Source organism: Carassius gibelio, chromosome B2 (assembly GCF_023724105.1).
Source record: "Carassius gibelio isolate Cgi1373 ecotype wild population from Czech Republic chromosome B2, carGib1.2-hapl.c, whole genome shotgun sequence".
Classification (NCBI taxonomy): Eukaryota; Metazoa; Chordata; class Actinopteri; order Cypriniformes; family Cyprinidae; genus Carassius; species Carassius gibelio.
In genome coordinates this window covers 6,137,571-6,277,806 of record NC_068397.1, presented here as the reverse complement: position 1 = coordinate 6,277,806, position 140,236 = coordinate 6,137,571, and the positions used below count along the sequence as shown (strand labels likewise).

General features: G+C 38.7%; 6 protein-coding genes, 1 long non-coding RNA gene, 4 other non-coding genes and 2 pseudogenes across 14 annotated transcripts; 5 read left to right on the top strand and 8 right to left on the bottom strand.

Annotated features, from left to right (window-relative positions):
* Positions 1 to 4,575, bottom strand: part of LOC127951419 (uncharacterized) — a 14,153-nt pseudogene extending 9,578 nt beyond the window's left edge.
* Positions 4,576 to 35,554: 30,979 nt separating this feature from the next.
* On the top strand, positions 35,555 to 38,316 carry LOC127951418 (lactosylceramide 1,3-N-acetyl-beta-D-glucosaminyltransferase B-like; annotated as a pseudogene).
* A 672-nt stretch (positions 38,317 to 38,988) lies between these two features.
* On the bottom strand, positions 38,989 to 44,971 carry LOC127951426 (eukaryotic initiation factor 4A-II). Its single transcript, XM_052549308.1, has 11 exons — positions 44,868 to 44,971; positions 44,005 to 44,062; positions 42,810 to 42,942; positions 42,502 to 42,641; positions 41,923 to 42,091; positions 41,620 to 41,729; positions 41,006 to 41,149; positions 40,567 to 40,704; positions 40,205 to 40,294; positions 39,771 to 39,850; positions 38,989 to 39,686 (listed from the first exon to the last, which is right to left on the bottom strand). Exons 1-11 carry the CDS (start codon positions 44,894 to 44,896, stop codon positions 39,542 to 39,544), a joined length of 1,236 nt encoding a protein of 411 aa, XP_052405268.1. The 5' UTR covers positions 44,897 to 44,971; the 3' UTR covers positions 38,989 to 39,541.
* Positions 40,375 to 40,453, bottom strand: LOC127951726 (small nucleolar RNA SNORD2). Its single transcript, XR_008152726.1, has one exon. It is a non-coding gene; the product is annotated as a small nucleolar RNA SNORD2 (small nucleolar RNA).
* On the bottom strand, positions 40,785 to 40,970 carry LOC127951722 (small nucleolar RNA SNORA81). The gene has a single exon (XR_008152722.1). It is a non-coding gene; the product is annotated as a small nucleolar RNA SNORA81 (small nucleolar RNA).
* On the bottom strand, positions 41,403 to 41,580 carry LOC127951721 (small nucleolar RNA SNORA81). Its single transcript, XR_008152721.1, has one exon. It is a non-coding gene; the product is annotated as a small nucleolar RNA SNORA81 (small nucleolar RNA).
* LOC127951727 (small nucleolar RNA SNORD2) lies at positions 41,796 to 41,866 on the bottom strand. The gene has a single exon (XR_008152727.1). It is a non-coding gene; the product is annotated as a small nucleolar RNA SNORD2 (small nucleolar RNA).
* A 3,326-nt stretch (positions 44,972 to 48,297) lies between the features above and the next one.
* Positions 48,298 to 53,494, top strand: dcun1d1 (DCN1, defective in cullin neddylation 1, domain containing 1 (S. cerevisiae)). Of its 2 annotated transcripts, none has more exons than XM_052549706.1 (7): positions 48,298 to 48,445; positions 49,056 to 49,269; positions 49,406 to 49,574; positions 49,684 to 49,814; positions 49,906 to 49,988; positions 50,451 to 50,547; positions 52,651 to 53,494. In XM_052549706.1, exons 1-7 carry the CDS (start codon positions 48,380 to 48,382, stop codon positions 52,725 to 52,727), a joined length of 837 nt encoding a protein of 278 aa, XP_052405666.1. In that variant the 5' UTR covers positions 48,298 to 48,379; the 3' UTR covers positions 52,728 to 53,494. The 2 variants fall into 2 exon arrangements, with proteins under 2 accessions (XP_052405666.1, XP_052405667.1); XM_052549707.1 differs by lacking the exon at positions 48,298 to 48,445 and adding an exon at positions 48,467 to 48,834.
* A 492-nt stretch (positions 53,495 to 53,986) lies between these two features.
* LOC127950401 (coiled-coil domain-containing protein 39) lies at positions 53,987 to 72,725 on the top strand. Its single transcript, XM_052547428.1, has 23 exons — positions 53,987 to 54,502; positions 54,592 to 54,711; positions 54,815 to 54,961; positions 56,188 to 56,346; positions 56,963 to 57,055; positions 57,159 to 57,287; positions 57,454 to 57,645; positions 57,914 to 58,017; positions 58,264 to 58,396; positions 59,561 to 59,755; positions 59,873 to 60,037; positions 60,319 to 60,456; positions 61,838 to 62,046; positions 63,459 to 63,582; positions 66,240 to 66,399; positions 67,749 to 67,855; positions 68,146 to 68,286; positions 68,578 to 68,757; positions 69,192 to 69,283; positions 69,456 to 70,191; positions 70,401 to 70,484; positions 71,088 to 71,170; positions 71,701 to 72,725. The coding sequence occupies exons 1-20, from the start codon at positions 54,413 to 54,415 to the stop codon at positions 69,613 to 69,615; spliced, it is 2,838 nt and encodes a 945-aa protein (XP_052403388.1). The 5' UTR covers positions 53,987 to 54,412; the 3' UTR covers positions 69,616 to 70,191; positions 70,401 to 70,484; positions 71,088 to 71,170; positions 71,701 to 72,725.
* A 423-nt stretch (positions 72,726 to 73,148) lies between these two features.
* On the bottom strand, positions 73,149 to 76,587 carry wu:fc46h12 (uncharacterized protein LOC568958 homolog). The gene is made up of 5 exons (XM_052549574.1): positions 76,450 to 76,587; positions 74,951 to 75,059; positions 74,403 to 74,519; positions 73,837 to 73,915; positions 73,149 to 73,717 (listed from the first exon to the last, which is right to left on the bottom strand). Exons 1-5 carry the CDS (start codon positions 76,545 to 76,547, stop codon positions 73,626 to 73,628), a joined length of 495 nt encoding a protein of 164 aa, XP_052405534.1. The 5' UTR covers positions 76,548 to 76,587; the 3' UTR covers positions 73,149 to 73,625.
* Positions 76,588 to 79,923: 3,336 nt separating this feature from the next.
* Positions 79,924 to 83,305, top strand: LOC127950596 (uncharacterized). 2 transcript variants are annotated; one of them, XR_008152489.1, is made up of 5 exons: positions 79,924 to 80,189; positions 81,100 to 81,557; positions 81,696 to 81,828; positions 82,201 to 82,295; positions 82,858 to 83,305. It is a non-coding gene; the product is annotated as an uncharacterized LOC127950596 (long non-coding RNA). The 2 variants fall into 2 exon arrangements; XR_008152488.1 differs by having other exon boundaries at positions 81,100 to 81,828.
* A 19,900-nt stretch (positions 83,306 to 103,205) lies between these two features.
* On the bottom strand, positions 103,206 to 120,084 carry LOC127950817 (receptor-interacting serine/threonine-protein kinase 2). Of its 2 annotated transcripts, none has more exons than XM_052548130.1 (11): positions 119,568 to 120,084; positions 118,003 to 118,156; positions 117,681 to 117,836; positions 116,558 to 116,715; positions 114,931 to 114,980; positions 112,540 to 112,701; positions 111,298 to 111,383; positions 111,083 to 111,163; positions 110,866 to 110,959; positions 108,793 to 109,020; positions 103,206 to 106,981 (listed from the first exon to the last, which is right to left on the bottom strand). In XM_052548130.1, the coding sequence occupies exons 1-11, from the start codon at positions 119,756 to 119,758 to the stop codon at positions 106,602 to 106,604; spliced, it is 1,740 nt and encodes a 579-aa protein (XP_052404090.1). In that variant the 5' UTR covers positions 119,759 to 120,084; the 3' UTR covers positions 103,206 to 106,601. The 2 variants fall into 2 exon arrangements, with proteins under 2 accessions (XP_052404090.1, XP_052404091.1); XM_052548131.1 differs by having other exon boundaries at positions 108,793 to 109,017.
* A 150-nt stretch (positions 120,085 to 120,234) lies between these two features.
* On the top strand, positions 120,235 to 127,814 carry LOC127950818 (sorting nexin-16-like). The gene is made up of 8 exons (XM_052548132.1): positions 120,235 to 120,373; positions 123,610 to 123,772; positions 125,220 to 125,306; positions 125,420 to 125,565; positions 125,729 to 125,798; positions 125,953 to 126,089; positions 127,049 to 127,156; positions 127,320 to 127,814. The coding sequence occupies exons 1-8, from the start codon at positions 120,288 to 120,290 to the stop codon at positions 127,414 to 127,416; spliced, it is 894 nt and encodes a 297-aa protein (XP_052404092.1). The 5' UTR covers positions 120,235 to 120,287; the 3' UTR covers positions 127,417 to 127,814.
* The last annotated feature ends 12,422 nt before the right edge of the window (positions 127,815 to 140,236 follow it).

Genomic DNA, 140,236 nt, shown 5'->3' with positions numbered 1-140,236 from the left:
AAAGCGTATGCTGATGGTCCGCTCCGTAACAAACATGAACAAACAGTTGCCCAGAATTGTTGCACATCTGGCTGTCTTTGTTGTTTTATTGACTGTTTGTACAGGTTCGAGTAGCAACAGGCTTCTTCACACACGTTGTGCATGTGAAGACTACAGAGTACGTCTGCTCAGAGCCTCCCAGACAAACTCTCCAATGACGACTTTTACGTCACGCCTACCACTTGGACCTTTGAGTCTCGTTCAGCAAAATTAACAAATCTTTTTTCGAGTCATTCTGTTCATTTTATCAAAATATAATTAAAATGTTATGTTACTTCCCTACCATGTCTACTAGTACTTACGCAAACGTTGATCACATTACAAACAATACAAAACTATAATGCTATAATAAACAGAAAAGATGAATTCATCGTTTACCTGGCACTTCAGTCCATGATTAGTTCACCTCACCTCTTATCTGACAAGTCTTCGGGTCTGAGTCGTTCTTTCATCACGTGACTCACCCATAAGCTTTAACCATGTACTGTATAAAAGGCTTTAAAGGGATAGTTAATAACTAATTAATAATAACTTACCCTCATGTTGTTTCAAACCCATAAGACCTCCGTTTATTTTTGGTGCACAGTTTAAGATATTTAAGAATTAGTCCGGGAGCTCTTAGTCCCTCCATTGAAGCTGTGTGAACTGTCTACTGTCCATGTCCAGAAAGGTACGAAAAACATCATCAAAGTAGTCCATGTGACATCAGAGGGTCAGTTAGAATTTTTTTGAAGCATTGAAAATACATTTTGGTCCAAAAATAGCAAAAACTTCCGTGTCTGTTGTGAGAGAATACAAAACAAAGCAGTTTTTGATATCCGGTTTGTGAACGAATCATTCGATGCAACCGGATCTTTTTGAACCAGTTCACCAAATCGAACTCAATCATATTAAATGGTTCTCGTCTCCAATACGCATTAATCCACAAATGACTTAAGCTGTTAACTTTTTTAATGTGGCTGACACTCCCCCTGAGTTCAAAAAAACCAATATCCCGGAGTAATGCATGCACTCAAACAGTACACTGACTGAACTGCTGTGAAGAGAGAACTGAAGATGAACACTGAGCCGAGCCAGATAACGAACAATAGACTGACTTGTTCACGAGTCAAGAACCAGTTGCATCGGTTTTCGGATCACCAGTAATTCTTACGGACAGTTTGATTCAATAAACCGGTTGAAAAAAACGGTTCACCGGTTCTTTTGCGCTCTTGTGTAATGGCATCATTGGTGATTGCCCTTGATTCAAGCCTTCGGTTTACCAGCGCTCAAAACATTAGCACAGAATCAATTCAGAATCAATCACCAAAGAATCAGTTTGATTCAGATGCTCTGTGTGACAGTCTGCTTCACGCTGAATCACACATGCGCAGTATCATCAGCTCCCCGGTTCTCGAATCGGACGCGTCCGACAGAAACGGTTCTTGACTCGTTCAAGAGTTCGTTATCTGGCTCGGCTCGGTGTTCATCTTCAGTTCTCTCTTCACAGAAGTTCAGTCAGTGTACTGTAATAAACCCCTTTGTATGTTGCAGAAGAATACAATGTCCAGTCTTGATTATGTTCTTTGAACTTTTACTGGAGCTATTGGTGAACTTGTTTACAACTATTCAGTAGCCACACTATACACACACACTTTACGTCTTTCCTCATATACGTCATCCATTACGTCATACATTCAGACATAACTAATCATTATTCTATTACATCTCCCCCTTTTCAATCTCTTGTTCGCCTTATAACAAACAAATGCTTCATTGTTACTTCAAGCATACATGTAACATTTAGGCAAAACATTTCCTTCCAAATGTAGAACATACACCGTCTCTAATGAAACTATATTAACTTGGGTTTACTGTGAACTGCATTTAACATCTCAACATTTCTCAGAGTACCCATACTATACGATTCTGTCTCTTATCTTTCTTTCCTCATTTATAGGTCCAGAACTTGTGGTGATCTGCTAATCCTGCCAGACCTGCTTCGTACCAGTCCAGGATATGGATTTATTCCATATTGTTCTGGAACATCTGGTGTCCTGACAGCACTCATTGTTGTTGGTAGTGCGGTCTCATGCTGTGGGGTATTTACAGATGTTGTTATTGGTGCTTTCTCCACTGGCACTTCCTGTAGGTGGCATCTGTTTCGGTGTAACATACCCCCTTGCTCTGTCTCCAAAAGATAAGATCGTGGTGTGACACTTCCCTTCATCACAGTTGCCTTTGTCAGCCAGGATTTTTGAGTGTCCACTTTGGTGAGGACCTGATTCCCTGGATATAGCAGAGGTATATAAGTAGTAGTAATAAGCTTGTTCCTTTTTTTTTTGGCTGCATCATTTCTCTCGATAACTGTTTTTGTTTGGCCATTTAGGTAGCAGATTAATATCAAGGGTGGGTAAGGTTGTCCGAATTTTCAGACCCATCAAGAGTTCTCCTGGACTGGCACCTGTACTACTGCATGGAGTAGATCTGTAACACATAAGCGCCAGAAGGGGTCTTTTTGCTTTAAAATTATTTTGTACGGCTCTTTCAGCATGCCCATTTCCTTGTGGGTGATGTGGGCTGGAGGTTATGTGTTTGAAATCTAGCTCACAAGCCAATTCTTTGAACTCCACACTGGTGAATTGTGGCCCATTGTCACTGACCACCTCCTCAGCTATACCATAGCGGGCAAAGGTGGCTTTTAGTTTTCTCACTACCTGTGTACTGGTAGTTGTGGGCATGTGTAGAACCTCTAGAAAGCGTGAGTAGTGGTCTGAAATGACGAGGTAGGTATGTTTGTTATGTTCGCAAAGATCAATTCCGATTCTCTTCCATGGCCTTTCAGGAAGTGGTTCTCTGGGCTGAGCTCTTCTCATTTCTTGGGAGGACTGGCACGACGAGATTTTAAGCTTAATTTGGGACGATAAACCAGGCCACCACACCGATGTGTTTGCTCTTTCCCGGCATTTGCTCAGTCCCTGATGCCCATCGTGTATGCGATCTATGATCTCCGCCCTCAGTTTTTCAGGTATGATCATTCTGTTGCCCCTGGTGACAATTCCATCTAGAGTGGAAAGTTCATTTCTCACGAGGAAAAAGTCTCTGGCCATCTGATGCACCCTGGTTATTTGTTTAGGCCAACCTGACTGAATATATGTGATTACCTTTTGCAGGCTTTCATCTTCGACAGTTAAGATAAGATAATCAGATAACCTGATGATGTCCATCTTTTGCTTTGAAGCTGGCATGTTGTCAATAATGGATGCCACATAGCACTCCACATCTAAATGGGTGTCACTACAGTCCTGTAAACCGTCTGAGGGGCTGCTGGACAGAGCATTGGCAACGGATTGGAACCAAGTCCAGGTCTTTGACGTTTATTAGTGGCACCAATGGCTTGTGGTCACTGATAAGCTTGAACTTATTTAGAATCTCTCACATGACCAGACAGCTGCCAGACACTGCTTTTCTATTTGAGCGTATCTGGTTTCAGCTTCGCTAAGTTGTCTTGAGAAATAAGCCATGGTCTCCAGTTCTTGTTTGTCATGTTTCTACATCAGTACACCAACGATTCCATTGCTGCTTGCATCTGCTGACACCATTGTTGGTTTTCTCGCATCATAAAATGCTAAGGTAGGTGAGGACATGAGGAGTCCTTTTATCTCCTGCAAAGCTGCTTGTTGGGCTGAACCCCATGTCCATGTTGCTTTGACTTTCAGCAAATCGTAGAGCGGCCTTTGATCATCCCGAGAACTTTTTAACCCCTGGGTGTTATCAGGTGAAGGCAGTTTGTTAATACCCGATAGCTTGGCCGGGTCCGGCCGTATCCCAATCAGCACTGATTTCATGGCCTAGGAAGTGTAGCTTCTCTTGCCTCATCCTACATTTCCCTGTGTTTAACCTCAGGCCAGCTGATTGTAATCGTTCCATCACTGACTGTAGTCGTTGGTCATGCTCCGCCCCATCCCTTCCATGGATGATAATATCATCCATGTAAACGTTCACTCCCTCCAGGCCTTCTAGAGTTTCCATAATTTTCCTTTGGAAGATTTCAGGAGCGCTGGAAATTCCAAAGGGAAGACGTTTGAAGCAGTACCTGGCGAATGGAGTAATAAAGGTTGTCAGTCTTTGACTGTCTTTATCCAGCAGTATTTGCCAGGACCCTGCAGCTGCATCCAGTGTGGAGAACACTCTTGCACCATTCAGTGTAGCTGTTATCTCCTCTGCAGTAGGTAAAACAAACCTTTCTCTTTTGACAGCTTTATTTAACTCCCTGAGGTCGACACACATGCGCACCTGTCCAGACTTTTTAGGAGCTGGCACTATCGGTGCACACCACTCTGTGGGCTCCGTTACTTTCTCTATGATACCCTCGGCTTCCATCCTGTTTAGTTCCTCCTTTACAGGTGTCATGAAGGGGATTGGAATCCTGCGCGCAGTATATACTGCATAGGGCTGTGCATTTTCTTGTAATGGAATCTTCACTGGCTCTGTTTTTAGTAAGCCAACTTCCATTACAGCACTGTGCACCTCCAGAATAATCTTCACCAGCCCCATCTGCTTGGCTACTGTTTGACAAAGTAGGCTGCTAGGGGTCTCTCCTCTGATAACATACACTTTGAATGAGTACCGCTTATTTTTTAATTCTGTGTGTGCTGTAAACTGACCGATAAAGTCCAGACGGCCACCTGGGCTATTCAGTACAGTCTTAGAAGTGAGTAGTGTTTTCTCAGGCTTGAGCATTCTAAATTCTTCTTCAGTCATAATGCACACATCAGCACGGGGGTCTATTTTAAAGCTAACCGGTGACTGCCAATCTCTAATTGAACAGTCCATTCATTGCAGGAATATGTGCTATTAACTGAACCCAGAAAGTGGTAATTATACTCTTCACAGCCTCTTACTTCACTCACCACTTTGCTCTTGCACATCTTTTCCCAGTGTCCCATTTTCCTACATCTGTTGCATGAGGATTTCAGTGCTGGACAGTCAGATTTTTTGTGCATTCCTTTTCCACATCTGCCGCATATTTTCTCTCTTTCATTGTCTCTGGCTTCTTGTTTAAACTTTATCCCTGGAGCTTGTTGCTTCCGTTGTGTGTATCTTTTATGTGCTACTCTCTACAATAGCGCATGCAGCAGCTTCTCCTTGCGCGCTAACTTGTGCGTTCACTTCCTCTGATTGGCGGCTTTCTTGCATCGTCATCTCGGGTGTGAGATTTGAAATTAGCTGCAACTTGCGCGACAGCTCCTTGTCCTGAATTCCGACCACAATTCGGTCTCTAATGTGTTCCTCACGAGCGGCCCCAATCTCGCAATGCTCTGACAATTCATAAAGGGAGCAGATAAAAGATTCCGCTCTCTCTCCTGAACATTGAACGCGCTGATGGAAGCATGCTCTTTCGTGTATTACGCTGTGCTTTGGTATGAAATACGAATCAAAACTTGCCGAGCACCAGTTTGTATTTGTCCTCATCTCCCTCCTCCTCAAAGATGAATGAGCTGAAAATATTCTCTGCTTCGCCTCCCAGGGAATAGATAAGGGTGCTTACTTGTACACTGCCGTCCTCCTTATCAAGTTTAGTCGCCGTTCTGTAACGTGTAAATCGCTTTTTCCAGTCAGTCCATTCCACGGGTCTCTCAAAGCAAAAGCTTTCAGGTGGGTTAAACTCCGCTATCCAGATGATCGGCACTCTGACACCATGTAAAAAACCCCTTTGTATGTTGCAGAAGAATACAATGTCCAGTCTTGATTATGTTCTTTGAACTTTTACTGAAGCTATTGGTGAACTTGTTTATAACTATTCAGTAGTCACCCTATACACACACACTTTACGTCCTTCCTCATATACGTCATCCATTACGTCATACATTCAGACATAACTAATCATTATTCTATTACATTACTGTTTGAGTACATGAATTACTCTGGGATATTGATGTCCTCCTTCCCCACAGTGTCTGTCACGTCCTGAACCACATTCCCCACGATCTCCGTCTTCTCATTGCACTCAGCTGTCACTAATCATTAATCATTGCACTCAGCCCATTCCCCATTAGCGCTTGTCATTTCCCTGTGTATTTATACCCTGTCTGTCTTAGTATGTGTCCCGGAGTCTGTAGAGTTAATCCCGTCAAAGTCTAGTCTTGTTCTTGCCCGTGTGTTTGTGTCTGTCTAGTATTGTTTGGATTGCTTCTTTGGTTTTGACCCCTCCATGGACTGTTTACGATCTGGATTACCCCTAATAAAAGACATACTCACATTTGGATCTCTCACCTTGTTTTCCTGTATCCCGGTCGTGACACCGACATTGTGTACTGTTTACCAAGTAGTGCCACATTACTATTTATGTAAATGTGTGTTTATATGATATTTATTGTAATATTTACTTAGATGTTTCATCTGTTTAAAAGCAAGGTTTAATTAGGTACTATATTGGGTAAAATAAATGTATTTCAAGTAGGCTAGTAAAAAGTACTCTATTTTATTGGCAAAATTGCTTGTTGTCTTTGTTAAATTTACTTAGGTAAGTAAATTTTACTTAATTGGAAATAAAATATAATTATAAATTAAATATAATTATGTAATATTAACCTAATTTCTTTATGAATGTTAAGTTCAATAGCAAGTAGATTGTACAGAGTAGTAGCAGTAAAATTTACTTAAAATGTGTTAAAATTAAGAATTTTTTTTTTTTCAAAATATAGAACAAACATGCACTTTAAAAGAAAGTTGTAAAAAGAAACTTTATCATGGATTTTTAAATAAAATAAATGTTTGTGCTTTCTGATTTCAGTATTTGACTAACACTTTAATTTCAGGAAATGTTCACAATAGTATTTTCTGACACATTTCTTATAAACTGTCATGAACTGTAGGTTATAATTCAGTGTAATAAAACATTTATTTGTTTAATATTTCATCCTCCCATTGTTAAATTGTTTGGGTGTTTCTTCAAAGATATTCAATCTTGAAGACACATTACACATACTGCATGTAATATAATATATATGTAAAAAATGAGCACAGCTGCATACAATATATTTAAATAAACAAAACATTATAGAAGAGAACAGAAAACTGTATGGTAGCTTTCATTGTTTTAAACATACAATAATCAGCTTTAAAGCATAAGAATTATTATAAATAGAGTGAGTAACCTTTAAAATACAGAAAAACTAATCGGTTTGTGATCTCCATCCAACTTTGTCAGCTCTAAAAGCTTTTATCTTCAAATCGTAATCACGATGATAACAATAACAATAATAACAAGGGCAATGCCACTGATGATATAATTCACGATGAGTGCTGTCTTGGAGTACCTCTCTGCTAATTCTCGCTGTCCTGAGTAGTTGGCTTTTCGAGTCTGAAAACAAAAGTAATGGCAGATGGGGATGTTCAATATTTATTGTTCCATTTAAATTTGATGGAAGAGCTGCAATGGAAGCAAAATTGGTGTAAAAACATTTACAACTTTATTTACTTTTACGTAGAAATTGCTAGTTTGCAAGATACATTAATTAATCATGAGAAATAAACTTGCAACTGCCATAAAAAAAAGTTAAGAGTTTTAAGATAAAAAATTGCACTTACCTTTTCTAAAAATGTACTATGTGCAGTATTCAATTATTAAGCCATTTAGCTATGTTTGCAGCAAATTGTACATTAATCTGTAACGGATATGCAGATCATCGATTCATGTGTTTAATTCTGATTTTCCAAATGAAACTCTTTTTGCACCAAGTGCCTGGCGCCAGCCTGGCTGGACTTAAATTATTTACGATGCCCATGCGAGCTTCAAAGAAGAAACTAAAACCCCCAACCCAAATTCCTCCAACACACTGGAGACAAAGGAAACCTTTTTGTATAAGTTCCTTACTTTCATTTTATTATTAATATGTATTTTAATTATGTTTTTGGATTGCATAAAATGGTTAATCCTTGTTATGTGAAGAGTATAAGTTGCAAGCTCATACTTTAGGAAATGTCTCTCCTCACTTTAACCTTCTCAAAGAGAGCCATGTTTCTGCAACCCCCACTTTTGCAGGTTGTAAAAGTTACGACCACACAGGACAGGAGAGAAGCCAAGTCACTGGCTTCTTTTGAACAATGCATTCTATGGAATGTATTCATTAACTTTCTGTTTTCATGTTTTATAAATGTATTACGTATTCCCTTTTGGTACATTTAGATGTTTCCCAACATCTGCAGTGTTATCATGTGTTAAACAAATCTTTAAATGTGTAATTCGATCTAAAAATTAGATCTTTGGTCATATATATATTATGTCTAGTCTTGTTCTAATCGTCATGCTTTGACAGACCCACTTATCTAAAGTAAAGTAATGAAAAATGTATTATTCTGGAATTACGAACGTGCTAGAATATCCCTGATGAAATCGGACAAGTCCTAAATCATTAGGGTGGGTTGTTCCCAGAGACAAAGGAACTTTCCCGCCGCTTCAGATCGCGGATGTTCATTGGGTGGTTCACGCGAAAAGAGGCGTGAACATCTCAAGCTATAAGAGTCGACCGAACAAGGTCCGCCTCTCTCTTCTCTCTTCTTCCTCTTCCCCGTTCTCGGATACGCTGCTCTCCAACGTTGTTTCCGCGCGGCCATAGGCCCCCTTAGCACAGGGGCTGAGAGAAAAAGCCATTTTAATGGCTCCTTTAGAAGCTTTCGTTTCGTTCTTTTCTTTTCTTTACTAAGTTTATTCAACTATTCGCCTCTCCACACAATGAAGACGAATTCTGGAACATTGTTTGTTGAACCTTTCAAATACCGCGCGAAGATGAACGAACACCTCTTTGCAACAAAGGAACACGTGACTCCACGCTCACGCCAAGATCCAGCGCAGCTTGCACGCGCGTCACACGGCCTCCGGCCCACGCGCGCAGTTTTCAAAGGACCACGTGACATCACACGTGCGTCGCCGGTACCACGCTCACCCACTGGGCCATGCAAGTATCGTTTTCTATGGAGATTTAAATGCTGCTTTAAAGTGTTGCTATTATTTGATTCGTTGTTGGTTCGTTTACTGACTGATTTTCATACCTGAGCTCATTCTGTGATCTCTCTCGCTTTCTACACTTCTCTCTCTCTCTCTCTCTCTCGCTCTCTCTCTCTCTCTCTCTCTCTCTCTCTCTCTCTCTCTCTCTCTCTCTCTCTCTCTCTCTCTATTTGGATTCCGTTATGTCTTGTAAATGTTTATTGTCTGTATTTTCGTACGCATATTTACTCTGTGTGATTTGTAGTTTGATGTATTACTAGTTGAATTATTAAAAACCCATATATAAAATGATTGGCTTGGACTCCACCCCACTCACATTACGAGTCACTGAGATGTGTCTGATCTATAGCTACAAGCTCTAAATTTAGAAACTAAATTTATCATAAGGATAGGATAATATTTTCATGGCCAGAGAATACTTTTCCTTGAATTATAAGGCGTGATAACTTTATTGAAAATTGATAGGTCTACAGTGGTGTGCTGGACATACCACGGTTTGATCTGCAGTAATTTACAGTAAGAGATATCACAATAATTGATATGAAGAATGTAATATTGACATATTAATGAGTAAATTACAGTGCCCTGTGATTAGTATTGGTATTGGCAATTGAGCTATTTTTCATAATCAATAAAATTAAATGTAACTGTCATCTGAGATATATATTAATCAAATTCTTGATTAATTATTCAAATTCCCTATATATCATTTGAGTTAATTACTATGTAAAACTCATTGTTGTTACATTTTTTGGTGGAGATAACGCGGGCATTTCAAACTTCGTTTTGTGAGCAATCAATCTGTGTATATGGTTTTTAATAATTTCTGCACGTGCGCTATGAAATTATGTAACGTTACTGGTGAGATAAGTCGCAAGACGCGAACTCACTCAACTGACTGAGGCAAAAAGCTGGTCAGTCAGCGCTAGGTATTTGTAGAAACTTAACAGTATAGTCACTGTTATTTTTAATGAAAGTAAACTGCAGTATAATGTTAAAAGTATCCTGTTAAGAAAGACCAAAATCTTTTTACAGTGAGAACATTTGAATATGAATAATTAAAAGATAAAGAAATCTTTTATTAGTTGCAACATGTAAATCTGAACATGAGCGATGTTCCTCTGATTCAGTAAAAAGGCCTTGTTATTAAATATCGTTATTGAATTCGTGGTAAACCACATGATATTCAAAAAAATAAACGATAAAAACTCCTGGTCTAAAACTGGCTTAGCTACCCGATTTTTAAACCTAAAACATTTAGATCATAAGTGCTATTTTGATAAATGTTTATTGGAGGCAACAGTTGGAAAATTCCTGTTTTTATTACAGTTGTGTTTTGGAAGTGAACGGATCCTTCTTCAACCTATGTTAATATAGCACCTCAGAGATTAAAACCTTTGGTTTGTTACTTGTGATTTTTGATGCAGAAAATCAGCCTGACAAACGATCAGATAAATTCTAAGTCCTATTGAAATTGTAATTCCTCTATCTAAACACTAGAGGGAACGTGTGGGTTAGAAATTTCAGGGTACACCCTGCTTTCTGATTCCAGCTTGCATGAGTGCAAAGCTGCCAACCTGTGGCCATTTCAGATAATGCGCTCTGATTGCTAATTTATAATCCCCTGTGATGTATATTTGAATTGGATGTCTAAATTCTCGATAATTATTTGCATTTACAGCTTTGCTCGTGCGAATATTATTACAGGGAAACAAAAGAATGTTCCCTGCCTTTGACTGTTTACATTTACTTTGAGTTTAGTTCAAACATTATTTGAATTAAAATGTAATTGTTAATAGTGGAAATCTAGATGTGTCAGGTCAACCACTGATTGACCCACTTAGAAGGTAAGCCATCTAGTGGCAGTCTCCTGTTAAATCGACTAACAGACCTCTGTCTTTTCCATTCTGTTTTGAAATTGCATGTCCACTTTTACCCTCTTTGATTAATCTCACACTGTTTGATTAATTTCATGATCATTAATGATGACTTACAAGCTATCAATGGTTATTATAGGATATTATTCAGATTTTCCTTTTTAATTCATACATGCTTATTTTAAATTTTGATTTAAACCAGTTTTGAATTTTTAATTTGAATTAAGTTTTCTGCTCAGCAGGTTAAAGACAGAGAAGCAGTACTTCCCCCCCCCCTTGTGGTGAAAACCAGCTACTCCTTCTCCCTTGTTTCATTCCTGTCTTTTAATTTGATGTTTATTATTTTTCTTCTCTCTTTTGACTTAGGTTATTTTGATAATTACCATTATTATCATAATTCCTTTGCTTTGTTTATTATTATTAGGTAAAGCTGTTACCTCTCCTCTCTACATATATAGTTACTCAATTGATGTTAAACAAACCAAACCTTAATTAACTTTAAGTTTCCTTTGTTCATCCTTTGTGTATTTGATTGTAGAACTCCCTTGGTGATTGGACAGTCATCTCAGGTTTCCAGTGAGCAAGGCTGCCCGACCAGTGTTACCGATACTGGCTGCGAGTGAAACTCGGTCCCTCTTGTCTCAAGAGACATCAGCAATTTTGGCACTCCAAAGGTTGTGCTAAAAGTCACAAGCCGTTCGAGACGGCGCCACGCCAGAGTAACGGAGGACCGGGGACACTGCGGTTCAGTGTTTGGGGAGCACCGGGGAGGTTGACCAAGCCACTGGTTCCCACCTGAATGACTTCAATTCAACCAGGTGAACCAAAAGTGATAAAACCCATCCACTTATTATAAGCCACAGAATATTAGATATTCCCCCGGATATATTTTAAGTGTTTAACCCTTTTGCTTCTATAAGCCACACCATATTTCTAGGTTTCCTACCCAGATAGCCCACTCACCTGTTGGCCCTATCTTAAAACCTAGCAGTAGGCTCAGGCCTCCTTATTCTCACTAACACATTGTGTTTCTATTGTTTTCATCTCATTTCAAGTGTTGTTTCACTTTGATCTTTTTCTACCCTCTGTTCTGTTGTGATTTGTTTCTTTCATTTCACATAGAGACAGTAACCTGGGAGCCACCAACGAAGTTAAATAGTAGAGCGACCACCAGCAGCCGGTGTCATCAATCAATCAATCACCTTTATTTATATAGTGCTTTAAACAAAATACATTGCGCCAAAGCACTGAACAACATTCATTTGGAAAACAGTGTCTCAATAATGCAAAATGATAGTTAAAGGCAGTTCATCATTGAATTCAGTTATGTCATCTCTGTTCAGTTGAAATAGTGTCTGTTTTAATTTGCAATCAAGTCAATGATATCGCTGTAGATGAAGTGACCCCAACTAAGCAAGCCAGAGGCGACAGCGGCAAGGAACCGAAACTCCATCGGTGACAGAATGGAGAAAAAAACCTTGGGAGAAACCAGGCTCAGTTGGGGGGCCAGTTCTCCTCTGACCAGACGGAACCAGTAGTTCAATTCCAGGCTGCAGCAAAGTCAGATTGTGCAGAAGAATCATCTGTTTCCTGTGGTCTTGTCCTGGTGCTCCTCTGAGACAAGGTCTTTACAGGGGATCTGTATCTGGGGCTCTAGTTGTCCTGGTCTCCGCTGTCTTCACACGACCCGCTAGGCTACTGCCTGTCAAATCTCCATTTCAGGTCCTTCGTTGACCCAAGTTAATTGGCTACTTAACTGTCTGACTGTTTGCATCAGTCAGCCCCAAAATTCTCATAAACGGCACAGCCCGTATGAATATAGCTCGTTAAATGTAGAACGAACTTGCATTGGTCTTTTTGTGTGTGTGTGCTGTGCTTCTCTCACCGACAGAGAATCAGGATGTTCCAGGCATCCAGTCCAGCAGTCCACGGGGGCCACCTCTCGACATGGTTGAAAGCAGTGACGACCCCCTTCCTGCCCAAGGATGCCAGTAACCTGCAGCACCCAGAGCAACTAGACACCGAGCTAGATGAACTGATGGCACGCGATCCAAACCAAAGCGACTACTACAGAGAACTCGCCAGGATCTTCGGAAGCCTAGTTCACATTCTCGTCACCCAGGCACGGCTCAGTGAACGGAGCAACATCGCGGAGGAGGCCTGGAAGGACCAGGCCCCAACCCAGAGTCATCTTGATCAGCTTCTCCTCGAGACCCAGAACCAGCGCGAGAAAGAGGACGACACAGATCCAGAGCTACAGAAAGGAGTTGAAAGACTTAACAATGCCCTGCAAGATCTTCGCCTCGACACAGATCAAAGAGAACAGCTGGAGAGAGAAGCCAGAAAAGACCTCAACAAAAAAACTCCAGCAAGGTGACGCTCTCCTAAAAAGAGCAGAGACTGAATTGAAAGAAAGAGACTATAAAACCTGGGCCTGCAAAACACACTTGCAAGCGGCCCGAGCTAAATTCAACAAGCTCCAAGATGAACTTGACACTGTTCACACCGAACTGAGACAATCTCACAGGTTACAGAGTGGCTGGATCGGAGAAACGCACACCACAAAATTTCTCCCGGGCCGCCACTCCAACCCTTTCAGCCAAGAACCCAGAGCTGGAAAAGGGGGTGTAGTCTCCCTTCTAAGGAAATCACCAGCCAGCTTACAAGAACATCTGTCAACAACGGAGGGAAGAGAACCCTTCCAGAGAACGCATGTCACCAAACCCTGCACTGCTCACAGAGAACTCCACAAGCTAGCCAGAAGCATCTCTACATTCAATCCAGATCCTGCAGGAGGACATGACGTTCATGCTTCTTTACAAGCCATTGACTTTCATTTGCAAACTGTCGCTAACGTGACAGATGTGAACACATTGTACCTGTTAAAAATCACGTCCAGCCGTGATGTGCATTGCTTTCTGGATCGTCAACCAGAGACTGTCAAAGCGTACTACCAGCAACTGCTACAGACTTTGATTCTTAAATTCTCTGATCCAAACTCAGATCATGGGCTCCTTATTGCTATGGACCTCAAACAGGGCCGATTTGAAAACCCACAGACTTTCTGTAGTCAGCTACGAAACACCTACTTCGGAGCATGCAACGAACCAGGTATGGAACAGGATTTCAACTTAAAAACTCTGTTCCTCCTAAACCTACATGCCAGTTGGAGTTTTCATCTCAGAGTCCCAGCGTGTCCCCGTAACAGGACTACACAAGAGTTACGGAACTTAGCCCACAAAGCTTGCACCAAGCAAAAGACTATTTGTGAAAAGACTGTGAAAAAAAACCCAAAGTCTCTGTCTCTGAGCACTGCTTGGAGTTAACCCTAGATGGCGCCCTACAACACCACAGTCACAGACATTTTTACAGAGAGTCAATACCGTTCCAAGCCAGCAGAGGGCAACACAGTGCAGCCACGTCTGAGACAGCAGAGATCCTGAGGGTGCTGAAAGTGCTTCTTCACATGAAAACTCACAAGGAAGATGAGCCAAGCACCCAGAACACTGCCTGTCATCTACAGACCACAGAGCTAACTGTTACAGCTAACTGAACGAGACAGCACAGGTCCTCACACCAGGTACCACAAACACAAGGTACCAGAAAATGCTGTTTTGACTACCTGCCTTCGCAGCGAGCTACACAAGACCGGTCCTCACCAACCACCGATCGTCGCACCTGCCCTGATGCCAACATTCCTGGGCAGCCTTGTCAAAAAGGGGGTGGGCCGAAAAGGAGTCAACAGGGAAGACCTGATCGACACAGGATTAAACCTGACGGTGATCTCATCTTACCTTTTCAAAAGACTCCAATTTGAAGCTAAGAGACAAGATCGAACTCTTACACCTCAAACTTATGAACTGAATGTACAGGTGTACAGACAGGATGACATCCAGTTTGAACAGGTTGTTTCCATTCACCTGACATTCGTTCCGATGAGTCTAATACATCCCATGTATGTCCCACCAATGAACACTCATACATTGCTCATCGACAAAGACCTGCTAGAACACTTTGACCCTTTTCTGAACTTCAAACAGCTAAAAGACTTTGCTCAAGTGCGAGAACCTCTTTCTCTCCAGCCACACAGGTTGCTAGAGCCAGACTGTCAGGTCGCAGAGGTCACGGGAACTCCCACAGAGCCAGACGGTCAGGTCACAGAGGTCACGGGAACCCCAGCAGCCAGCCATGAGTACAACGCCCTAACAACAGGCCCAAGTTCAAGCCTCTGTACCTTAGTCAACAAACAGGGTACGGTGGTACCAGCTTACACCAAAGGGGTCGCTGTTCGGCTCAACCTGCAAGGTGGTCAAACCTTACACCACACGCTGGGTTTCTTCCAATCCTCACCTGAATGTGTGGAACTCGGACTCACACTTGCAAACAACAAGCATGTCAAACACCAACACCTGTTCCAGCAATGTGATAACATCACAAAAACACACAATGTGATCGTGTACTGGAAGAAGGTAAAAGGACACTCGAAGTTACCAAGTCTAGACGAGGACTTTAAAGATCACACTGACACCCTTGCCAAAACTGGCACACTAAACAACATTCTGTGGTCACTCCCAACCCACCCACCCACATTCAAGGTTGAAGTGATTACACACAGCACAAGAACTTTACTAGCTAAACTGCCTACCTCAGAATCGCTTACGCAGGCTCCGTTGTCTACACAGACCAACACAGCGGACATGCGGGCTTCTGAAACCTTAATAATGACTTTGCTTTACCACCTCTCAGACCCCTCCATCCACCCTGGCAACCAGTCTACAGTCACTGACAACCAAAGCCCCAGACCACTGCATGATACACAAACCATGCTGCGTGCACAGAACAATATTGTGGGTTGTGCACCGTCTGACATCACAATGCCAGGGCGTGTAATGCCACGGAGCAAAAGGGGGATACTGCCAATATATTTCCATGACGCAGCATGTGCTGCACCACGCAGCACCAGAGCCACTGAAAAACACTGAAGCAAGCGTCATGCCAGCAGCAAGATGTGGCAAAACATGGGCGAGGGCGAGCTAAACCCAGTCACCGCCCACGAAGCAAAGAGACTGTCCTGTCCAACCAAAGACAGGCCTTGTTTGTTTCTTTCTCCCCTTTCTCTCTCTCTCTCCCTATTATCTGTACCAGGATGCTGCTGTGGTTTGCCGTGCCGTGCTGTCAGCCAAAGAGAGGACAGCTGCCACCGAGAAAACCGCTGAGACTCCTGACTACCGATGACAGGGCACACTACCCCAGCACTGTAACCGAATACAGCTGTACAAGGTTCCGATGGAGAGAGGACTCCCTCACTCACACTGAGGCCGATGTCAAACACCTGTTCAGCCAATATGAGAAAGTGACGGTTACACAAATGGAGTTAGGTGGACACCACCACCGCTCCAAACAGTTCCCGGGAGCTTTGCTTAGAGCCGCTGCTGCCGCCAGAATGTTTAACATTGTTATGTCCAGTGTCAATGCAGCGAACCAGACTGTAAACTCCTTGAAACCACTGTTTACTGTCTTCCAGAAGGACTTTACCCAGACTCAGCTGTTTACAGCATTAACAACAGACATGCTGTGGGAGGTTAGCTCCTCCAATGACAGCCTAACCACGAGTAAAACCCCACCATACATGATACCCTTAAGCCTTGTGTTAACTGTGTTGTCTTACACCATCACCATGCCAGCTGACCTGCTACGAATGCACCTGGCCAACTCTCTGGATAGCGCCTTCCTACGGCACGCAAACCCCAAACAGAGAGAAGTGAACGTGCTCCTGAACCAACTCATCAGCGAGTCAAGCCAAGTCTACAGACCTAAAGACATTGTCAGTGTCAGGATGTGGAAGAGCAACACCCACACCAAAACACACATTCCAAATGTGGTGGCCTACCACGAAAGCGACACACAGCTGTACCTGGCCCCAAACATGCACATGTGTACTTTAACCAAAAACATTCATTATCTCTGCCTTAGCAAACCCTTCCTCAGACACAACTCTGAAGGAATCTGCGAGCTGCAACCCTGGGTCAGCGATACGCGCTGCCCTGCTGAAGCCAAGCCACAGAAACGCAAGCAGAGATTGTGGGTAACAGATGGCTCGTCAACACTCCTGTGCGCTCAGCTATGCTGACCTACGACCAGCATGACACTGCCACCCGTGCCAACCTGCTGGACCAAGTACTGAAAGGTACCACCCAACACATTGACATTACTCCTGTCGATACAGCCCTCCAAGCACTGTCTCGACAGCCCATTCTGAACCAGTCATCTGCGGTCCTAGCCTGGACTGCTGCCGACACTGCACGGTGCATCTCCACCGTCATTGGTCCCACCCTGACTCTTGGCGTGACCTTCATCCTATACAGGATACTCAACGGATGCAAACCTCTACAGCCAAACTCATGACAACTGTGGCTGGAGGTCTCTGATGGAATCCCCGGAAAGGGGGTGCCAAGTCAAAGACAACACCGAACCTCATCAAGCGGAGTCCTCAGCTTCAGGAACCACCTGTCATCATGACCCACCTGCTGCATGACCATCACGATTCACCTGTCATCTGCCCATCCTGATGATTGCCGTCCGATGATGTCCACACAGGGACTTCATCTGACGTAAAGGGGGAGGTGTAACGGATATGCAGATCATCGATTCATGTGTTTAATTCTGATTTTCCAAATGAAACTCTTTTTGCACCAAGTGCCTGGCGCCAGCCTGGCTGGACTTAAATTATTTACGATGCCCATGCGAGCTTCAAAGAAGAAACTAAAACCCCCAACCCAAATTCCTCCAACACACTGGAGACAAAGGAAACCTTTTTGTATAAGTTCCTTACTTTCATTTTATTATTAATATGTATTTTAATTATGTTTTTGGATTGCATAAAATGGTTAATCCTTGTTATGTGAAGAGTATAAGTTGCAAGCTCATACTTTAGGAAATGTCTCTCCTCACTTTAACCTTCTCAAAGAGAGCCATGTTTCTGCAACCCCCACTTTTGCAGGTTGTAAAAGTTACGACCACACAGGACAGGAGAGAAGCCAAGTCACTGGCTTCTTTTGAACAATGCATTCTATGGAATGTATTCATTAACTTTCTGTTTTCATGTTTTATAAATGTATTACGTATTCCCTTTTGGTACATTTAGATGTTTCCCAACATCTGCAGTGTTATCATGTGTTAAACAAATCTTTAAATGTGTAATTCGATCTAAAAATTAGATCTTTGGTCATATATATATTATGTCTAGTCTTGTTCTAATCGTCATGCTTTGACAGACCCACTTATCTAAAGTAAAGTAATGAAAAATGTATTATTCTGGAATTACGAACGTGCTAGAATATCCCTGATGAAATCGGACAAGTCCTAAATCATTAGGGTGGGTTGTTCCCAGAGACAAAGGAACTTTCCCGCCGCTTCAGATCGCGGATGTTCATTGGGTGGTTCACGCGAAAAGAGGCGTGAACATCTCAAGCTATAAGAGTCGACCGAACAAGGTCCGCCTCTCTCTTCTCTCTTCTTCCTCTTCCCCGTTCTCGGATACGCTGCTCTCCAACGTTGTTTCCGCGCGGCCATAGGCCGCGCTCACAGCGCAAACCCCCTTAGCACAGGGGCTGAGAGAAAAAGCCATTTTAATGGCTCCTTTAGAAGCTTTCGTTTCGTTCTTTTCTTTTCTTTACTAAGTTTATTCAACTATTCGCCTCTCCACACAATGAAGACGAATTCTGGAACATTGTTTGTTGAACCTTTCAAATACCGCGCGAAGATGAACGAACACCTCTTTGCAACAAAGGAACACGTGACTCCACGCTCACGCCAAGATCCAGCGCAGCTTGCACGCGCGTCACACGGCCTCCGGCCCACGCGCGCAGTTTTCAAAGGACCACGTGACATCACACGTGCGTCGCCGGTACCACGCTCACCCACTGGGCCATGCAAGTATCGTTTTCTATGGAGATTTAAATGCTGCTTTAAAGTGTTGCTATTATTTGATTCGTTGTTGGTTCCACTAAGGTTTACTGACTGATTTTCATACCTGAGCTCATTCTGTGATCTCTCTCGCTTTCTACACTTCTCTCTCTCTCTCTCTCTCTCGCTCTCTCTCTCTCTCTCTCTCTCTCTCTCTCTCTCTCTCTCTTTTATTTGGATTCCGTTATGTCTTGTAAATGTTTATTGTCTGTATTTTCGTACGCATATTTACTCTGTGTGATTTGTAGTTTGATGTATTACTAGTTGAATTATTAAAAACCCATATATAAAATGATTGGCTTGGACTCCACCCCACTCACATTACGAGTCACTGAGATGTGTCTGATCTATAGCTACAAGCTCTAAATTTAGAAACTAAATTTATCATAAGGATAGGATAATATTTTCATGGCCAGAGAATACTTTTCCTTGAATTATAAGGCGTGATAACTTTATTGAAAATTGATAGGTCTACAGTGGTGTGCTGGACATACCACGGTTTGATCTGCAGTAATTTACAGTAAGAGATATCACAATAATTGATATGAAGAATGTAATATTGACATATTAATGAGTAAATTACAGTGCCCTGTGATTAGTATTGGTATTGGCAATTGAGCTATTTTTCATAATCAATAAAATTAAATGTAACTGTCATCTGAGATATATATTAATCAAATTCTTGATTAATTATTAAAATTCCCTATATATCATTTGAGTTAATTACTATGTAAAACTCATTGTTGTTACAAATCTAACTTTGTGAAGTTGTCAGTAGTTTATGTTTCTTTTCTTGAATGTAAACAGGTTTTTGGATAGGTTTGTTAATGTAGCTCTGTTTTATTATGCACATTGATAACCAAGATAGCGTGATAAAGAGTTAAACTATAATATGGGCGTCATGCCCATTTAAACCGGGCACATGCCCCTCAGATTTTCGACCCAAGTGGCTATGGAATTCAGCTTCCAAAAAACAAAAAAGGCTGAATAATATTTGTTGTAATTGATTGAATCACACGTGTGTACGGCATGTCACTAGCTGTTAAATTCAAATCTGCTTTCGCTGGCTGGTGCTGAGTCAGAGACAGATGCATTTTTACAGCGTAGAGCATTATAACCAATCACACATGATTCTGTTGAGCTTATGAATGCAATGGCCAGTTGGAGGTGTTCAGATGAATCATCCCTAAAACAAGGGAGTTTTGAGTTCAATTGGGGGGTTAGATTTTGCAGCTAGGAAGGGGCCACTTACGCTTTTGGGGGGCACACTTTTAAAACTGATTTTATCCTACTTTCAGTATCCGTATTAATTTAGTAATTTTTCACCATGTCATGCATCACTGCAATCTCTAGAAGTAAGCTATGACAATTTCAGCTCAAATGTAGTGTCAGGGGAGTCATGCACTCTTTTCGCGGGGGTGCAAGTGAAGAGGGGAGGCCTCTTCATGTTTATCATATGACACAGAGCAGCCACAATAACACTGTAACTGATATAGGCTTATGCTTTATATATTTTTTCCTTTTTATTTGAAATATTCCCAGACATGCCACCTATATCATGAAATATCTTGATTCTCAAATATGTGCAAGTAAATTTACATATTTTGCAACTTTAAAGATTATGTAAGTTTATCTAAAATGAGCGATATAAGTAGTATAGTGTGTAGCAAATTCGTATATAGTGTAATCTATTAACTATGAATAAAACCCAGCTTTTTACTTAAGTACCAAATATGGGTGTGATGTAATAAAATATTTTTAATATGACTTAATTTGTTGTTGTGGGTGTGTGTGTGTATGTATGTAGGGAATAATTGATGATGGGCAGTTGAATTATTAGAAAAATAACCCACAAACCGGATGTGGTGATACGGCCAAGATGTGAAGCCGAGTTACACCGTTACACCTCGGGTGTGCATTATTTTTCTAATAATTCAGCGGCCCTGAGTCAATTATTCTGCTTATACTATGGTTACCACACCTCAAGACGTCGATCAGATGATATATTTAAAAGGATTCGTCTGTTTTTTGTACTTAAGTACCTATTGTGAGTAGGATTATTTCTTCTGCATAGAGAGAGAGCGAGAGAGCGCTTGTGTCAATTAGGCTAACATACCTCTGTGCATCCCTCAACACTCTTTTGCTGCAGCATCTCTAAACAGCACTGTTATTACCTCGCTAGTGAGAAATGTCATGTGTAGCCTTTAATTTGATACACTATATAGACTACCTGATAAAATTGTCAGTGCAGTGCTGACAACACCTTTGTGCAAACTGCGTGACCGTATTTAAAATAAATAAATAAATAATAAAATCTCTGTTCAAAATTTTTTACTGGTACTTGATTCCAAAAAAGTTTGGACACTGTAAAAAATGTGAGTAAAAAAGGAACGGAATAATTTACAAATCTCATAAAATTATATTTTATTCACAATAGAATATAGATAACATCAAATGTTGAAAGTGAGACATTTTGAAATGGCATGCCAAATATTGACTCATTTTGGATTTCATGAGAGCTCCCACAAAGTTGGGAGAGGTAGCAATAAGTAAATAATAATAAAATAACATAAAAATTTTCATTGAATTTAAAGTATTGAGTAGGGTAGGGGTAGGGAGGGCTTTATTGTCCCAATAAGGTGGCATCCATTAATAATTAGAATTCAAATTAAAATGTACACTCAATACGTTTTTATTTCATGTTTGTAATGTACTACAATACTGAGGTGTAGATAATTGCCACTATTTGCAATAAGTAGTATAAATAGCAGAAAATCCTGTTATTTTAATATATATTTGCACTTAGACAATAAAAAGTGTTAAAACCAATGCCGGTGATGCAATGTTCCCAGATATTATTATTAAAATAAACAAGATCCTATAAATCAAATAATTTCAAATATTTTGGAATTAGATAAGATAAAGTTATCGATGACCCTAAACTGCAAATTCCTACTTTTTAGTAACTTTAGTAACTTTACAAAGATTAATGCACATGGACTAATATACTTACAGAGCATGAGTAAATCAGCCCAACAATGCCCAGAGGAAAACAGCACAGCATGATAAAGATGGAGTAACCCAAGTAATCTGGCACTGGACTGGTCAGTGGAGCAGTGGTCACAAAAACTGCAGGCTGTACAGCGACATCGGACTGTCCTGAATACGGCCCCTGGGAGTAGAGGCCCTGGGGGACCGGCTGGTTTGGAAGGAAAGGAGGATATCCAGGAGGATTGTACTCGTATGCTGGTGGGGGTGTTGCAGGCAACGCTGGATCCTCAGATGAATTCCAGGCTTCTGGAGCATGACTGAAAGACTGGCTGGGATCCATTCATCTGATTTCTTGATTTTGATTGTAATTTTCCTTTTGCCTTGGGCTCTGGAGCAACGTATTTATTACGGCACACTGCTTGGTCTTTTCTGTGCTGAAGGTACCCAACAAATGGGAGGTGAGATGTCGATCATAGGGGAGGAGTGACAAGAACTTTACCACCGTTTCCGTTACATTCTGTGACTGTAGACACCAACTTGTGGTTTTCAGTTTACCCTGATGAAATATTGAGTGAGTTAAAAGGATTATTTCATCACACCCGAGCATATTTTCGGGACCTTGTGGAAGTGTATCTTCCTCTTTTTATTTTTTTTTCCTTCTGTCACAATTGCATTACTTTTAACCATTACAATGTATGTGTTTTTTTTTCGTTGTTGTTTTAAGAATAAGATGTTTTTTGGCCAAATCATTCCTCACCATGCCTGCAGATGAACTTATGTCAAGTAAAGTCAAGTCACCTTTATTATACAACACTGATCGTGTCAAACAGGAAAATAGTTTGTTAATAATGGAGTAATATTTTCCAGCTAAAGTCAGTTCATTTATGATTCAGTGATGTTATCATCCAGTTCAGCTATCTTCCTGTAATTGACTTGGGTCGTCCTTTTGCCTGAATTACTGCAGCATATTGCATCTTCCTCTTCATAATACACCATAGATTTTCTATGGGGTTACGGTCAGGTAAGTTTGCTGGCCAATAAAGTACTGGGATACCATGGTCCTTAAAAAGGTACTGGAAGCTTTGGCACTATGTGCTGGGGCCAAGTCCTGTTGGAAAATGAAAAATGCATCTCCATGAAGTTGGTCAGCAGCAGGAAGCATAAAGTGCTCTAAAACTCCCTGGTATACGGCTGTGTTGACCTTGGACCTCAGAAAACACTGGACCAACACCAGCAGATGACATGGCACCGCAATCATTGACTGTAGAAACTTTACACTGGACCTCAAGCAACGTGGACTGTGTGCCTCTCCTCTCTTCCTCCAGACTCTGGGACTCCGATATCCAAAGGAAAATGGCAAATTTACTTTCATCAGAGAACATAACTTTGGACCACCTAGCAGCAGTCCAGTCCTTTTTGAAGCGAGACTCTTCTGACGATGTCTGTTGTTCAAGAGTGGCTTTGTAAATCTTCCGCACATTTTTGAATGGGTTTTGTTTCACAATCCTCTCCAGGTTGCAGTTATCCCTATTGCTTCTAAACTTTTTTTTCTACCACATCTTTTCCTCCCATTCACCTCTCTATTAATGTGCTTGGACACAGATCTCTGTGAACAGCCAGCCTCTTTTGCAATTACCTCTTGTGTCTTGCCCTACTTGTGCAAGGTCTCAATGGTTGTCTTTTGGACAACTGTCAAGTCAGCAGTCTTCCCCATGATTGTGTAGCCTACAGAACTAGACTGAGAGACCATTTAATGGCTTTGCATGTGTTTTGAGTTAATTAATTGATTAGAGTGTAGCACCAGGTGTCTTCAATATTGAACCTTTTCACAATATTCTAATTTTCTGAGATACTGAATTTGGGATTTTCCTTAGTTGTCAGTTATAAACATCAAAATTAAAAGAAATAAATATAATGATGTTTCACTTTTTGAATGGAATTAGTGAAATCAACTTTCTAATTATATGATCAGCACACACACACACATATATATATATATATATATATATATATATATATACATACATAGTGGACCCCCAGGACCACTAGGTAACTTTTTGCATGAATTAGATTGCTGCTCTCAACCTTTCCTGAGGATGGTACTCCCCTAGTTATGCTTGGAGATTTCAAGATCCACCTAGATAAACCTCTGTATGCTGATTTCCACACTCTGCTTGCCTCTTTCGATCTCAACCTACTGCTAGTGTCAACTACTGCTACTCACAAATCAGGCAACCAACTGGACCTTATTTATACACAACACTGCTCCACTGATCATGTACTGGTTACTCCACTGCACACCTCGGATCACTTTCTCCTCACTCTTAACCTCAACATGGTCCCTGACACATCACTTACCCCTCCACATGTCATCATCTTTCGACGTAACCTACGTTCACCCTCCCGACTATCTGCAATGGTTTCATCTTCACTTCCTTCCCCTAAACTGTTAGCATCTTTTGACTCTAACAGTGCTACTGATATTTTCTACTCCACTCCTACATCTCGTTTAGACACTGTTTGCCCCTTGTCTTCCAGCCCAGCCCGTACAACCCCTTCCGCCCCTTGGTTATCGGATGTTCTATGTGAACACCATTCTAAGCTTAGAGCTGCTGAAATGGCATTACACAAATCCAAAAATACTACTGACCTTAATGTGTATCAGTCACTCCTCTCTTCCTTCTCTGCTAATGTCTTCACTGCTAAAATGACATACTACCATAACAAAATTAACAATTCATTTAACTCTCTCATGCTTTTCAAAACATTTTCCTCGTTCCTTTGTCATCCTCCTCTCCCTCCTGCTTCATCTCTAATTGCTGACGACTTTGCCATGTTTTTCATTAATAAAATAAAAAACATCAGTGCAGAATTTTCCACACCACAATCCGTCAAATCCGTTTCTAATCATCCTACAACTTGCCCGCTTGATCCTATTCCATCTCATCTCCTTCAAGCCATTTCTCCTGCAGTTGTACCTGCACTCACTCTCATCATTAACACATCCCTCCACACTGGTGTTTTTCCCTCGTCATTTAGACAGGCTTGTATAACTCCATTACATAAGAAACCCACCCTCAACCCATCTCTTTTAGAGATGTACAGACCAGTTCCCCTTCTTCTTTTCATTGCAAAAACACTTGAATGATCCGTGTTCAACCAAGTCTCTGTATTTCTCACACAGAATAATCTCCTTGACCACAACCAATCTGGCTTCAGAAGTGGACATTCAACTGAGACTGCCTTGCTCTCAGTTGGTGAAGCCCTAAGACTGGTAAGAGCGGAATCCAAATCTTCAGTACTTATCCTGCTTGATCTGTTCGCTACTTTTGACACAGTTAACAACCAGATCCTCCTATCAACTCTACTGGCAAAGGGCATCTCAGGAACCACACTTAAGTGATTTGAGTCAGATAGGTCCTTCACAGTATCTTGGAGAGGTGAGGTGTCCAAGTCACAACATCTACAGTAACTACTGGGGTGCCTCAGGGATTAGTTCTTGGACCACTTCTCTTCTCTGTCTACATGTGATTATTAGGTTTTGTCATTCAGAAACGTGTCTTTTCATTCCACTGCTATGCTGATGACACTCAACTCTACCTCTCATTCCATCCTGATGATCCAATGGTACCTACTCGCATCTCAGCTTGTCTAACAGAAGTTTCTTGCTGGATAAAGGACCATCACCTTCAACCCAAACTTGCCAAGACAGAATTGCTTCTGGTTCCAGCACACCCATCATTTTATCAATTTCACCATTAAGTTAGACACATCATCCATAACTCCTTCAAAAAACAGCCAGAAACCTCAGAGTTATGATTGATGATCAGCTTTCTTTCTCAGACCACATTGCTAAAACTGTCCAGTCCTGCAGATTTGCTTTATTCAACATCAAGATGATGTCACGGCGTAGTAGGGAAGGCGCTGTGGAAAGAACAGGGTCTGGGTCCAAGTGCAGGGAAGAAATTACTTTTTAATAAATGAGAACAAAAAGGCCAGCAAGACAAAAACAAAACAGAAACAAATCACGGTGACAAGAGCAGACGCAGCCAAGAACAAAAACACGAGTAACCAGGAACACTTACAAATCACAGTAAACAGAGCAATTCCAATAGGGTCCTCGCACTGCACTGCTCAGGCCCTAATTAACATTACACGATTAATCCAGCCAGACAGAGTGGTGTGAGAGTGGAGAATATATACTCATTGACAATGGGCACCAGGTGTGTTTGATACCTAAGACTAGCTTGCTCTATGCTTTTTCTATTCTATCGGTTTTCTTTTTATTATATTATTTAAAAGCCCTTGCTATGTGTACAGTGTTTAAGCTAATTGAGACTTGTTATAGCACTTATATATCATTACTCTTTTGTTGTTTTTGATTGCTTCCATTGTCCTCATTTGTAATTCGCTTTTGTCTGCTAAATGACTAAATGTAATGTAAATGTAAATAGAAAATTAAGCATCATATAAACTTGTCCTAAATTCCTGAAACATCAGTTTCTCATATTTTAGAGCAGTCATTGTAATTCGGGAAAGAAATCTAATAAATCTGAATGTGGGTGTGTGTGAAAATATTCAGTTGTATCCTCCTTTGTAATTTTTTACATTTACTAATATTAATAAGTAACTGTAATTTAATTACACATTTTTCCTTAGTAACTTTAACGGATTACAGTTACATTTATTTTGTAATTAAACTAACGGTCAAAAGTTTGGGATAAGAACGATTTTTTAAATGTTTTTTTTACAGGAGTTTCGTCTGCTCATCAAGACTGTATTTATTTGATAAAAAATACAGGGACAAAATGAAACCCAGAGTTCTGGCTGTAGATGCCAGATTGTCCTGTTCGCCTGAGAGAGTTCCCGCATCAGGAGGATCGGCCATGGGGCTTTTGTGGAAAGCCTGAATAGCTCCGAGGACCAGACTTGGCTCCTCCAGAGTGGGGCCACCAGGACTCTGTGCTTGTCTGCCATGACTCGTCTGATGACCTGAGGGATCAGAGCAATCGGGGGGAAAGCGTAAAGAAGGAGGCTGGGCCAGTTGTGGGCCAGCACATCTGTGTCTTTCAAAAAATAGGTTGGGCAATGAAAGTTGCTTTCTGAGGCGGAGAGGTAGACCTCTGCCTTCCCGTAGATCTCCCAGATTCTGAGAACCGTCTGGGGATGGAGCATCCATTTGTCTGAGGGGACATTGCTCCAAGATGGCATGGCTGCTCCCAGATTTGTCTTGCCAGGTATATGCGTCGCCTTGAGCGATTCCAGCCTAGGTAATGCCCATTCCAAGAGGTGCTTTGCCAGTGCGCAGAGGTGGCTGGACAAAAGGCCGCCTTGGTGATTTATGTAGGATTTATGTACTGTCATGCTGTACGATTGGACTAGGATGTGGCACCCCTTCAGAATCGCCTGAAAGGATTGAGACAGTTGATATGGAGATGGCTCTACTCATGTGACCATGAGCCGAAGGCTGGTCTGCCCTTGCAGAAAGCGGCCCAACCCAGGTTTGAGGCATCTGTAGAGAGCACCATCTTTCAGGAAACCACCTGCAGGGGTACTCCACGACTGAACCAAACAGGGTTTGTCCAAGGTTCCAGAACTTCCAGACAGGCCTGGTTGACTCTGATACGAAAGCGGCCAAGCATGTGGTGAAACCCGGAGTTCCAGCCAGTATTGCAGGGACCGCATTCGAACAAGGCCAAGCTGTAAAACTGGGGAGGCAGAAGCCATCAGCCCTAGCATCCTAGAACTTCAGAGGGAAACAGGCTTTGTTCCTGGTGGAAGCCGCGAGCTGCTGAATTACCAGAGTGCACTCTGGTGAAATTAAAGCCCTCATATGGACTGAGTCAAAGGCTGCTCCCAAGACCGTGATACGATGTGTGGGGAGCAGTGAGTTCTTGGCAAATTAGAGTGCCTTGGACTCAGGGTCAAAGTGGCTCAGGAGCATGGATCTGTGATGGTCTAGTTCATTTTTGTGACTGGGCAAGAATGAGTCAGTCATCGAGAGTTCAGAGTACTGATTACCGTCAGTCTCAGAGGGGAAAGCGCCTCGTTCATGCATTTCGTGAAAGTGCAAGACAGCTGGAGACAGTCCGAAGGGAAGGATTGTATACTGGTAAGCCACACCCTCAAATGCGAATCTCAAGAATTTTCTGTGATGGGGGGCTATCTGGATGTAAAAGCAAGGATCTTTCAGGTCCGGAGAGAAGAACCAGTCCTCGGGGCAAATCTGCATGAGGATCTGTTTCAATGTCAACATCCTGAACTTCTGTCTCATGAGAGAGAGGTTCAGGAGTCTGAGGTCTAAGATGGATCTGAGAGCCATCTTTCTTGGGGACAAGGAAATAATGGCTGTAGAACCCTGATCTGCTTTCTGAGGGAGGAATTATCTCTATGGCTCCCTTCCTCAGCAGAGTCATCACTTCGGTGCACAGGACCTGAGCGTCTTCTGGTTCTACCAAAGTGGGAATTAACCCACAGAAATGCGGGGGTCTTCTGGTGAACTGCAGTGAGTAGCCGTGTTTTATTATCCCCAAAATTCACTTGGACACTCCGGGGATGGCCTGCCAGGCCTCGGCCTGTGTGACAATAGGCTGGATAGTGTCGGATGTCAGGCCGCTGATCAGGGGCCTTTATCAGTTGTTTATTATTCATTTAGCAATGCATAGACCTATTACTGTTATAGTTTTCATTAATAACCATTGCTATATAGATGATAACTTGGTCTAGTGCCCTTATGAATTTTGTTTGCCCGACTGAAAATTTAACAACAATATGAAATGGCATAGACGTAACAGAGTCTACTTGTTCTACAGATCTCTGTAGTGTTATACGCCTACTGCATATTGTTTTGATACCGTTGATAACATTTCTGACAGATAATATCATAATGTGTTTTTTTTTTTCGACAAATTCTGCCAACAACAGTAAATTTGGTGTTATCTATATTAGATCTGATCAGGTACAATAATTTGATTAGACATTCTAATCCTAAGAACATTGATATTTTGTACAACATAATATCATCTATTTTTTAGTTTGAGCCCATACTGAAAAAGTAGAATATCTTTTTATTTGATAATTTATTTTAGTAAATATCAAAATGATAAAAGGTGTGCATTATAGCTGACACCTAGAAGAACACTTTATTAGTTCTTATGACTGTATAGTTATTCTGCTCAAATGCTACTGAAGTTAGAAAATTGTAAACTAATATCGCATGTAACTTCAGAGACGGTCTCTACATTTTTGAATATTGAACGTCCAACATCAAGCCAGTTTCATGCCAGTGCTACAAGCTCTTGGTGATTAAAGAAGATCTGTAAAGTTGCAAAGACTAAAGACTCAAATCCAAAGAGATATTCTTTATAAAGGTTGAGACTCAACCACACCCCCTGAAAGGCTTATTCTTACATGCCCCCACATCTCTACAATATATCTGCAATATTTGCATAATGCCGCCCAGATGTTCACGCAAAGAAAGAAGGCATATCTTTTATTCTCGTTGTAGTATTGTTGTTGCCACCGCTGCCCTATCGTATAGACACTGTGTGTTTCACTGTGAAAGCTAAACTACTTTGTTTGGTCTTCCAAAAGAGGACGATATCTGCTTCATCATGCCTGGAGCTGATCCGTGCTGGTTGCTGAGGAAATACAGTTACATTACTTTTACATTTAGTCATTTTGCAGATGCTTTTATCCAAATGAGAACAATAAAAGAAATCAAAATCAACAAAAGATCATTGATATACAAGTGCTAAGACATAAATGAAAAGAAAACAGAATACAAAAAGATTTGAAAGCTAGTTAGATTTTTTTTAAAGAATATAATTAGAATAGTGAGTGCAAAAGTTAGAAGGTCAAATAAAGATGGAAGAGATGTGTTTTAAGCCGATTCTTGAAGATGGCTAAGGACTCAGCTGCTCGGATTGAGTTGGGGAGGTCATTCCACCAGGATGGAATATTTAATTTAAAAGTCCGTAAAAGTGGCTTTTTTGCTTTTTTGCGATGCCACAATCAAGCGACGTTCACTTGCAGAACGCAAGCCTCTAGAGGGAACATAAGTCTGAAGTAACGAATTTAGGTAAATGGGTGCAGAGCCAGTGGTAGTTTTGTAGGCAAACATCAATGCCTTGAATTTTATGCGAGCAGCTATTGGAAGCCAGTGTAAATTGATAAACAGAGGTGTGACGTGTATTCTTTTTGGCTCATTAAAAATTAATCTGGCTGCCGCGTTCTGAATTAATTGTAAAGGTTTGATAGAATTGGCTGAAAGACCTGCCAAGAGGGCATTGCAATAGTCCAGCCTGGACAGAACAAGAGCTTGAACAAGGAGTTGTGCAGCATGTTCCGAAAGAAAGGGCTTGATCTTCTTGATGTTGAATAAAGCAAATCTGCAGGATCGGACAGTTTTAGCAATGTGGTCTGAGAAAGTCAGATGATCATCAATCACAACTCCAAGGTTTCTGGCTGTTTTTGAAGGAGTTAGTGTCACTACTTTGTTTTTGCCTTCTAAAAGAAAACACGACTAGAAATCATGTTGATATCACATTTATAATGGGTTTTATGTTCTTGTCTCGTCGCTGTGGTCGGACAAAGCTTCACAAAGCTTCACAATATGTACGGTGTGTGTGTGTGTGTAAACTAATTTAACCATTTATTGGAAAATACATTTTGAATGGTGAATCGTGAGAATGATCTTCTAGTTTTTAAGAGACTATTTAATCTTATCTATATAATCTGTTTGACACATAACTTCTATCCTAAAGTAAATGCGCCAAATCCTCACATCTAAAGTGCTGATGCAAATGCAAATTTGAAGAGAAAACAGGCCTGAAGGTCTCTGTTCGTGGAAACCCAGTGAAATCACACAAAGACTTCAGGGCCCATATTCATAAAGAATCTTAATGCAAAAAGTAGCTCCTAGTGACAAAATTCTAAGAAAATTCTTAGAAATGTGGGCGTTTACTCGTAAAATTTAAGAAAAAATCCTAGTAAAGAAAAAAGTAATTCAGAAAGCATCTTAACCCTGAAAAGAGGTCTTGAGGTCAAACTTTTAGGAGCACAGACAAGGACTTTTAAGAGGCTTAAGAGTTTCTTTAGCAGACGAGAAAATGGCAGAAAGACGAAGAGGCAGAAGAAATGTGTTGCAAACAATGGATGAGAGGGAGTTAATTAGATTAGATAGTGTCTATCACATTTTCTAACTGTTTTTAAATTCATTTTAAGTAAATTTTTTAATTGCTTGTTTTATTTTTATTATTTTTCTTCATGATTATTTTACTTTCTTTTATGTAAAGCACTTTGCATTACCATGGTGTACGAAATGTGCTATATCAGTGGTTTTCAACCTGTGGTCCGCGGCCCCCTAGTGGGCCGCGGTGGTATTGCAGGTGGGCCGCCAATTATTTTCTGTTCATTTCCAGTCCATTCTAGGGCTGTGCGATTAAAAGAATACGTCCTAAAATCACGATTTGAGCGTGCGCAATTTCTAAATCGCTTTATACCACAATTTTCCTCGGCCCTGACCTCCCGTATCCGATCCCATCAGAATGCATTGCGCCTAGCGCGAGAACAGAGACTGGGCATATGCCTAACTCCAGGTTCACACACTGTCTGTGATGCACCTTTTTTCTGAGCCAATGTTGACGGATCGTGTATACAGGATTTTTTATTTTTTTTGCCACAAGTCTATACATTTTTTTACATCTTCACTATAGTGATAATTTTGACTTATGTCTGTTCTAGAGATGACTTTTTGATAAAGCTCTGATTGGTTTTCTTTTGGAAATATGTTTCAAATTAATCCTGAATGCATTTATGACTGTAAAAGCATATCGATGTGTGTCACAATTGCAAAATTGATTAAAAAAAAATCGCGATAGTTTTTTTTGTTTTTGTTTGTCCATATCGCACAGCCCTAGTTTATTCAATACAGTTTAAAATCTAGCTTCAGAGTACTAAGTTATTAACCCAACAATAGCGGGGTCAGTTAATTTTTTTGAAGTGGGCCGCGCAAACATATGTGTTTGGTTGTGTGGGCCGCGAGTTGAAAAAGGTTGGGAACCACTGTGCTATATAAATAAACTTGCCTTGCCTTGCCTAGATCGTGCAGGGATCATGTTTGTGACTGATCTTATTAGAGATGTGCTAACATCTCTGACACAGCGCAGAAATGCCATAGCGCCAGAAATTAAAGTAATCGCTACATTACGATATTTGGCAACTGGGAAAATGCAACAATGCAATATGATGATTTGGGTCCGTCACAAACTTCTGTAAGCAGAGTGATCACACAAACAATTACAGCACTTTCAGAACATCTTATTGTGTCGCAGTTCATTTAGTTTCCACTGGACATTCCCTCAAAAAACTGTATTTATGAATATAGCAGGCTTATAGGTGCGCACAAGCAGGGGGAATGAGTTTGTGCTATACGCTCCCATGTCTGCTTCTTGTCCCTTGCTGTGACACCCGGCCCGAATTATCCTTTAAGAATGGCCTTGTGTTCATCCACTAACTGGGCTAACAGTAAACACTGTTTGGCTTTCTCGTCCTTCTTGGTTTGATCCCATGTTTGATACATTAAAACCAAACATTCAAACCGCCACTTCAATCACTGTAATTGGAAAGAGTGAAACAATTTTTATCATTTTAAGCCAATCAAATACCTTATAGGAAATTAAAAGCATGGTAAATAAAAAAAAATATTTATATACACACAAATAATGTGTGTGTGTGTGTAAGAGAGAGAGAGAGAGAGAGAGAGAACGGTCAAATAGGAAAAAATAGGCATGTAAATTCAAAGTGAGAATTAGAATAGACCCTATACTTAAAATCACTCTTTTTTTTCCTTCTTGGACAACCAACCAATCACAGTCTTCAAAAGATTGTGTCATACATAGCAATGGGGTCAACCCCGCCTCCTCACTAAGATGCAAGTTTTTGTCTTTTCCTTACTCAGAGTTGCTCTCAGATCGATCCCGAATCGCTCTTAAGCTAAGACTCCAACGTAAAAGTTTTTAAGCTAAATTAAGTTTTCTGAGAGGATTCTTAGAATCTTTATGAATACGGGCCCAGGATACATTTGGACAAGAGAGATACGTCAGAGCACTGAGTATCCAACAAACACTTGGCTTAACCAAGATATCAATAGTGTAATATCATGTTTTACTCAAAATAAATGTAGTAGTTTAGTACTTTTTGGTAGTTTCGCACAAGACAATGTAATATCACACACAGCCAGAACCATTCTAAGGTTTCCTAAATAATAAGGTACCTCTGAAACTCTCACAATGCTAAGAACTGTTAACTCGTTGAACATGAATAATTTTAACATCACATAACAACATAGAGTAATCAAGTGTTCACCAGTATTCATCTGGGCCCATATTCATAAAGATTCTAAGAATTCTCTCAGAAAACTCTTAATTTAGCTTAAAAACTTTTATGTTGGAGTCTTAGCTTAAGAGCAATTCGGGGCAGATCTGAGAGCAGCTCTGAGTAAGGAAAAGACAAAAACGTTCATCTTAGTGAGGAGGCGGGGTTGACCCCGTTGCTATGTATGACACAATCTTTTGAAGACTGTGATTGGTTGTTTTCCTATTTCTCTCTCTCTCTCACACACACACACACACACACTATATGTGTCTAAATCCTTTTTTTATTTACCATGCTTTTAATTTCCTTTAAGGTATTTGATTGGCTTAGAATAATAAAAATTCTTCCACTCTTTCCAACTACAGTGATTGCTGTCCTATTTAAGTGGCAGTTTGAATGTTGGTTTTAATGTATCAAACATGGAATCAAAACCAAGGAGGGCGAGAAAGCCAAACTGGACAGAGGAACAGTGTTTACTATTAGCCCAGTTATATGAACCTGAAGAGAGGGTGAAAAAAATCAGAATGTCGTCTAGGTAAACGAATACGAATGAAGATATTCAGCATATCACGAAGAACGTCGTTTATAAGTGCCTGAAAGACGGCGGGAGCGTTTACGAGTCCGAAAGGTAGAACCCGGTATTCAAAGTGCCCGAGAGGAGTATTGAACGCGGTCTTCCACTCGTCACCCTCCTTTATGCGCACCAAATGGTAAGCATTGCACAAGTCTAAATTTGTGAAAAACTTGGCATCCTGCAAGATCGCAAAAGCGGATGACATAAGCGGCAAAGGATATTTATTCTTTACCGTAATGTCATTGAGCCCCCGATTATCAATACAGGGATGCAAGGACCCGTCCTTCTTTTTCACAAAGAAGAAACCTGCGCCGGCAGGAGAGGAGGAGGGAACAATGTTACCCACATTAAGAGCTTCTGAGAGATAATTCTCAAGAGCTTCGCACTCAGGAATCGACAGAGAATACAGTCTACCACGTGGTGGCGTAGTACCGGGAAGGAGATTGATGCTACAATCATAAGGGCGATGGGGAGGGAGAGAAGTGGCTCGGGAACGACTGAAAACCGCTTGCAGATCGTGATACATCTCCGGCACCCCAGACAAATCACCTGGCTCCTCCTGAAACACAGAAACAGAAGAAACAGGAGGGATGGCAGAGACAAGACATAACATGACACGACAGGTTCTATGACAGAATAGTACCCTTAGACCAGTTAATGTGGGGATTATGCTGAACTAACCAGGGGTGTCCTAGCACTATGGGAGAAAAAGGAGAACTGAAAATTAAAAAGGAAGTAGTCTCACAATGGTTTCCAGAGACCGTGAGAGACAATGGAACAGTCTCTCGGCAGACCTTGAGAAGGGAACTACCATCTAGGGCAAAAAGGCGAGTGGCCTCCTTTAGGTCAATGAGAGGAATACCTTGCTTGCGGGCCCAGGCTTTGTCGATAAAAATCTCCCTCGGCCCCAGAGTCAATCATGGTAGTAGTATGGTAGTGTTGGTCTTGTGAGAAGGGACCAGAGTAGTGCTCGCCAGTACCCCTCCCATTACTGGCTAGCGTTGGCTTTTACTTGACACTATGACACAAAATGCTAGTCGGAACCACAGTAGAGTCAGAGGCGGTGCAAATTCTCCGTTCTCTTTCCTCCGGAGAGATACGTAAGCCCCCCAGCTGCATGGGTTCTGGAGCAGCTTCTGCAACTGAAGAAGATGGAGAAGAGGATGGGGCGGAGAGAAAGAAACAGTTTCAGTATACCTCACCCGTTGTCGCAGGTGGAAATGCTTCTCCACTCGGATGGCGAGGTCGATGAATGGATTGAGAAGACTGGGGACCTCCCTGGCGAGGATCTCATCCTTGACCTCTGCGTTGAGCCCTTCCAGGAAATGGGCCACCAGTGCCGGCTCGTTCCAGCCGCAGGTTGCAGCAAGAGTGCGAAACTCTATAGAGAAATCCGCGGCAGAACGTCTGCCCTGGTGAAGAGATGAGAGCAAGCAAGAGGCCTCAGCTCCCTGTGCGGAGCGATCGAACACACGAATCATCTCCTCCTTGATCCAGAAAGTCTGCCTCCGAATCCCAGCTGACTGCTCCACACTGACAAGCACATCCGGTGAGGAGAGAAATCACAAAGGCGACCTTGGCACGGTCCCTGGCGTAAGTCAAGGGTTGAAGAGAAAAAATAATTTCACATTGTGCCAAAAATGAACGACACTGGGTAGGCTCACCCGAGTAACAAGGTGGATTATTAATTCTAGGTTCAGGAGAGACGGGCATTTGAGCTGATGAGGAGGACTCATGACGAAAATGATGCAGCTGTGTGGCGAGATCAGACACTTGCTCAGCCAAAGACTCCACCACGCATCTCGTTACAGTCAACTCCTCTTCATGCCTGCCCCGCAAAGCACCTTGATGCTCGACAGCAACTTGAAGGGATGTCTCATTCGCTGGGTCCATCCTGGTCAGATTGTACTGATAAGGTGTGAGAGAGGACCCAAAAGCGAAATGACAGTCAATAGATTCTTTAATAAAAGGTAAATGAGGCAGCCACCAGTAGGGTAAAAAACTGAAATCTTCTTGACAAAAAAATCACAACGAAAACTAAGGCCAGTAATCAGCAACGGAGAATTCTTCTTGAAAACAAACTTAGGCAGAGTTCATGAGGAAGCTCAGGCACAGATGGTGGCAGGCCTCTGGTCTCACAGGAGCGTACACAGAAGAAGCACAGCAGTAGTTCTATCCAGTGCAGCACTGATACAGAGCAGAACATTGGTAAGAGCAAACAAAAAATACTAGCTGCTAGATGAAACCACGACAAATACAGGACAGGACTTCATCAGTGGTTAACGAACAATCTAACAAAGAGACAGGAGGAAGAGAGGGGAGAAGTAGCAAACGTACTCAGGGGGAAAAGGGGACAGGTGTGTTGTACTTAGAGTAAAGCAGGAGAAGATAGAGAGCAGCTGGGAAGAGGAGAGTGAATGATTGAGTAGACTAAAAGGCCGGTGGCCAGAAGAGGGCGGAAAAGGATAGAAAGAGCCAGGCTCATAACACTAAGCCACATTGGCCACAAAAAGTATATGGACACTTACATAATTAAAATGCATTTTATTTGCATTTATAAACACATCAAACCAAGTAGCAACACCAAACAAATGATGCTGGACTTTTTATCAAAACTAACTTTGCTTGCCTGAACCTATTATCAATTTAATAATTAAATTTAACTAAGTTGTGTTTTGCCAGGTTACCTTAATGTCAGGCATCTTCATTTTTGATTGATTTCCTGGTCTCTTATCTCCTCACTTACTGGTCATTCTTGTAAGTCCACTGAAGTTGTCATGTACGTTTCTCTTTCAGACTTTGACAATCACCGTGGAAGCACCTCACTGGCCTTTTGTCTTGACAATGGCTTCAACATCAATGGCAGCTGAACAAGCACTGTACCGGACTGTTTTCTCGTTTTATATTGGAACCCAGACTTGGACACGATATGAAGGCTGCTGTGACTAAATGAGTCAGGAATCTTATGATTTGCAACAGTAGCCAAAGTTCAGAGGAGCCATGATATTTTTCATAATGCCTAGATTAAAAAAAATACCAACTACGGCTAATAATAATATGCTTTAGTACTTTAATGCTCATGGTGTACTGGGAACAGATTGAAAAATAACCTAGTAACCCATGTAATGTCTTTCTCGTAGCACTACCTTCTCAATAGCTTTACATTCATTAACGCAAGCTTTAGAGTCAATCCCGAAGACTCTATCAAGTACAAAATTGCAGATACCTAATAAACCACGAGGGGAAGTGTGGTGAAAAGGACGTTCTGTTCCTGCTCTTTGTGAAAAGCTCCTCTGGGAACTTTGAGAGAAGACAAGCCATTTGCTCTACTTGGGGAAATGAGGCATACATTGAAAGGGAGCTGGGTGCTACTGTAAGGGTGTTGTTTGCTCTTGGCCTCCATCCTGAACCAGAGCAAAGAAGACTACTTAAGATGCAGCTGCTGTTTGAGGACCAAACATATCACGACCTCATCCAGCAGGACTTCATGGACACCTTCCACAATCTTACTCTGAAGCTACTTTTGCAGCTTGGCTGGAAAGAAACCTACTGCCACCGTGCCCAATTTCTCATGTCTGCAGATGAAGAGGTCTTTGTTCACATTCCCAACTTAATTAACTTCTTGCAAGGGACTGGCCACAGTAATGCCAAGGACCTGTGAATAGGAAGTCTTCACCACCCATCCGAAACAGAGCAAGTACTACGTGTCCAAAGACTTGTACCCGTGGTTGTCTTACCCAGATTACACCCCTGGATCTGGGTATGTCCTCTCCAGAGATGTGGCTACCAAAATCTATCAAACATCACCTTAAACGCTTCCTTTTGTATCGATGATGTCTTCCTCGGGATCTGCGCCACTGTACTAGGAATCGCTCCCAAGGACCATGTGTTCTTTTCAAGAGAGGGAAAAGCTCCTAATCACCCTTGTATCTACAACCAGATGATGACTTCTCATGGACACGTCAAAGACATTTGAGAAATGTGGAAGCTTGTAACAGAAGCTGAAGTTGGTCAGATACCCTCAGGACTAATTTGGAGGCTCTACTGCACGGTTGCAAAAGTGAGGCTCCTATGTGTACCATTCCTGTCAAACTCTTACCCGTGTAAGGCAGCTTTTTTTTTAATACAACAGTTATTAAAATTGAAAAGACCTCTCAGATTACTAGAGTAACTTTGTAGTCTAGGTTACACTTTTCTTTGTTTCATAGTGCTTTGAAATAGTAGCCCTTTACAAACCTACATACTATTTTGATTGATTTTGAAATAAAGATTAGCAATGTCATAATACTGATCCAAAAACATTCTTCTATCATGCCACTGTCAACTTCAACACCAGTGTCTTTTAACATATCAGTGCTACAGTTTTCATGTGTACTTTCTTTATAGAAGCAGATTAAATATGTCCTGTCCAGAATACTTCTATTTAATTAATTTCAGCCTGTCTTTGACATATTCACCTTATAAGACAGGTATAAAATTTGGCTGTTGTTCTTTTAGTGTACTAGGTTTGCTTTACTGGTCTCTTTAAGGCTTAGGATACGTCCTCTGTAGCCACACATAAAATTCGGCAGATTTGTATTTCACATGTGCTCAACAGTAAAGTTTAATATGATTATTGTCCTATACATTATGCACCTATACATTACATGGCCAATAGTATGTAGGAACCCTCTACTAAATAAATGCTGCAGTGAGGATATATTTTTGAATGCCAACCTGGAAGTTGATCACCCTGGGGTGCGTTTCCCAAAAGCAACTACGGTCACAAGATTCATCGTTACCAGTAAGAGTTCAGTGGAACTTGCAACTATAGTTAACTTAATGCTTTTGGAAAACTCACCCCTGGTCCCCTCAACAAAACCCCATTAGGATTTTTCCAAAACAAGTTGTGGCTGACAAGCGTATGAATCTTAAAACCATTAAATTTGGATAATGGTCTTGAGAAAGTCGGCAAAAGGAAGTCGGAGTGTGTGTTCAATTCATTAAATCATTCATTTATAAAAAAAAAAAAATATATATATATATATATATATATATATATAAATACACTCATTAAATCGTTCATTTAAATAATTTTTTTTACAAATGAACGATTTAATGAATATATATACACACACACATACAAAAAGAAAATTCAGTAGTTACTCCTAGTTCAAAAAACACTGGACAACAATTCATTAACAGAATAATCCGCCTCTTTATTGTGAAATGGGCCAAACACTACATGGAACATAGTTAATGTGTTAAGACCCACCTTTGAAGAGGACTTCACAAAAGTACTTGATAATATACATTTAAAGTATACATTCCACAAAAATAAAAAGTGCCTTTATATTTATTACTAAATAGGTGATGTCAACAAAGTTATACTGCACACATATGTTAGCATAACATAATTGGCAGACTTAATACAGCACTTATATCTTTTAGTCCACAAGTAAATTACTAAACGATGAAGAACATCCAACACGTACATTATGAACATACTAGAGAAAAAATACCTGAAAAAGAATACATGTAAAGAACCCATGTTTTGTAAACACCACCTCCAGTAAATACTGATTTGGTTGGAGTCTACAACCGTCCACACAGAGAGTCAACGTCACGTATTGAATTTGTAGGTCAGATCCGCAGCCAGCATTGAGGAGTGTAGGTTTTTTTCCTTCCAATAAAATAAGCGCAAATGGAAGTGATCATTCAACGGCTATCCCTGCATTAAAACTCCAAAGTTTAAATCAGGTCAGCGACATTCATGGGCATCTCCTCAACAGTTGTGTTGTAAAATGTTTCGATGTCTCGAAGAATCCTTTTGTCTTCTTCAGTAACGAAGTTGATGGCTACACCTTTTCTACCAAACCGACCTCCACGGCCAATCCTGAGAAATGACAATTAGAACGATCAACATTAAAAATGTATCACTGAATGCAGACACTGTCAACACCTGAAAAATGTTACTCACCTATGAATATAATTCTCCCGATTTGTTGGCAAGTCATAGTTGATGACAAGTGAAACTTGTTGCACATCAATCCCACGAGCCTGAGGAACAGCGATCTCAGGGTCAGTAATGCTAAATATGCTCAACTTTTTTGATAGTTGTCCCTTAACACCAAGCCCTCTACGAGCCATTTAATGTCCAGGCTATAAAACTTAAGCCATTTGTAATAATTTAGACAGATTCTGGACAGACTATTAACTTTTCCATGGATATTACTAGTATACAATAGTTTTCTCAGAATTCTAGAAAATTTAAAATGTTCAAAATCTGTCAATTTTTTCATACAAGTAATGTGCTGAATCTTCTTACCACTTCAAACCACTAATATTTATCTTAGTTTTATGGCCCTTTGTCCCAATGCTTTTAGAAACTCTAAAAACAGAAGCCCTACTCACCAGTAAATCTGTGGTTATGAGCACTCTGCTAGAGCCAGACCTGAACTCTCTCATGATTATGTCTCGCTCCTTCTGATCCATGTCTCCATGCTAAAAAAAATAAAAATAAAAATTTCTTTAACCAATGCAAGTCATCACAAATGTCACGTTAGTTTGGAAACTCTGGACAAGTATGATCAGTAATGTTTAGAAACAAATCTCTCCATAAAAGAGGTCAGTCCCGAAAGATGGTAGACCATCATTTCATACTTCATCCAGCATTAAACCTGATGTGCAAGCTCTCACGTCAATACCTGGCCTATCATTAATGATTAAACCATTTCTCATGTTTCATCCATTAACATGTACGTACATCAACTTACCAGAGCAGACACCGTGAAATCTCTGGCATGCATCTTCTCAGTCAGCCAGTCAACCTTTCTTCTCGTGTTCAAGAAGATCACAGCCTGGGTGATTGTAAGGGTCTCATAGAGGTCACACAGCGTGTCCAACTTCCACTCCTACAGCATAAGTTATAAATTAGCATTAGCAGAGAATCACCACAAGGTGTCCGCCTACATCAACATCCCGATTTCATAATATGTATGGCACAAAATCTTGAGACCTTGGACACCGGACATTAAGAAAGAGGTCCTTCCTAGACTCATTTCCGACCGTGTGCTTTTGCTCTACCTTCTTTAAGATTAACCAGTACTAGCATGAACACCAGAGCAAGACCAGAAGGCCTTGAGCTGGTGATTTTAGTATGGCGCTTTTAAAAGAAGGGACACGAGACACTAAAAGAGACAACCAGTGCCTCACCTCTCGCTCTACATTGATGTAAAACTGCTTAATACCCTCCAGAGTCAGCTCCTCCTTTTTCACCAGGATGCGAACAGGTTCACGCATGAATTTTGTGGTCACCTCCAGCACATCAGCAGGCATTGTGGCTGAAAGCAGCACAACCTGGCAACAAAACACACTATTAGAACGTGAACACTACTGGGTCAATTCTGAAAACACTAGTGACGGACTCTGCATTTAATAACTGGTAATGGGGAAGATTTTAGCAGCGTAGCTGAAACTAAAGCATTTGATTGGTCACGTCTTGCTTCAACGACAAGTCAAAAGTCTGGCTAACTTAGCCCAAGTTAGTTTTTTTTTTAAGCCACAGTTTTTCCCCTTATATGGCATTCAAGATTTCTTCCAGTTGAAAATGTATTGTTGCTCTGGACCTTGAAACATAAGCCACTGGACATTAAGAAAGAGGTCCGACTCAGTTTCATTTCCGGTGCAGGGCTATTGCTCTTCTTCCACGTGATACTCTGCTAGCATTATTGCATAAACCAGGAGAACCTGGAATCTGCAATTTTAGCACAGTTCTTTTGAGCGGAAGACACCTCCATTGAGAGTCTGGCATCAAGAAATGGACTTACTTGGATGTTTGTGCTTAACTTCTGGAAAATTTCATAGATTTGATCCTTGAACCCACGACTCAGCATTTCATCAGCCTCATCAAGAACAAACATCTTGATCCATTTGGGAGCTGTTAGTAAAAACATAATTTAGTGCAATTCAAACCCTTAATAAACAGTTAAAACATGAGTCAAATGTATGATCAGTTAGGTTGTAAATGTCTCCATAAACAGGTCAGTCCCGAAAGATGATACCATCACATCATACTGCATCCCAACTGGGCATGCCTGTTTTAGTACAATTTATTTGCATTCACTACTTACACAGGTATCTCCTGTTCAGCATGTCAAAGACACGGCCTGGCGTGCCAACGACTATGTGTGGAGCCTCCGCTTGAAGTTTTTGCATTTCGTTCCGCACGTTGGTGCCTCCAATGCAGGCATGGCATGAAGCGCCCATGTAGTCACCTAAGGCCAGGATAACCTTCTGAATCTAGAGAGCAGAGAGAGAAGAAAAATAAAAATTTAAGGAACGCTTCATTTCCTCAAGTAATGCTGTTTGATGGTCAACATGCACTAATAAAGCCAAATATTGGACCGGTTTGACCAAGTGAAAAAGGTCAGTTTGTCTACAATCAACCCATGGAATTCACCTGGCAGTCCAACAACCAAACCATTAACTAAAGTCTAATTTCCAGCCACATACAGCAAGTTATTCTGGCTGAAGCACAAAATAATTACTTCCTGCTGAAAAAAAAAATTATACAGATGAAAATTACATCCACATTTAATGTCTGAGGGAGCAGGAAGAACAGCGAAAGAGTACCTTGAATCGGGCTACTGCCAGAATATGCCGCCTTGGTCTGAGACACTAAGTTTATGGTGACCTCAGGTACAGCATACCTGCTGAGCCAGCTCTCGGGTTGGTGCCAGGACCAGAGCCTGAGTCTCTTTCTGCTCAATCTCCAACTGCTGCAGAATGGAAATGGCAAATGTGGCTGTTTTACCAGTGCCTGACTGGGCCTGAGCGATAACGTCATATCCTATGGACAAATGAAAGAGCAATTCACACTAATGCATAACACATCGCCATCAGTTTAAAAGGAGAAGAGATCCACACTTTAAATATAGCCTACATTAGGCAAGTTGCATACAAAGTCTTTACTGAAAAAGCATATCAAGCGAATATTAAAATGTAACAACTTTTGTACCTTTTATGCAAGGGATTATAGCTCTCTGCTGGATTGCCGAGGGTTTCTCAAAACCATAAGCATAAATTCCACGAAGGAGAGTTTCCTTCAGGTTCATGTCATCAAAATTGTCTGTAATCTCGTTCCAGTTGCTCTGTAAAATCATGCGTATGAGATCTCACTTAATACATGCAGCTCACAAAGCAGAGACAATATCCTTATTGTAAGCTGATGGGACGGAGTAATATGCCGCCTTCGAAATCACAATGAGTACACGTGAAAAGCACTAATATTGTAATTAGAATTTTCAATAAACACCTTTGTTCTAAATTGGGGCATATCAATTGGTCAAGTTTTAAATGGCAGCAAAAGCCCTGATAGTTCTCTTCACAGGTTCTCAATCTTCCAACTTCTGAATTCGTAGTCAATGCATTCAAGTGTTTGTAGTCGGAAAGAACAAGAATCTAATTTTCTTTTAAAAGACCGGTCATTATTTTGCACACATAAAATGTAAATTGGTCCAATTTGAATCTGAAAATCAACAAGCCTGACCCACTAGCTGTTTGAAGGTGAAGGAGACTCGAGACATAAAGGCTGAGTTTAATTTTTGCTTATTTCCAGGGGAAAATAATGTTACTGCTTTATATTGTTTCTTATTTAAATCACTGATTGTTAACATGTTCAGCAAGCTTGAGTTTTGTTTCTTTACACCAAGGCTAGTATTAGTTTGTGATACTGACACTTGTGACAAGTATAACATTTCTATGGTATCAAAAGGTTGACGTCAAAAGACCTTAAATTAAAAAAATATATATTGTGATAGTTACCAAGACATATTTCGGTCATATCACTCCCTCAACTCTCAAAATTATCCCCAAGTTTCCCAGACACCATGACTTGAGACCATTCATGCCCCATTTCCAACTAGGAAATTTAAAACTACCATAATTCAGACCGCAACATGTAAACGTGCGCTCATTTATTCTTGCTTGTTAAAATCCAGTGGGTTTTACAGGAATCTTTGTAATCACACAGGTTTTACGTGTTTAACACATTTCCCATGCTCACCAACAAAGTTGCTTGGTTTATAAGTGACACATGAGCTGCAATTCATGCATAACGGACACATTCTTACCAAGTAATGTGAAAAATCTAAATTAACTCCCATTTACTAGAACCATTAAATAACCCTTCCAGGCTTCATTAGGATACAGACCTCGATGACTCCATCAGGCTCCATTCCTTCAGGCCCCCCATGGTCTCGATCTCGTGAGCTTAAAATAAATATAAGTAAAACAGTATAAACTTGTAGTTCAAGTAGTCTCTGAAACATAAGTTATATTGATTGTTAACGGTCGTCCACGTGTCTTTTTCGGAATGTGCACTCGCGTTTCCAGAACAGAACCTTCAGGAAACGCGCGTGCAAGCGAGTGCACGTTCCAAAAATGCCACGTGGACTATGACTACCGTTAACAATGACAGCAGTAAATAGCCATTTTAGCAAATAACAGGTTGTAATCAGTGAAAAGAACCAAGTCAGGGTCTACATTAAAGCCCACGCCCATATTTGGTCCGACTTGTTACATTAGAATCACCTCGTCACGTTTGATGTGCTAAAAGCGGTCCTCTAACCCAGAATTCTCCCAATTATTTAGCTCCCGATACAGAAATGGCAAAATAAATCATAAAAAGACAACTACGTATTTATGAAATACAACTGCAATGATTAAAAGGCAGTGAACACGGTGTGAATGTAAAGGCCTCAAGCATGGAGGCCACGAGTTAGATTTCAGGGTGGGCGCGAAGACTAAATAGTCATCATTTCGATCCCTAATGTCGGCACTAAAACACAAAAAAGTATTAAAATAGGCAATTTAGTCACAGACGCATATGAGCGCGGAGTACGTGAGATACACATGTAAGCATAACAGGCGTTAGTTAGCCGCACGGTCTGCACCACGACAAAATACAAAACACCGGCGATATAATTAGCCCAACGCCTCTCTCGTTCGACAAGATACACATTTAAGAACAGTATTTGACAAAGCAAATGAAGGTTACGTGTCTAAAAGAGTTTACCTGTTGTAATCAGCAGAACCGGTAGACATGGTCCGTTCGCGACTTCGGCATTCACTCGGAAAGGAAGAACATGTCAATCTCCGGCGATTTTATCTACGCGGAACTTCTTTTTCTTCATTTAGAGTAAAACTTTATAAACGCTAAAGCAGCTACACGCGATTGATGTTTAATCGTTCGCGACAAGCAACGCAGTGCGAGCTAAATACGTATCAATTTTAGCTGTCTTTATCTTTATTATGTCCAAGATTGTATGGGACTATATGAGGAAGCGCAAGGATATTGCACCATTGATAGGGAGTAGTGGCGTCGCTACGGGGTCTCCACAGTTCTGGCCTTAAAATGGGACTCGCTTAAAGTTACAGTTCGCCTTAAAATGTAGGTTTTAATTTATTCACCTTCATGTTATTCTAAACATGAATGGCTTTCTTTCACCGTGTAACACAAAAAAACAAACAAACAATTCACTTTAACTGTATGAAACACTGCAAAGGAAGTGAATGATGACTAAAAATATTGTATGGCTAATAATTAAAAGTTTTTGTGTGAATTATTCCTTTTAGTGATAGAGGTTGAGAGCCTTATTTATCTTAGATTTATTTATTTATTTGTATTTAATTATAGACTATAATTATTTGTATTTGTATGAAAGCATTACAAAGAGTAATACCTAGTTATTTAAATATTATAAAGTAAAAAAAAAGTATTAATCAACTTATATTGATTTTAACTTTTAAAATTGTGTCACAGTTTTTCTCAGTCGCTTTGGTACATTTCTCGAATCAAACTCACAATTAGCAAAACAGTAAGGGCATTTCTCAAAACAATTTGTACAAATAGCAAAACACCATGGATCTCCTGCAAAAGCCAGTCTCTTACTCAAAATCCTTAGTTCATCTCTCAAAAGTAAATATCTGTGTCAATGAACATGTCAGTGCCATCACAATGACAAGTCCTTGAGTCATTGTGTACGGATAAGACAGTCAAATTGTTTAGTCATGTTGTCAATATAACAGTGTACTCTGGAGCGATGTTCTGATGTAATCTATGGCATTTTTGGAAGACAGACATTTTGGAAGACAGTTACTGTATTGAACAGTATGCCAAATTCGTATGTATGTCATATAATCATTTCAAAAGTACACATTTACACATTACTGTATGTGTAATATTTACTGAAAGAGACTGGATTGAATTCCCAGTTACTGTAAACTTTTACTAGTGGTCTGACCAAAAAAAAAAAAACCTTTACAATGTCATTGTGATATAGAAAAGGAAATATGGGCACAAGATGAAAATAAGTTATTTGTCAGAATATGTAACTCTTGTGTTATCCTCTGTCTATACAGAGCTTTCCAACTGAAGATTCATGAGATGAACCTTTGAGCTATTTTAGAGAAATGGTTTATCATTGGTTTATCATCTACATTCTCTTCATTAGTAAATATTCACTTACACAATTCATGCCAAATTGACAAAAAGTCTAATAATAATTTGTAAAAAAAAAAAAAAAAAAAAAAAAAGTGTGCTTGGCAGTTTATGACAACTAGATTAACCATTTTGCATTTAATGATTTCTACGATGAACTAAAGACTAGATGTTTTGAGGGGTTAGACTATTGCACAGAAAACTATATAATACACTTTGAGCAACATGACTTTAGCAACTGATAATGTAGGAAACAACAGAGAGTTGCACATAATCATTTGCATGGATGTACCAAAGCATTTGCAACTTGTTCAAAGAAATGAGAAACTGCTTTTTTTGATGTGCACATGTGACACAATGATGTGAGAAATGAACAGGTAGTTTTGAGAATTTCAATTCTGATCTGAGAAATGTACCAAAGTGCCTGAGAAAAACTGTCATTTATAATACTTTTCCATCAGAAACACCATGTAAAATCTGCACCATATCAGAGCAGTATTAAAGACCTCAGATAAAGCTGCTGATGAAATATGAGTGAGCACAGACAGCTCGACACAGAGCTGGAGAGCCACTGACGGAGCCACAGAGGTCCTCAATCAGTGCAGCACATATAACATCAGAAATGCCTATTTCAAACAAATAGCTCTAGTGTAAGCGAGCGATATAGAAAAACTATCAGCAGCAAAACTATGTTATATTCTAGGAGAGAAAGAGAAGTTTATTCACCTGGTGGCACAGTATATATCCTCCTGCCATCAAACGAGGGACAAATGATGATCCCTTTTTTCCATTTTCCGTCTGTATTCATTTACTTTATTTTTTTTAAATTATGATGAGATGGAAATGTGTGTAGATTTATTTATTCATTTGCATTCTGTTTTATTTTTTATTCACCAGAATGTTTGTATAATAGGCCTACATATTTGGCAACATTGTGAAATTTTATACATGCTAATAAAGCTCATTTGAATTGATGTTGAAGAGATGTTAGATGGATAGACAGACAAACAGACAGACAGACAGACAGACAGACAGAAAGATAGAGATAGATAGATAGATAGATAGATAGATAGATAGATGAACAGACATATAGACAGACAGATAGATAGATAGATAGATAGATAGATAGATAGATAGATAGATAGATAGATAGATAGATAGATAGATAGATAGATAGATAGACAGACAGACAGACAGACAGACAGACAGACAGAAAGGGATGGACGGACGGACGGACGGACGAACGGACAGATAGATAGATAGATAGATAGATAGATAGATAGATAGATAGATAGATAGATAGATAGACAGAGATAGATAGATATATAGACAGACAGACAGACAGAGATGGATGGATGGACGGACAGACAGACAGACAGACAGACAGACAGAAAGAAAGATAGAGATAGATAGATAGATAGATAGATGAACAGACATATAGACAGACAGATAGATAGATAGATAGATAGACAGACAGACAGACAGGGATGGACGGACGGACGGACGGATAGATAGATAGATAGATGAACAGACATATAGACAGACAGATAGATAGATAGATAGATAGATAGATAGATAGATAGATAGATAGATAGATAGATAGATAGATAGATAGACAGACAGACAGACAGACAGGGATGGACGGACGGACGGACGGACGGACGGACAGATAGATAGATAGATAGACAGACAGACAGGGATGGACGGACGGACGGACGGACGGACAGATAGATAGATAGATAGATAGATGAACAGACATATAGACAGACAGATAGATAGATAGATAGATAGATAGATAGATAGATAGACAGACAGACAGACAGACAGACAGACAGACAGACAGACAGGGACAGACAGGGACGGACGGATAGATTCAGTTCAGTAGTTCAGTTCAGTAGAGGTCATAGAGCATATTTCAAATATTCAGCTTATTCATTTTAATATAATATTACAATTCCTTTTTACACAAGTGGACGCTAGATTTACCTCTTACAGATTGCTGTTCATAAATAAATACAAACATAAATAAATAAAAGTATTTCGTATGTGAGCATAGCCTACTGAGTGCCGTACAAGTGTCACTGCGCATGAGCGGAAGTAGGTGCAGGGCAGAGAGGGATAGCGGAAGAGGGAGTCTGGAAATCACAAACATGGTAAATGTGTAAAAACAACAACAAAACAATTATTTTACTAATGTGTGTTGCAGTCTCAAAATACCCATGACGCGCTACGACGAATCACGTTTAGATATTAGGCTGTTTTGACGTCGACATTCCTTTAAATCTACCCAGCAGGAGAGTGGGTTTATTGATGAATTGATGTCAGACATCTATACAGAGCAGGTAGCTTTGAAGCTAGCGAGGTCAAAGCTGTTGGACAGCAGGGCTGTCAAGTTTATTCTGCAAATGAGAAGCTGGACTAATGGGCCACAGTATAGGATTATTTGTTTGTTTATCGGTTACAAAACCTTGTGCAAACAGTGTCAAATGCTGCTGAAAGGCAGTTCAGTAGACAAGCGTTCGTTATGTATGACGTCTTCGTGGTATGTAACTTATATTCATACTTGCTAGTATAGAGCAGATAAATTATTTCTATGACTAGTCATTAAAAATAAGATTACATTGAAGGATATGCCATTTGGTGTCAATATGCCATTGAGAGACAGATTCTTAACACAGACTGGGTCTATATACAAGGACATGCTGCTGTATTATACAGTATCTTACTACGTGAATGTGACTTTATGCTTTTTCCCTTTTACAGAACAAGCTGAAATCCTCTCAGAAGGATAAAGTTCGCCAGTTCATGATCTTTACCCAGTCAAATGAGAAAACCGCATTGAATTGTTTGTCACAGAATGATTGGAAACTAGACGTTGCTACAGACAACTTTTTCCAAAATCCCGACCTTTACATACATAACCTAAAGGGAACACTAGACCGGAAGAAGTTAGAACAGCTTTACAATCGGTACAGAGGTAAGGATTGAGCAGCATATCATTACTTTTAAAATAGTGTTTTGTGTGTTAGAAAATAGTTTTATTACAAACACACTAAACCATGCTTTGTTTAACTTTTCTTTGAGAAAATGTCTTGTATTGTATTCATTTACAGACCCTCAAGATGATAACAAGATTGGTATAGATGGAATCCAACAGTTCTGCGATGATTTGGGACTTGATCCAGCCAGTGTAAGTGTTCTGCTAATAGCTTGGAAGTTTCGGGCAGCAACACAATGCGAGTTCTCCAAACAAGAATTTATGGAAGGAATGGCTGAGCAAGGGTAAAACATTTTTTTTTTTAATCACATTTGATCTCCCTGAATCATCTTTTCCCCTCATCCAGGGACTTACATGCTTAAAAATAAACATCTTTGCCTTTGTTTTGTTAAGGTGTGACAGTATAGAGAAACTCAAAGCACAGCTACCCAGGATGGAGCAAGAGTTGAAGGACCAAGGGAAATTTAAAGACTTCTATCAGTTCACATTCAACTTTGCTAAGAATCCAGGACAGAAGGGCTTAGGCATGTGTTGGGTTCATCCTCATTTGTTCCTTTAATTTTTATTTATAGTTAACTAGTGTTTTTTCAGTTTTATTGTTTTGTTTTTCTCTAGACCTAGAAATGGCAATTGCATACTGGAATTTAATATTGGCTGGGCGTTTTAAATTTCTAGATCTATGGAACAAATTTTTATTGGTGAGTATTGTTCTGTTCATGGCTTTACGTTTTTTATTGATCTGACTTTTAACCTGAATATGTTTTTTTAAATCTATACTCATCTAGCATCACCAAACTGAAAAACAGATAGTGCTGCCCTAAAAAACACAACACTGAAACATGCACTTTGTTGCTAGACGATGCATGACTATTTTAATGTGTTACAGAATAGGCTCAAAATAACAAAAATGTTTGGATGGATTCATAGTGTGATGCTAAAAAAAGAGTCTGTGCCCATGAAACACAGTGAAATCTGGCTACTCTGGCTACACTAAATCTGCAGACTGTCTCTGGTTTTTGACAATTATCACTGATGTTTCCAGACTGACAATTGGGGCAAAAAGTTGTGTAGCGTAATCCAGTCTTAACTGGCAAAAGTAATGTTTAATCACTGTAAAACTGGATGAAAATGTTTTGTTTGCTTTTGCTTATGCATTACAGGAGCATCATAAGCGATCCATTCCCAAAGACACATGGAACCTCTTGTTAGATTTCAGCACGATGATCACAGACGATATGTCAAACTACGATGAGGAAGGTTAGTTTGAACTACTTTCACTTAATTCATCTTTTACCAGTTTATATACACTCACTGGTCACTTTATTTGGTACACCTTGCTAGTACCGGGTTGGACCACCTTTTGCCTGCAGAACTTTATTTGAGTAAAGTGAACTCCTGAATTGTCATGTTCAAGAAACCAGTTTGAGATGATTTGAGCTTTGTGACATGGTGCATTATCTTGCTGGAAATACATGCTGGGTACAGTGTAGTTATAAAGGGATGGACATGGTCAGCAATAATACTCAGGCTGTGGCATTGAAACGATGCTCAGTTGGTACTAAGGGGCCCAAAGTATGCCAAGAAAATATCCCCCACACCATTATACCACCAGCAGCAGCCTGAACCGTTGAGACAAGGCAGGATGGATCCATGCTTTCATGTTCTTTACGCCAAGTTCTGACCCATCTGAATGTCACAGCAGAAATAGTATAGTGCTGCTTGAATGTTTGTGAACCCTTTACAGTTTTCTGTATTTCTGCATAAACATGACCCAAAACATGAGCAGTTTTGCTTAAGTCCTGAAAGTTAACGAATAGAACCAATCAAACAAATAAGTCAGAAATATTTTCTTTGTCATTTATTGAGAAACATTATCACATATCTGTTGGAAAAGTATGTGAATCTTTGCTTTCAGTATCTGGTGTGACACCCTTAATGCAGCAATAACTGCAGGGAAAGTTTCTAGTAACTGCTGTTCAGTCCTGCACACATTTTAGCCCATTCCTCAGTGAAGAAACAATTCAACTCTGTGATGTTGGTGGGTTTTTTTCCTATGAGCTGCTTGCTTCTGCTCCTTCCACAACATTTCAATTGGATTAAGGTCCGGACTTTGACTCAGTCATTCCAAAACATTAGCGTTCTTCTTGTGTGCTTGGGGTTGTTGTCTTGCTGCGTTGCCCACTTTCTCTTGAGACTCAGTTCTTGGACAGATGTCCTGACCTTTTACTTTAGAACTTGCTTGTATAGTTTAAAATTCCTCATTCCATCAATGCTGGCAAGCCATCCTGGCCAAGATGAAGCAAAACAGGCCCAAACCATGATACTACCACCTCCATGTTTCACAGATGGGATAAGGTTCTTATGCTGGAATATAGTGTGCTCTTTTCTCCAAATATAACGCTACTCATTTAAAACAAAAAGTCTTATTTTGGTCTCATCTGTCAACAAAACCTTTCTCCAGCAGCCTCGTCCACATGATCTTTAGCAAACTGCAGACTGGCTCCAATGTTCTTTTTGGAGAGCAGTGGCTTTCTCCTTGTAACTCTGCCATGAACACCATGGATGCTCAAGTGTTCTCCTGAATGTGGAATCATGAACATTATCTTTAGCCAATGTGAGAGGCTTTTAGTTACTCAGAAGTTACCCAGGGTTCCTTTGCACCCTCGCAGATTATTACACATCTTGCTTTTAGAGGGATCTTTGTTGGTTAACCACTACTGGGGAGGGTTACGATAGTCTTGAATTTCCTCCATTTGTACACAATCTTTCTGAGTGTGGGTTTGTAGTCCACACACTTTAGAGATGGCATTGTGGCCTTTAACAGCCTTAAGAGCAACAGCAATTCTTTTTCTGAGGTCTCCAGAGATCTGTTTTGTTCGTGCCATGGTACACTTCCACAGACTTGATTAAACTTTGATTGATTCCAGTTCTTTAAATGAAACTGCAGACACTGAAACCTGATAGTCATGGACTCTAACTTCACCTTCAAATTAACAGCGAATCCTAGAGATACACATACTTTTGCAACACACCAATATGGGAAACTGGATAATTTTTCTCAATAAATAAATAACAACGAAAATATTTTTGTCCCATTTGTTTGATTGGGTTCTATTTGTCTACTTTTAGGTCACATTTATACAGAAATTTCTAAAACTGTTTGCAAACTTTCAAGCAGCACTGAGTAGATATATGTGAGTTTGTTTATATATATATATATATATATATATATATATATATATATATATATATATGATGTCAAAGCATTAGACTTAGTGCTTGTTTTAATTTTGCGAGTAAATTTAAAAATGAAGTTTGCATTCGTACTTCTGACGTTTTCTGTTTTTTTTTTTTTTTTAGGAGCATGGCCAGTACTTATTGACGATTTTGTGGAGTTTGCGCGACCGTACATTGGCACCAAGAGCACAGCTGTATAAGGAGACTTCTTCTGAGGACCATCTGGACCTCACTAAAAAAAAAAAAACAGCTTCTGCTGAGCACAGAGGACTGGACTGAGATCTGCAATGCCTTTTCCAAGCCCTCAGGACTGAGACATTTATACGAACCAGAGACATTAAAGGCATCTTTTCTCTTCAGTCATCTAATGGTGGTTTGGGCTTTTATCTTTTTGGGCCGGTTTTTGTTTTGACTTCATACAGGATCTTATTCAGTCCATGGGACTGCAGTGGTCTCATTCAGATGAAGCGGTTTGTCAAACAAGCCGTCACAGATACAGTTAGGAAATGTCAAGATCTTAATTTTAGTACTCCTTGTGCATTCTTGCTTTGAATGTTTGTTTCTTTCCAATTGGTTTTTATGAAAATTATACGTCAGAGTTTGTTGATCGTTCTCTCTTTTTTATAAAACGGAGTAGCTGGTGTCTCGAGAGCAAGAGTCACGTTTGCTTTCTTTTTGTGTTTTTATTGTGACTTAATGTACTTTGTCTGTTGATATCCAGACAGTGATTTCACTTTGCTTGTTTGGTTTCGATTAAATCAATAGGTCATAATAACTGAGAATATTATATTTGACAGTCCTAGAAATAATATTAATTTGAAAATTACCTCAGTTTTCCTTGATGAATGACTCCATTTGATGTATTGATATACTGTGTTTGCAGTTCATTCAGCACTTTGATAAGTCACATAATCTATACAATAAAATCAGGTTATAGTTGATGAATAAAGTCGGATGGCCTTGAAAATATTGTGCGTGTGTTTGTGTGTGGTAGTTCAGTGAGTGTTTACACACACAGTGCAACTTCCTTGTAAAGTTATTTGAATAATTTTTGATTCACCCAAAGATGAAAATCACAATTTACTCCCCTCTATGTTGTCACAAACCTGTATGACTTTCTTTGTTCTTTGTTAAAGAACACAAAACAAGATACCAAACAGTTTTGGTAACTGCTATGGACTTCTGTTATAAAATCATATAATATATTTGATGTTCTCCAGAAGAAGGTTGATCTTACAGGTTTGGAATGACGTGGGTGAGTAAATGATTTCCAAAACTATTTTCTAGATGTCTGATTTGATATTTCATTATAAGGAACTCTTAAATCACAAAATTAAACGACGATTTATAGTATTTTTTCAATGGCACAATAACGAGGTAATACATAGTGCTTTTAAAGCATTACGTTTTCAGTCCTTTTTTTTTTTTTTGTTCCGGGAGGTTTCTATATAATTGAACGTCATTTAAAAAAAAAAAAAAGAAAAGTGTGTTTTGCATGTGATGCATTTCTAGTAAAATGAATAACTGAATAATGCTGATCTTTAAAAAAAAAAGTAAAAAAAAAAATAAAAAAGCAAATCTTCAAAATTCAAAGGTTAAAGATTAGTGAAATGTTTACTAATGAAACGTTTAGTTGAAATCTTTATAAACATACTGGATAAATCCTGTGTAATATTTAGAAAGACGTTTTCTTAAAAAAAAAAAAAAAAAACTTAATTAGCGTCACCTAACGGCCGAATACGGCACGTCGATAGTTAGCGTCGTTGCTAGGAAACAAGTCTTGAAAACAACGATAAACGACGGCGTTTCTAAATGACTAACGTTAGCCGGTCTAATATCAACGAGCCGTTTAATTTTTACTCCTGAACGTCTCTGAAACAATAACATGTCTAACACCCTGTTAGCAGAAGTTGGTTGGGACGCGGGGTTTGCCATCCCAGTAGCTGACGCAGAGAATAAAGCATTAGAAGAGGAGGTGAGTGAGAAGTTAAAATTAACGTAACGTTACTTGACTAACGTTATATCACAATAACGGATGTTTAAAAGATTCATACCCCCCCACAGCTTCAGAAGAAGCAAAAGGAGCAATTAAATCTCGAGAACAAAATAAATAAAACCAAGGATGTGATAAATGCCTTGACTGAACACCTCACACATCTAAGGCAAGAGGTTTCCCACACTCAGGTAACGTTAACGTTAACTAACGACATTATCGTGGAGGAACTTGATTCTTCCTTTATTATTCCGTTTTTTTTTTTTTTAAGATGCGGTATTTGAATGTGTTCAGGCATTGTGCAAAGCCAGAGAGAAGGAGACTGAATCAGAGGTGCATTTCAGAGCCCTGGCGGAGCGAGAGACAGGCCGCTTGAAGCAGGAGATCAGTCAGCTGGAGAATCAACTGAAAACACTGAATGAGAAGAAGAACGCACAAGAGGTGCAGCAGATACACACACCACCCATATAACACAACCTGCTCTTACAGAACTAGAAGGAAACCATCACTGTCTGTGTACAAGTGGCATGTGAAAGTTTGGGAACCCCTTGCAGAATCTGAGAAATTGTGAATAATTTTAACAAAATAAGAGAGATCATACTAAGTGGAAGGTTTTTTTTTTCTTTTTGTACTGTCCTGAGTAAGATATTTTACATAAAAGATTTAGTTATTTACAAAATAATTGTGATTTTTTTTTTGTTGCTGAAATTATTCAAATAACCCCATTCAAAAGTTTGGGAACCCTTGGTTCTTAATACTGTGTTCTGTTACCTGATGATCCACGATGTCTTTCTGTTTTTTTTATGATGGTTGTTCATGAGTCTCTTGTTTGTTCTGAACAGTTTAACTTAGAACTGTTCTTCAGAAAAGTCTTTAAGATCCTGCCGATTCTTCAGTTTTTTTGCAGCATCTTTGCATATTTGAACCCTTTCCAGCAGTGACTGCATGATTTCGAGATTCACTGATGCTCCAGAAGGAAACGATGCATTAAGCTGGGGGCTAAAAACTTTTGAAATTTGAAGATCAAGGTAAATTTTTACTTAATTTGTGTTCTGGGACACATACAAGTATCTTCTGTTGCTTACGAAGGGCAGAACTAAATGGAAAAAAGGAAAAAATATATATTTCAACAAAATAAGAAAAATTTGTCCATCTTAATCTTGTTCAAAAGTTTTCACCCCCCAACTCTTAATGCATCTTGTTTCCTTCTGGAGCTGTAATCTCACAGACTACAAATGTATACAAACAAACTATAGTTACAAAGTCTGGGGTCAGTAAGTTTTTTTTTTTTTTTCATGAAATTAATGCATATTACAATGCAATACTCATTAAATTGATGCAAAGTAATAGTTAAGACATTTATAATGCCAAAAACATTATGCATTTCAACACTGATATTATTAATAAATGTTTATTGAACAGCAATTCAGCATATCAGAATGATATGTTTGTAATGGCTGCTGAAGGTGCAGTTTTGCCATCACTGGACAATATTTAAATTTCAACTAGATTAAAAAACAAAATGTTCATTTTGAATTGTAAGAGTAGTACAGTAGTACAAAAATATTAGTAGTAGTTCTAATATTTCTGACTCCAGATGTTTGAGTACTGTACACATGATGTTATTTTATAATGTGATTAAAAACGTGATGTAATCATCTTCACAGAACAGCATCTTTAAAGCCACTCAGAAGCTTGATGAACTGAGGAGTCAGCTGAACTGGGATCAGCAGACCCTGGAGGCCTGGCTGCAGGAATCAGCTCACAAGGATGAAGACACCATGGCCATCATCAAGTATGCCAAGCAGGACGAGAGCAAGATTCGAGTGAGTTCCCACTAACAGTGGCAGGATCAGCTCTTTGAGTCAGGTTATAGCCAGTTCGGCTGTCATAAGGAAAATGTAAGAGGCTGCCTTCCACAAGCTGTCCTTGCTTTTATTTTATTTGATTTGATTTGATTTGATTTGATTTGATTTGATTTGATTTGATTTGATTTTATTTTATTTTATTTTATTTTATTTTATTTTATTGTTTTGTTTTCTATTATTATCATCTATTATTATTTTCTTCTTCTTATTTTATTTTTTTAACTAATATGATTTTTTTCTGTATGAGATTTTGTCACTTGTATGGCACATATGTTTTTTTTTTTTTTTTTTTAAGTGCTGTGCTGTTAAGTTTATAGTTAATGTAATTGGCTGGTTTCATAAACGGCTTAGACTAGTCTTAAAAATTTTGTGATCTACTTTGTTTTCTTAAAGACTGGTCATAACTTTTCATAAAGACAATTACAAAATGGTAGATTGGCCCAATTATTATCCTTAAAGTAAGACTAAATGAGCTCTTGGCTAACTGCTAATTGGTCAAACTAGTTCTTAAGACACAGTCTTAACATAGTGGCTATGTTTATGCAACTGGCTCAATGTCTGCCTTTCGAAACAGGAGTTGACGCTGAACATTGAGAAGCTGACTCTTGAAGCCAACCAGAAGAGAAAAAACTTGGACAGTGAAGTCACTGAGACTGTTACAGCACAGGTGATAGATGTTTTTCTTGCTCCCTCACATTTTGTGAAAATTTTTTTTTAGGATTTGATCATGCTTTTAAGACTAGCAAATGCACTTGTATTTTGGGATGCAGATTGCTCTTGACAAGACAGCTGAGAGCTTTCGTCAGGCTCACACTGAGAGACAAGAGCTGATCAGCCAGTGGGAGAACACCATTGAACAAATGAGAAAAAGAGAGCAGGAGATACAGCAGTGTGCCATGGTAACCTGAAGATGGCACTCTTTTCATACAAACACATGAATAAATCTACAGTGTTTCTTTAGATGAAAACCTTTCTTTTACTGAGAAGCATTAAAATCTCAATATCTACAGTTTAATTCAGAAAATGGTTTATTCAACTCTGAATGCCAATTACTTGATCTTCTAGTCGCAGACAGAGGTGAATCAAGTGATTAGAGAGAAGAATGATATGCTCAAAGAGAGGAAGGACTTCATAGAGCACGAGATAGAGAACAACAAGGAGCTGGAGAGGAATATAAGCACGGCTAAACGTCAAGCGCTTCGACTGAGGCAGCAGCACCAGGAAGAGGAGAGGAACCAAAGACGTCTGCAGGATGAGGTGGGTCTACCAAAGCTTCGCAACACTCATTTCCTAAAATCCATGTTTCCACGCTCCACTGTCCTCAAGCTTATGACCCAGAAACCGATCAAAGTCTATCACGATGAAGGGCGTACCATGGTTTTATCATATTATAATATTAGTGTACCATGTTATAGTACATCTATTTGTTATAATACATATTAATACATCAGTTATTCATGTAAATTAAATGCAAATGTATTTATGAATTTTGTTAAACTACTCAAATGTGGTGTTTTGCTCTCAGGTGGATGTGCTGAAGGGAACTTCAGACCGAACCGCCACAGATGTGGAGACCACCAGATCTCAGTTAACCAGCATGAGAAAGGACATTCAGAACACAATAGCTAAGTAATGCTTTCTCTTTTTTCAGACAGCTACTTAGTCCAGCAGTCACTTTCTGACTTGTTTTTCCTCAGTTCTGTCACTCACATCTAATAAGCAAATCCATTCCAAGTAAATCAGTATCAGAATAGAACAAACAGAACAAAACAAGTTCTTCAACAACAAAACACACTGAGTGTGGTGCCTAAAGTCAGATCTGACATTGAATAAACAATGTAGATTCTTTGTAGTAATATATGCAGTTCTTTGTAGAGTTGAAGAGGCAAAGCTGCAAAACTCTACTCTGAAGGAGAAGCTGCAGTTGGTGATGGAGGCGGTGCTGGATGGTGAAGATCAAGCAGCACAGATGGAGCAACTGCATAAAGAACAGGAACAGAACATCAAAGTAAGTTTCACTTTGATTTCCTTTAACTCTTCATTCAATTCACTGCCATACTGGGCATCATTTTGTTTTGCACTGAATAGCCATATGGCTCATAAATAAAAGGAGTTTCTCTCTCTCTCTCTCTCTCTCTCTCTCTCACTCTCTCTGTTTTTATAAATGTTATTATATTGTGTACCATTTATCGAGAATTCAGTGTCCAGGAGGTGAATTATGCAGTATATTATTATTATTATTATTATTATTATATAGATTTTAGTTTTCATTCATATTTTGAATTAGCTTTAATTTAAATTTTTTATTTTAATTAGTCATTATGTTATATTTTCTATTTTGTCATTTTTATTTTATATATATTTTATTTTTATATATTAGGTTTAGGTTTAATGTGTTATTCAATTTAATTTTATTTATATATTTATTTCCAGTTAATAGTTTTAGTTCAAGTCTACTTGAACTAATTTTATTTAGTTGCCAAAGCAACATTTCTAATTTTAATTTCTTTAGATATTTCATGTCATATTTCAGCTTCATTTTAATTAAATATGTTTTTAATAGTTCTAGTTTTAATGACCAATAGTAACCCTCATGCAAAGTTTTGAAAAAAATAGAACACACATTTCACTATTGCAGTCCATAACCCATGAACACAATTTTTTTGTAATAAAATTAAACACTTAAAACTAAAATCAATCATTCTCATTCTACAAATGATTTTAGTCATCAAAATATTATAATTTACAGTATGAAAAATGGATATTCGTCTCCAAGTTTTCTAAAGATTACATTTACTACTGACATTTTGAGTACAGTACATTTTTCAGCAAATGTAACCTACATTTAAAAGTAGCGTAAATGTGAAATTATCCAATATCGACTGATATATATACTTTTTTAGTTTTTATTATTTGATCGTACATAAACTACAATTTTTTAAAGCATGTTTGATAATGACCTGTTCACGAAAGTTGTTCCAAATTTCCATTTATCTACAAGTCATATTGTATTTGTTAATAATAATAATAATAATAATTTAATAAAGCATTAGTGCATAATCCTAGACTGATCAATACGATTTAGTAAACATTTAGGATGTATGAGAAGACAGTGTCTCAATGTTTGTCTTTAATTATATTTGTAGTCAATTTTTTGCTACTGTTTGTGTAGGAGATCGATACTCAGCTGCACCGGCAGAGAGAGGTGATGTTCAGAAAGAGTCAGGAGCTGCAGGGAATGCGTGATAAAGAGAAGAACATCACGGCTGAGATCTGCGCCACCCGGGCTGCTGTCTCCAACCTGGACAGCGGACTCAGCAAACTGGACCAGAACCTGCTCAAACGGCAGATGATCGTCTCCAACCAGGCAAGAGAACCATGTCTCTGTTAACAAATAGTTATTATCATCCAGTTAACACAAACTGGATGGTTGCTTTCTAAAAGTTGACAAATGACTTGAGTGGTGTTCTTTTGTTTGATCTAGGACTTTCAGATCCAGATGCTGGAGAGGAAGACTTTACATTTGCAGGGGAAAGTGAACACAGAGGAGAAGGCAGCTCTGGAGAAGAAGGCCTCTGATCTGGAAGAAGCTCTAGAGGAAAAGAATAGGACAGCCACCACCCTCAACACACAGCTGAAGAAACTCCAGGTGCGAGTGTGCACTGCACTATATATGTGTATATACACACACCTTAACATTTAAGAGTTTTTGATCAGTTATGTTACAAACTGAAAATTTAGTTGAGCCAAAACAGGAATAAATTGCATTTTAAAATATATTCAAATAGAAATCAGTTTATTTGACAATATTGATGTTTTTTTTTTAATCAAATTAAGCGAGCCTTGGTGAGCACTTTTAAAAGCATTAAAATATCTTACCAATCTAAAACTTTTCTAAAACATGACCTGTTTTGGTATGTGTATTCTCAGGATGATATCCGCTGTGTTAGGAAAGACACCGAGAAGATCGGAACTGAAAAAAGAGAACTGACCACCAAGATCAATGAGCTGGAACTCTTCATTGACAACTCTGAGAAAGATCAGAAGAAACTCAGGCTCAAAAAACAGGTGATTGAACCTGAAAGAATCAGAATTCTTCAGTAAAGAAACAGAAATTTGCAAAACTCTTGTCTGTTTAAAGGGGGGGTGAAATGCTATTTCATGCATACTGAGTTTTTTACACTGTTAAAGAGTTGGATTCCCATGCTAAACATGGACAAAGTTTCATAAATTAAGTTGTACGTTTGAAGGAGTATTTTTGTTCCAAAAAAACCTCTTCCGGTTTGTCACAAGTTTCGGAAAGTTTTTTTCGAGTATGGCTCTGTGTGACGTTAGATGGAGCGGAATTTCCTTATATGGGTCCTAAGGAACTTCTGCCGGAAGAGCGCGCGCTCCAGTATAGCAGAGGAGAAAGAGGCTGAGCACAGCCTGATCAGAGCGAGAGCGTCGCGAAAAGTCACAAAAGAAGTGTGTTTTTGGTTGCCAGGGCAAGACAACCCTGCACAGATTACCAAAAGAGAAACAGCATTAAGGGACCAGTGGATGGAGTTTATTTTTACAGAGCATCAACGGAGTTGTGCAAGTGTTTGTGTTTGTTCCCTGCATTTCGGATTGCACATCGTTTATTTCTTAAGGATAATGCAGTCCCAACGGAAAAGGGTCACGATTGTGTGTTGGAACCACATGCGGTGAGTAAAACTGCTTCAAATATCTCTGTGTTGTTAACTTAGCTATCAGTGTGTAAGCACATCAAGTAAACAACATGCGATGTTGTCATCAAACTGCACCTTCCACATGTACAGCTTAAAAAAAAAAAAAAAAAAAAGACGACATAAAGTGGAACTTAGTCATTTTCCAAAACCGCTAAGCAAATATATACAGTTTCAGTACATACCACATAGAGACGCCTTTGCTGATGCTGCTCTTGTTAAATTTCAGCCTCTGGATCTGTGTCACAGCTTCCACACGCTCTCAACGCAAAAGCCTACTGGCGCTCGTGATTCTTTAGCTCCGCCCACACGTCACGCCTCTAGGCGCTCATGTTTTCCCGGGAAAAATCGGTACAGACTATCTTTCTCTTATAAATATAATAAAAATAAAGACTTTTTGGAGTTATGAAGGATGCAGTACTACTGTATAGGTACTCAAGATTAACAGGATATTGAGTGAAAACGAGCATTTCACCCCCCCTTTAAGTACTTTTGGTAAATTTTATAATGCCTTCAATTATCAGTTTCTCAATAAACAGAATTTATATTCCACACAATCTCCCACACCATCAACACTTTTTATCACTTCATTAACTAATAAAATGTCAAAAATATTTTTCATCTATTGCAGATTACATAATATAGCAAAGGCATTTTAAAATGTCAGCAGTGAAAAATAGGATAGAACAACAAAGCACATTTGTGTCCATTTCACACGTGTGTACGTCTCCTCCCTTCAGGACAGCATGGTGGAGAAAGGTCTCCTGAAGTTGGAGGTGCAGCGGCTGAGAGATCTACTGTATGACCGAGCAGATGGAGTGCTGAGCCTGGAGAAGAGACGTCTGCAGCTGCAAACAGCCATGAAAGAGAGAGAGGAGGAGATCCGTGTGCACCGAGAGATGCTTTCTAAACAGATCAAGCTCACTGAACAGGAGAGACAAGGGCTCAGGTAAAACACTGCTGACTAATGGAGTCTTAAAATGATTGTTGAACGTTGAGTTAAGAGCGTCGTCGTCCGAAGATGGTCCTCGGGAGGAATTTGCCACCTTTGTGGAATCAACACTGGCGAGAAACAGGGCCCCCTTTTACAATCTGCCCCATGGAGGATCTCCCCAGATCCACTCCCCACCCAGAGCTCAGCCCACTATCTCCCCACGGTATGGAGCATAAGCCCGAGCCCACCGATGAGGGAGAGCCAGAGCTCAACCCATCCGACCAGGGCCCACCGGAAGGGAGAAAGCCGTGGACGGTGTGAGTCGGGAGTGGAGTTTCGCTCCCTCCACCACGGCTGAGGTTGAGATGAATTTGGAGCTCCAACAGGGCCAAAATGATCTTATACATAGATTGGGAATTGGAACTGGAAAATGAACTGCCCCCTCTCCTCTCTCCATCTTCTCCCCTTGTTCCGTCCATCCCTCCTTGTCCTTGGTTTCCTCATCCAACCCTAAGGGGACTTCCGATCCTCCAGTGCCTGCTCCTAGAAAGTGTCCTCCAGTGGCCGATCCTCCAAAATGCCCGCCCTCCCACCTGCTCCTGCCTCCTCCACCGCTGTCATTTGGCAGCCCCTCTGCTCGCCCTGAACCCACCATCATTATTATCCTGTCTTTATAAGCAATGTCCTTTCAATTAGATTATCCTCGGCTCTGTGATGGGAGTTCATTTTTAGTCCATTTCTGCAAGACAGAATTTTCAGGATTGAATTTGGTCTAAAAATGGCACTTCAGACTAAATGGTTCCTGATGGTTTTTTGCAAATAATTCTTCACATTAATTCTTAATTCTTTAGCAGTTAATTTGTCTTTTCGTCTCCACCAGTTTTTCTCACCGTGCTGACCCAATAAGCATTTTAGTGTCCAATGGTCATGTCTTAACTTTGCACATTCTAGTATTGCATCCTTCTCATGGGCATTTTATAAGTTAAATCTTATCTGATACTTAATAAATATGCACACCTGAATATACAAATTTTTTTTTTTCGGTTCCAGCCTTCATGGACAATTATAAATCTATATCACTTATAGATAATTAGATATAAATGTAATAATAGTTATTAATATTGATGTTTGGAATTGGTAAAATGTGCTTTGAAAAAAAAAATGATCAGAATATCAACGTGCTTAATAATAATGCATGCACTGTGCTATAGAAGTTATATATTTTCTTTTTATAAAATCAGAAAAAAATAGAAGAACTGCATTGATTTCATGTCATATATTTAATATATATATGTGTGTGTGTGTGTGTGTGTGTGTATGTATGTTTATATATATATATGTATATATATATATATATATATATATATATATATATATATATATATATATATATATATATATATATATATATATATATATGCCCTCAGTGCTGCGGTGAATGAGAGACTGTTCAAAATTGAAAAGATGAGGAAAAGGTATGAGATCCTGACTGTTTCTTTGGCTGTACCAGAGGGAGAAGAGGAGAAATCCCAGGCCTACTTCATTATAAGGGTATAATACCTCTTTATTTTATTCTGCCAATTAGATGCATGGAGTTCCATCATGTCCAAAATAGATTTAGAGTAAAATAATTAATATTGCTTAATGCATCAGATGCCTATATAAGGGTCATTCTACAGAAACGTCCACATTTGGTATGGTAAGATCTCTTAAAATTGATTTCTTTTTCTAACATTTAAACTTAGACCACATTATTAGATTACCCTTTGACTTTATGAGTACACATAAATTACAGCTTAATGATTTTTTATTTTTTGTGTGCATGTATTTAAAGACCGCATACACCATTTTTTTGTCACTGGTGTTACCTTACTTCTTTAGTGATATTAAAGGTGATTATGAAATATTTTTTAATTTTTTTTTCAGCACATGCAGTCAGAGGTACAGAAAATTAATGATGATCTAACTAATACGGTGATTATGTTTTATTTATTTTAATCAGGTTTGTTAAAAGTGTGACTGAATGATGTTAGTTCAATTGCACAACCATGTATTTGCTATAACAATGAAAATATTTGAAAAAAAGGTTTTAAACAAGCAATAATACAATCATTTAAAGCTTAACTCGTAAGTGCAGCAGAATGCAATGCATTTAAAATGATCATTATGCCACATATGACAGATTTTATTTAATGTGAAAGAAAAAAAAAACAGTAACACCAGTGACACAACAAATCACCAGTGACATACATAACATTTACAAATGACTCATTTCATAAGAACTGAAATCAGAGTTAGAAAAATATCATAGACAACATTTTAACTTAACATTTTAACTTCATTTCTTCACCATTTCATATCTTCGTTTCTAACCGATGATCTTGTCTTTCAGTTTCTCTATTTCCCTGTTTCCTTTGTGCATCTCTCCTACGTTGTCTCCTCCCTTGTTGTAGTTGTCTGTAAAGCTAAATATTTTCTTGAAAAAAAGTTCTCACTCATTTAACCCTAGCTTGAGTGTGTGTGTGAGAGATAGAGAAAGTGTGTGTGTGTGTGTGAGAGTGAGCGAGAGAGTGCTCTTGTTTCTGTATCATATCAGGACACAACTCTGTATAATGACATGGGTATGACACAGGTATTACAAGGAGAGGGTGACTTATGAGGACATAACCCTTGTCCCTATTTTTCAAAATGCATATAAATCATACAGAATGAGATTTTTTGTCAATGCTCCTGCTCTGACTCTTTGCCTGCATCTTTGCTGACGGGCCCTCCATGCCTTTCGCTCATATCTCTTCTCCCTTTCACTCAAATTACTTACTCTCTTTCTTTTTTGTGTGTCAATGTCACGGACATAGCTCTGTTTCTTTTTCTGCAAATACTCTGCTCTGCGTTCAGGATCAGCATCCCTTCGCTTTCTGTATAGTCGCTGTTTCTCAGCTGTGCTCAGTTTAGCCATACCCTCAATTTAGAAATACATGACCAAAGGAGGATTAACAATGACAAAGAAAAGTTAGAATCACAATTTTAGTGCTATTTTATGCAAAATAATTAAATGAATAGCTTTGAACAAAGTTTATCTATAAAAGGGAGTCACTGGTGTTACCCATAAGGAAGGTGACACCAGTGACAGTAACACCAGTGACAATTTTCATGAAAACTGCATTTTACAAAATGGCTGCTGCAAGGTATCAAACCACATGTTGTCAATCATGGTGTACTCACTAAATTAAGTAGTTTAATCCATTTGTATTCTAGTTTTTTACAATGCCCAAACAATAAAAGAGGTCATACCAGTGACTTCAACTAAAAGCTTCATATGAAATCATGAGATAAATGAGAAGATTTCTGATAATTGAAAAGAGACAGTGGACTTACCAATGGCTTCTCTTCATAGATCTCCAGAAAATTGGAAGAAGAAAGTCGAGTGATGTCATCAGCGTGATTGTTATTTCAAAATAAGAGCTTTTTTGTTAAACGGTAACACCAGTGACACAACTCCAGGGGACCACTACTTTCATTATATATTTTATAATATTTATTTAGCATTTTGTTTTTTAATGTAATTTACATCATATATTTTATAGTTATGGACACATGGTTGGATTTTAACTGGAAGAAAACACTGTTTTTGACCTCAAAATAAAGCATTTTCCCTCTGTACATGACTGTGGGGACGAGCACTTCTGTAGTGCTTGGAATTCTAATTCATTAATAAAAATCAAATATTGCCACATTGATGGCTCAAGAAAGTGTAATTGTTCAAATAACATATTGTTTCATTTTTAAATATAAAAAATTGTAAACCTAAAGTGTTTTTCAAGTGTAATATTTCTGTAAAGGCTGGGGACAGAAAAATGGACATTTCCGTAGAATGACCCATAAAAAAGGCTTAGATCTGTAATCAATACTGTGTGATGGTATGCTTAGTGAAGTGTACATGACTGTTTTTATTAAAATGATTTCTGAAGGATCATGTGACACTGAAGACTGGAGCAATGATACTGAAAATTCAGAAAAAACAAGAAAATATTACATTTTAAAGTCTATTAAAGTGTAAAATGGTTCAAATGAATAAATCTAAGAAGAAGAAGACTAGCTTAGGTCCTTTTGAATTCAAAGCTTTTCTACCTCTTGACTTTTTCATATCAGAATGAACATTACCAGTCCAGACATCTCAATATCTAACAAATTGTGGACTTTTCCTGAAGGCAGCTCAAGAGAAGGAAGAACTCCAGCGGCAAGGGGATGATTTGGACAACAAAATCCGCAAGACAGAGAAAGAGATCCATGCATTGGAGAACACCCTGCAGGTCGTCAACAACTGCAATACAAGCTATCGCAAAGCCCTGACCAAAGTCACAGAGTCCAGTAAGCACATTCATGTCTTTCACCTAATATATTTCCATATTTACATGTTAAATCAACAAAAGAGGAGGTTCAACCAATCAACAAAAACTCTTGTAAATAGTACAACGGTGCAACACTCACTCTTAAAGAATTACAACTTTTTATTGGTTAAATAACATGCAGTGTTTCAGCTATTGTCAAGCCCTTCTCTGTGTTCATTAAGTCAGTCTCATACACCATAACTCACTGTCAGCTTCTTACAACATTCTTCATCACTAATGTCACCACTTTCCCACACATGCATTGATGTGTGATTCTGATGTTAAAGGGGTCTGGTAAACTTATCTGTGAAGAATGAGGAAACAGATGTAACTATGCTTGAGCAACACGGTTATTCATTTACATGTCACACACGATTATGTTCTGTTTCTAGGTTATGGATTTCATTGTCTGTCTTTGCTCGAGTTCGCATTCATTTGTTACCATGGTCTCTTATTAGTTTCACACCTGTTCCTTGGTTCATTGATTATCATTCCTCAGCTTATTATATGCTGCATTCCAGACCACTCAAAATATGGATTTTTCCCGCCTCCTACTTGAAAGTAACGTCTGGAACGCTGCTTGAAGTAGGAAATCTGTCCTGTCAACTTTAAAACATTAGACATTATGTGTATAAAATTATACTTAAATCTTTAGCTGTTTTACAAAACGAACGGCAGCATTTTATAATTTTTTTTTCCATTTTTGCAATAATTGACACAAAAACTTGTTGTGTCATTGTGACTAAAGACAACCTCCCTGAGGTTGGTTGTGGGACATTTAAATTTAAATGTTTTCTTTTCCAACCTTCTCAGTTTCTCTGTTCATTGTTCCATGTTACGTTTATGGTTACTGTGTAGTGGTTCTAATTTTTAGTTTACAAACAATTTGTCTCTATCTCCTTTTTTTTTTTGCCACGAAAATGTAAAGTGATGATATACCACATCGATACACACCTAGAATACCAACTATTATCTTTCAGTGTATTCGGGCTATCGAGTTATTGTATTACAAAGTTTCTCATTATTTTCTGACTATGCCTTAATTTACTGCCAGCATTTTTTATTATATTCACAGTTCCATCAGTGGCAGGGAAAGAAAGTCTCTTAGTTCATTCTCATTCATAATTCTAAACTACCTGCAATCGTGACAACTTGTTTTCAAATGAAATATATTTAGCTTAAGCCATACCTCTTGGCAAATGTCACTTGTTTGCGGTATATACACTGTACAGGTTTTTATTTAACTTATAAACAATATCTGGAATTTTGCAATGTATGTAATCACATAGAATTTCATTGTAAACTGAGAAGTGCTCCATCTCACTGTAGGTCCTGCGCACCAGGAGAAACTGAAGCTGGAGGAGCAGAGACGAGCAGCCGAGGAGAAATACAAATACAAGAAACGGCAAATCCGAGAACTGCAGGAGGACATTGAGGTAAATATTTCTACTCACATAATCATTCCTCCAGACAGACAGTGTAAAACACTGTTCTTTCGCTTTTATATTTATGTTACTGGGCAACATAAGAGTTAAAAACACTGGCTGACATCATTATTCACAACAGGTCAAACAGGTTTCTGCAAACCTGCCCTATGAAAAGTGAAAATCTTAAGGTTAATTAGCTAGGTCTGTTTGGGTAATAACAATTATTATTTTGAAGTTAATTAAAAAACCAATTAATTTAGATGATAGTCCATGAAGCATGTTTTTTCTACATATTTCAGAGCATGTCCCACACATTGGATGGTCTTCTTCAAGAGGAAGCAGTCCAGAATGAGAGTGTTGAGAAGACTCAATCCCATGTGCTCTCTCTCAACAAAGACATCCTCTCTCAGGAGGAGAAACTCATTCGAGCCAGCAAACAGGTCTGACCGCCCTCACATATCCTGCCGTTTTCCTGCTTTATCTTTTCAGATTCACTATCAAAACATTTTTCAATAAGTATTGAATTTAACTAAAAAAAATAAAAATAAAAAGTTTACCAAAGCCTGTTAAATGGAAGGTTCCATTGTGACAACATGCCCACTACTTAAAAACATTTTTTTTATATGTATACACACAGTATGGCCAGTAATGACTGATTATACCCATATTGTTGTGATTATCCATTCTAAATTTGAGCACCTAATCTCGAAACGATTGTTCTTATCTCACAGTGTGCCAAATATGCTAGGGAAATTCGGTCTGCTAAAAACACCAATGAGAAGACCTTTGAGGAGCGTGACATAGAGCTACGAGAACTCAGAGACATAAATAAAAGCGTAAATAAGATGCTCCTGGAAACCATGGAGGAGAATCCTGACCTGTCATCTGCACTGCAGATTCGTTTTATGCAGGTACAGCACTACAGGAACAATTCCTCTTCATCATTTATAAGCCACATGCAGCATTGTAAAAACAACTAATTGGTTGAAAGTAGAAGCAATGATAAGTTAATTGCACTTTTCAACTGTAAATGGTAAAAATGTAAAATGTAACGTTAAGAAATTAAATGATTATTTATTTGGAAGAAATTAATAGTTTGATTCGGCAAGCATTCATTCAACTGATCAAAAAGAAAAAGAAGAGATTTATAATATTTCTGTTTCAAATAAATACACAAATAAAATAAACCACAAACTTTTAAACAGTTTAGCATTTTTACAGATGTGTCAGCTATCAGAGGAATTCCTCTTGCTTTAGTAATTACTAGTTTTTTCATAGAATTGCGGTTACTTATTAACTCTTATTAACTTATTAACCCTTAATGTGGTTATTTTCCTCTTTTAAGGCTGGTCTGTCCCTGCCTTCTCCCGCTTCCTCTCCATCCAGCCGTCTGAGCTCAAAGATCAACTCAGCCCGCAGTTCTGCTTCACTCCATCGGTATTCACATTATCATGCTCTTATCCACAAACTAGTGATTTAGAACCCACATATGCATCTACTTCTATTATAGCATAATTATCCAGTCAAGTGTGACAGTTTAAACCAGACAAATAGGCATGGCATGCGGAAAGTCCTGATTGGTTTCTTATGTGCCCCACATACACCCCAGACCCTCTAATCCATCAGCCAGCAGCAGTCCCAGAAGCCCGTCTGTCACGTCCCCCGCAGTGAAGACACTGGGTTTGAGCCTCTCCGTCACGTCCCCACAAGGATCTCAGCCCCCCAGCGCTGGCAGCAGCAGCAGGAGCAGCGAGTGCAAAAGCCCTTAGACAGAACCAGACACCAGTCTCTCTGAAGACTACAGAAGTTATGTCTAACTATACCAGTGCCACCGTTCTTATTTAATTACTTCAATTCAGTGTTTCTTTAAAACGGCTTTGGCTGTTTTAAATTATTTTTGTATGTTTCAAAGAGAACTTTTAGACTTTACTGTAAACACACAGTTTGATTATTGAGATTTTTCTTTTGTCTGGAAGTACAGACTCAGGTCTAGTTTCATTTTACTACTCACTTTGATAGGGTTAAATGGCAGCAACAAGAAAGAAACAATAAAACCCTACATTCATGAAATGCTTTGGCCCATGAGAAATCAAAGGTATCGGGTGAACAAATCAGAAATCAGATGAACTTGCTTTGTGTTTGTGCCGTCGGAGCTGGGGTGTGTTCAGTCTCATTATTCGTGGAAACCCATGAGACGCAGACCGCCCTCAGACAACCTAGAAACCAGAAGAGCCACTGAACGTTTATTCAGACACGTTTCTCTTGAAAGATCAGAAACATGGAGAAAGTTTGCGTCCTGTTTGTTGGATTTCTGTGTTTTTCTGTGGGACAGTCGAGCACTACTGGTGAGTGGCTGATCAAACTCCTACTTCTCCTCAAAGTGACAAAAATAATGGACAATTAATCTTATTATTCTGACTGAGGCTGAACATATTGCTAAGTCCTTTGACTCTGATTCAATTCAGGATATAATGGATAAAATGCAGAAATTTTGATTTTTTTCATTTACATCACTTGAATATCCACTGACAGACCTGAATTCTGTTACATACAGTTGATCCTACAACAACAGAAACAACATCAGCTCCACCGACAGACAACTGGGCAATGACTTCTGCACCATCAACTCAGCAGCCTGGTACAATATCATTATATCATATGTTGCTGGTCACTATAGTTGGTATAATATCACAAATTAATATTAGTCAGCCTACAGCTATGGAATCAGACATGAACTTGCTAGAGGGATCTTTAGTTTAAAAATAAATAATAAATAAATAATAAAATCGTCATTAATTACTCACTTAATGTTGTTCCAAAAAGTATGACTTAAAGAATGCAAAGAGAGAAAAAACTATGATGAAAGATTTAAGTCCATACAATTGTATGTTTCATCTTTATTCATTTTTGAAGTTTAAAAAATGTCTCTATTGTTTTTATAATTTTTTATTTCAGTTTTAGTTTTTTAAGTTAATCTATTTAAACTAAATGAAACTAGCTGAAATAAAATAAGTGTAGTCCTTTATATTTTATTTCAGTTAACATTGTATTATTTAGTAATTAGATTTAATGGTTTGTTTTAGTCAACTGTAACCATGAATGTCATCTATATTTGGAACAACATGAGAGTTAGTAAATTAGGATAGAACAATAATTTTCAGGAGTGAAATTTAGCTTCATAGTAATTTTGAGATTAGTTTTGTTGTTAATATAACACATTCTTTTCTCATATGCCCTTCAGTAATTACTGGCTTGAGAATAAATGTCAAATCTCTGGTTGATCTGTCCAGTAACTCACCTGAGATGGAGCTACTTGTGCGTCAGGTATAAATCCTTTAGTTTTTTTTTTCCACCTTAAAGTGTATCTCAAGACGTTTAAAGTGTTTACACTGTCACATTAACGAAATTTCACAAGCAAAGAAAGATGATTGTCTGTTGTCACTTGTGTAGCAATGTATGAAGTTCAAACCAAGCAGCTTTCTGCTGGTCAGCTCTTGTGACAAACTTGAACCCGATGTAAAATTTGCATGAGAAAATATTTCACCCTAACTTGTGTCAATGTGAAAAATTCGCTGAACAATGATAAATGTAACCAAATCTTACGCTTAAAATGTTAAAACAACAACAACGAAGGGCTTTTTATTTGAAACCTTGCTCAGCTTTAACACAGCACACCTGCTGGACAGCTGTGGAAACTTGAGGAGATATATTCACAGAAATCACTAAAACACCAGCTATCAAAAGATACTTTTAAGTGGCTCATACAATATTTCTTATTTGTTTTACTGTATATCTTTTAATTAGATATGTAAATATAAAATTGCACAAAGTTTTAAAATGCTCTGTCATTTCAGATTGAAACGTGGATTCCTTCTCAATACAAAGCTACAACGTCCATTACTGTGAGAAGAATAAAGAAAGGCTCCATAGCTTTTTAGAAACATTCATATATTGTGAGCTTGTATTCATATCTCAGCAGGGTCAGATATGTAATTACTATTGATATTTATCTGTGTAGTTTTATCAGAGCACATACATGAAGGTGATTTTTATGTACATGGATGCGTTTATAAAATTCTTTAAATCAGCAGTAGTTTCATAGTACAACAAGGCACATCTTTAAGATTAATTGTTGTTAATGAAATACTATTAAGCTCTAAGTCTGGAGAGCAAATAAACAGCCTTTTTTCTGATAATAGTTTTTGCTTTTGTTCTATTCATTTATTCTATATGTAATATTTTGACTGTACTAAATAAAAATAAATAAACAACAAAAACCCACCAACCATAATATATTTGCACAGATATTTAGGGAACATGCTTCATCCATATCCTCTTTTGTCTAATAAACAATGCTACAGACAGTTGCGTGTCCTCAATCTGGCAACCTCAAAGAGCTTCGAGGAGGAACGGGAAAAACACCTCTCTAATATTTTGAAGCTTTCAGTATCATATCCTGCTCCTTTAATAGATCTCAGACTCTTTTGTTCATAATAGACAATGGATGTCTCAGATACTATCCAAAACCCAGCATTTCTGAAGGAAATCAAGTCTATGATCAACTTACACTGTGTATAAAATTACAAAAATGAGGTGGAAACATTTGCAACAAGCACAATACTTTAGAATTGGTGCAGTTCAACACAACTGTTTTAATTCATTTGTCATTCTAACAATAATGCATTGTGCTCTCAAAGACAGTGATATTGTCAAGCTTTATTAACAATGAACAACTACACTCTTAAAAATAGAGGTGCTTCAAAAGGATCTTCAAGCGATGCCATAAAAGAACTGTTTTGGTTTCACAAAGAAACATTCAGTCAAAGGTTCTTTAAAGAACCATCTCTTTCTTAGCTTTTTATAATCTGAAGAACCTTCTTTCGCCACGAAGAACCTTTAGTCAAACAGAAAGGTTCTTGAGATGTTAAAGGTTCTTTATGGAACCATTTAAAAAAAAAGGTTCTTCTATCGCATCGTGAAGCACATTTATTTTTAAGAGTGTATTAACTATATGAGTGACTGCTAAAATACTACAAGCTACATTTGCTTTGTTGCTTTACAAAGGGTTAGTTCACCCAAAAATGAAAATGATGTCATTAATTACTCACCCTCATGTCATTCTAAACTTGTAACTCAAATTAACACAAGATATTTTTGATGGAATCTGAGAGCTCTCTGACCCTCCATAGACAGCAATGATGTTACCACAATCAATGCACAGAAACATAGTAAGGACATCGGTAAAGTAGTCCATGTGATATCAGTGGTTCAACCATAACTTTACGAAGCTAAGAAAATACTTTTTGTGCGCAAAGAAAACAACAACACAATTTATTCAACAATTCTTCTCCCAGAGTTACCATCTTCCACAAACAGTCCGCTTTGTTTACATTCAATAGACAGTGTGCGTATGCTGGATATAAACAATGCTGAAGAAGGAAACTCGGGGAGAAAAATGGCTGAATAAATGATATTATTATTATTTTCTTTGTGCACAAAAAGTATTCTCTTAGCTTCGTAAAATTACGGTTGAACCCCAAATGTCACATGGACTACTTTACCGGTGTCCTTGCTATGTTTCTGTGCGTTGATGGTGGTAACATCATTGCTGTCTATGGAGGGTCAGAAAGCTCTCAGATTCCATCAAAAATACCTTAATTTGTGTTCAGAAGATGAATAAAGGTCTTATAGGTTTGGAACGACATGAGGGTAATTAATGACAGAATTAATTTTTGGGTGAACTATCTCTTTAAATCCTATCAAAGCCCAACAGATCTCATCAGTAGATGGTGCAGTTGGCAGTCGAGTAATCCAGACAAATCCATTCATTTGTGTACTGCTTATAACCCGCAGCGTCCACCAGCCCGCTGCCTGTGAACACACAAAACAAAGTCAATAGTTTCTCTGAGTGAGCGGAAAAGAATAAGCAGTTTTTCTTTATCACAGCATATAAAAAAGGTCAAAGGCTGTCACATGTGACGGGGTCTCACCCTCAACGAGGTTGTAGAGAGTGCAGTATGTGATGCCGTTGTCTTCCACCTTGGCCCACGCTTTAGAGATAGAAAACCCCTGTGGCATTGGCACATAAAAGAAGAAAAACATATGAAAGTCATTGAGAAGGAATAGTTAGCTAGAGGAAGAGAAGTAGCACAACTGTTTAGAACCTAAATTATAAGAAATTTACTTAATATCCTTATGATTTTTGGCATAAAAGAAAATCGATAATTTTGACCCATACAATGTATTGTTGGTTGTTGCTAAATATACTCCTGCAACTCAAGACTGCATTTGTGGGTCACAGTATTTTGTTATTTATTTATTTAAATTAATAAGAGACCTGAGATAAAGAGACGAAAATAGGCATACATTTGTGGCTTTCTGTTATTCGCTCATTTTTATATGAATAAAGCAATAACAGAAACACTTAAACGACAGGTATAATAAAATGTGGCCTTGTATAGGAGGCAACAGAATTAAAAAGTGCCTCGTCTTACCCCACCATCCCTCGCATGTTTTTGATATTATGAAATGAAATATTGGCAGCAGAGCATTTTACCGTCACTCTACACACTGATTCTTCGGTTGACACCAGGTGAAAGTTGAGATCCTCTTTGCTGGTCCACTCTCTGTTGGTGTGTTTGGCTGTGATGTGGAAAGGTGTAGCAGACACCAGCTGAAGAAGACAACAACAGTTCACCAGATGTCGTGCGTACAGAAACCTTACTGGATTATTACAATTAATGGCAAAAATATATACAGTAAGTGGCTTGAAACAGGTTTATGTTTTTGTGAAAACATTTTGCACAGTATTCTAGATGGCAATAGAAGTTTGATGAGAAGCCCATTAAAGAATTAGATGAGTTTGTTCCTTCATCGCAAGAGATTTAGAGAAATTTACAGAATTTGCCATTTAAGTTTCATCAGCTGTTTGGACCCATTTCTCTAAATCTGTTCTGATGAGGAAAACAAACTCATCTAGGTCTTGGATGAACTGAGGGTGAGTACATTTTCAGTAAATGTTCATTTTTGGGTTAACTATTTATTTTAAAGCATGAGCAATAATAATAGAGATACTTCAGAAAACAATCCAATAGATGATCTTACCTCATACAGGCATCTCTGTCCAACAGTTATACAGCCGGACATGCCTTTCCAGGCCTTGATCTGGTTCACCAAACTCACATAAACGTCCTGGCATGGGATCGCAAAGAGCCTGACAAATAATGAGAGACGTTTCAGTGCAATGCCATGTTCTCAAGACTTGCTTGTAACCACTAGAGGTGGTGTGAATTAGTACATTTTGATTGTGGATCTGGGGCATGACTAAAGGCATAGTATTCAGACCACTGACATCCTTAGGCCTGCATCATGCCTATCAAATGATGTTTATGTGGAGGGTCAGGCACTGTGAGTAATTTGCATGGTGGATGATAGAGATGAAAGATTAAAGCCTTGTGGTGCTAGTCACAAATTTGTGATTTGTCTTGGTTTCTATGCAGCTCAGTCATAAGATTTATAGAGTATAGGGTATCCAAATATCCCAAATACCATACACAATGTCAAACCAACTGTATCTACAGGAAAAATTATGCTGGAAATTTTCTCAGTATTACCATCACTTTTCAAAGCACTTTAAAAATAACTTTTACTTGACTATTTTAAACAACAATTTATAGATGCATGTATACCTTTGTTTAAAATCGATGCCATTTGATTTGATGTTTTGTGATACATAACATTCCTTTTGAAGTGATTTTTTCTTTCATTCAAATATTTTTTGTGGTCACTGTATAAAATATACAAATGTATGCTGTAGTTATTCAATACATAATAAAACAAACTGAGATTATGAACCACTTTAAACCCTAAAGAATCGCATACAGAACAATACAAGTGAAATACAACAGTAGTGTATCTGCCTCACAACCACACTTTAATATAAAAACAGCCTCTGTGCTTGCTTTCTTTTTCAGAATCTAAAAAAGCACCACAGCAAAAATGGCTTCCCACAGGTGTGTGTGTGTGTGTGTGTGTGTGTGTGCGTGTGGCGTGCGTGCGTGCGTGTTTGCTCACTGCTCTGTGTGTATGCACTTTGGATGGGTTACATGCAGAGCACAAGTTCTTCTAAATATGGGTCACCATAATTGGCTGAATGTCACTTGACTTAATTATTTACAGTTATGAATGATGCAAATCGCAGCCATAAAAATGAAAGTTACATAATAAATGAAAGAAAAAAGAAAAGGCACTTATTAAACATTTTCAGATTTTCAATAAGTGTGTCATCTTGAAAGGAGCTAGAACATGGAATCCAGTGTTATTGGAATATGATTTATCGAGGTTTTTATTCATGTGTTAATTAATATTTTTATTGATGTATATGTATATTAATATTATTTATATTTAAATATTTTACTATTATATTTAATACAATTAAAATAAAAGTAGCTTTTATTGTAATATTTAGAGTTTTTGTTTATAATAATTTCACAACCAAACAGTTGACGTATTACTCTATAACATGAATGCAGACACACTGACAACAGCTGAAACAATATTTCCAGTAAATGCACACAAAAACCTCCAGGTGAACAGCATCTTACCAGATGACCTTGCACTGAGCGTGAAGCGGTTCTCCTGATGCCATCATGCTGATCCCCAGCGTCAGGGTCAGAGTCAGCAACAGGATTCTCGTTTGCATGGTGAAGATCTGTGCGTCCTGTCAGTGCACAGATAGAGATGTGCTTGAGTTTTATACTGAGGTCTGATGTGTGTGTAAAGAGCAGCATCAGATCTGTCATGTGGGGTCAGATGAGACAAGGACTGATTAGTAAAGGACACGTTGCGTGAGGAGCACAAACAGACGTGTTTGAGCACTAAATGTGTGTCCTGTTCTTAGAGATGCCTGCATTAAATGCATTCATTCACTGAATGTCAGCTGATCTCATGGCTGTTTTTAAATATTTATGTTCTTTTTGAATGCATAGAGGCTGTTAGGTAGGCTAATATGTGCAACTTCTGTGGATTAATATGCTATTTATTCATGCTATATACACAAACAGCCTTTATACTTATAAATAGAGCTATAAACCGTAACATATAGTCATTTCAAAAAAGAAAGTTTCCCAAGTTTGGTTATAGACGGCAACAACTGCACAAATGTCTTTGTATTAGTAAACATAATATGCATGCAAGCAATGTAGCCTATTTTACAAATCATTTGGGGTCAGTGAGTTTTAAAAAGAAATTAATACTTTTATTCCACAAGGATACATAACATTGACAGTGACAGTGTAAACATTTATGATGTTACAAAATGATTTTTCATTTCAAATACATGCTGTTCTTTTAAAACTTGTAAAAATGTATCATGGTTTATCCAAAAATATGAAGCTAATAAAAATATATTGAGCTGTTTTCCACACTGATCATATTAAATGTTTCTTGACCAGCAATCAGCATATTAGAATGATTTCTGATGGATCATGTGACTCTGAAGACTGGCGTGATGAATGGAAAATTCAGCTTTGCCATTATTGGAATGAGTATCAAAATATGTTAAGAAATAGTTATTTTTTTTTAGTAATTTTTCACAATATTGTTGTATTTTGGTATCTATTTATTTTAATACTTTTGCCTTGGTGAGCACAAGTGGAAAACGTGAGCATAAGAGACATGCAACAAAAACTTGAATTGTGGTGAAAGTGTGTACAGCGTAACGTTAGCTGACTACAAATGTTTCCGCGCAAATTTCAGTCAGATTATTAGTCACCCTGAAGAGAAGCGTTCGCCTATTATGCTACCATCATAATCATTTTATTGTAGATAAGAAAATAAATTCAGTCTCACTCAGTCACATATCCAAACCAATTTAAACAGTCCTCCAAAAATACAATTTAATTGACAAATTACCATAGTAGCCTAATTAGCCCTAAAGTGTATGTTGTGGCGGAGCAAGAAAGTCAAAACACATGACGTGTCTTATTGATTTACTCCACCAACGAATGGGAACTGCATCATAATCTGAAAGCAATTGAGGAAATTGTATTTAAGGAGATGGATTTGGGGAGGAAGGACGGCGACGGTGACCGCATATATCTGTGGCATAAGACGCAGGGTTATCTGAGTGCGCATTTTGTATGGTGCTGGGCGATCGATTTAGTGTTGTGAGGACGAATTGATCTAAACTAAAGATACCAGTACTGAGTGTTTCAGATTCGGGAACTAAAGAGAGTGTTGCCCAGATACCTTCCTTCGTAGCCTCCAATTCACCCTCAAAGCTGAGTTCAGAGCCTACTTCTGTTCTGGGGAGTAGCGGCTCGTCTGTACGGCTGACTGGTTGGCTTCGTCTGCACACACTCGGTGTCCTTTGAACTGGACTCTTGAACTCTTGAACCTGTCGAATTTAATGTGGGAATAGAGTGGACCGGCATCGCCAGATATCCCCAGCTGTTTTTTCTCCTTTCTTTTTGTCTCTCTCTTTTTGACAAGGTGTACCAGTGCTGTAACTTTTATTTTATTTGGACAATTTGTTTTTTTTTTGTGAAAACATAATGTGATTTTGGAACGAAAGCCCTCGATTTTGTGTGCATTTATTCTGTTCATGTATTTGTGTTAGTAGTTGACACGCCTCTTAACTTATTTTGGTTTGTAACCGGTGGCAGTTAGAGTTATCATTTAAATAATTGTATTTACTCGAATTGAGTTTTTCTTGCAAAAGAGCTTGTGGAAAAGAAAATGTGCAATTAAATTTCAGTCTATTGTGGTAATTGAGTTACTCTGAAAAATAGAGATGTGATTAATTCTTATTGGATTCAACTGTGTTGATGGAAATGTCTCTGCTAGGAGAATTGTAAGCCTTTTGAAAATTTTGGAACTGTAGTTTTTTTTTTTTTTTTTTGGTGCCCTTAATTGCTTTTATTTTACTCAACATTTTCTACTACTCAAATAATTACATACACACTACCAATATGGCTACATGTCCTCCTTCACCTTCGACATCTGTGGAAATTATGATTCCCTCCCTGGTCCCTTGGTCCTCTTTATATGGCCAATGGAGAGGCCGAAGTACCTTTAGGGTGGACAAATACCCAGATCATTTTTCATGACCAAGTCTTCACCGTACGAGCTGTCGTTCTCACCTCCAAAGCCCTGGCTTACTCTGTAGTCTTAGGCTTGGACTTCATCTTTTCCACGGGCCTGCAAATAAATGTCGCAGACAGTAAATATTCATTTAAGATGGCTCCCCACAAGGAGTATGCTTTTCAACCAGGTCAAGCTAGTGTTCCAGTTGTAAGACCTTCACAGCTGAAAAGAAGACAACGCAACAAAAATTCAAACCAGAACCTTTTGTTGTTCAGTTCTTTTCCTCCAACACAATTTTCAACTGTATCGCTGGATATAATAGATGATCCAACCCTGATAGCTGCTGCAGTATCAAATGCCCAGCTATCATCAGAAAGAAAACAGCAGTTATTGCACCTCCTAAGATCAAATCCCAAGGTTTGTACTCACCAGCTTGGAAGGACTACTGTTCTTCAGCACTGTCTCTACACCACTCATCCTGTTCCCATTAAACAAAGGGCCTATCGCTTGACACCTGAAAACAAGCTGTTGTGAAAGAACAGTTAAAGGAAATGTTGGAAAAGGGCATCGTGGAACTGTCACATTCTGCCTGGGCCTCACCTGTTGTGTTGGTTCCCAAAAAATGGAAGTTTAAGATTTTGCGTTGATTATCGAAAAGTTAATGCCATCATTTTTAAACAAAAGAGGTTTACTGTTAAAATGAATAATTAGGAACGAATGTGATTATTCCTTTAAAATAAAGATTTATTAATATTTATTAGTAGTAATAGTAGAATTGTTGTTCCATTAAGTCTTAAGACTGCTAAATATGAATATAATTTTTGACAGTTTCTTCACCCTAAAAGAAACTTTAATTTTGACGGGTTGCTGTGAGGAACTTGCAGCCGCTGTGTATTGTGGAAATTATGGCGCCTTTACGCGTGATGTCAAATGCTTCCACAGATTTGTAGTATTACTATAGAATTTTACCTGAGCATTGCAAATCACGCTTTGTTCTTGGTTCACCCGATTCGAACGTTATCACTCGATTGAATGGGGCGTTATCAGCGGTTATCAGCCCATAGAAATGGGCCAGGAGGGGCCTCCTGCGCCTACTAGTAGGCTCAGAAGGCCGTGATCATCCATCCAAATGGTTGATCACCCACAAATATACAAGAGAAGACTCCAGATCCAATCCCAGAATTCCTGCTCACCTGTAATCGGAAGTCTACTGGACGAAAGCGGCAACGTTGCGATATTTCCTGCTTAATATTTTCAGGTAAGACTATTAAAATTATAAAACTGAGCATTTAAACTGTAATGGAAAACAATGCATACACTCGTATTGCGTGTCATTATTTTTGACATGAGATAACCGTATTGCGATGTGTCTGCAAACGTTATCGCTAGACCATATTACGTTATTAGCGTGTCTTTATGTTAACGTTGCTAATATGAGTGTGTATTTACGTCTGAAGCTAATGGGGGAATTTAGTTTCGAGTTAAACTGTCAAAATGACTTTTTACACTCTTACAGGCTATTGTGTATGCTCGATAACGCCTCACTGAAGCCTGATCATAGGACTAATGTAACCCATATTGACTTGAGAGAAATATTAAACACAAGATGTATTTTACGGCTGTTTGGAAACCTTGCGATCTTGACTAGAGTGTAAAATAAAGTTCTGTGGGTTTGGATCTATCTATCTATCTGTCTGTCTGTCTGTCTCTCTCTTTCTCTCTATACTAGCTAGCTCGCTGTGTATATATTTATATAATTTATGTATATCTATCTATATATCTATCTATCTATCTATCTATATATATATATATATATATATATATATATATATATATATATATATATATATATATATATATATATATATTTAGCTGTCTGTCTGTGTCTATCTGTCTGTCTTGTCTCTCTCTCTCTCACTCTCTCTAAAGCTTGCTAGCTGTGTATATATTTATATTATATATATATATATATATATATATATATATATATATATATATATATATATATATATATATATATATATATATATATATATATATATATATATATTATTTAGCTATCTATCTATCTATCTTGAATTTGAAAAATAAAACCCAAAGGTCTGTCTGTCTTCCTGCCTGTGTTACATTAATGTCTCTTTAACTAACTTTTTTGTCTCCCTTTACAGCATACATTTCCAGCTGGTTGCAAGGACTTCTGTGGCAAGTTTGTTTTATTACTTCCATGCTCTATGTCTTTGTTGAACTATCCAAAATTTGGTTTTGGGCTGTTTAGAATTTATTGTTCACAAATCTGTCTTGGGCAAGTTTCTCTCTGTTTATGTTTTAGGTTGAAGATGGCCCAGAGAGGTAAGCCTTACAGTTGCTGATCTAGAAGCATTAGGCAAGAGTGTCTGAGAACGATGGTATGATCTGCAACACTGTCTTTTTTTTATTACTGATTTATTACTGACTATCTATTTCTTTCTTTGTTGTTATTCACCAAGAGAGAACTCCCATTAATGGGAATCAAAAGGAAACCCTGAAATCATGTTTTAAGGATGGAATGACATGAGTTGGTTCAGAATTATTACCAAGAGCTGCATCAGCTAGCTACTGGTTTGGACACCAGTGTCGTAGAAATAAGGTTTACTTTTGTGCCACACTAACAAACATCATGTCAAATAAATATATCATTCTGCTGCACTGCTTGTATAAATGAAGTGTTTTGTTAACATTCGGTTTAATTGGTGTAATACCCTTTTGCTATTTTTTTGTTTTTCAGAACTGGATTGGAAATTACAAAAGATCACAAATGACTAATGCTTCGTCTGAGCCCTGGTCATCAAAGGCCAAAGTTCACATTAGAGAGCTGTCGGATTACAATCTTTTTTATAGGGACATATTCAAAAACAAAGGTGAGAGACCAAATTTAAAGACTTAAAAAGTTTAAAAAAAAATTTTTTTTATACTAAATAGTTTCTTTTCATACATGGTGGCCTTGTTGACATAAGGTTTATGAGGGTCATGAAACGTCATGAAACAGATTTTCATGATCGTATTTGGGAAGTACTTCACTCACACAAATTGCATTCATCAGTTTAAGAATGCTGAGTGTATTGAAAACAATCATCAGGGCATCTACTTTACACGTTATCTTGTTTTTACAGAGTTGTTACAGATAAATGGTTTTCACAACCCAAGTACTGATTGTCGTTGTATGAATTTACTTTAAAAAGGAGATGCTGACTAATGCGTTAAATTTTTCTGTGCATCTATTTTTTCTTCAGGCACAATGAATGATATTAAGGGCAGGTGCGCCACATTGGGGGAAGATGCAAAGCAAAAATACATTCAAGAGGCAGCAGCACTGAGGGCACATGAGGTGAGGGATGCCCGAATTACAATGCACTTAAAGAAGCTGAAGTTAGAGGTTTGAAAACAGGATTCATTTGCTAAGCATTAGTGGTATTCTTAAAGTATTAGATGGAAGGATGATCAACAGCAATTGTGGTGTGTGCAGAAAATTGTGTTAGACAACTGGATTTTTTATCTCTTTTATTAAAATTTAATTATTAAAAATATTCCAGCTGATTTTTGTTTACAAGGCTATCAACATCAAATATTCTCACATTGAAGAAATTGTCAAAGACTCATACCACCATATCAAACTGGAAGCAGCTGAAGAAAAAAGTGGTCATGAGATTTGTTAAATTAAAATGTAGTTACCCCTCTGTTTCAGGTTTGATTTACATCCATTTCTGAAACGAAAAACCCAGAGTTTTCCTAAAGATCTGAGATGAATTGATGTGCAATACCCACATATTCCTTTGGCAACAGTTAAAAATGAACAAGCTGCCTTTGAGATGTTGCTTAAAATATAGTGATGAGTATGATTTAAACTAACTAGCTTGACTTTCAAAATATTTGTGTTTTTTCTTTGGTAGATGGAGGCAATTTGTGCTGTGTCTGCTGCGTCCATTTTTATGATAAGAAGAAGAATGCAAGAAAGAAGTGGCATTCATGGTCTCAGTGCACAGTGTGCCAATCATGGTCACACACAGCATGTGGCTTTAAAAAGAACATGTGCGTTCACTGCCAGGGTCAAGACACCATGCTAACACCCTGAAGATGTATCTTGTTACTTGTTTGAGTTGTTTTTACTGTGTTGACGGCCCCCAACCCATACATACAAGCACACACATACACACAATACATACATATGCTGCAAATTCATTGTAATGACCATACTTCACACGTAAGAAGAAAATTGTGATCTTTTTGTTATTTTCATTCACCCCATTTTTATTTATTATTGTTGTTTGTTGGCACCATCAATGTGTTCTCCTTTATACAGGACTTATGTGGGGACCAATAAAGTTATATTGTACTGAATTGAGTCTACATGTTTTTTTATATATATATATATATACACACCTGTTTCATCATTGGTTCAGTAGGGCTGGGTTTTAGCAAGGACCTCACCTTAATATTCACAACAGTGGGTTAGAGTATGACTTCATGTTAGGATTAGATGCTTCACATAACTTTATATTTTTCACAGTTTTGCTGTCAGTAGGAGATGCTTGGCAAAAAAAATATATTGAAAAGATGGTTACTGGTAATTGTAGAAACTTTGGTATACAGCTGAACACTACAATTTATTTATTTTAAATTTAAATGGTTTATATGGCATTGCTTACTTCCACTCTGAAGTATTTTCTTCACAATTACTGTTACGCTTTTATTTTAATGATAAACATTTAAGAGAAAATGTGAAGGGTATCATTTTATCTGTTTTAAGGATATCAATTGTTTCTCTTTGGATTCAGATAAATAAAGTTTATTGTCAGTTTATGTGAGGGAGGACTGGTGTGTTCCACTTTTGTTTGCAGTTGTCTGCCGTGGGTAGACTACATTTCAATTCAAAGTGCTGTCTGTCAATTATATATATATATATATATATATATATATATATAATTATATATATATATATATATATATATATAATTATACATTTTAAATCTGATTATTTTATCTGGTTTGCAAATTAGGGTTGTAAAATTATATATTTACTGAACATATAAAATATCTAGTATAGCCAAACTATTAATTACATTGCATCTAGATGAATGCAAAGAAATGAATTGACATGCTTTCAAACATGCTTTTTAAATGACACATGAGTTTTGGTAACATGGACAGAGAATACATTTAATGATCTTCTGCTCAGAAACCTTGTAAAAACTTTAACTTTTACCAGCCATTACCAGCAATCTTCAAATAATCTTTTTTTATGTTCAACATAAGAAAGCAACTCATACAGGTTTGGAATGACATGAGGGTGAGTAAATGATGACAGAATTTTCATTTTTGGGGGAACCATCCCATAATTAGATTTGCCACATGTGAACCAAATAGAAAGCTTGGGATATTGTCAAATCTGGTTAAAAGTAATTTGAACCCATTTGAAATTTAGACATTTAAAATCTGATTACATAGATATGTTTACAATCCGCCTAAACTCCACACTGTACTCTCAACTCACTATTTGCAATATACAATTCTAAGAAACACACTATTTTTTTTAAAACTACAATTCCCTATCGCTACTCAGTGCAGCTTGATACAAATCAAGCACTGCAGTTGTAGTATCTGGTTTGCGAATTAGGGTTGGAAATTAGGGTTGGAAAAAGATATATCTACTGAATATATCAAATATCTAGTACAACCAATCTATTAATTACACTGCATCTAGATGATTTACGTTAAGAAAATCTAAATATATTTGTTTATTTAAGACTTTTTAGCCGAAATGTAGAACGCGCAAACCCCGCCCACAACACAATGCACTTCCGTAACCTTCTGCTACCAAAAATGTGTTTCTCTGAATCGAAGGAGAAATGTGCAAAAGTTATATTAACATATCTTATTGTTGAGTTATCTGTTTGTTGTTGTTTCTTCGTGGACAAATGTTGAATTCATCATTTTTAAAAAAAGTGTCTTGTGAATAAAATACTTTTGGGCGGAAGTACGTTATGCAAGCCACGTGGTTTCAGCGATAGCAGCGTAACCACCATGGCAACGAACAACGAACAAACTAAATGTAATATACATTCAATGAAAGAAGAATGTGAAAATAAAACGAAAACAGCCAATGGGAAGAAGAGAAAAAATGTGTTAAATTACATAGGCTTGGATCTGGAGAATTTCAAGCCAATAACAGTTATGTAGGAACCTACTGAATGTGGCACACTGTCACATACGGATTATGACTGTAAATTCATTGTTTGTTATTTATTAAGTAAATTACTTTTCACTGACTTTAAATAAGCTGTGAATAAGTGCAGAACGCCATGGCTGAAAACATGGCTGTAACTCGTAGAGTCAATACACCTCTATGTTCCCTTTTATTTTATTTTTTTTACAAACTCATAGTTGCTTCAGAGGATTCAAGATCCAATAATGTATTGTCATTTCAACTCAGTCGAAGGGGATTTTGATGGTGAGCTCACAAAAAACAAAACACCTCCCACACATTGACCACATTTGTACATTACAGTAAATAACATATTACATTATGGTAAACACATTTTTTTTTTTTAGATTAGATTAGATTCAACTTTATTGTCATTATGCAGAGTACAGTACAGAGCTAATGAAATGCAGTTAGCATCTAACCAGAAGTGCAAGAATATAGTGTTTTATATACATATAAGTGCAGAGTAAGTGAAGCTATGATATACAGAATGTACAGTGGAGTTGCTATATACAATATTGATCAGAGTATATACAGAATATAAATATGAATGCAATGTAGGGATTGTATGTACATTATGAACAGAGCAAAGAAGGATTATATATACATTATGAACCGCAGGAACGTGAGAACAGTGGTAATAAATGCAGTTGGATGAGTGTGCAAAAATATTGTTGAACAATGTATTCTATGCAAAATAACAGTAGTGCAATATATTTTATATAAATATTTTACTGTGCTTGTACAGTAAAAATTATAGACAGTTTATTTTTTAATGTTGTACTCACACAGACAGACTAGTGGGGATATGTATTCTTAAATACAGTGCCTAAGCTTTAAAATAGATCAGACCTGGTAAAACAACATGTCTGCACAAGTAATGCAGTAAAGTAATTAAATTATTTATATATATAATTATATTATATGTCTATAATGTCTTGTACATGTGGGTGAAACATCACAGTGGCTTGATGTCATTTTCTTTCCAGCAGTTAGATACCTTGAATGAGAGCAGCTTACTGCAGTCCTAAACACTCTAAATACTGCTGGTATTTATTTATTAATCCATGATTGCTTTGTTAAGTAAAAGTGAAATTATGAGAATAACCCAGCAAGAATAACCCAGAATAATAAAAATGCAAACCCACAAATGGTAAAAATGACTCTATCTTGGGTTTTCTCAATAACCCAGCATGCTGGGTTAAAATGTGTAAACCAGCATGCTGGGTTACTTTAACCCAGCACGTGTTCTGTCCAATATTTACCCAGTGCTGGGTTGCCAATTGGGTTATTTTTAACCCAGCCATTTTTAGAGTGAAGATTTAAGGAAAACATAGATTTATGGGAGGAAGAGTGATCTTTTTCACAAGTTTAATTAATATTTCATGGACTTAGGCCATGAAATTCTGCAACAATGATTAACCTCTTGAGGCTTTGAGCTGTCAAGATGTGATAGCAGGTATTCCTCTAAGCATGCGGGTTCTGTGTAATGGATCAACCACACTTGTACTGGAGCTTTACTTCCTCACAAGGCCAAAGTTGGCATCCAATGTGACAATCATATCTCCATCCGCCTGGAAAACAAACACTTACAGTAACACTGGTTGTGTACCCGCACCAGGTTTATACATTTATACTATTACTTCTATTATAATACTACGTAAACAAATTAACTTAGTTTGATATTAATTCAGATTTTAATTCTATGCCATTAATTTAATCAAACAAGAACCACGCTAGAATTATAACCAACCTTTGGACATGCTGGGCATATTGTTCCATCATTTGATTGTGGGCAAATATTAACCAAACTTCTTTGTCGGAAGTGGTGATGCCTAAAATGGGATATGGAGTGTTGCAAAAACCCTCAACAGAAACCTGACACTCCAGTGACAGAGAAACAGAAAGCTCTAGCAGAAGGATGGAGAAGGCTGTCTGGGGCTTGTGGCTGTTGCTGGTCAGAGCCCAGATCTCAGCAGAGTACAGGTTTCTGGTTCACACGCACACATGTTGACTGTAACGGTGCAGAGCCGTCCTGCCAAATATAAAGAGGAAAATAACATAAAAACATAACCTAGTACTACTATAGAGACTAACATCAGTATAAATTAAATTAAATTAAATGTATGCATTTAGCAGACGCTTTTATCCAAAGCGACTTACAGTGGATTCAGACGACATTCAAACGACACCTTAAGCATCTCATCCTTGACTGTATCCCAGGCATGAAGCTCTCTCTTCTTTGCCTTACTGTATGCACTCTCAGAACAGCTCTGTGTCACATCATCAGGTTCAGCAGGTTGAGATGTAATAGAAGGGTCTGAAGGGTGGCTCTGTTTGTAGCTGGGCTGGGGAAGACCTTGACTGAGGTAAGAAAACTTTGCAGGGCCCGCAATAGACCTCCTCACCAACTTAATTTTAACGTTCCTGAAACGTGTGCTCATCTTAAGTGCTTTTCCCATATCTGAAATCAAAATATTTGGCAATTATTACATAAAGCAAAGTGCAACCCGTACCGTACTTCTTATCACAGCCTAAAAGACAGAAACACATGAGTGAAAATGGGATGCAGTCAGATGAGGGATATTTGGTGCAATAGTTAGATACAGCTAGCTAGATAACTAGATATATAGATTGCAAGATAGATAGATAGATAGATAGATAAATACACATCAAGCTAGATCTACATCTATAGATAGATTATATAAATACATAGATACACAGCTAGCTAGCTATATATATATATATATATATATATATATATATATATATATATATATATATATATATATATATATAAACTGCTCAAAAAATAAAGGGAACACTTGTGTGTTATATTGTGTTGTTAAGTATTCCCTTTATTTTTTTTAGAAGGTATATAGATAGAAAGACAGCCAGACAGATAGACAGATCCAAAAGCTTCCTGATATGGGATCAAATCCAGCCAAGCTTTGTTCAAACCCACAGAACTTTATTTTACACTCTAGTCAAGATCGCAAGGTTTCCAAACAGCCGTAAAATACATCTTGTGTTTAATATTTCTCTCAAGTCAATATGGGTTACATTAGTCCTATGATCAGGCTTCAGTGAGGCGTTATCGAGCATACACAATAGCCTGTAAGAGTGTAAAAAGTCATTTTGACAGTTTAACTCGAAACTAAATTCCCCCATTAGCTTCAGACGTAAATACACACTCATATTAGCAACGTTAACATAAAGACACGCTAATAACGTAATATGGTCTAGCGATAACGTTTGCAGACACATCGCAATACGGTTATCTCATGTCAAAAATAATGACACGCAATACGAGTGTATGCATTGTTTTCCATTACAGTTTAAATGCTCAGTTTTATAATTTTAATAGTCTTACCTGAAAATATTAAGCAGGAAATATCGCAACGTTGCCGCTTTCGTCCAGTAGACTTCCGATTACAGGTGAGCAGGAATTCTGGGATTGGATCTGGAGTCTTCTCTTGTATATTTGTGGGTGATCAACCATTTGGATGGATGATCACGGCCTTCTGAGCCTACTAGTAGGCGCAGGAGGCCCCTCCTGGCCCATTTCTATGGGCTGATAACCGCTGATAACGCCCCATTCAATCGAGTGATAACGTTCGAATCGGGTGCTTGGTTCTTGCAAAGACTACAGAATGCAGAATAAAGAGACTTTTTAGACTTGGTTCTTATGAACAGTCTCTCCGCCATGATAATCACACTGAATGAGTGACAGGCTTTCTGTTGTGACATTACTCAAGGTAAATAACAGGGTGACATGTTACACCATTACTAAAAGGGGGCGATCCATCTATTTTGAATAACTATAGGCCTATTTCTAAGCTGTGTATTTTAGCTAATCTCCTTGAGCGCCTGGTTGGTGAGCAACTAAAGGAGTTTTTAAATATAAATATAAATCCAGTTTCTTCTTCAAGCATCTCAACTTTTGAAGGAAATGAAATTGAATTAGTTAACGGTTATAAATATTTATTTTAAAATTTGTTTCAGAACCCATGTTAGCAATCTGGTTTCTAAGCTTAAGATAAAGCTTGGCTATCTCTACAGATCAAAATCATGCTTATCCATTCGCGCTAGAGAATACCTGGTGATGGCCACTTTTCTTCCCATATTATATTATGGTGATCTGATATATATGGATGCTTCTGCCCAATGTTTGAAGAAACTGGGTGTTGTGTATAATTGTGCATTATGTTTTTTTCACTGGTTGTGGTTATAGGACACATCATTGTATCCTTTATTATAAAGCAAAATGGCCCTCTCTTTATGCAAGAAGGTACATTCACTGGCTAGGTTTCATTTACAAGGCACTTCTTGGACTAGCTCCTACTTATTTGAGTGTCCTTTTAACAAGTAATCATGGCCATTATGGATTACGTTCAAATGATGTACTACACTTGTTGGTACCCCGTGTCTAAACAGAATTAGGGTTAAATTAGGGAAAAAGCACCTTCTGCCTGGAACCTTCTTCAGAAATCATTGAAAATGACTACCTTTATTTCTTATAGACAGTTTGTTTCAACTCTGAAGAATGTGGAGCAGGTGAACATTGGTCAGTGTAATTGTTCACAAAGTTATATTAAGCCTTAGGCCGGTGACACACTGGATGCGTGGCGCAAGCGTCTCAGCCGCGTGGCGTGTCGGATTTTAATTCGGCTCCCATGTTAACAGTTTAGAGCATACAGACCGCCTGCGTGAGACGCGCGTCTCAGGCGCGGCTCGAGCCGCGCGGCAAACGCTTGCTTGCTAGAAATAGAACCGACGCCTATTTTTACCGCGACACGCGCGCGTGTTGGAAGCTTTTCCAGGCAAAATATAATAGGAAAATGTGTTGAAATGTCATTTTGTACACAAATACATATGCATTCCTGATATTTTGATATTTGAAAATCTATAGGTTGACATAAATTCAGATATAAATGTAATAAAAAAGTAATAATAATAATTATCGATTTTCAAATATTGCACCTGTCAAACATAATCTATTTCGCCGTCAATACTGTTGACGGTGTCCTTTATCAGTAGGCGTAGGTGTAGGTGTGTAAAAAAAAGTATATATTGTTGTAATGAAGACATGAGCCTGGTCTGTCAACGATCTCCCTCTACAGCAGCAGCGCGCCAGCGCCGCGTCAGGCACGCTTCTGGTGTGTAAAGACACAGAATCCGCCACGCTTCTGGGATGCTTCTGGGACGCACATCTATACACACACACACACACACATATATACATATACATGTATGTATGTATGTGTAGTTGATGTGGGTGTTTTATATCTTGGAAACTGTTCCTTATGCTTGTTTGTTTTTTTGTTTTTTTTGTTTGTTTTTTTACTCTGCAACTTGGCCAGGTCTCTCAAGTAAAATACATTTTAATCTCAATGAGTTTAACCTGGTTAAATAAAGGATAAAAAATAAAATAAAAAATGAAATTATACTCTTAATAATAAACTAAAACTGCCAGTAGGTGGTGGTAAATATCTTAATGATTAAGTAATCGAGTCATTTATTCATTGATTTAATTCGTTCAAATGGCGGATTCATTCAGGAGTGAAGTAAATATTTTTTTATGAATGATTTATTCAGTATCGCAGCTCCCCAAACGCAGAGTACGCTGTTTGCATAGGGCACCAACTCCCAGGGTGACACCATCCCAGTTGCACAAAAAAACTTTTGTTGTATATGGATGTTAACATATACGTATATGTAAATACGCATATAAACATGAACATAATTATAAAAAAATGCGTTTTATGGTGAAGGCAGTACAGGCGAAGCACACGTGACGCACCATTCCCACATCTGCACCCGCGCTCGCTCTCACCTCATGTTTGCGGCTGACTGCAAATGATCATAACAGATGGACGACTATGTCGAGAAAAGACAACAATAGTCCGGTGGCGATATAAGAAAAAGAAAAAAGCCCAAGATGAGGCCTGTGTGTCACTTTTAGGTACTTGATCCTGTTAAACTTTTTGGATTTTGATAACATTAAAGGGGGGGTGAAATGCTATTTCATGCATATATATGTCCCGTATATATGACTGTTAGCCATGGTTTGTTTTGGTTGGTTTTGTCCTCACGGTGTCACAGCTTCCAAACGCTCTCAACACAAAAGCCTACTCGCGCTCGTGATTCTTTAGCTCCGCCCACAAGTCACGCCTCCAGGCGCTCGTGTTTTTCCGGGAAAAATCGGTACAGACTATCTTTCTCTTATGAATATAATAAAACTAAAGACTTTTTGGAGTTATGAAGGATGCAGTACTACTCTATAGGTACTCAAGATTAACAGGATATTGAGTGAAAACGAGCATTTCACCCCCCCTTTAAGTTAATAACGTCAGTTTAATGACGTTTAATGTCAGTGATAATATCACTGGCGCATCTGCCTTAATATTCTCCATGTTCCCTTCTGAAAATGAACTTCAAATCGCTTCAAATAATAATTTACAAAGTTATTCAGATAATATTTTTGTGGTGATAAAAACAGACCTAAACGAACAACATTTTAAAATGTCATAAGGCAATAATGATTGTTTAATTAATAATAATTGAATAACACTGTTAAAATACATAATGTAATACAAAATAAACTTCCTCATATTAGTCATTAATCGACTGTATGAAATGGCAAATAATCCACATAGGTCTGGGGCGAGGCAAGTGCGTTAAATGCATTAATAATTTTAAAGCGTTTTTTTTTCACAATAATTAATCAATCTAATTAACGCGTTAAATTACCAGCCCTAATTTTTACTAGTAAGAATTAAATTACAAAGCTCTCTAATTTCTTACTACTAAAAATTCAGTTGTAGAGCTTTGTATTTATGAATGAATGGAAGTCAATGGAGACATTACTAGTAAAAATTGAATCGTACATTTCTTTAATTGTAATTGTTACTTGTAAGAATTAAATTCTAAAGCTCTCTAAAGATAATTGATACTAGTAAAAACTAAATAAATAAATAAAGAAATAAAATAAATAAAGAAATAAAGTATCAAATAAGAAATAATAACAATTGAGAGGAATGGGAATGGGACAATATTCTTCACACTATATAAAATTAGCAGGTGTTTTTCAAAAGGGCAGACTACCTTTCATTAAGAATACATTCAATGTATTTAAAAGTGATATAATTTTTTTTTTTTAATCTGGTAGTGCATTCCCACATCTGTTTAGAGAACAGGACTGTTTGAATTGATCTGGAGGTGAGGAGTTCATTTTAATCAAATGACTAAATATGTTGAAACTACACAGAAGCATGACACATGGTGAAGTCAGAAGTTCAGCTCTGTTATGACACATCCTCGGATTTACTTTAATATCAATCTTGTATGAGACCAGAAACCAACAAAAAAAAAAAAAAAAACAATGGGCTAAATACATAAAAGTTGGACATACACTGACAGAGGTGTGAGATGGAAATGACGTCTAATGATATCATAAAATATTTGGATTTTCTCATGTTGTGTGTCAGAGGCTTAACGCATCTCTCACCATCAACACCCGGCACTGCAATAGTTTTCTCTATTTTTAGCTTCTTTTTAGAAGTCATGAGCCATCAATCACAACATATTCCAAATCAACCCAGCGTTATCTATTAATATATTTAAGGCGTTCAAATAACATCTGTAATGCAGAAAGGCAACTCAAAGCTGATCACTTTCTAGGAACTTTTAAGTTAGGTGAACACTCCAGACATATTCAGTGCCGTTTAAGTGATACTTGCAGTTTTCTTTTGTCAAATAAACAAAGGACATCAAATACAGACATCAAGAAACTAATTGTAGTCATCATCCAGAAAAATAGTGCACTGATATCACAAATCACTAATCTTTGAACTTCACAAATCAATATCGAAAACTTTTCTGTTTTTATTGCATTTGACAAACAGTACAAAAATAAATAAATGTGCTTTTTTTCATATCCCACAAGTTTATACCATTGTCCCAAAATGTCATCCAGTTTGCATGTACATTCATCTTCTTGGACCTGTTTTCTTTCTAAGTCTGAAACTAAAAAGAAGTTAAGTGTCTCCCAGTATCTTAAAGCACAATCCTTTTCAGTCAATGGTTTAACAAGGAACTTCATTTAGACCTTGACAGAATAAATTAAAAACATGGCAACAAGTGATGAAACACACCAGTATGATAAATTACACACAGTATTTTGCTTTTCAGTTAAACTGAACTATCTTGGATATCTTGGAGACATGGTATAGATATATGTACTAGATGTTTATAAATCCATGACGTATTTGTGTTTTGACAAATAGTGTATTTTTTCTCAGAGATGAAATCCATGCTCCAGACATGTCCTCTTGAAAGAGTTATTGGGTGTTCAGTTCGGCCAACTTCTCCTGCTCCACATCCAAGTCAGTTAAGCAGCAGAAGCACATGATCTGAGTGTATTTGGTGACAGAATCTGACATGGAGGACAGAGAGAGAAAACAGGAGCAATGGGGCTGCACCGAGTGGGGGAAAATGATTATACATTCACCTATCATTTACCCTGCACCATCCCACTGGAAAATGTTTTCTGATTTGAGTTTAAGTTTTGAGATTTCTTATATTTGAGTAGATATTAATACACTGATTGAGTTGACAGTTGGAGGATGAAGTAAGTATTTAAGAGACTAGAGCTGCTGTAAACATGATATGTCTGACACATTGACTTCCTTCTTTCTAGACTATTACTTCTGGATGTGTTCATAACTATCATAACAATCTCATAAAACAGATCAATCCTTTGTTTACATTTAATTACTAGAGTCACACAGAATAAATTAAGCAGAACTGCAAACTTGCATGAACAGTAGTCACATGTTTGATGTGGTGAAGCAGCGGCTGCTATGGTTATAATGCTTTCACCGCATTATATGACCAAAAAGGAAAACAGTTAATTGCTGACAGAGCGGACATGTTTCCTTTCACTGCTTCTTCATATTCCATTTGAAACCAAAATAAAAAAAAATAAAAAAAAGTCTGTACTGTCATGTATTTTTGGTAGAATTTTTTCATGACCATGTTACTCTCTCTGACCCTCAGAATTACAAATCAAGAAATCACTGCTTCTTTATATTCCACATTTAAATAATAATAATAATAATAATAATAAATAAAAACTTTAAGACACTTCCTCCTTCTCAAACTTAGTGTGAGTTAAATGCATTTATTGTCTGACATCAGGAATTTGGTGATCCGTTCATATCAATAAATGAACAATACGATTATCCTCACCATTCAGTTTACCAAACCATTTTGGTTGTTTCTCTTTGGGCAGGTATACACACAGATAATAAACCGGCACTCGAGTGTGATTCCTATGAGAGAGTTAATGGTGTCGCTGTACAGAGGAACGATGATGAGGAACACACTGCACAGGCCGTAGATGAAGGGAACGAGCAATGTGAGCTCATGGAGAAAAAGACCGAAAACTGCAGAATCAACAAACACACAGAATAACACATACTGTTAATAATCAGATGTGAATGCTGGACCACTGCATGGATCCGGTTACCTTGACCGGCCTGTGTCTGTCAGGCACTTAAGCTGAAGTAGTTAATAAGTTGGAACACATCCTCCGCACACAGGAAGATCAGACCCATCACGCCCTGCAAACACCCACAGATCCAGTTTTGCAAAATTAGCACCAGTAAGCAAAAACAATGGCTTTAGGCTATGCTACATCCACACCACTAGGTGTCAGCATAAATGTAAATACAGTCAAATTTACCATTGCTTTGTGAAAGTTTGTGGATGAAATCCAGTCATTCCAGTAGTAATCTGCTCTCTCTGGAGTTTCTCACATATAATTTGCCCAGGTTCATGTTGGCTGAACAACAGAAACCTGCTTTCTTTGCAAAATTATGCTGACATTTCACTATGTGACTACATATCAAATCAGAGTCAGTTGCCATATTGGTTGGTGCAAAATGAACCAAAATTACTGAGTGCACATTTAGATATACAGCAGTCGAAATATGGTTTCACTTTATTTTGATTGTACGTTTGTACCTACATGTCTACTAATAAAGCAATAAACCCCAAAAAGCCATGGTTTTCAGTGAATTTATAACAGCTAAGGGACGTTGTTGGGCATGACATGGAGGAGAGATGATGTGACGAGAATACTTTTTGTACGTGAATAAAACAATTTTGGAGAATATGAACAGTACGCAGGAATCTTATACTCTTCTGTGTCAGCCGTGGTACAAGGATGCGCGGTTTTCTTTCAAATCAAATAAAAAAATACGTAAATACATGTTGAAAACATATCCTTGTGGCGCCGTTGACACAGAAGAGCATATACGCTGCCTGCGTTCAGCTCATATTCTCAACAAAAGGTATTCTCGTCACTTCAGAAAATTATGGTTGAATCACTGATGGCAGATGGACTATTTTCACGATGCTTTTCATACTTTTCTGTCAATGGGACAGGCACAAGCCTCCCGTTTTTCATCCAAAATAACTTAAATTGTGTTCCAAAGACGAACAAAGCTTTTATGGGTTTGGAACAACGTGGGGGTAAAGTGATTAATGACAATTTTCATTTTGGGGTGGAGTGCCCCATTAAAGTCAGTAGAATATCTGTTAGGAAAGTTAGGAGACATGTAGATGCAAGATTACTTACTGTAAGCAGAATGTTCAGGGACCATCAAATTAAAGTGTTACCAGAAATCTAGATTAATTTTCAAGGCAACAAAAAGGCTTGAAAGCAACGTGTGAAACTAAATTGTGACTATTTTTGTTATCTAAGTGAATTTTAGTATTTAAAAACAAAACGATAATATGACATCACCAGTAGTGAAGGAGCTTTTCAAAACTCTTAATCAATTGCTTTTCAAAATTTATTTATTTTAAAATGTCTACAATTTGTAAAACATCATTGAGGTCAGGTTAAAAAACATACAGACTCAAAGACTCAAAACCTACTTCTTAGTTCTTGTCAATTTCTCTTATTTACTCTAATAAATCCACCCCATCAGTAGAAACTGCTTTTCCCGTTAATTATCTTCATGATGCCCACTGTGATGACGAGGAGCAGAGACATGAAAATATCTTAAACCAAAGTGCCCCACTTCTCATAAGCACAGTTCATGAAGATCAGAATACCTGAGGGAAGAGAAATAAGGTGGAACACATGAAATGTGCACGAATCAGAACATTTAACATTAACACTTTAGTCCAAAGATGACTCACGAGATATTACATAAGAGGTTGTTTTTTTGTTTTGCTTTTATTTTCTCAGAAAACGCAGCAGGTACTGTCCATGATTACAGGATCACAAAACCAGTCATTAGTGTCAATTTCTCGAAATTGAGATTTGAACATAATCTGAAACTTAATAAATAAGCTTACCTTTGATGTTGGTTTGTTAGGACAATATTTTGTCGAGATAAAACTATTAGAAAATCTGGAATCTGAGGGTCCCCAAATTTCAATGGAACATCATCTTTACTTAATATCGTAATGATATTTGGCAAAAAAAAAAAGAAAAATCTATAATTTTGACACATATACAGTGTTTTTGTTTTTTGGCTATCGCTAAAAAATATATCCCAGGGATTTAAGACCGGTTTGTGGTCCAAGCCAAGGTCACATATGCAACAATTTAAATAATACAACACTATATTACTGACAGTTATTTTATTGATTAAACAGTATTTAATTTATCGTGTTAAGAAATCAGCATTTTATACAACAGAATGATTTACAAAATAAGGGTTTTTAAAATTATGACAATAAGGAATCTTTTCTTAGTAACACAAATTTACACAAAGCTCAACCATTAACGTTATTTTATTTTTTATTTAATTTGATAGAAAATATACATTTATGAACAGCTACAAACGACACTTGGTCCTTTTTTTATTATTTTATTTTACACTCTGAGCCCATAAAAATAGGGGCCAAATTATTTTTTTACACTTTTCCCAAGGGTATTCCCTCATAATTAGAATTACACATTGCATTGTGTTTCAGGATTAAAGAAAATAAAATTAACTAGTACTTTTTCAATTTTTCTACAAAAGATAAACAAATAAATAAACTTAAATAAATCAGCTCATTTAATATGCAGTTTGATCTGAGGTTGACATTTAACATTTTCTCAAGGTTAAGCAATAAGCATTGATATTTGCCAAAAATAAACAATTGCTAATGTATTTATTTTTTGTCCCCTATTCTTGGAAAGTGCCAGGTCCCATCTCAGGTAGCATGTGAATTGTGTGTGTTGTTATAATTTGTCCTCATGCACCGGTGGATCATGTCCCTTCCTTCTGAGAACACATTTAGCTCTGACTGGAAACTGTGTGAAGGCCACAGCTGCTGAGAAGGAAAGAGAAACAGAAACACCTCCTCAGTCTCGTGCGCAAAAGTGAAAACTGGGCAAATCGGAGAAAAGTGCCACATTCATCCTTGTTCTGCTTTCACTCTGTTTTTGCTCGCAAAATACATTTTTTACACGAACTGAAAGAAATTTACATAGGCCTTTAACAAAAACCATTACAAATGAGTGTACACACTCAGGCTTAGACAACATGAGTCACTCACCAACAAAAAAAAGTTCACGGGTTTTTGGACATGTCATAGGGATACCATAGTATTTTTTTAATGCACCTTGCAGTTCCTTGTAAATATAATAATGCATGAACATGGTAATCATTCATATTACTATCTAAAAACATTGCTGTATCATCACTTTTTAGTAAGGGATGTGTCATTGATTTTTCACCGAAATACCAGAGTCACAGGAAAAAAAAGATTTATGTGTGACTAAACTGGTTATCAAGGTGTCACAACAAATCGTGCAGAAGAGTTAAGGTAATAGATACTACCTTAACTGGGATCTGCTGAAATATGTTCTCCGTATGCGCTACTGAGAGACAGGTTAATCGTGCTTGTTTGTTTCTCATCTTTCTTGACACATAGATTCCCTTGCTTAATCATGCAGATAACTGTGACGCATGTTGGATGCTTAAAGTTCTTTACTATTCAAACGTGATGAAAAGCACATTTCATCGGGGTCATGTGATGTCTCATGTGGAACTAGATGCTGTGAGGAAGTGTGTGCAAAACAGAAGCACAAACAACAGCTCTACACTACAGCAGGAGTCATATCTGTGCAATGCTACACTCAAGTTCTAGAAAGAAACACACTGAAGAAAAACATTTTTTGTGTAAAGAAGGGCCTATTTATTAGTATTTGACCGTTTATAAGTGCACAGTATTCTAAATGAAAGTAAATGTTGGTCTTCACGATCTTCTCATTTCACTACTGAAACAATTTCCCTTTTTGGCTGAACGACCACAGGTCTTTACAGGGGTATTGGTTCATTCTGGCATGACTTTTCACACTCCAGTTTAGTTTTTTCACATCACATTAGGGAAGTACATTGGTGGCCAATGCTATTTCAGACAAAAGGGTATACTGTGTGTGTCTGTGTTAGTTAAGTAAAAAAAAGACAGCGGAAAACTATTTCACTCACACACACTAAAAATGTAAAAGTAAATAAAATCACTAAAATAAAATCTACACAAATAATGCAATTGCTAAATTTCATTATTCTGTAACAAGATCATATTTTAAAGAACGCTGGGAACCAAACAACATTGGAGTCCATTGAAGTATTTTAAACACGAAAACATTTCTAAAAAAAAAAATATATATATATATATATATATATATATATATATATATATATATATATATATATATATATACAGTATATAGCATTTAACAGAATAAAGAAAGACAAATGGACATTTTTGGGTGAAGTATCCATTAGTCAAAAGACTTTTTCTTAAAGAGTAAATGCTACGCTAAGCTAATTAGCTAAACTATTTGAAAACACAAAGTTAAAAGTATGCTTTGGTAATATATGTAGGCTACTTTAAATAACAAACACATTTTTTAATGATTTATGAAGAAAATAATACTTTAATACTTTTTTGTCTTTCTAATCAAGCACTAAATTGGACACATATAAATAGTTGTCGGAGGTAACACAATGGCTTTGGGGTGAAATGCGGGACAGGATCTCACATGAAACACTCAACTGAAAAGGAAAGTAGTTTCACAGGTGGTTGATGACAGATTAAGAAGTTCTTTGGAATACTTTAAAGAGAAAGCAGACAAGACTTTACAGAAGGAGCATTCACAATCTCTCTCACACCGAGGACTCAGAGACAAGCTGCTGCTATCTGTCTCACAGCATCGTACGGAGGCTGACAGGATGAGAGCTTCCACCAGACAGCTGGCAAACGTCAGCGAGATGACCAGCAGGATGGACGTCCACAGGAGAATGAAAGCAAGGACACCCCCGAAGGCCTCCAGGATGTATACATAACTAGCACCAGACTTTGTGATAGTGGTTCCAAGTTCTGCATAACACAGTGAGCCAAAGACGGAAAATATATTCCAAGGACGCTGGAGGCGCTGTACATCAGCACACCCTTGGGCGACACAGAAATGCCCAAGCCAATCATGTTGCCCATGATTAAACAGATGCCGTTCATGAGAGAAATCTCCCTCCTCATGATCATCTTCTCCTCCGGCGCGTCTGGACCACTGCAGGCTGCAGTTGGCTTCTTCAGGTCCAGGTCTCCCTGTTACCCCGGACAGAGTTTTTCATGCTAACGGAACAAGAGGTCTACAGTTATTACAGCTGTAATCACTGGGAAAACTCGTTAATCAATGTTGATGATGAGCATTGTTTTTGTGTTTTAGTTTGGCATTAACATCCCAGATATCTGGTTTGTTTCTGACTCATTTGCAGAATGCAAAATGACTGACATTTTTACTTCTGTACCAAAGCGGCTTTCAGAACAACCAAACTATTTTGTCTAGTGATCTAACATATTTTAGAATGAAACAAATTTGTGATTGGCATTAAATATTATATAACATTTATTGGTGACACTTTACAGTAAGTGTCCGTTTGTTAATATTAGCTGACTACATTAATCAACATAAACTGATAGTAAAAAAAATATTTCTGTTGCATTTATTTATTTATCATACTTTGTTAATTTTAACATTAAATAATACATTATTAAAATTACGTTTTTCTATTTATTATAATAATTAACAATTGTAATATACACACAAACAAACAATTATTAAGAAATAATGCAACAAATGTATTGCTCATTGTTAATGCATTAGCTATTAAATTAGGACTTTTCCTCAATTAACTCCAAATCTGCTGCTTATAAATATATAGTAAGATAGTTGTTCAGTTTAGGTCCACGGTCATAGAGAATAAGGCATTGATATGTGCTTTATAAATACTAATTAACAGTCAGTATGTAATATGCATGCAAATAAACAACTAATAGTGAGAATTGCTCCCTAAAGTGTTACCATAAATTTAAATTGAACTAAGATTAATAAATAATAGAAATATTTTTTGAAGTATTTAATGTTGTCTTAAGCACTTTTACAAATGAGTTTGGGAAACCATTCAATTAAAAACAGCTTAAAGTTAATTGTATTTCTAATTAATAATGACACTAATAATAGAAATTGCTTCAAATTTACATATTTCCTAAACAAGCAATGCCCTTACTGTAGGGCCACTAGTTTGGGGTCGTATTTGATCTATTTAAATATCATGCCAAAAACAAACTGTACTTTACCTTTAATCATGTCAGAAGGAATGCTGTGAAGAAAAAAAGAGGAAAATGTATCATGGAGAGGAAGAGTAGAGTTATGCAAGTTTCCAGAGTGACTATGATCCTGGTCAGAATGAAGAAAGCTAGACTGTCAAGAGTATAACGGTGTGTCGCAATCCAAGACCACAGACCCTGATATGTTTTTCCACCGGAGGCAAAATGGCTTCTTGAGTTGCCCTGTCTATTTTTAGAGGTCTGTACACAGATAGAGAGAAACAGAGAAAGCCTGTCCCTTCCTATTGATGGCAAATGTAGCTCAGCAAAACCCTGTTGAAGTAAAGCTTGCCTTGGTTATCTGATCTGTTTAAAGACAGTCTGTTTGCCAATTATTAAAGGTGTTTGCTAAGAAAATCAGCCTCTATGTTCTGAAGAGTTTTTGCTTTAAAACAGTTTACAAAACTACCAAGAAATGTTTTACAAAAGGAAATGAGGGAAACCTGAAGATAAGAGGAGGAGGCAGAGCTGCCTTCACTGCTATGGGCTGCATACATCCATATACTATACACTGTATATGTGACCCTGGAGCACAAAACTAGTCTTAAATGTCAATTTTTCTAAATTGTGATTTATACATCATCTGAAAGTTGAATAGATAATCTTTCCATTGATGTATGGATTGTTAGGATATATAACTATTTGAAAACCTGAAAAAAAATCTAAATACTTAGAGAATCGCCTTTAATGTTGTCCAAATGAATGTTTAGCAATGCATAAACCTTCAGAACTGCCTTAATTCTACGTGGCATTGATTCAACAAGGAGCTGAAAGCATTCTTTAGAAATTTTGGCCCATATTGATGGCATAGCATCAGTTGATGGAGATTTGTGGGATGCACATCCAGGGCACGAAGCTCCCGTTCCACCACATCCAAAAGATGCTCTATTGGGTTGAGATCTGGTGACTGTGGGGGCCATTTTAGTAAAGTGAACTCGGTGTCATGTTCAAGAAACCAACTTGAAATGATTCAAGCTTTGGGACATGGTGCACTATTCCATCAGAGGATGGGTACATGGTGGTCATAAAGGCATGGACATGGTCAGAAACAATGCTCAGTTAGGCCGTGGCATTTAAACAATGACCAACTGGCACTAAGGGGCCTAAAGTGTGCCAAGAAAACACCCCCCACACCATTACACCACCAGCAGCAGCCTGCACAGTGGTAACAAGGGATGATGGATCTATGTTTCTCATTCTGTTTACGCCAAATTCTGACTCTACAATCTGAATATCTCAACAGAAATCGAGACTTCCAGTCTTCAACTGTCCAATTTGGTGAGCTCGTGCAAATTGTAGCCTCTTTTTCCTATTTGTAGTGGAGATGAGTGGTACCCAAGTTGAGCTTCACAAATGCTTTGCTGCATACCTCGGTTGTGACGAGTGGTTATTTCAGTCAAAGGTTCCTCTTCTATCAGCTTGAATCAGTCGGCCCATTCTCCTCTGACCCTTAGCATCAACAAGCCATTTTCACCCACAGGACGGCCACATACTGGATGTTTTTCCCTTTTCACACTATTCTTTGTAAACCCTAGAAATGGTTGTGCATGAAAATCCTAGTAACTGAGCAGATTGTGAAATACTCAGACCAGCCCGTCTGGCACCAACAACAATACCACACTCAAAATTGCTTAAATCACCTTTCTTTCCCATTCTGACATTCAGTTTGGAGTTCAGAAGATTGTCTTGACCAGGACCACACCCATAAATACATTGAAGCAACTGCCTTGTGATTGGTTGATTATATAATTGCATTAATGAGAAATTGAAAAGGTATTCCTAATAATCCTTTAGGTGAGTGTATACATATACATATGGGTTGTTGACGTGTCTCTGTCCCACAAGATAAAAATGAATAGAATGAATAGTGGTTATTTAAAATGCAGTAAATGGTTAAACATTTCTTTGTCCTACATGGACCTATTGTTATAAAAGCTGCAGTGTTATTAGATTTTTTAAATCTAATAGCCAAATCTCAAAACTGTCCTATGATGTGACAGTCTCAAGCATGGTTCAACAAATTACAACTTTTATAAATGAAAAAGTAAAGCATAAAAATGTAATAAATACCTTTGGCATAATTGTATTAGTGTCTATATTAGTAAATGGCAATCATTTTTCAACCATACATTTCTGAAAGCAAAGGAACTTGATACATTTTGCCTCTGAAAACCATGTCCTGTGGTGTGACACCATATCCTGACTTTAAATCGGCCAAGTTCAGAGAAAACTTTAATTATTGCAAGTACCCCATTCAAGGTCACACTAGTATCAACTCTCATATAAACAGTGCAGGAATAGAAGAGTTCAGAATGTACTTTCAGGCAACACAAAAACAAGAAACCCCACACATTCAGGAAATTCTAACACATTTTAATAACACTTCAAAGTTGACCAGATTTGTGGAAGTTCCTCACACAGTACCAGAGCACAGATGTATGCTACTTGTACACTGCTACATGTGCTCTACATTATTTTCATTTTATATTAGATTACAAGACATGTAGATCTTACTTCTGAGAGCTTCAAGGCAATACAAAAAAAGAACATTTATATCAATTGTAGTCATTGCCTGTGTCAATTAAAATGTGATATGAACAAAAAGGCAACATTTGTGCATCCAGACCTAATTTGGCAATTCAGTATTTGTCTGATATATTGCTAAGATGAGTGCTAAAGTATATTCAGCCTCTGAATAATCTAAAGCAAGTGATATTTTCAAAACTATATACAGAACGTTACAAACAACTTACGATGCATGTAAATGATCACCAGGAAACTCTATAAATAAATACAAAACTATAACAGACCACAAATACTCTTTATATTGTAAATGGTCCCGAACCCTGGACAGCCAACATAAAAATCTGTAATAAAAAGGCTGTTCCTTTCTGCTCAAAATTTTTTAAATAACTAAAAATCAGGTTCTTGCATTGATAACCAGTCAATAACATCAAACACTAACAGCAAGACGGGTTTCCGACATGCACCGAAATTAAAACCAAAACTACAGCATGACTGATTTAGAGAAGGAAACTTAAAACAACCAATTCCAGGGGACTCACATAATCAATCTAAGCAAAATACATCACCTCTGTAATGATATAAGGCGTCTAAAACTATGTCTGTTTGCACAGACGGGAAGTCTATAGCACAGACACATGCAATACCCACCGGCACAGGAATTCAATGCCTGAAAACACACACACACACACACACACACACAAAAGAGAAAACATAGCAAAACACTTCTCAAATGTCTCATTTAATCAAGTACGTGACTGGCTCATCCGTCAGGCAAAAAAGATCAAAGCATTAGCACAAATTTAATTCAGCATTAATTCCAGTTTGTTTTCTGCTTAAAGATCAGTAGAGCCGATGTTTTCAGTGCTAGCTTCAGGCATTCCCTTTGGTTTTGTTTCTAAAGAACTTCAAACTTAAAACATAGGAAGCATAATTAACATTGGAGATCAAAACTTTGAACATGGCCAAAAACTGCTGGTCTAAATGGATGACGGTTGTGTAAACAGAAGCACTTGTGTTGTCTATTTGTTCCTTGATAAAAGCGTCTTGCTAGTAGCATTTCTTAAAATCTATGCAGATGGGATGTAAACATCAGTATATTCAATACAGTTGCCTCATGCTTTTATGTATTAAAAGTGCTGTAAACTATCCTCTGTCTGCTGCTACATCTGGAGTCAATGATAACCAGTGCAAACTAGGCTACATACTGTAGATGGCACAAAACTTACTAAGAAATAACTTATCCAAGACCCTTATCTAAGCTGAAGTGTGAACAACCCAGGTCCGCATTCAACTGTTTTATCTCACAATTCTAACTTTTTTCCTCAGGATTGCATGACAAACTCGCAATGCCGACTTTCTTCTGAGAATTGTGAGATAGTCCTAATTAAAGAAGTTATTAAAGTCCTAATTTTGAGGGGAAAAAAGGGTAGCACTTTATTTTACAGTCCTGTTCCCCATGTACTTATTATAGTAATTATAATAACTATGTAATAACTAGGTACTAACCCTGAACCTACCCCACCCCATGTATTTACCTTGTATTTCCAGAACTTTCTTAGATAAATACGCTGTAAGTACACTATAAGTACATGTTAGTACACGTACTGTAAAATAAAGTGCAACCGAAAAAGACTGATATGTTCTCACAATTGTGGGATATAAACTGTAGGTTTCTCACAATTCTGAATTTTTCTGACCTTGCAATTGTGAGTTTAAATCACGCAGTTCTCACAATTCTGACTTTGTTACTTTGTAAGATTATCTCTCACAATTCGGAGAAAAAAAGGTCAGAATCGAAAGATGTAAACTCACAAATTGCAAGAAAAAAGTCAGAATTTTTAGATAAAAAGTCACAGTTGCCTTTATTTTTTTTGTTCAGTGGCCATTTGAGAACAACAAAAACATAAAAGAAGAAAAAGCTTGGAAGTAAAGTTGGCTTCAGCCAGTTTGTGTAAACTCCATCATTATAGACCCTACTGTGCTACCCTATTCAGCCTGGATTTATTCTGCTTCATCAAATGTGTAATATTGCTTATGAAGAGGATGCTACAGTAGTCATCAAGGAAAGAATGACATCTGATTGGCTCATTTGAAAAAACAGTCAGGCAAAGAGCTTGAATTGTTGAGTCTGTCACTGCCAGTTCGGCAAATAATAATAATAATTTTACTAATTTGTCAAAAGACCACAAAAATCCAAACATGTCAAAGCTAACCTTTTGCCACTTTGTTGTTTGTTTCTTCTGAAGACTGTTTTTGTACAATAAGTCAACGGGGTCCAAAACCAATGGACACTGGACCCCACTGATAAAACATTATTCAAAAGAAAGTCAAATAGGTTTGAAAAGGGATGAACTATCTCTGCATGGCCCAACCATTAAACCACTGGTGTGCCAATGGACTTTATTTCAAATTTCTTATTTAAAGAGATACAAAGGAAAAAGGGCCATGATACACAGTATGCAACATACCATCTGTTCAAAAAGTAATGTTCAAGATAATGTCTAATTCTCAAGAAATATTTGTTGACTGAGCCCACTGAATACAATGAAACTTTCAACCCATCAAAGCCTTAACTGTATCTACCCTGACTAAGGTCTGCATCTGTCCACCAACCCTAACACCACATTCAACACAAAGCGAAACCATGAACAGCCACTGTGGGAAACAAGGAAGAACGAAACCAACGATTCACATGAATTTTCATCAAGTTCAGACATGTAACTGTGCAGTAATATGGAAGTTACTTGGCATTACAGGAAGGTTTGTTTCCACTCATAACTTTGCCTCAAGTCTATTTTACCAAGTTCCCTGGCATGAAAAAAGTGCAGGATCAATTGCTTAGGCGTTTCACTGCTTTCCAAGTAGCAGCAACCAGATTCTTTTGATGGCTGGAATAAAGGTTTAAACGTGACAAGGTCAAACTGCCGTACTGCTTAAATTTTCGTCCCTTTCATCAAGGATTTTGGCATTACGTCCAACACAAGCCGAGTGATTATTTCACCAAAGTCGGCCTTGTACGATGTGTTCAAGTTGATACCATAAAAAGTGTGTACTAGGCACCAACACCTTAACCACAGGGGCAAAAGCACTTGTCCAGGCACACAAAGTTTTGGCCAAGCAGCACAAACAAATGTAAGAGCGTGTGAATAGGAACCATCCTTAACTGAAAGAAGGACTCACAGAGCTCCGGTTCAAGAGCAGTGATTGGGAGCTGGGAGAAGGTCAGAAGTTTCTTATGTTGAAGGAGTTGGAGAGGAAGGGGGCACTGGGGGCTGTATAAGGTGGCGGCGGAGGGCTGGTGGTGCTGAGGTCGGGGTAGGGATGCAGGCCCATCTGTTTGTTGTCCTGGAGCTTCCGCACCACCACGCGGCAGAAGTCCTCGCTATGCCGCTCGCAGGTATCCAGAAGCTTCCGCACTTTGGCGGTACGCGTGGGCTGGTTCACGACCAGTTCATAGTCCTCGCGCATCAGCAGCTCACGGGACAACAGAGCGTCTAAACTCTGATTGAGACATGCCTCCGTCATCTGCCGCACGATTTCCTCCCTTCGGGAAGCAATCCAGCGAGTCGCCGGTCCTTGAGTGTCCGATGCTGTGACAAAATCTGCAAGAAAGATTTTGGCTGAATTATATCATGTTTTTATAATTTATTTTTGCTAAATACTACAAAACTGTATTTGGCTTCACGGGTTAGTTCACCCAAAACATTTTATTTCTGTTATTTAGGGATGCAACGTTTGACCGGCCATAAATCGGAAGCGGACGGTTTTTGCTTAAAATACGCAATCCCAATCAGCCGGTTTTTGGTCTTTTTTCTGCCGATTTTTCCAGAAGTGCGCCCGCGTGCACATACTACATTGTAATCATTCACTATCATGTAATTTGTGTGAAAGTATTTCGAAATCTGTGCGCAGGACACGGGCAGCCGATCAGCACTGGAAGTGTAGAGCTATATGTCTGAGGCAAAGATAGCAGGAAGTGAACTGCCGACTGTACAAAATAAGAGTTCCTTTCCTGGTCACTGAAACTGCGCGAGTGTATCTGTACCTGTCCGCTCCCTGCACAAGCGGAGGCAATGAAGGATGCTCAACTTCTCGCGTGTTGGATGAGAAATGAAACATACTAAACCGTGACAAAACTGATTTTTTTTTTTTGTAGAGTAGAACTTGAATACATGTTTGTAAAGCCAGAAGTAAACGTCAGTTCTGTATAGGATGATTATTTTTATTTTACCTTAAAATTATATCGACTGAATTTGATTTTAAAATCACCTGCTGTAGCACACTGAAAAAGTGTTTCATTCAGTCAATTAAAATTCACTCATTCACATCTATATTTTTTTTTACTTGAGCCAATGAAAAATAAATAACTATTTTCTCAAGTAAAAAAATATAGATGTGAATAATTACCCTTTTTTTTTTTTTTACTGGATGAATGAAACTGTTTTTTATCTTTGTTTTATTCACACCAACATTATTTGATTTTAACATTTTGGAATAATATTTATATAGCATACTTTTAATTAGTCTCACTGGTAAAGACTTTATTTTAAATTTAAAACCAAATTTAAAAACTAAAATACTGAATGCTGATTAAGAAACATTTTATTGAATGTGTTGATTGTGTTGTTTGGACTGTAGAACTATGCAGTTATTGCCTTTAATTTTGACAGTTAATCTTTTAATTTAAGGCCAGTTCTATGTGGTTTCAAACCAATTCAAAAACAAAAGCTAAATGCTGATGTCTATACCATCTATGTTTGTATTGAATGTAGGCTACTTACTGTGCAGTTTCTGCCGTTAATTTCAGATGGTTACGGTTATTGTTTTCAATAGCCAAAAGCCAGTTCGGCCTATTAAATACCAAATAAACATCTTGTTTATGCACACTTTCCTTCTTTTTTTTTTGCTGCTTAAAGAAAAAAAAAAAAAGAAAAAAGAAGGAAATCGGTATCGGTACCAGCCAGTTTGCTTGTAAAAAAATCGGTATCGGAATCGGCCATGAAAAATCATGATCGTGCATCCCTATTGTTATTAATTAAATCAAAATTACGCCTTTGGTACTATATGAGGGCGAGTAATTAATTACAGAATTTTCATTTTGGGTCAATCTCTTCAAAAGAGTTTATGGAATAAAAAAAGTACTCTCAAAGAGTTAAAACCAGCACAATCTAATAAAACATGCTTAATGGATAAAGGGATTCATCAAAGAGAACATGTTGGAGAATATTAACTACTCTACAGTGGGTATAAACAATCTGGTCTCATCGGTTTGAAAATAGATTTTTTTCAACATTGGGATTAATTTCATGGAGTTTATTCATTGTATATAGTTGACAGTAAAGAGAAAATCTGATAGCAATTTATCTTATACATGCTTCGACACTGTTCAAGGTTTGGCTTACGGGGTGGTTACCTTGTGGGTGTGGCTGCAGTGTGAGGGGTTGTATGGCAAGAGCCAGGTCAATTTCACTCTGAGGCGCACGTGGTTTAAAAGGTATGTTGATGTCGGACACAGGCTGCGCCGTCTGGTATTCGGGACTGAGGTTGTTCCGAGAGCAGTGGTCCACAAGAGGCTTTGGAGGATCAAGTGGAAGGGAAATTAATGATGCCTGTGGACCAGCCTGAGCACCTGACACACCTGCTGATGTAGAACAGCACCAATAAACAAGCCAGTTAAAAGAATCCAAAGGGCAGATGGAAATGAGATGAATAGATTAGGTGCATGTGATTACATTACCCAACATTTTTTCATTGTCAATGTAGTGTTACAACATTATGATCAGTGTTGGGTAAGTTACTTTCAAAAAGTAATTAAATACAATTACATCATTAATGTTGTATTTAAATTACTAATTATTCTGTCTAAAAAAGTAATTTAGTTACTCAATAAATCGCTAATTTGGCTAGATCTTGAATTACCTATAAACCTTAGAATTTTTTCACAGCATGTAACACAATTACTTTAAAAGTAACTAATTAAATTACCTAAAAATGAACAGTAATCCCTTACTTTACTTTATCAGTGGATAAGTAATTTAATTACAGTAACGCATTACACCGTACACTGATTATAACCCAACCCATATTCACATGTTTTGTGAAAACACTGTGCAATACAGTATATAAACATTAGTTTCAACGTTTAAGGGGGAAAATGACAAATGGTGATGAAATACACTTGAATTGTAGTGAAAAAGAGACCTTTATAGTCCTTTCAGGAAAATATCATACGCAGGGCTTGACATTAAGCTTTCACATGAGCTTGTCCTTTGGACAAGTAAATCAATCATTCCACTTGTCAAAGTAAAAAAAGTTACTTGTCCAGGGGGAAAGTTTTTTTGTTTAATTTAAATATGAAATTAAACCACCAGTAGGTGGTGACAAGTCACTCTCTTAATGAGTGAATCATTGATTCAATTGATTCGTTCAAATGGCTGATTCATTCAATAAATGAAGCAAGTAACCGTTTTTATAAAGGGCTCACTGAATCAATGACTCATTCAAAAATGAATCATTTCGTAACGAAAGACTGTTGTGTGTTGTTCTGAGATGCGCGACTGTTCTGCTGTGGCTTTGCTTAGAACTATTTCTGTTAGCGAAATGAAGCAAAAACTATCCATAATGTGTCTATTATGCAAGTCAGTTAATATTACTTGTTTATTTAACTAAAGCCTCAACTGACGTGACCTTGATACTGTCAATAAATTATCCATTCTTAGTCACCGTTTACACTCAAAGTAATAAAATCAGAACCATTCTCGCCAATGTTTTGGTGGTGCCCTAGTTATTGTTTGTTATTAAAATTTTGATCAGGTTACTTGTCCGGTCGGCAAGTAAAATTCTCTTTCATTTGCCCATTCACAAAATCCACTTGTCCCGGACAAGCGTTAATGTCGAGCCCTTATACAGCAATATATAATACGAGGATTTGCAATGCTAGATCATTTATGTACGTTCATTCAACCAATCAATGACACTGAGACCCCAAAACCAGTCATAGGTAGCATGGGTATATTTGTGGCAATACACTGTATGGGTCAAAATTATTGATTGTTCTTTTATGTCAAAAATCATTAGGACATTAAGTAAAAATCATATTCAAATATTGTCCTATCCTAACAAACCACATATCAATGGAAGTCATATTTATTCAGCTTTAATGTATGATGTAAAATTCTCAATTTCACAGAACTGCCCCTTATGAATGGTTTTGTGGTCCATGGCCACTTATATCCAAATAAGAATGTTAACCCAGAGTTTAGGAATGTAAAGACTGAAACACCATCTTATGAAAACACAGGATTAATAGTTATACCCAGTTAAAGTCTGAAAAATATAATCAAAATAACCCAGGATTCTTTTTATGACACATGGTTTACTATTTCAAGTGTGAAAAGCCCAATTGTGAATTTATTTCCATGAGTAAATGATGGAAGAATTTCATTTTGGGGGTGATCTATCGCTTTTAGAAGAAATGAGTCCTTGCCTTGAGAGGGATTTGATATGGTAAGGAAGCCTGGATGGGACATTTCTGCTTCCTGGGAAGAGCAGGATCCTGATCCAGATGTTGAACTGTTGTCCTGTCATGCAACATGAACAAATTAAGACTGATCACCAGACTGCTCTTATCTCTACTTAAAAACTGAATCATCAACAAACCAGAACAACTCGGGATTTATATATAAACAAAAAATGTAACTTACTGGCCAAGGGACATTTGGTTCCTTCACAATCTTTTCCTGAATTTTTTGAGTCGATGAGCAACAGCTTGATGGCCTCATATACTGAGGGAAGGAATGCATGAAAAATTATAATACATAAAAAGTTTTTGTTTTTTTTTCTTACCTAAGAGCTAAAAGATGCAATCAAATTAATTTTAATGTCTATTTTAATGTCAGTCTAACCCTTAAAGACTCACCTTACTTCGTTTGACTTCCAACACTGCTTCCAAGAAATCAATCTCATCAAATCTTCTCATCATGGGCTCCAGTTCAATAAGACAATCTGTAAAAACATGACAATCAAAGCAGCTATTAAGCTACAAAATAATTCATCAAAGCTGCAGTCCGCATTATTGTAGGGAAGTGCGCACACTCTCTCTGGGTGAAAGCAGCGTGTACATGATTATATTAATGTGCTTTTGCGCTACAACAATGCGCTCTCGACATTTGTCAATAAAATAACACCATAAAAATACAATTTTTTTTTTTTTTTATAAAAACTGAAAGAGCTGTCAGAAGCTTGGTGGTAATCATTTAATTTATTCACAGACAATTGGTTGATTGTGTTAAGACTTCAACATCCCACGGAACACATGTTAGGAGAAAATTGGTAGCTTGAATGCAGTGTAAGTAGCTTTGGATAAAATCGTCTGCTAAATGCATAAATGTTATTTTTTATTTAATTTTAATTTTAACATTCAGAAAAGCTGTGTTCATTTGTGACGATTATCATGTGTAAAAAATTATAAACTTCTGCTCATCACACATTTTATTTTCCACAATAATCCAAAATCCATTGGAAAACTCATATTGGGTTTTTGTCAAGGGTACAAGGGTGATGCTAACTTCCGGGTTGGCCTACAAAAACAAGAACATCATCACCGCACCTCTCAACTGCTAACCATATCAGAGCTGACATGATGTGTATCCCATATCACTATTTTAGGTGGACTTGTGTGCCGTTTACATTTTTATTTTAAACTACTTTCACATTAAAAAAAGATCATACTCAGCATAGCCTGCTGCTAACTATGAAATATAATTGTGTATTGTTAATGGAGTATGTTCAAAAAGTCATCAAAGCCTTTCACACAGGTTGCTGAAATTACTGATTTATTAAGCCTTATCTGGTTAATTCTAGATGAATGACACATGAAGATGACCTCACTGCTCTCTGTCCATTCACAGCCATTTCCTCAATGCCCTGAAATGATGCAGGGTTTTTATAAGAGAAAACTTATAATGACTCAACATTTCTACTCGTCTGTAACACCAAATTTTATCATTAGATGAAAAAAATTGCCAGTAAAGACCAATGACTAAATTGTGGTTTGACATTTAAAATAATTGGATTGGATTGTGAGCATGAAGCAAACCAGTTCATAGGGATTGCGAAAAGCAGGGGAAAGGTCAAAGTTTGGGTGTGGGCTGAAACTCACTGAGAAAGGAGGGCCGTTCATCTGGGTTGGCGGTCCAGCCGCAGGTCATGAGGTTAATGAGGGTCTCTCGGCTGGGGATGTCTGCTGACAGACTGTCCAGGCCCGTGTCGGGTCGCGATCCACGGAGAACGCTGAACATGATCTGCATGGGATTGGTAGCCTCTGCTCACAGAGAGAACAAGAGGAAAGCATCAGAGAACTGAGGAATGTGGCCTGGAAAGACGGGCTGCTGCAGTTTATGAAATAGAGGAGGAAGTGTCCATGAGAGGAAATGTGTGTCATCGTTTTTTTTGTATCAAAAACATGACACAGCTAAATGTGCTTAGTGTTGAGTAGGGCTACACAATGTTCTGACTTCACTGCTTGCTGTGTTAGTTTAAAATTCTAGTATACTTTATCAACGTTTTTATTTGTATATTTTAGTTTTCATTTTAATTTTAGTTGAAGTTTTACTAATTTTGTTGAACTTTTTTACGTTGTTTTTTTTAAATTATTATTTTTAAAAAAAATCATAGTTTCGTTTAAGTTTTAGTCATTTTAGTACATCAAGCTAAACTAAATGAAAATGAGAGCATTTGCCATTACACTGTAGTTTAGGGACCAACTCTCAAAATTAACTAATTGCTTATTAGCATGCTTGTTACTAGCACACTGGCTGTTTATTAGCACTTATAAAGCTCATATTAATACCTTATTCTGCATGAGCATATTCTAGATCCCTTAATCCACCACATACATAAATTTAAAGGGGTCCTATCATGCTTTTTCAACTTTAGTTAGTCTGTAATATTGCTGTTTAAGCATAAAAAAAAGATCTGCAAAGTTACAAAGCTCAAAGTCCACTTCAAAGGAGATATTTTATTTAACAGACAACACTTTTCAAAAACTATAACGAACGACTCATGTGGACTACAATGCACATTTTCCGTGATTTTTGATATCACAAATACTGACGGCTGAAGGTCTGTAGTCCATGACAGCTTTCATTGGCCAAGCCCCGCCCATGGGGTCATGTGACTGACATGTCAAACAACCAATCACAGTTCGTTTTATTTAGCGGCACGTTTCGGGGCATGGAAATGTTGCAACAATAACAGACCAGTGTGAAAAACTCATATTTTAAAGATTCTATGCCGCAAACTTTAAATATTTCACAAAATCCAGCATTTATTTGATCCTGATAAGCACTCAGGTTTGGCGCCACAGTATCTTTTTTTCCAGACAGAACGTTAACGAACTCAACACACACGTCTCCCAGAAATCCTATAGAATTCAACCAATCCAATGACGACTTCAACACTCCTGACGTGTTTCCACTTATTCATCACATATTCATCCGATGTTTAGCCAACGGTCCGTGTGCATGACGTCTGAGGCGGAGACTAAGTTAAGCTGCACTAGAGAAGGCAACGAGTCGGAGACACGCTAGCTTTCCCAAGCCAGACAAACTTAGACTGGTTACAATCATCCGGGTTCAAATCGCGCTCAAACTGATTTGTTTTTCACGCAATATTTACACTGAAGCTCTCAAGCAGCTGTGGTAAGGGCAAGACATTTCCTGACCAGGCACAGAGTGCTGCCAATCACAACACACACTGGGACGGCTAACCAATCACAGCACATCTAGTATTTCAGACAGCGGGCCTCCGTTTGATACAGGAACTATTTGAGCCATTCACTCCAGACTGGGGAGAGAGATGTTGTAATAATATAAGAAATTTGAAAAATAATGTGTTTTTCGAACAACTTAGTATAAGAGCCTGTTCTAGTACACCCCCAAAATAAAATCAAGACTTTCTAAAAGAGCACACTAGGACCCCTTTAAGAAACCCCTAACTAATTATAAATAAGCAGTAAAGGAGTTTACTGTGGTAGAATCTTTGTTAATAGTTAGTTACCAGAGAGAATCGGTCGACCTCTACTTTGTTGTCTTAAAACACACAAAGAGAAGAATCTGCTCTTAAATCAACTCGATGGATTCAGCTCAAAAAGTAATTTAAAACCCAAATATAATTAGTATCAAACATTAATAAATCTAAAATGACCCTACGTATCTTGGCTGAAGTTTTAGCATGTTTTATTAAAATGCTTTGAAAATACTCTTTTCATGTGACTGTTGATAAAAATGTCATACAGTCAAACTGTAAACATATTTCTATATTTGTGCTTTATTAAGAAAATACTCAGACCGTTAACCCAAGAACTGATACTCAGATTCATGAACGTTTTTTTAAACCAGTTCACTAGATTCACAGAAAAGATCTGATTGAAAAGAATGCCTTGTACACTTTTATCAAGAGTGTAACATTTTTCAGAATGGAACATAAGACTTGTGAACTATGTGACTCACATAGACACATACACTTTTCTCTAATTCATGATGGACCCTACCTTCATACGGTATCCGTCTTGAAAGCACTTCCCACATGATGATGGCGTAACTGAAAAAGGAAGCACAGAACAGATGAGAGAACGGTTTCACTGCTGCATCCACATCTGGCAATCCCCCTTTGGAGATAAAACACACACTTGTCCTATCTGTGTAATAGTTTCAACATGCCCTCTGACTAAGATCTCAAAACCTCAGGGACGCTGGCAGGTTGACATTTAGTTTCTAAACCACTTCCCTTTTTTTGACCATAGCAGTTAAGGACAAAATAAAGGCTTCTTTAATGGGTAGTTTTGGTGAGCTATGATTAAACCCAGAAACTGATAAAAAAAAAAAATGTTCTGTTTCCCAGCCTTTCTCTTTGTTCTGAAAAATTAGTAAAGTATTTTATAATTTCCAATATCCTGTCCTGCTATATTCCTCCCTCCCAATCAAAGAGTTTGCACATCTGTTAATCAATGAATTTCCATGACTTTTCACTTGTGCCTTGGATAAGGATTTCATAGATTTCTAGATGATAAAATATTTTAAAGGAGAGAATAACTAGAAAAAATGTTTCATGACTTTTCCAGGCCTAGAAATCACTTTATAAAGGAGACATCGGATGCCAAGTTAATATGATCCTTTAGGGTCTTAATGAAAAGTCTGTAACATAGTTTAGTTAAAATTTCTCTAAAATATTTTTTAGCCCCTCAAAAACAGCTCTTTTCAGAGTAAGCCGTTTTTTTGCATGCTGCTTTAAATGTTAATGAGGTCTGCTGACCCCACCCATTTCTTCCAAGCTACTCTCTGAAGCACTGTTTACTTTAGCCGCATTCATCGTGAAACTTGCTAATTAGCACATTATTAGGAAAGGCAATTTGCAGAGATTCATTAAAAAACCTTACATTCGCTTCTTCTGAAGGTAAAGCTGAACCATGAATGTGTCACGCGAACATAAACACATTTAGGAAGATCAAGGGCACATTCCCTTCAGAAACAAATGTATCCACTTTGTCTTGAGCGGCTCAGACCTCAGAAGTAAATGACGACTGCTATGTTCATTATTACATCCAACAACAAAACACCTCAATCGCTTCGGAGACATCCTGCTCCTGCGGTGAAACTGATGACCGTTCACTCAGGGCGGTCTGAGGTAAAACACCAGTCCAGTCTGTGCTGAAACACTCCTGTCAATCAAACTATTGTGGGAGGGGCTTGTCTGTGTGGCTTCGTGAAGACAGGCATCTGAGATCAGTTCGATTTAAGAAAGGGGAAATTATTTAACGAGAAAAAATAAAAATAAAACACTGGGTGGATCTTTATCATTAAAGGTTAGTTGGGTGTACACATACTGCCAACACACATTTCAGTTCAAACAACTTGTAAAAGTGCATGCTGTATCTGATGACCCCTTTTAATTTCCTGACCTTTCCCTCATCTGACAGGAATTTTGCTGAGTCAGCATTAGACTCGGGCCATGGTGCAATAAGGAGATCTGAACGTTTTAAGGGGATGCCCCCTCAAGAAAATACAGGAACTGAGAGAGAGAGCCGTACATTAAAAGCAAGTAGTTGAAATAATTAGCAAAACAAGAAGTTCCCCCATCCGGTCAAAACTGGAAGCTTTATCAAATCTACAGAAACTGACCTGTACATGTCATATTTGACATCAGCTCTGCGGTTTTTGGAAGGTTCGTACTCCTCAGGTGGCATATAGATGACCGTGCCTCCCATTTCGGCAGGTTTGGAGCTGGACCCTTTAGTGATCGAGAGCTGGCGCCATTTAGATAAGCCAAAATCAGCGATCTATTCACAAACACAGATATATAAGATGCACATTAGATCAGAAAATCCAATGTGAAATCACAAAATATAAGCAAACACTTTAGTTCAGAAACCAACTCTCACTATTATCGAGTTGCTTATTAGAGTTTACAGAAGCTAAAATTATAGTTAATGGTCACTAAATAGAGAGAATTGGTCCCCAAACTGAAGTGTGACCAAATATATTACATACTTTCAAAATATATGCTAATTAATGGTTGAATTAAAAAAAAAAAAAAAAAAGGTTTTCAATGGTGTCTGTCAAGATACAAAAATGGCACCACTGTACTACATTCAACACCATTTCTAACCACCTTTTTTTTTTTTTTTTTACTTTTTTTGCAAAACAACAGAAACAAAATGTTGTGCTAGCATTTTTTTTTATCCATTTCCAATTACAATAAAAGAAGACATAGGTTTTAAAGGCTGCAAGTCAAGACTTTTTAGTGAATAACAACTAAAAAAATGTCAGTCAACTCCCCATGCAAAGCAATTCTATGGCTTTAAAAAACTTTAATTACAGCACTTCCATGATACTTTTACGGTGCATTTATGTAATTTTTTAAGCTTTAGAGCTCCAGTCCCAAGTTAAAGAGTGACCAGTACATTATTGAAAATATCTCCTGTTTCACAGAATGAAGTCAATTCAAAGTCAAAGTAAGGTTGAATTTACATGACAGTTAGTAAATTATGGTAGAACTTTCATTTTGGGGCTAACTATCCCTTTAAAATAGTATAAAGGTTTACAGACCTCACAGAGACAAAATAATGAACAATTATGTTTTTTTCCCAAATCCATATAAATGATGACATGTTAAGGCATAATTCAAAAGGATGAGTATTTACTATGAACTGCTTTCATTTGCAAGTTCCAGGAAACTAGATCTACAAATGCATCCAAACACATGTGAAAGTGTAATAAAATGGGGTACGGAGCTCAAGCAGACCTTAACATGGTACTCCCCATCCATCAGGATGTTCTGAGTTTTAAGGTCATGGTGCAGAAGGGGTGGTGTCATGTTGTGAAGGAAGTTAACTCCTAAAGCGATCTCATAAAGAATACGCAGCCTCAATGGCCAGGCCACCGCTGGGTACATATCTTTCTGTAACGCAATAAGAACAGATAGAAGTCAACATTCAAGAACCTTTATGCCATAAAGCAGAAAGTGAAACTGCGCTTTACTCAAACTCAAAGTGAACTATTACACTAACACTTCCAGAATAAATGAAGTACGTCATGTAAAAGGAATGCTGTTTGTACATTAATACCTCATGCAGGAGCTCGTCCAGTGATCCGTTGGTCATGTACTCAGTCACAATGCAGAAGAACTCGGGCTCATTACAAACCCCAAAGATCTGGATGATGTGGTTAAATCGAGCTTTGTGAAGCACCTCAGCTTCCTTCAATAAACAGTTTCTCTCCCTGAAAAAAGATGAATGGGTTTCTCTTTCATACAACCGCATGAAATGCAGTATAAGTTATTACCTGCCAGGTTTCCCACAGTTTTTGACCAATAAATTTACACAAACTGTTCATTTATGCCTTGCATTATCCATTCTGCCATGAACTTCGTTCAGTTAAAATCTTGACATCTTGGAACAGTTCATAAATTAAGATACTTTTATGGTGCTTCAGTTTCCTTTTTAAAGGCTAAAGAGTATATTCAAATTATATTTAATATTAACATACACAATATTGCATTTCTGGACAATACTGATAAGCTGGTTATTATTTTCATAATAACTGATGAGACTAAAATTAAAATGTATTCTGAATGCATTGAAAATTAAACATGCTAAGCTATAAATGCTATAAGTGAGTTTATTAACCTCAATGTTGTTGTAAACTGTCTAAAGCTATAAATGTAATTTCGGCATTTGCTAAAGATTACATTTAACAATTAAAGTGAAATTATACGGTTTTTAAAGTAGTTCACCAAAAAATTAAGATTTGGGCGTAGTTTCTCACCTCACAGACTTTTGTTCATCTTTCGAAAACACAAATTAACAGATTTTCAATGAAACCAGCTTAAAGTCACCCAAAACTCTTGCATTTAAAAAAAGTTAATAAAATTGGATTCATATGGATAACTTTTACAATTTCTTGACAATGTTATTTGTGTTTCGATGATGAACAAAAGTCTTAAAATGAGTTAAAAATGATGACAAACTATCACTGAGTGATAGAGGCCAACATAGATGCTCATTTGCCCCACTTTTAACATTAATTATCCAATTTAGGATGATTCTGGACAAATAAAATCTCTAAAAACATAGATAAACGTTATGATACAGCTATTGTCTTTAAATTCTCCTTTAGTGCTCAACAGATGAAAAAATTATTAAATACAAATACACAAGTAAAAGATGACATCTTTAAGTGAACTATTACCTTAAGTTTTCATTTAAATATTTTCATTTTTATTCTTTTTCTATTTTTTTTTTCACTTCTTCACATGTCTTTTTCGGGTCTGGAAATGACATCCCATGACATTTGCAGGTTTTTCATGATCTTAGAAACTTCTCAGCTGTAACTCGGTGCTTATTATCACAAAACAGACAGCGTTTGTCCCAAATTAGCTCGTGGCCCACCACATCCCAACTGAAAATACATTCAAACGTCGTCTCCGAACATACAGTAACGTTACTTTTAATGCAAACTGTTTGACCGCATACTTAATGTATGTACGTAAGTGCTGCATAGTAGTTCAGATCAGTGACCTTTCTAAAAACCTGCAACAACCAGCATTTGTGGCCATACCAGACATAAACCATCAGAGCGCATAAAAGCCCAGCAATCATCGTGCATTAAGCGAATAAGGAAGACAACTCACCTCTCACCAACCGGTGAATCCAGTTTCAAGCACTTGATCGCCACCGTGGTGCGCCAGTCGCTGTGCTGCGCCCTGAACACGGTCCCGAAGCCGCCTTTACTGATGTAGTGCAGGTCCGTTAGTTTCCGGTACGGGATCACCGGTAAGGTGCTGGTGAGACTGCAGATGTTGACGCAGCCGGCGTGCTCCATGTTTGAGGATATTATGAGACGAGACGGGGCCCGTTCAGCTTCAGTGGAAAGGAGAACTGAAAGCGCGCTGCTACAGCTTAAAACCCTCACAGATAGAGTCAATACGAACTCACATGTTGTGAATGCAGTCTAATCCACACTACCAAGAGACAGGCGGTTAGGGGATCAACGTTACTAATTTATGTAATAAAAATATCCCTGGAAAAGGAATGTTTCCTACGGATCGCGCTTGGAGACACGCCCCCAATCCGAACAACGCATTTTATATCATGCCATAAAACAAACTGCAAATTACCGCCAAAACCAAATAAAATCACAGCAGTTTGACATTTATCGATTACGAAGCGTGGTGGTGGTGGTGGTGGCTGACCGCTCGGTAAATATTTCGCAGGTGCGTGAATGAGTGGGTCGGACTAAAACCGCAACGTTTTGTTTTGTGTGTGTGCGTGCGTGCGTGCGTGCGTGCGTGTGTGTGTGTGTGTGAATGTAACCACCCGTGTAGTCCCGCCCTTGACATGGGGATAGATGAATGACATCTCAACTAGCCAATCGCAGACGACTTATAAACCCTTACAGCCAATACTGTTGTAGGGGGCGGGATTTCCCGGAACACAGGTAGGTTAAAAAACAACAACAACAACGCCGATCATCACAAGACGACTGTGACTTCAGCTTCCGGTTATTGTGACGTGTGAAAAGCTTTTTTTTTGGTATAATAATTATTTTTGTTGTCATTAAGCATATAATAACTTTTACACATAACCAAACTGTCTCTGACATAACTCCTAACTTTTCAAACTGAAAATATAATTAACTGGACGTTTGCTGTGAAATTGTATACACGATACACAGTTTCGACTGCTATTGTGTTTGCTCATTTATTTGTATGTTTATAAAAGTTCAGTTAAATATAATATATGTTTAATCGTCCACGATTTTGAATTTCTTTGAACTGTTTAAAATGGTCAAAGACGTCAGTCTGACGTTTTTGGCCCATGCAGGCTTCCTGGGTTATTCCAGTATGATGTAAAAGGGAATTCCCAAGAGATTTTTCCAAACTCACAGTAATATGGCACTGCATCCTGCCTGTTATATATAAAAACAGAAACTTAAAGAAATGTATGCCGACTTGTAATAGAAATAAATTCCTTCCTCATGTAATCTACTTTGGCTGTGGTTCTGGGTTCAGTGATGATAACTAGCTGTCATGCAGAGGATGGAGCTGATTTTCTTGGTAATAGGAAGTGTTTTTGCTCTTGGCACAGTGGGAGAGGAAGTATCTGAGTTACATTATTGCTCATTCTGTATACTGTAAGTATAGTGTTGTTCCATAGTGTTCCTGTAGCTCAACTGGTAGAGCACTGCGCTAGCAAGCAAGCAAGCGCAAGGTTGGGGGTTTGATTTCCCGGGAACACATGATATGTAAAAATTGATAGCCTGAATGCACTGTAGGTTGCTTTGGATAAAAGCATCTGCTAAATGCAAAAAATTAGTTTAAATTTAATAGTACTGGAAATGCAATGTACAGGAGTAAGTTATTTGGTATATACAGTACAGACCAAAAGTTCGGACACACCTTCTCATTCAAAGAGTTTTCTTTATTTTCATGACTATGAAAATTGTAGAGTCACACGGAAGGCATCAAAACTATGAATTAACACATGTGGAATTATGTACATAACAAAAAAGTGTGAAACAACTGAAAATATGTCACATTGTAGGTTCTTCAAAGTAGCCACCTTTTGCTTTGATTACTGCTTTGCACACTCTTGGCATTCTCTTGATGAGCTTCAAGAGGTAGTCACCTGAAATGGTCTTCCAACAGTCTTGAAGGAGTTCCCAGAGATGCTTGTTGGCCCTTTTGCCTTCTGTCTGCGGTCCAGCTCACCCCTAAACCATCTGGATTGGGTTCAGGTCCGGTGACTGTGGAGGCCAGGTCATCTGGCGCAGCACCCCATCACTCTCCTTCTTGGTCAAATAGCCCTTGATGCCTTCAGCGTGACTCTACAATTTTCATAGTCATAAAAATAAAGAAAACTCTTTGAATGAGAAGGTGTGTCCAAACTTTTGGTCTGTACTGTATATATATATATATATAAAAAGTTACATCAGTTGTGGAAGAAAGAATGCCATCTTAATTTATTTATTTTTATCCGTGCAGTCTGTTTTTTTTTTTTTTTTTTTTTTTTTGCTAATTGCATGATTTCGCCAGTAGATGGCGACAAGCGACTGTCAGCACTGATTCAGTGCTACTGGATGTTACCATAGACAGTAAAAGAAATGTTACTCGAAAACTGCAGTTGGACAGTTAAGATGGCCTATCATAGCCCTCGAAATATGACTGGAAAAACATTTTATGGTCCTACGCCTTCCATAGACGAAATAAATAAAAATGTAAGTAGATCACTTAACTTATTGATTGCTATCGGGATGTGAACACACTTTCAAAGAAGCACAACGTAAAATGTTTTTGAACCAAAACACTTACCTTGGCTTTGTTTAGAACTGTTTTACTGGTTCAGCAAAAATAAGTAACTGGAAATAGTATGTCTAATACTGTGTCTTACTCAGTAATAGCTTTTACATAACCATCATCATTATTATAATGTTATACTGTTGTTATAAAAGCAATATTGCACAAGTTGTGACTTTTGAATATCAGTTGCGATGTAAACGAATCAGAAAACACATTCTTGTTTGTGATATTGTTTAAATTATTCTTGATATCATTTAGCAATAGCATTAATTATTAAAGTCGCCTAAAAACAATGATTTAGGGGAAAAACAAATATTCTGAATATCATTTGTGCAATGTAATACTACACACATTATTTATAAAGACGGAACTGGAAAAAAACCCCAATGAGATTAAGAAAAGTTATTGATATATATTAATAATATATAATATTATTTAAAGACTGAAACTGCTGAGGTATTTTATAGTTCATATTTAAATATATTTATGCAGAATGAAATGCAGATGTTTCTGTCTGTTATGCCTACACACACAAACACACAACCAAAACTACATCACAATTCTAATACATTTAGCAAAATCAAGTATGTAATGCATTCTAGAAAATACTGAGATAAAATTTCGACTGATTTCTAGATATTTTATTGCCACATATGCCACTCCATATTCATACCAGACACTGACTTTCAATAGCTAACATATCATAAACAAAATGGCTAGATTATCATTAAATACAGTAATGAACTGCCGAATAAATGATGTAACACGATGGAGATTTCTCGTTTATTTACAGACTGATTTAAATGCAGTTTTAAAAAGGACTTGTGCCAATGGCGCCATCTAGCGCCTAGCACTGACTCCTGCAGCAGGATGTCCCGAAGGAGCAAAGTAGTGATGTGTTCACTATTTGTCCACACCTAATAATAAAATGCAAAACAAAGGCAGTGATTTGGGAATTCTGATGGTGTTGCAAAACCAGTCATTAAACAGCATCGAGGAAGAATGGACCAGTTTTAATTCTTCATTAATTAAATACTTGACTATATAAAAGAAAAATAATAATTTGTCATTGTTTTTCTCAGACCAATTCTCAGATGCTACATGATTCTGCAACACTGTTTCATATAACTGTAATAAAATGTAGCTAATTTGAAATAAAGGGGTGAAAACATTGTAATTTTAATGCAAGGTTTTTGTAGATCCACCTTTACCGTACCGTGCAAATACAAATGACTTTAAAATTGAGAAGGTGTGGTTTGGTTGTGTCTCATTTGTGACCTGATTCACTTCTCTTAAAAGTGAGGAATGCAGAAGATGACATTCAGTCAACTTCTGCTAACATATGACTCTTTTCTCTTCACCGGGTCCATTGCAGAAGATCCAGCATGTTTTACCAGAACCTCAGTCCGGATGTTGTAAGGAGAGGGAACGCGATGGAGTATTACAGAAATGGATTTTGCAGAGAAAGCAGTGAAGAAAGGACACTCAAGGTCACCTTGCTTGGATATAAGGTCATGGAGGAAAAGACCAAGTTTACAGTAAGGATTTTCTTCTTTGTAGTTCTTTTCACTCTGCTGTCATGAATTTATATTAGATTGTCTGTTGTTCATATTTTAATATGGCCATATTTCTCTCCAAAATGGGAACTCTACACTGTTAATTATTTGACTGTAAATTTACAATAAATTGCAGGTTAATAATTGCATGACTTTCACAGTAAGTTACTGTAACATTTTTACAGTAAATTATTGTGAAATGACAGCTGTATACTGTGACTTCACAGTAATTCTGACATCGCATTACTGTGATTTAGCGGTAAGCTGCTGTAGAATTAATGTATTTAACTGTGAAATTACAGTTGGTGTCTATGTATTACTGTAATTTAACAGTAAGCAGCTGTAGAATTCATGTATTTAACTGTGAAATTAGTGTCTATTACTGTAATTTAGCAGTAAGCAGCTGTAGAATTCATGTATTTAACTGTGAAATTAGTGTCTATTACTGTAATTTAGCAGTAAGCAGCTGTAGAATTACTGTACATAACTGTGAATGTCTATCTATTACTGTGATTTAGCATAAATGATGGACCAAACAAAACTGATAAAAACAGTGACATAACTTTTATTTTTAAGAAGTAAAATACAATTTAATTACATGAATAAAACACTGGGCAACAGGGATTGACACTGGGTAACAGGAATGTGTGTCAAAAGAGAAAGAAGGAGACAGAGAAGAGAGAGTGAGGGAGAGAGATGTAAGAAAAGACAAAAAGGTGGGAATAGAGAGGGTCGCAGGTGTCTCTCTCCTTCCCTCGCAGCTGGCACCTGCATAGTGTGGGCTCTCATCATTTAATGTTGTTCCAAACCCGCATGTCTTTGTTTATTCTGTGTGAAACACAATATTAATAATAATAATATTATTATACTTGCATTTAAAGAAAATGGGATCTAGAGTTTCACACTTTAAAAGGAAACAAAGCATCATAAACGTATCATACAATGTCTTCTAAAGTCATTTTGTGTCTTTGTTTCAAACAAACCTAAATAAAAAGGCATTGTTCACCCAAAAATGAACTCAGCCTCATGTCGTTCCGAAACCTTGAATTCAGAACACAAATTATGATATTTATGAAACCTGAGAGATTTCTGTCTGTCCATTGGAAGTCCATGTAACTGAAACTTTAAGCTTATAAAAACATTGTAAATATGATCCATATGAATCAATGTGCGTTAATCAGTTGTTTATATGTGAATAAAAACCTAAACTAAATCTGTTTAATCTGCATTTAAAATGGTCATGTTTCATTATAAAGACATTTATTCTTGTTTCGAAGATGAACAAAAGCCTTGAAGGTGAGTAAATGATAGAATTGTGATTTTTAGGGGAACTATCCCTTTAAGAATCACATGGAAAGAGTTGGTAAATGATTCAAAGGCAGTTTTTAGTGATAAAGAGGACATGATGTTCCCTTTTTGCTCTTCTCAGGTCTACAAGATCTTAGTGAAGCGTGCACCAGAAGAGAGCTGGCACATTTTTAGACGATACACAGACTTTTCTCGGCTACATGACAAGGTCAGGCACAGGTGACTCATGTCAGCTGACAGTGCAGTAATGGAGACATGCGCAGCTTTTCTTAGAATTTCCTTCTTTTAGATGAGGGTGACTCTTTATGTGTGTGTTTTCAGCTGAAGGAGGCCTTTCCTTCGTTTAACTTTACCCTTCCACCCAAGCGTTGGTTCAAGAACTTCAGCGCTGAATTTCTAGAAGAGAGACAACTGGGCCTTCAAAACTTTCTCCAAAACCTGATTGCTCATAAAGAAGTGAGAATTAGGTACTTACGTTACGCTATATGTCATGGTTTACTCGCCCTCATGTTGTTCCAAACCTGTATGGCATTCTTTCATCTGCAGAACTCAAAGTATGTATATACTAATGTCACATTTTAACGGAAAACCATGAGGTAAGAGAGTAACACTGCTTTCTTTCTACTGAAGTGAGGCAGTCAGAGAATTCCTATGTCTGGATGACCCACCCACTGCTTTCGACGATATTAGAGAGAGATGGGTAAGCTCGCTCAGTTACTTTAATTCTTTTGCATTCAGCCAAATATAATGCATCCAATTATCTGGTCACACCAGCTTACAACCACATCCCCGACCACAAGCAAAAATAAAAAAAACAATGGACTAATCTATTTCTCCTGCTGCTCCTACACAAGGCCTTCTGTGAGACACCGGGAGGGACCAGCGGTTGCCTTCAAAGAGACTTAATGGATGAAGAGAGAGAGACTGAGTCCCTGAGAAATGCCCTGCTGCACAAAGAACTCCAAATTAGCCAGCCAGAGCGAACAAAGAAGTAATGTAGCAACATGAGCTATTTGTGGGTTGCTTAGGAAACAGAGACAAGCAGGTGGATTTCTGGATGAAATTAATGACTCCAAAATGATTCTTCGGCTAAAGGAGATGAAGTCAAATTGGACTAAGTGCTGCACAAAATGCAGCCTCTACCAGCAACACTAATTGCTTTTAGAAACGTGTTGTGCCCATTTAAATTTTTAGTGTAATTTGTTTTATATTTGTATTAGATTTGCAGATTTTAAATGCAACACTGAACAATTTTTTTTTTTAAACTTTTAACCCCATAAAGCCGGACATATCAAATAATAGTCAGAAGAATTGCATATTTTAAATGTAACGTGATGTAACATCACTTTTTTAATTTTAATGTAACAGTTTACTGAGCCTTTAGAAAAAGGTTTGCATATGAGTTTTTAGTTTTTATTATTATCATATTTGATACATCATTATAGCTCATAGAGGAACTCATAATCAAGTAGACACATCAATTTTATTCAGAGTCCCTGAGCAAAAACAGTTTGGTGCAGCCGCTGATATTTATATTGCAAAAAATTAACATGAAATATCTGATAGCTCGTAATGTAAATTAAGTGATCAAACATACATTGATGATTGAGGGATGAATAAAATATTTGATTATTTTGAAATTATTTTTCTTAAAAAAATTGGATAATCAGGTTCAAGCTGCTTCAGCCAGTGAGTATTTAGGCATGTAGATGAAGATGATAAAAGACATGTTGAAGATTCCCAGAGAAGGTTTGATCATGTTGACAGGTTAGAGGCTGTATGACAGGGTTAAGTATGTGTTAAGATTAATTAAGTTGCATGATTAATGTAAGTGAAATCCATTCTCACGTCATGCCATAAACACTCCATAAAGTTCTCAAGTTGATCAAGACAGTACCGCTGGACTAACATATCACATATGTTTAACTTTTCCCTGTTTAACCCATATAGTGGCATGTATCGAACCCAAGAGAAGCTGAACAGAGAGCCCAGAGACGTTTTAACAGCACAGGAATATAAAGAAGTGGAGAGAGATGCCCTCAGGAGACCAAATAAATGGTAATCATGTCTACCATATAACTGATTCTTTTCCCACACACTCCCTTCACAATGAATGCTAGTTAAGTGTTATTATTTAAATAAACAGCCCATAGTTTTACTGAGAATCAGTATGTGTCTTGGGAGCGTTTTGTCTTATTATATTGCTTGTATTGCTTTTCAGTTCTGAACTGGGGTTCATAAGGACTCATGGAGCGTGCTGGTGCGGATCAGCAAATGAAAGTCCAGAAAAGCACAGTTCCAAGAAACCCATCAAATAAATAATAATGATAATAAAAACTGCTAATAGGGCACTTTCTTCAAATCTTCTGTTTGTTCTTGGCCCATAATAAGAGAAGAAAAGCTGTTTTGTTTTGGATGAATCAAAACTGATTGATTCCAGAAAATGATTTGGAGCACAAACACTTTTAATAACTTAACTTAAAAGATGATGTTTGTGAGTACATGTGTGATTCTATAAGGTTTGTTTCACAGAGATTTTATAGGACATCTGCGACATCTGTGACTTTAGCAGCCAAAGAAGCAACTTCACCCGCTCTCTGATACAATCTTCTATACAACTTTCTGTTCATTACCCAGATTTTTGACTTCTGTTTTGGATTACTCACATTTGTGCTTTTGTGATTTGGATTGTGGAATAAATTGATACACTAAGATTCTTCTGATTCAAATGGGTCATCAAGCAAGAAACTTTATGAAAAACATAAAAACCTGTATGCATTATTTACATATAATTGATACATGTATTGTATGAGATATTTGATAATTGAATTAACTGTTCTAGTGGTTCTGCACAGCTCTTACCAGTGACTATATCTGTCCAAACAACATGTGAGTGTTGACCAGCATGATCTTTCTGGTGAAGCTGGTTGAGCTTCTTTTTTTTTTGGTAAGTGGCCACAACAGTGGAACATATTTGTTATGTGCCATTTAAATGGTGAAGGGTGTGCTTGTTTCTGTCACGTTACGAGACGCTTGAAACACAACGAGAACCAATTGCAGGTAAGTATGATTTATTTCAAGGGATAATCCAGAGGGGTAAACAGTCCAGGCAGGGGTCGAAACCAAAACATCAATCCACATACAACAAGACACGAACACAAGGCAAGGCAGAGCAAGGCAAGACGAGAGTTGACGGACATGAATAATACATAACATTAAACAAGGACTCCGTAACACAGACTAAGGCAGACTGGGTATTTATACACAGAAGGATAATGGGGAAACAGGAGACAGGTGGGGGGAACAATCAATTACGCAACAGGGAGGAAGGTGACCATATAAGGGAACAGGAAGTGATCTGGGACAGACACCGTGAGAAGGAGGACATCTAGTGGAACCCCGGGGAACAACAACCCAGACACTGTGACAGTACCCCCCCTCTACGGAGCGGCTCCCAGACGCTCCAAGACGAAACACAACACAGAGACCAGGAGGGAGGCGGACAGGTGGAGGCTCAGGGGGAGGGACGGAGGGCCGGAAAAGGAACACATGGGGGACAAACACCAGAAATGTAACCATAAAACAGGGATACCAGGAGGGAGGAGGACCGGAGGAGGTTCAGGGGGAGGGAAGGAGGGCCAGACAAACTAAAGGGAACAGACAGAAACATAACAGAACTCAAAAAACACAAAACAGAAATCCATGAAGGACATGTTGAGGCGTCCACCAGGGCGGAGCAGATGACCACCACAGCCGTGTGGTCAAGGCCAGAGCCCTCCAGGGCGGAGCGGAAGACCACCACGGCCTTGTGGTCAAAGTCGAAACCCTCCAGGGCGGAGCGGAAGACCACCCCAGCCTCGTGGTCAAAGTCAGAGCCCTCCAGGGCGGAGCGGAAGACCACCACAGCCTCGTGGTCAAAGTCAGAGCCCTCCAGGGCGGAGCGGACGACCACCACAGCCTCGTGGTCAAAGTCAGAGCCCTCCAGGGCGGAGCGGACGACCACCACGTCCTCGTGGTCACCGCCAGAGTCCACCAGGGCGGAGCGGACGACCACCACGTCCTCGTGGTCACCGCCAAAGTCTCTGGAACCGCCTCGGGAACTGCATCGGGCACCGCCTCGGGAACTGCATCGGGCACCGCCTCGGCCTCTCGAACAGCAGCGAGCACCTCCTCGGGAACAGCCTCGGCCTTGGGAACTGCATCGGGCACCGCCTCGGGAACTGCATCGGGCACCGCCTCGGGAACTGCATCGGGCACCGCCTCGGCCTCGGGAACTGCATCGGGCACCGCCTCGGCCTCTCGAACAGCAGCGAGCACCTCCTCGGGAACAGCCTCGGCCTCGGGAACAGCCTCGGCCTCGGGAACAGCATCGGGCACCGCCTCGGGAACTGCATCGGGCACCGCCTCGGGAACAGCCTCGGCATCAGGCACCGCCTCGGGAACAGCCTCGGCATCAGGCACAGCCTCGGCCTCTGGATCAGTCTCGGGCACCGCCTCGGCATCGGGCACCGCCTCGGCATCGGGCACCGCCTCGGCATCGGGCACCGCCTCGGTCTCCGGAACAGCATCGAGCACCGACTCGGCATCGGGCGCTGCCTCGGCATCGGGTGCCACCTCGGCCTCTGGAACAGTGTCGGGCACCGCCTCGACCTCCGGAACAGCCTCTGGCACCGCCTCGGTAACTGCAATGGGAACAGCCTCGGGCACCGCCTCGGACTCCAGAACAGGATCGAGCACCACCTCGGCCTCTGGAACAGCGTCGGGCACCGCCTCGACCTCCGGAACAGCCTCTGGCACTGCCCCGGTAACTGCAATGGGAACAGCCTCGGGCACCGCCTCGGCCTCCAGAACAGGAACGAGCACCGCCTCGGCATCGGGCACCGCCTCGGCTTCGGGCACGGCCTCGGAGACGACAGCGTGAATATTCTCCTGGACGGAGGCGGCCCGCTCGGGAAAGTCCTCGGGGACGACAGCGGTCCGCTCGGGAACATTCTCCAGGCCTTGCGGAACGGTAGGTGCCCGTCTCCTCGTCCTCCGTCCTCTATGACGGTGAGTCGGTGGTACCTGGACTGGCGACTCAGGCGTTGAGTTGGCCATCTTGTGCTGTGGCGCTGGGCTGGCGGCCATCTTGTGCTGTGGCGCTGGGCTGGCGGCCATCTTGTGCTGTGGCGCTGGGCTGGCGGCCATCTTGTGCTGTGGCGCTGGGCTGGCGGCCATCTTGTGCTGTGGCGCTGGGCTGGCGGTCCTCTTGTGCTGTGGCGCTGGGCTGGCGGTCCTCTTGTGCTGTGGCGCTGGGCTGGCGGCCATCTTGTGCTGATGCGCTGGCTCAGCAGCCATGACATGAACCGTCTTGGGAACCACTAGGATCCTTGATAGTGTAGCGAAATAATCCAAGAATGAGTCAGCGGCCATCTTGTGTTGTGGTACTGGGCTGGCGGCCATCTTGTGCTGTGGCGCTGGGTCAGCGGCCATCTTGTGTTGTGGTGCTGGGCTAGCGACCACTTGGTGCTGTGGAGCTGGGCTGGCGGCCATCTTGGGTTGTGGCGCTACCATGGAGGGTGTGTGCTTCCTCTCACCTCTCCGTTCGCCATGGTGAGAGGGTGGCTCTGATCCATCCCACACGAGCCCCGGGTCAAAGGGAGGCCATGGTTGAGAGCAATGACGAGTCTCCTCTCGACCACTTCCTCCTCGGCGACCTCCCCTGGTCCCCCGGAAAACCACCAGGCGAGTTCCCTCAAAACCGCCTCTGTCCCGCTCGGTGGCTGGGGATGAGGCATGAGTAGACATACCGCTGGTTCTCTGTTGTGACGGAGTCCTTCTGTCACGTTACGAGACGCTTGAAACACGACGAGAACCAATTGCAGGTAAGTATGATTTATTTCAAGGGATAATCCAGAGGGGTAAACAGTCCAGGCAGGGGTCGAAACCAAAACATCAATCCACATACAACAAGACACGAACACAAGGCAAGGCAGAGCAAGGCAAGACGAGAGTTGACGGACATGAATAATACATAACATTAAACAAGGACTCCGTAACACAGACTAAGACAGACTGGGTATTTATACACAGAAGGATAATGGGGAAACAGGAGACAGGTGGGGGGAACAATCAATTACGCAACAGGGAGGAAGGTGACCATATAAGGGAACAGGAAGTGATCTGGGACAGACACCGTGAGAAGGAGGACATCTAGTGGAACCCCGGGGAACAACAACCCAGACACTGTGACAGTTTCTGTGTATAAACAGCATTGCCAACTCAAAGAAAAGTAAATGCAGAGTATTTTGAGGCGTATTCCTTTATTAAAGGACACAATGCACGCCATGTTGATTTATTCTTCATAGCCTGCATTTAAACTGTAGCATACATTTAGTGGATTACACTTTTAAGTGTTAGTTCCATCAAAAATTCTGTCATTAATTATTTACCCTCCTGCCGTTCCAAACCCATAAGACAAGGCCATGAGAATACTGTACTTTTTGTGCACAAATAAAAAAAAAAAAAGGACTTTTATTAATAAGACAAACTGCATCTCTTGCTCAAGCTCAAGCACACTAATTAACTCCCTATTGTTTGGGAAATAGAGTTTTGGCAAGTGAACACTTTATGTACTCTTTCAAAATGCATTGTAGGTAACAAAACCTCATATAGAGGGTATGCACAGGTATCACTTTTTCTAGATGAAATGTACCCTTAGTTGGACTGAATGGCCAGTGATTCTGCAGTTTGGCCAGGGATTAGGGAAAACTAGGAGTCAAACAATCAATCTATCCGTTTATTTTACACTTTCCCCTTTGTAGAACACAATGCTCATAATAATCATTGTCACCGTCCTTGTCAATGAATTGGCGGAAAAAATAAAAATAATCCACCGATTTAATCAATTATTTTTGGTAATTCCAAGCAAGTGCTGTTGACTTAATATTTGACATTAAAAACTGGTGGAGGTTGATGAGGACAGAAGATGCGGAGGATGACAAATGGAGTCCAGGGTGGAAATGACCGAGGTAAGAGCCAGGGAGGAGCTATGATAGAAGGAGCCCAGGCCACAGCTAGAGATATTCTCCACGGTGTTGTGAATGGAGGGAGTGGAGGAAGGGCTGACGACTCAAGGGGGCCAACTGATGGAGATGACGCCAGTGGAGGAGGAGTGGAGGGGTGGAGACAGGGAAGGCAGAGCCAGGGTGCAACAGAGGACTGTGGAGCCAGACGGATGAAGTGAAGCTGGCGGATTGGACTCCAGTAGCAATGGAGGGTTGATGACTGATCAAGGCAGAGTCAATGGGATGAGAGAGCCCAGTGGAGCCAGTGGGATAATGAACCATGGTGGAGACAATGGAGCTATGAGCGAAGGTGGAGTCAGTGGGTCGAAGGACAGAGGTAGAATCCAGGCTTTAGAAGTGGGAGACAGGACAGACAGAAAATGATGGCGGAAGAGTAGATCTTTGAATATAAGATTCGTTAAAAATTCGTCAAATTCGTTATTTCCCATGTAGGCGTGCAGTATGCGCGCTCATAATTCCAGGCGCGTCCGCACCGCTTCGAGTTAAAAACATTTCAACTTTTCAGAATGCCGCAAGCGCACCGCGGGTCATGTGACAAGAACTAACCAATCAGCTTCATCCTTTCCCGTAACAACGTTGAAAGCTCAGCTAAGATGAAGGAACTGCTGATCACATGGATTGCCATTTTGAAATAAATTTAGTAGCATAGCTAGTGCAAGCGATTTTTAGAGATGCAAATCCGTTTATCCTTTTTTGTTTATTTCCGAGTCTTCATGAAGAGAGCACGTCATGGTTGCTTAGCCTAGACAGACGCCTCAGAGGCGCAACTGCCCGAGCGCTTTGGAATGAAAGAGAAAACGGCGCGCCTAGCGCTTTCCACGCGTTTTTAGGCTTGATATGTGAACGGCCCCCATATCTACTGCTTCCTCTCAGCTCAGTCTCAGCTGGTATGTTTGGCGAGACCGAGGAGTTCATCCAGGTGTTCCTCGAGTGTGCAATCTCTCTGCTCAAGGAAGACCAGGGTGACGACAGTGAAATGGTCCATGAAGAAACAGAAAATAAAAACACTGAAACACGAAAAACAAATGGTGGTAAATACAGGTCAAGTCAAGTCAAGTCACCTTTATTTATATAGCGCTTTAGACAAAAAAGATTGCGTCAAAGCAACTGAACAACATTAATTAGGAAAACAGTGTGTCAATAATGCAAAATGACAGTTAAAGGCAGTTCATCATTGAATTCAGTGATGTCATCATCTCAGTTCAGTTTAAACAGTGTCTGTGCAATCATTAGCAATTAAGTCAACGATATCCCTGGAAATTATGTGACCCCAACTAAGCAAGCCAGAGGTGACGGCAAGAAGGAACCAAAACTCCATCGGTGACAGAATAGAGAAAAAAACCTTGGGAGAAACTAGGCTCAGTTGGGGGGCCAGTTCTCCTCTGACCAGACGAAACCAGCAGTTCAATTCCAGGTTGCAGCAAAGTTAAGTTGTGCAGAAGAATCATCTGTTTCCTGTGGTCTTGTCCTGGTGGTCCTCTGAGACAAGGTCTTTACAGGGGATCTGTATCTGGGGCTGTAGTTGTCCTGTTCTCCGCTGTCTTTCAGGGATGTAGAGGTCCTTTCTAGGTGCTGATCCACCATCTGGTCTGGATACGTACTGGATCCGGGTGACTGCAGTGACCCTCTGATCTGGATACAGACTGGATCTGGTGGCTACGGTGACCTCGGAAAAAGAGAGAAACAGACTAATATTAGCATAGCTGCCATTCTTCTAATGACGTAGCAAGTACATCGGGTGTTATTGGAAGTGTTCCCAGTTCTGGTTTACCTAATTAATGCAGCCTAAAAATCTTTTACTGGATTTGGATATTAGAAACATATTAGTGTGTTATGTGTAAGCCAGGTTAAAGAGATGGGTCTTTAATCTAGATTTTAACTGCAAGAGTGTGTCGATGAACACCACAACAAGACACAACAAACTCAAACTTAATAGACAGGAACTTAAAAAAAAAAAAGATCAAGTGAGGATAATTAACAAGACACACCTAAACCTTATAAAAAAATCTCAAATCACAATCCATGACAACTATCTCAATTATGAAAACGATGCAAACAAAGTCCAAACAGTGATGGTGTGTAAATCATTATATGTTTTCAATAAATGCTAACAAAAACTTCACAGTTACATAGAATATAAGATGGCAAATATATTTTCGTGAGCCCTCAATAAAAAAAAACCTAAGGAATGTGTTTACTCCAAAATTCAAGTGCAAATCCACATTTTGGTGACTGGATCTATCATGTAATTTTTTTATTTTTATTTTTATTATTATTATTTTTTTTTCAGCTGGATGGAAAGATCTGTAACTACTGAGACACAGGAGACGAGAGATCCAAAAGCAGTGTGAGTTTAATGGATAATCCAAAATCAGAATCAAAACAAGCCAGGGTCATAACCAAACAACAGCCCAAAAACAAACAAACAAACAAGAACCGGAACTTGAAATACAAGGAACACGAGGAAACCAGGTGATGAAAAGTAAGGACTCCATAATACAGACCGGTATAAAAAGGCAGGATAATTCAATTCAATTCAATTCAAGTTTATGTGTATAGCGCTTTTTACAATACAAATTGTTAGAAAGCAACTTTTTAGAAAATTATGTTTCTAAAATATTTAGTAATAGCTTATAAGTGGTGACTGTCAGTTTGTGCACGTATAACAGGATTTGTAGGAAAATTAATACAAGAAGTAGCCAGCCAGATGATGAACATTATTAATATTATTAATAATTAATAATTATTATATGACGCAATCACACTTGTAGCAATATTTGTTAGTTCTGTTGTTGATTCAGGGTTAGCATCATCTGGGGTCCTCTGAGAGTCAGCATCATCTCTTCTCAGGTGTTCTGGATCCAGACTGGAGGTTGTGTAAATCCTACCCGTGGCAAAACATAGAAACAAACAGAGACATCATTAGCATAGCTGATGATCCAACAAAGTAAAATTAATTACTTTAACCCAAGCTAAAGAAAAAAAAAATGTGCATTTGATCAGATGCAACTACACTCACAATTTAAGATACATTATTTGAATGCATGGCGAAAGAGATGCGTTTTAAATCTAGATTTAAACAGAGAGAGTGTGTCTGAACCCCGAACATTATCAGTAAGGCTATTCCAGAATTTGGGAGCCAAATGTGAAAAAGCTCTACCTCCTTTAGTGGACTTTGCTATCCTAGGAACTACCAAAAGTCCAGCGTTTTGTGACCTTAGGGAGCGTGATGGGTTGTAACGTGGTAGAAGGCTAGTTAGGTACGCAGGAGCTAAACCATTTAGGGCCTTATAGGTAAGTAATGATAATTTATAACTGATATCAACTTAAAAGGTAGCCAGTGCAGAGACTGTAAAATTGGGGTAATATGATCATATTTTCTTGACCTGGTAAGGACTCTAGCTGCTGCATTTTGGACTACCTGTAGCTTGTTTATTGAGGAAGCAGGACAACCACCTAGAAGTGCATTACAATAGTCCAGTCTAGAGGTCATAAATGCATGAACTAGCTTTTCTGCATCAGAAACAGACAACATGTTTTGTAGCTTGGCAATGTTTCTAAGATGGAAAAATGCAGTTTTTGTAACATGGGAAATATGATTTCAAAAGACAAGTTGCTGTCTAATATAACACCCAGATTATTGACTGTAGATAATGACTATGAAGTGAAGACACCTGAGTGCAATTAACAGGTGTGCAATTACTGTGATGAAGGCACAAGGCCTTGTGGGAATTGTAGTGCCAGCGGTGAGGTGCCTATGGGGAAGTGAGACCACTAGTGGAGACCCAGGGAAACACAGAACAGACACTGTGACATTACCCCCTCCTCTATGGAGCAGCTACCAGATGCTCCACCTAAACATAAGAACAACCCAAGGAACACAGAGACCAGGAGGGAGGTGGACCGGCGGAGGACCAGGGGGAGGGACGGAGGGCCAGGTAATAGAGGATAACAGAGACAGGAAGTGCAACAAACAAAAACACAACAACAACAAGGAGACCAGGAGGGAGGTGGACCGGCGGAGGACCAGGGGAGGGACGGAGGGCAAGGTCCATAGAGGGAAACAGAGAGAAAAACAAAAAACAAAAAAACAAAAAAACAAAAACAAAGCAACAACAAAACACAAGGCCAGGAGAGAACAAAAAGCTCAGGGGCCCAAGGTCGAACTGACAGGACAGGAATCCAGTGTGGAGCAAGGTGGAACTGGAGCCGCCACAGCCGTGCAGTCGAGACATAAGCCCACCAGGGCGGCGCAGAAGACCACCACAGCCATGCGGTCGAGACAGAAGCCCACCAGGGCGGCGCAGAAGACCACCACAACCGTGCGGTCGGGACAGGAGCCCACCAGGACAGCGCCAAAGACCACCACACTGGGATCGATGACACAGGAGAGCAAGTCTGGTTAGGCAAGTCTTAAACGGAGAACATGAACAGGTTAAGGGTGGCCTCCGTGGCCACGACAGGATAAGTCGAGCGCTCAGAGAGTTCGGCTGTGACGTGACAAGACTTTGGAAGTTCTGCAGAGAGGAGGAGAGGCTCTGGTAGTTCAGCAGAGATGTGGATAGGCTCTGGTAGTTCAGCAGAGACGTGGAGAGGCCCTGGTAGATCCGTGGTGTTTTGACTGGATTCAGGAAGATCAATGGTGACTTGACTCTGCTCATGAAGATCATTGGTGACCTGACTTTGCTCATAAAGCTCAATGGTGACTTGCCTTTGCTCATCAAGATCATTGGTGACTTGCCTTTCCCCATGAAGATAATCAGTGACTTGACTTTGCCCATTAAGAACACTGGTGACTTGACATTGCCCATGAAGAACACTGGGGACTTGATTTTGCCCATGAAGAACACTGGGGACTTGACTTTGCCCATGAAGAACACTGGGGACTTGACTTTGCCCATGAAGATCAATGGGGACTTGCCTTTGCTCATGAAGAACATTGGTGACTTGATTCTGCTCATGAAGAACAATGGTGACTTGACTTTGCCCATGAAGATCAATGGTGTCTTGACTTTGCCCATGAAGATCAATGGTGACTTGACTTTGCCCATGAAGAACACTGGTGACTTGGCTTTGCCCATGAAGAACACTGGTGTCTTGGCCTTGCCCATGAAGAACACTGTTGACTTGACTTTGCCCATGAAGAACACTGGTGACTTGACTTTGCCCATGAAGATCACTGGTGACTTGATTTTGCCCATGAAGATCAATGGGGACTTGCCTTTGCTCATGAAGATAGTCGGTGACTTGACTTTGCCCATGAAGAGCACTGGTGACTTGACTTTGCCCATGAAGAACACTGGTGCCTTGACCTTGCCCATGAAGATCAATGGGGACTTGCCTTTGCTCATGAAGAACATTGGTGACTTGACTTGACTTCTAAGGTCTAACTGTGGTAGTGACTCTGGAGGGTCAACGGGAACCTGACTCGACTCTGGAGGGTCAACAGGAACCTGACTCGACTCTGGAGGGTCAACGGGAACCTGACTCGACACTGGAGGGTCAACTGTGGCTGTCATCTTGTGCAGAGGTGCTGGACAGGCTGCCATCTTGTTCCATGGCTCTGGGCCGGCGGCAATCTTGTGCTGTGGCGCTGGGCCGGCAGCCATCTTGCGCTGTGGTGCTGGGCCGGTGGCCACCATGTGCCGTGGTGCTGGGCTGGCGGCCATATTGCACCGTGGCGCTGGGTTGGCAACCACGTGGTGCTGTGGCGCTGGGCTGGTGGCCATAATGTGCAGTGGTGCTGGGCTGGTGGTCCTCCTGTCTGTAGACCACGGTCTAGAGTTGGCCATCCCATCGGGAGAGACAGGTGTGGCTGGGGTATCCCACGAAGACCAATGTTGTAGGTACAAATTGAACCCCCAAAAATCAAAGGCGTCCCGCTGGTCCATTTCCCTCTGGGTTATCCAGACTGCCGTTGAAAAGGTCTTTCAGGGCCACATCATTATATCCCATTCCACCCGCCAGAGTCCAGAACACTTGCGACACACCACCCACCTCATTCCCCTCTTGATGGAGGGTGGTTAATTTGAGGAATTTCGCCCTCCGCTCCTCCACACTGGCTGGGGAGCGAACGCGAAGTCCCACACCGCTGGATCTAGACATGATGGAGTCCTTCTGTAACGATCTGTAACAACTGGGACACAGGAGACGAGAGATCCAAAAGCAGTGTGTGTTTAATGGGTAATCCAAAATCAGAATCAAAACAAGCTGGGGTCATAACCAAACATCAGTCCAAAAACAAACAAAAAAACAAACAAACAAACAAGAACAGGAACTTGAAATACTAGGGAACACGAGGAAACCAGGTGACGGAAAGTAAAGGCTCCATAACACAGACAGAAAACAGACAGGTATAAATAGGCAGGATAATGACTATGAAGTGAAGACACCTGAGTGCAATTAACAGGTGTGCAATCACTGTGATGAAGGGATAAGGCCTTGTGGGAATTGTAGTGCCTGCGGCGAGGTGCCTATGGGGAAGTGAGACCACTAGTGGGGACCCAGGGAAACACAGAACAGACACCGTGACACTGGAGCTGTTAGCAGTCTATAAAGTATTGCCCCAATGAACCCATTTGTATTGTGTGATGAGTCACCGGCCTCCACCCTAATTATCAGCATCCCCCGATCCCTTAATCTCCGCCCTTCGTCAAGCTCCAGACAGGAGTGAGAGAGAAGGGGTGCTGAAACAGCCAGGGCTGGCAGCGTGTGATGAAGCACACCTGACCCAAATGGAGCTGTTCAAATGCAGAGCGCGCCTCTCCCCAGCCCAGGAGACCGTTGTCTTTTCCCCTTGGTGTCCTCATGGGTCCAGGAAGTGTCTGTATAGACCTCCTGCACCGCTAGAGCCATAAGCTGCTGGACACGCAGTCTGGTCAAGATGTATGTATAAAAGTGTAAAAGTGCCTGTTATACGACTGATGGGCCAAGATGTCGGGCTGTTTATACCCGGAAAGTGCTGTGGGCCAAGGAGGACGAAGCTGCTTAGAAGAAGCCACCCCTCGTGTCCTGGACCAAGAGGGGAACGTGATCCCCTGTTTATTCTGAACATCTTTTCCTTTTAGATACTTTATTCCTGGTGTTTTTGTTATTTTCTTTTAGTTTGGGACAAACAAGACTGAGCTCCCTGGCTGCGGGTGTCGCTGTTGGACAGTGTTTTCTCTACTTCCTGTTGGCCTTCTGTAGCTAATAGTAGCTCCATGTAGCTGTTTTTATTTTATTTTTATTTTTCTCTAGAATCTTTATCTTACTATCACTCTCTGTTTTTTTATGATAAATATAACTTAATTCACACCATATTTCTGATACTATCGATCAATCTTTTAGATTTTAATATTTTTAATCGTTCACTTTTATTTTATATCCGTGAGTGCAGGACACCTACAAAGCGTTAGAACTCATTAGCTTGTCATTAGCATTTTCATTCGAACCTATCGCTGTTTTCTTTTCTCCTCTCCTCTCTCCTTGTTTTTCACAAGTTCATCAAACAACCGCAGTAAGAATATTTAATCAAGCACGGTGAGAAATGGCTTCTCCTGCTATTGTTATTTGCACCTCTTGACACATGTACAGTTTATCTATCTCTGTCGCAGATGAGAGATTCACATGTGATAAATGCAGGGAAATAGTTGACAGAGAAGATTTCAGAATTAGAGACACACATCCAAACTTTAATTGAGGACAGTGAGAATGTTAGGGCTCTAGATACAGCTATGGATGTGTCTAGCTCAGGGATCCCTGTACATTGTTCGGTTCCTGCAGAGCCCCTGAAGCAGGGCAACTGGGTGACAATGAGGCAGTGTAGTCGTGGGTCAAAACACCGCTCTTCTGTTCCGATCAAAACATTAAACAGGGTCTCCCCACTCAGTGATGCACCCACTGAGAAACCTGATGACAGTGCTCTAGTTATTGGTGATTCTATTGTACGGAACGTGAATATAGAGACACCAGCCACCATAGTCAAATGTTTACCGGGAGCCAGAGCGCCTGACATGTTGGCAAATTTAAAAGTGCTGGCTAAAGCTAAACGTAAATACAGTAAGATTGTTATTCATGCTGGTGCTAATGA

Bases quoted from the DNA above. Each gene is read 5' to 3' on its own strand.
- LOC127951426 (XM_052549308.1), bottom strand. From the start codon at position 44,896: ATGTCTACCGGTTCTGCTGATTACAACAG. The intron at 42,943-44,004 runs GTCTGTATCCTA...ATGATTTTACAG, and splicing joins AGCCTGATGGAGTCATCGAG to AGCAACTGGAACGAGATTAC. The intron at 42,092-42,501 runs GTATGCTGTACC...TCTGCTCTCTAG, and splicing joins CCCGAGAGCTGGCTCAGCAG to ATTCAGAAGGTTATCCTGGC.
- dcun1d1 (XM_052549706.1), top strand. From the start codon at position 48,380: ATGAGCGGAAGTAGGTGCAGGGCAGAGAGGGATAGCGGAAGAGGGAGT. The intron at 49,815-49,905 runs GCATGTGTTGGG...GTTTTTCTCTAG, and splicing joins TCCAGGACAGAAGGGCTTAG to ACCTAGAAATGGCAATTGCA. The intron at 50,548-52,650 runs GTTAGTTTGAAC...TTTTTTTTTTAG, and splicing joins GTCAAACTACGATGAGGAAG to GAGCATGGCCAGTACTTATT.
- LOC127950401 (XM_052547428.1), top strand. From the start codon at position 54,413: ATGTCTAACACCCTGTTAGCAGAAGTTGGTTGGGACGCGGGGTTTGCC. The intron at 59,756-59,872 runs GCAAGAGAACCA...TGTTTGATCTAG, and splicing joins AGATGATCGTCTCCAACCAG to GACTTTCAGATCCAGATGCT. The intron at 66,400-67,748 runs GTAAGCACATTC...ATCTCACTGTAG, and splicing joins GACCAAAGTCACAGAGTCCA to GTCCTGCGCACCAGGAGAAA.
- wu:fc46h12 (XM_052549574.1), bottom strand. From the start codon at position 76,547: ATGCAAACGAGAATCCTGTTGCTGACTCTGACCCTGACGCTGGGGATC. The intron at 75,060-76,449 runs GTAAGATGCTGT...ATTATTTGTCAG, and splicing joins GCTCAGTGCAAGGTCATCTG to GCTCTTTGCGATCCCATGCC. The intron at 73,718-73,836 runs GTGAGACCCCGT...GTGTGTTCACAG, and splicing joins TCTCTACAACCTCGTTGAGG to GCAGCGGGCTGGTGGACGCT.
- LOC127950817 (XM_052548130.1), bottom strand. From the start codon at position 119,758: ATGGAGCACGCCGGCTGCGTCAACATCTGCAGTCTCACCAGCACCTTA. The intron at 114,981-116,557 runs GTCAGTTTCTGT...TTCCTTTTTCAG, and splicing joins GTCAAATATGACATGTACAG to TTACGCCATCATCATGTGGG. The intron at 106,982-108,792 runs GTAACCACCCCG...TCTTTCTTGCAG, and splicing joins ACTGCAGCCACACCCACAAG to ATTTTGTCACAGCATCGGAC.
- LOC127950818 (XM_052548132.1), top strand. From the start codon at position 120,288: ATGACATCTCAACTAGCCAATCGCAGACGACTTATAAACCCTTACAGC. The intron at 125,799-125,952 runs GTAAGCTCGCTC...CTCCTACACAAG, and splicing joins ACGATATTAGAGAGAGATGG to GCCTTCTGTGAGACACCGGG. The intron at 126,090-127,048 runs GTAATGTAGCAA...TAACCCATATAG, and splicing joins CAGCCAGAGCGAACAAAGAA to TGGCATGTATCGAACCCAAG.